The sequence below is a fragment of the Gymnodraco acuticeps genome, unplaced genomic scaffold, assembly GCF_902827175.1.
Source record: "Gymnodraco acuticeps unplaced genomic scaffold, fGymAcu1.1, whole genome shotgun sequence".
In the NCBI taxonomy this organism is placed as follows: Eukaryota; Metazoa; Chordata; class Actinopteri; order Perciformes; family Bathydraconidae; genus Gymnodraco; species Gymnodraco acuticeps.
In genome coordinates, this window is record NW_022989890.1 from 3,810,634 (window position 1) to 3,929,213 (window position 118,580).

The 118,580-nt window shown below is 41.2% G+C and overlaps 3 protein-coding genes and 1 pseudogene across 9 annotated transcripts in view; 1 reads left to right on the forward strand and 3 right to left on the reverse strand.

Annotated features, from left to right (window-relative positions):
• Positions 1-15,088, reverse strand: part of zgc:100829 (uncharacterized protein LOC445149 homolog) — a 17,591-nt gene extending 2,503 nt beyond the window's left edge. Inside the window, exons 1-7 of one of the 2 annotated variants that reach the window (XM_034200386.1) lie at positions 14,935-15,088; positions 13,739-14,232; positions 9,672-9,816; positions 9,362-9,464; positions 8,346-8,384; positions 8,213-8,254; positions 5,998-6,283 (exon numbers count right to left, since the gene is read on the reverse strand). In XM_034200386.1, the coding sequence (XP_034056277.1) occupies positions 5,998-6,283; positions 8,213-8,254; positions 8,346-8,384; positions 9,362-9,464; positions 9,672-9,816; positions 13,739-13,916 (793 nt within the window). In that variant the 5' untranslated portion in view covers positions 13,917-14,232; positions 14,935-15,088. Of the gene's footprint in view, positions 1-5,997; positions 6,284-8,212; positions 8,255-8,345; positions 8,385-9,361; positions 9,465-9,671; positions 9,817-13,738; positions 14,233-14,339; positions 14,480-14,934 lie in introns of those variants that run through there. The other variant, XM_034200395.1, reaches the window with a different exon arrangement.
• Positions 15,089-17,471: 2,383 nt separating this feature from the next.
• puraa (purine-rich element binding protein Aa) lies at positions 17,472-25,939 on the reverse strand. Of its 2 annotated transcripts, XM_034200372.1 has the most exons (3): positions 25,764-25,939; positions 23,365-23,444; positions 17,472-21,655 (listed from the first exon to the last, which is right to left on the reverse strand). In XM_034200372.1, exon 3 carries the CDS (start codon positions 21,573-21,575, stop codon positions 20,718-20,720), a length of 858 nt encoding a protein of 285 aa, XP_034056263.1. In that variant the 5' UTR covers positions 21,576-21,655; positions 23,365-23,444; positions 25,764-25,939; the 3' UTR covers positions 17,472-20,717. The 2 variants fall into 2 exon arrangements, with proteins under 2 accessions (XP_034056263.1, XP_034056255.1); XM_034200364.1 differs by lacking the exons at positions 23,365-23,444; positions 25,764-25,939 and adding an exon at positions 22,881-23,296.
• Positions 25,940-27,069: 1,130 nt separating this feature from the next.
• On the forward strand, positions 27,070-99,994 carry nrg2a (neuregulin 2a). 5 transcript variants are annotated; one of them, XM_034200268.1, is made up of 11 exons: positions 27,070-28,449; positions 61,767-61,929; positions 63,092-63,210; positions 83,312-83,432; positions 87,417-87,493; positions 90,797-90,820; positions 92,374-92,476; positions 92,726-92,849; positions 93,003-93,130; positions 93,273-93,494; positions 97,623-99,994. In XM_034200268.1, the coding sequence occupies exons 1-11, from the start codon at positions 28,041-28,043 to the stop codon at positions 98,281-98,283; spliced, it is 2,151 nt and encodes a 716-aa protein (XP_034056159.1). In that variant the 5' UTR covers positions 27,070-28,040; the 3' UTR covers positions 98,284-99,994. The 5 variants fall into 5 exon arrangements, with proteins under 5 accessions (XP_034056159.1, XP_034056182.1, XP_034056172.1 ...); XM_034200275.1 differs by lacking the exon at positions 87,417-87,493 and adding an exon at positions 87,871-87,929 and having other exon boundaries at positions 28,041-28,449; XM_034200301.1 differs by lacking the exon at positions 27,070-28,449 and adding an exon at positions 49,824-50,410.
• Positions 99,995-100,660: 666 nt separating this feature from the next.
• On the reverse strand, positions 100,661-114,147 carry LOC117535761 (annotated as a pseudogene).
• Between the last annotated feature and the right edge of the window lie 4,433 nt (positions 114,148-118,580).

Here is a 118,580-nt window from a genome sequence, read left to right on the forward strand (position 1 = left end):
ACAGCTGGGTGTAGTTGGTGTGTGTGTGCGCTTTCTGAGGTACTGTGTTTGGAAGAGGGTGTAATTGAGGGAGGAATGGAGGGAACAGGAGTAACGGAGGGAGGGAGGGAGGAATGGAGGGAACAGGAGTAACGGAGGGAGGGAGGGAGGGAGGGAGGGAGGGAGGGCCACAGGGACGGCAATGGAGAGCAGACAGACGCTGCTCAGACACCAGAAGGCTTGAGGAGCCACATATTTTTAGCGTCATCCCCGGGGGACAGAGATATGTGAGAGCGCCCGCGTGCACGGCTACACACGCACACAAGAACACACACACTCATAGTCACACACAAAGTGAAAACATGCACAAGCGTTCACACAGTTTGTAAAAGTTGACTTTTAAACACACACATTCTCATGTTACACTCAGGTCTGTGCATGCTCACACACACAGAAAGAGAGACACACATTTGCACAGTCCTCCTGCTCATTGGATTCAGTCACGCAACACACGCACACACACACACGCACGCACTCCTGGGGCCAGGAAACCTTTAAAGCTCTTGATGTCTATTAGCCATGAGAGTGCACGGAAGACCTAAAGTTGCCTTTAAGCTTGTGTTATTGTTTATTGTTGTTTACTTTCCTTTCTCTCCTCACTCTCAGTCTCTCTCTCTCTCTCTCTCTCTCCTTCCCCCTGTGGCTTTAACACCTCCCTCCACCTTCCTCTTCATCTCCCCCTGTCTTGCCATGCCTTCCTCTGCCCCATGACCCGCAGTTCCTGTGTTAATGTCCTCTCGCCGCGCTGCGTGGGCTTGCCTCTGATTGTCTCGTTGTGTTGTGTGGTCACCACGGAAACCTTGGATAGGCTCCAGCAATTGAGGCTGACACACATTAAGGCACGCACCTAGCACGCACTGAGCTCACACGCAGACACACACACACTCGTGAAGATACGCAGAGGCGCATACACACTCGTGGTCAGAGAGTTTTTTTAGCTCAGAGCCTTGGTGCAGGTCTGAGAGGAATGCTTAATGGAGGGACAGAAAGTGAAGCGGAGGGAGAGGGAGGATTGGTGTTATTGTCATTGGACTGTGGATAAATAACACATTTATATACAGAGATTTGTATATAAATGAGACTGTTTGTCTTTTTTGAAGCAAAACCTCATCCCCTCCCACAGGTAACCTGACGAACCTGTCTTATCACACCCAAAAACTGCTCAAACCCCACGCCTTTCTGCCTGAAACTCTCCCAAGCAGCTGCACTCTTAGCCCTGCCAGCAGAAACAGTCATTAAATCTACCTGCGAAAACACCTATTAAAATGAAAGAGAATCTCTGCATTAAATCACTCGTCAAGATTGATTAATCTCCCATTTGAGTCTTCAAGCGCCACTCCTCACATCTCAGTCCAGCTCGTAAATGTACAGGGAGACAAAGGAGGTGGGGGCGGGAAGCAGTGTCACTGACCAGGCTAGCACAAAAATTAAAGACCAATCTATCTCTTTAAAGACCTCCATGTCTCTGGCAGAAAGAGAGGAGGGGGGGGGGGGGGGGGCTCGGACGAGGGGGGGGGGGCGCTGAAGTGGGGCAGAGGGCAGAATTCCCGAGCAGCATGTCTGTGGACTGAAGGGCAGGGAGGAAAGGGTGTGTGTGTGTGTGTGTCCGTGTGTATTGAAGCGAGGGGGGGGGGGCCCTCCTGTGTGGGGGCTGGGGCCCCTGTCACTTATCAGCTCTGGCTGAGCGTCGCCCAGGGCTAGAGTCGGGAAGCAGCGCTGGAATGTGTGTCCTTCCCTCTGAAGGTGAAGAGAGAGGAGAGGAAAGCCGACCGACAGACGAAAGGTTTCTAAATATGAACGCACGCACACACACATATGAACACATACCGCCAGCTGCTGGAGATTGATACACTTTCGTATTCACGCATATATGCTAATATTATATAATATTATATGACACAAACACACTTAGACTGACCCCTGTTATCTGAAGTATGAACTATAATACGTGGATTCACTTTCATGCAGATGACACCTAACTTTAGACAAAGCTTGAAATGGTCGATTGGGCTCTCATTTTCAGATACCAAGGTTTTTTTGGAATGAGTAGATTGGTTAAAACACATTTTAACCCAGATTTTATGGGGGCTGGGAAACAATCTATTATGTTTCCTCCTGAGGGAGTTTGCAGTTCATTAGGTCAACATTGACAGCATAGTAAACACTTCACGACATGTAACGCTGAAAAGCCAAATAGTGAAGGAGAGATAAAGTAAATAAACACTGCGCTTAAAATATCATTGTTTAAAGTGTTTCTATGATGCAATTCTGTAATACCACATTTTACTATTTAGATCTTGACCTGACTGTCGTCAAAACACAATCCTTTTTAAAGTTATGACATCTTGAATCTTACTTTTCAGATAACAAAGTAGACTACTTCAGATCAAATTAAAACTATTCTATCTACTATCATAAAACTCTTTCCTGATATTTGACGGTGATGACAATAACCAAAACGTAACTCTTACGTGCTTTATTTTATCAATTGTTAATTCAATTAATTCAATTCAATCTCATAAAACTACATTTCCAAACGTTGTACTATGGCAACCATCACATTCATTATTAAATTCATCTTTTCCAACTGTTGTGTGGGACACCGTCTCTCCTCGCAGGATGCAGGAATCCTTGTCATTACCACATTCAAAAGAAAACAGCCGAGGCATGAGCCCTATCCTAATCGGCCTCCTCCTCGTTTTGAAGCAAGCATCCTGCCATTGTCAAGGACAGACACACTGTCAGTATTCTCTGTCCACAGTCAAGACACATTTATCCAGCAGTGTTCAGCCCACCTCAACTCCCACCACACCAGCTGTTCCTTTCCCTTTCTTTTCCTCTCCCTTCATCTCTCTGTTATTCATTGCCCTGGTTTTGCCCACTGGTGTCATATCCAGCCACCTATGTGGGTGCACACACATAAACACGCCGGTGCAACCATGATTCATTGGAATTATATATTTTTGTTTCTTCATTCTTTGCAGGTTTTAGTCATTTCTATTGTTCCTGATCCAATCGACAGATCAGCGCTGAGCTCTCTGCACGTGTGTTAGGCGCAGAATTTCACTATTTGATTCTTCAACTGTATGTTCTGCCAAAATAAGCAAACATGATTTCGTAAATACTTCCAGAATAATGCCTCTTCGGGATAATATTAGGAGCTTGGTAGCGCTCTTCTGTCTGGCTTTTGTAGAGTTTTGCCCGGCCTCCAAAATCTACAATAAAGTGCCAGAAATGTTCAAAAATGAAAACTAAAAGAAAGGAAGAAAGTTTGAGGATTGCAATGTTAGAAAACATGCTAGCTGTTGTGGTATGTTTTCTGAAGGAAGTGATCTGAAGGAACATTCACTCATTTCTTTCTCGGAAAATGATAACATGTCAATTCCTTTCTAATACAGCGTTAATTTGAAACTACCTTAAACTAGCCAATGTCCGGCAGTGGCTCAGTCAGTATGGGCTTGGACTGGGAGCTGTAGGGTCGCCGGTTCAAGACCCCGACCAGACCTAAAATATGGAGTGTGGACTGCTACTTGGAGAGATCCCAGTTCACCTCCTACCCTGCCGTGGTGCCCTTGAGCAAGGCACCGGACACCCCCCTTCCGCCCTCACAATAGCTGCCCACTGCTCCTAGTACTAGACTCCTGGTACTAGGATGGGTTAAAAGCAGAGAACACATTTCACTGTGTGTGCTGTGTGCTCTGCATGTGTGACCATTAAAGAGGGTTTCATCCCTCCCAATTCTTCGAAAGCATGATATTGAGCCAATGAGGCAATGCTAGTTTTGACTCTTAACCAGAGTGACACCTTTCCCACAGAGTCTTAATTTGTATACAAGCTGTACTTATGTTTTCCCATAGCCTCCAAGAACAGTTGCGTGTGTTTGCAGTGGGCTGTAGGATGCGCATTTTTCCAGCAGAGGGACCCTATGGATATCATGTTCTCTATCCAATTGGAGTGTTTCTATTCAGTATCACTGTTTTCCACTGGATGGTGCTAAGTTCACCCCTTACAGTCCTCATGTTTCTAAAAAACTGGGTCACTGTATGGTGAATGAGTGTTTGGTCAATTCATGAAATTGGTTGCTGTGTTCAGACAGGAAGTCTGGGAATCACAAAAATGAACTAGAAGTAATGTGCACAACATGCGGTAAGAATAATAACCATATCGAGGCCTTAAAGAAAACAATTCTGACTCTAAACTAAGAGCAACTGCATGGGAAAAAGGCGGGGATACGCAAGAAATATAGACCACATGATACACACAAAGAGAGAGGAAAAAAAGTCAGTTTTCCCACTGGTTTGTGAAAAACTGAGTGAAATGGGATCATCAGTTTAATGTAATGCATGGAGTTGGTCCGTTTTGCCACCACTGTCCCCGAAGACAAAGTTACCTGCTTCAACCGGTTTAATGATGATAATATATATACTCTGGTGTGCAATCTACTAAAATATACAGATATTATTTAACGCTCTGATGAATGTAAGCGAACATACTCTTCTTCAAAAAGTAATGCCCCATATATTTAACTTTCGTAAAACTATCTGATGATATACAATTTGATATTAAGTGAATGCAGTGTTCATTCAATTATTGTTTTGGGATACAAGGTAACACTAACATATTAACACTAACTATGACAAATAACTGAAAAGCAGAGGAGAAATAGGAGATTCATATTATAACTATATAAAAAACACATGTCTCTTTTGCTCATGCTCATTTCAGCCCACATTAAATCCTTAATCCTGTAATATTGATCTGAAGGACTATTGTCCCATCCCGTCTGTCCTGTGTATCCCTTGCCTTGATCTTGGCACCTCAACCAAGCAAGAGTGTTTATTGACAATTTCCATGCTAACTGACAATAGAGAAAGCTACCAAAGAAGCAGGTGTGTGGGGGCGATGCAGTACGATGTCACAAATCCCAGTCACAGAAGCTTTTCCCCCTCTGGGCAGGCCTCTTTTTACTCTGCCAGTACATAAAGATTCCAGCGGGCTGAGGCACTATTTGGCAAGCACTTCGGGTTTGGAGAAATAAATCCTTCCTCCGTGCTGCAGCACTAAGAAACCTATCTAGTATGGAATTGTTCCGACTGCTCAACTCTCTGCAGCCATTATTGCTCACAGAGAAGGAGCAGTCGGAAAAATGGTTTTCTTGTTAAACCCGTGGTTTGTGTCGGATGCAAACTTGAGTAAATGTGCAACTCACATCCGTGTCCAGTCTTAGTTAAGAGACTATCTTAATCCTTTCTGATTCTATATCCTATCCTCATCCCAATGTAATAGATGTTTCTATTAGCTGTGTCCATGATGACACCAGCCATTCTTAAAGGGGCCCTCCCTATCATGCTAATTTTCAGGTTCGTATTTGTATTTTGTGTCTATACTGTGACATGTCTCCATGGTCAACAAGCCCTTTCTTTTTCTCATACTGCCTGTGCTGCAGTACCTCTTTTCACCCTCTGTCTGAAACCAGAGCCCAATCTGCTCTGATTGGTTAGTTGGCCGGCTCTGTTGTGATTGGTCAACCGCTTAAAAAGGTGTCAAGGCCCTTTTTTGTTCAGCATATCACTTACAACTTGTTGGAGCGCCAGCCAATAGAAGAGCGAGTGCATGGTGATGTGACTATGCAACACTCACTCTTACAGAAATCAACTTAAGAGACAAGGGGTTTCAGGCAGGGGGGGACTGTGGGGGAGAGAAAATCCCTCTGGAGAGAACTTTAGGAATTAAGACGTTGCAGACCATTTAAATGAAACGTCTCCACACTACAGGAAAGGGAAACCCCCCCAAAAGCATAACAGGGCCTCTTTAAGGTTGTTGCTATTGGTGTAAACAAGTAAAAGATTGCATTGACTGGAAAACAATTCCAGATTAAAAAGAACACAGAGGGAGATTTTATTTCATTTGACATCAGCCCCATCATCTTCCCTTCCTCGTGACGCTTTGCTCACTCACCTTTCCCACCCTGTGACTCATTCGGTTTCTGAGGTTCCTGTGGGTGCAGCCCCCCTTTGGTGGAGCCAGAGTCTGTTTTGACAGTGCTTCTGCCGGGGGAAGGGGACGCTGCGGCGGTGGCCAGCTTCAGATTTGCGAGGCAGAGTCTCGGGCTGACAGAGCCTGGCGCAGCATTTGCAGAAGCTGGTCTCACGTTGACAGGGCTGGCTCTCATGGGAGGCCTGGAGCAGATGGAGAGCTGCGGAGCCGAATTCTCCTCAGTCGCACTGGCTGACTCCAGCTCGGGCTGCAGAGGGAAGAGTGAGGGAAGAGTGACAAAAGAGGACAGGAGAGCGCGATTAGTGTTGACAGCTTATTCACATACAGTGGAATTACTGTCACGTTTGATTAAATCATTGGATAAATGATTCACCAAATTACAGTTCTCCAATGACTGCGCTGAGACACACAGAACATGACCGCTGATTAAGATTATTTGTGGGAGAAAATTATAAGGTGACTTGGAAATCAAGCAACCTCGCTAATCTTCCGTCCTGATCTTACGATCTCCTTAATCAACAATCACTCTCTCCTCCTCTCTCTGGCTCCTTCCCTCACTAAATCAACTGGAGAAAAGCTGCAGCGGGGCTCTCAGCAACAGCCACTAATACATCTGCAGCACTGAAACACCCCCTTCCTGCTTCCAGAAACAAATCACTCTACCTACAAACAAGACGTTCTACAGGATAATGAATCTTGTAAAGGGAGGCTGTCAGACAGGTGTGGGTGCTCACTGCCACATCAGCATGAGTTGCCCAGGGATGAGTTTGGGCCTCTTCTAGTCTGGTGCAGATATAGGAAGTGAGGGAGAGACATCTCCTTCTATGGCAGAGAGGAGGGGAAAACAGAGAACAGAGGGGAGCTCACACGCCCAAACCTCGAGAGACTATCCCACAATCCCGTCCATCTGCGACTGACGCATTCGCTCTCTCTGGCGTTTTAATTCCCCGATCAAGTTCATCAACCATCTGTTCTAGGGCATTCCAGAAATCCCGCCTTGCCTCTGTGAATCAGCTGTACACACCGTGCACACACATTTGCCTGCATATAAAAACACATAAAAGAGAAAGAAAGCCAAGGAGAGATGGAGAGCATACTCCGCGGACAACCCAAGGCTGGAGCGATGATGGAGCCAGAGGGAGGAGAGTTCAGTTCAGCTGTTCCCCGGAGAGAGGGCTGTGAGGGGTGCGGCAGCCCAGGCGAGACGGGGGAAAGAGAGGCAGAAAGCTGATCTGAAGAGAGGCTGGGAGTGCGGGGACAGCTGGCCTAACCACCATTTCCTGTTACTCACAAGGGGTGGGACTGCCATGCAGAAGAAAGACACCAAAGCCACGTCTCAAAGGAGAGGATTGTTAATCAATCACACCTTGCTGTGATCTGTGAGACTGGGTTTCAATCAGACTCAGAATCCCTTTATTAGTCCGACAGAGGGGACATTTACATTGTTACAGCATTATCTTTGCTTTTTTCATTATCTTTGCTTTTTAAATGCCTTTTTAATAATGTATTTATGCTGTATTTGTTCTTAAATGTCTTTTGCTTTTAATCTGTAAAGCACTTTGAATCGCCACATGCTGAAAAGTGCTATATAAATAAAATTGCCTTGCCTTGCCTACAGCAGAAAAGAGCCAAAGACAGCTTAATGTTACCTAAGTAGCATGCATAAAAAAAGTAATAAGAGTGTCTCTGAGTGAATTTGACACCAGAACATAAGCTGATCTTTGCTTTATAAGCTATACTATAATAAGTACATTATCCAAATTCTATAACTGGATTGCAGCAACCTTTATATTCTATTTTCTTGTAATGGCGGCACTAATTAGCATAATAGCATGCCACAGACACATGTGATCACTTTAAGAATAGTTTTATTGTGTTCCTTGACCCTCAAAACATGGATCTGGACACCTTATTTGTTCAGTTATCTGCAATAATGGCTGAGATATAGTGAAAGGTGTAAAAAGAGTGAAACTCTTTAGGGTAAATAAACACTAATTTGGGAAAAATATATACGTGGGACAATTTGCCAACTTTTTAACATAGCTAATCGTTTTCTACACAATTTTTCCAATCTAGAAAAGCTGATTAGAAGTATATTTCAGGGGGGTGCATGATACCCCCTTCTACCCATTAGATTATTAAGGTTAAAAAACTCTCCACTTTAGTTTGCAAATACCTTTTCTGCTGCTGGAGGTGAAGGATGCTCACTCACTGACACCTGTGGGTTTAACAAAGACATTACACAAGTGTTACAGGCCATGATGCAAGCACAGAGCTCAAATTGTAGCAGGCGAGGAGCTCCCACTCACCGGCAGAGGGAGTAGCGGGCTCGACTCCCCACACTTCCCCTGTTGGGAGAGACAGTGCCATGTTAGATGATACTAGAGGCCACACGTCATCCTCCTTAACTTTGAGTCAGTTCAGTGCTTCAGGGAGCAGGGAAGAACAGAGTTTCCAGAGTTAAATAAGAGTTAGAAGAATGATTGCATATGTAACTGGAACATATCTGTGCTGTGGGTGGGGTAAACTGCAGGAAAAAAAATCACTGAGTGGTTGAATGAATCGTGGTCAGGCCAGATGAGACCGTCCGCCTGGCTCGCTCTGGCTGAGTGTGTGCAAGGTTGCCATGACAACACAGCACATTTCTTTTTAAATGAGCGTGAAAAAAAGGAGCCCACCCCCCCCATTACACACACACACACACACACACACACACACACACACACACACACACACACACACACACACACACACACACACACACACACACACACACACACACACACACACACACACACACACACACACACACACCACACACACACACACACACACACACACACACACACACACACACACACACACACACACACACACACACACACACACACACACACACACACACACACACACACACACACACACACACACACACACACACACACACACACACACACACACACACACACACACACACACACACGTAAAATATCACCACCTTGGAAATGATGCACAGTGAGGGCTTATTTTCACACAAGAGAAGCTTAAATAAAAATGTATGAGGAGGAATAATTGAAAAGTGATGCTCAAAAAGGCTAATTGATAGTTTTCACAAACTGTACGTCAGGTAACAGAAGATAATTAAAAAGTCTTCCATTGAGGGAGACGAAAAGGACTAGTCTTAAGAACAGTTTAGACAAATAATATTTTGTTCTTGATCAGGTTGTTTTGTTTGACTACTTGGTAAAGAGTAATTTCACATGAAGAAAAATCACTAGGAAAATAGTATAGCATAATTGTTTGCCGTGGACAAACATATACACACCTTTAAATCCAGCGAAATACCAGGTTGTGTTTTAGGGGTGGGGTTTTCTCTCTCAGTTCTAACAGGTTCTGTTGGTTTTCTGCTCTTCAAGATACTTTGATGGCTGCAAAACATAAACAGACAAAGTTGTATCTCCTTATAAACCAGAATGTGTGTTATCTTCATACTGTAGTATCATGATAATGTATCCAAAGAAACTTCCGGATATCAAATTGAAACAAAATATATGTTTTTTTGGTTACAGATCATTCATTACCTGTAATCTATCAAATCGTGGTCTGGTATGTATTTTTAAAAAAAAGTGTATTACTGTGCATTGTTCTGAAGACTTGGCGACTTCTTTTCTGCGAATCCTGAGGAGATGAATTTGGAGCTCAGCTCATCCAACTCCCCGATCACAAGGACCGCCACGTCTCCATCCCGTCCGAGCAGCCAGCTCACATTCTTACTGTTGGCTGGAGGAAACACACAACATGTGGGTTAGTTGGCCATCAAAACACTGACCAGATAAGAAAATAATTACAACTCAGGATCAAATAAACAAAATGGGAGACCACAACATGATATCTTTTACAGGAAATACCACACAAATCCAATAGACATAAATGATAGAAAGATTTATAATGTAATGTGTCCTTTTCAGTAATTGGCCAAAAGTTGCACAGTTTTATCAACATTTTTAAGAATGCCACTTTCTCTGAACTTTTCCAGTTTTAACAAGAGCCTTATTCATTTTGGGGGGGTTTCCCATTTACTGTAGTGTGTTATACAGATTTGTGTGCAAAGGCTTGAATCCCAAATGTAAGTTTCTCTCCCACACACTGGACTCCTTTGTTTGCTTCCATAACATAATGACATCACTATGTAACACTTGTGCTTCTATGGGCTAGCGCTCCAAAACATTGTACGTGATAGCCTAAGGGGTGAGACATTTCTAAGCAGTTTACCAATCATAACAGAGCCGGCCCGCTAACCAATCAGAGCAGACTGGGCTCTGGTTTCAGACAGAGGGTGAAAAGAGGTGTGCGGCACAGGCAGTATGAGAAAAATAAAGAGCTTTTTGAACATTAAAGCGTGTAATCATGTCACAGTAGAGACACTACATACAGATATGAAACCTGAGAATTAGCAATTAATCTTTTTAAAATACGAAATATTCCAGATAATCCCTTCTGGCTCTGTTCATTTTGAAGTAAACTGTCAACTTCACCACCAGTGTCTCTGATAAGTTGAGTCCGCTGTTTTGGTTAGAGACGGACAGGAGCAACAGCTGGTGGGGCAAGGCAGCAGAATGCAAACACACAAGAGAGGATCTATAGATGATTCAAGAAGAGGGGACAGGGGGAAGCAGCACTGCCCTCCTTTTTTGTATAAATCTAGTTTTAAAAGACCTTCCTTGAACGGTTTTAATTCACTAATATGAAATAATTCAGATTTTACAAATTCCTAACCCTAAAATATCCATAGCTGATATTTGGTGTTACACTTCCTTTTTTGTATGTGAGGACATTGAATCCACATAAGCTTTCAAACACAATAGGCCACACACTTTCATACCATGTGACTGCTTTGTGACTATTGTTTGGGAGCATGCAGAAGTTACTTGAAGAGAAAAGGGATCTGACGTGGGTTCAGAGGGTGACAGCTTGCTGGGTTGAACACAGGATAACATAGTGAACATAGTGAACATAGTTCATAGTGAACTGGTTTTGCCAGCCTGCCCTGTGGATCGTATTGAGGCAGGGCATACCAGGATGACTACGAAAACACAGCAGTCAGAGAATACCTGGGTAAACATTTATCAGCCCCATCCAACAGCTACAACCACAACACCATTGTCAGGCGAGATGATTCCTGTCAGCTGAGTAAAGCACATTAGGAAGATTAATGTGCTGCCATTAGCAGTGTAAGAACACATTGTCAGACTTGAGTTGATCATTATGTTCCCTGATACTGCATCTATTGTTATAACCCTTTATTGTACTGTATTATTTAATAGTTTACATGAAAACCTTTGTGATGTTGGATGTTACTGGGACTGTGTTATTTGTACTCACACGTTGCTTACAGTGTCGCAAAATATAGCAATATTTAAAATTGTTTCCCTGTGTCATGATGGATTTCATATCACCAGATTCTTATAAATACATAACTGTCACATTTCCTAAACAGTGTGAAAAAACAATAAGATATCCTTTATCAACATCTCAAGAACAACTTATCTGATCAAAGTAAGAAGCTCTACACTGAGCCATGTCTGCCTCATGTGAATGTCACCAGTTTTCATACATAACATAAACACAGGGACACAAACAGCCCGGCACATAGTCACGAGACAGAATACATAAACACAAACAACCCTAAAGCCAGCCTAACAACAGTAAAAGTCCCATGATTGAGAAAGTCTTAAAGGCTGACAATGTTAACTCCAGCCTAGAGAGACGCCGGCTTCATCATCTGCATAAAAACAAAGTTAGCATGCGAGCCCTCCCACAAGGCCCGCCAGATACACTCTCTTTGTTTTCCAACACACATACATTTCCTGCATGCTTCCTGTTTCGCTCCCTGCTAATTGTGTGAGGGATTGAGAACTGCCTCACTTCCTATTTTTACACAGAAACACCAACTATCCACCATTTCCTCTGCAGACTGTGTGGAGAGGAGTTGTGTGGTCATGTGATCTCAGCCTGCAGTCTCCATCCAGCCTAAAGACAGCTGCATTGGTCATTGAGAGATAGAAAAAGCCTCTGTTCTCTCACTCGGCACCACAGTATATAGTAAGACCTTTGTTGTTAGGCAAGATAAGGAAGATCACATTACTCTATTAATCAGAGTCAACACACCAACTTCAGTGTGTGTTAATTGGCTTCAAGTCACTTTTAAACAAGAATTTTAGCAACAGCTGTGTTGTTTTATATAGGGTGGTCGCAAAATCTGATTTCACTACATGACAAATACATTTTGTACAATGTTATTATCGTGATATCGATAGACAATTTAAAGAATTAAATAAGGATATTAGCCACATTCATCTTTAACATTGTTTATCGTGCATTTTCTTTCTTTTTATACAAATGAATTACACGCTAAAAACAAGTGTAAGAAGCTGGAAAGAATATAACCAGAACTAACCAAAAGCATACAAAAGGTGATTTGTTTGATATTTTAAGAGGGATTATTTACATCTATCATATGTAGGTTACCATTAACATAATATGAGTATTTCATTTTAAAATATCAGTTATTATCTTCAATGCCTTCAAGACATCCGGGAACTTTTTGTAGTTAGATTCGTCATCTACAATAACAATCCTTCCTTGGAATATTCAAATAGGACAATTTGATATGTGAGTGTTATTACACCACTCGTTTCTCATACTAGTACTTGCTGACACCGTGGAGAAAATGCAGACAGACAGGATTTTGCAGAAGACGTCAAACCAGTTTCAGGGCAAACTCACGGCCTCCTGAGTTTCTGGTTGTTTTGTTTGATCGCTGCATGTATACTGTTGACTGTTGCTTAAGAGTAGAAGCCACTTCCTATTAAACACATGTAACTTCCACACTGCCTGTTAATCCCCACCCACATGTGTTTTTTCTCATCATCTGTATCTAGTTTCCATTAAACACAAGTTTCGGTTATGTTTCGGTCACAAGTTCCGGTTATGAGGGACAACTCTGATCAAGTGGATATTTGTCATCTGTCGCTCTTAGGCTCCCTTTGTGTGGTGTGACTGAACAAAATGATATAAGTGAGAGCTTGAAATCAAAATGATGTGCATGCCAACGCATAAACACACTGCCTCATACTAAAACCTATTAATAAATGCCTCCTATAAAACACACACACTCTCAGAGTGAATATCATTTTACCCTGACATCTACTTTACTTCCCTTGTGTAAATGTTAACATCCTCATTGAGCGTGATGTCAACATTAACCCAGCAACACCATCAATCTGCCGTAATTGTTTAGGACTTCAGATATAAATAGAGCTTCATGTTGGTGAAGTCAAAGTGCTCTTTGGTTTCTGTCCTCATGTCACGCTGCACTACATACACATTCATGTGGAGCAGCTGGCGTTTGTTAGCCCAAGTTTGTATTTCAGGGAATTGTTAAACTTGCCAAATGGACTTCAGGTAAACAGCTGTTGGGGAACATGAGCTACAGCAGCAAAGGACGTCATTAACAACCTGTAATGCAAACATCTTGACAAAAAAGATTCATAATGTCATTCTTTAAAAAGTTCTCTGTGAAAAAGTTTTGTTCAAAAGTGTCACGGTGCACTTGAAGCTGCACCCTGTCGAGGTGGACACACAGGAAGAAAGAAGAGGAGTTCACAAAGGTGAAGTGGTGGTGGTGGAGATGAGTCGTTACCTTTTTTTGGCTTTTTTTGCTTGCACTCGGCGTCCCCCCCTTCTTTCTCCTCCCGTTCTTTCCAGCGCCGCACCTGCTCCTGCCGCATCTTCAGGAACAGAGTCTTCTTCTGGTCCTCATTTAGAGCGTTCAGCATATCAGGGTCGATGAACATGTCCTTTAAAATCTGCTGCAGCATGTTGGCGGTCGAATGGTGGTGTTAACTTCGTACCACAAAGCTTTAGGAGGTAGGGGGCTCTGTCCTTTGGCCAGCTGCTTTCTGAAGTGGACAGTGTTGGTTTTATAGTCATCAGAAGAAGTCTTGCACCACTTCTTTGTCCTACAAATCTCTCTTAATGAAAGTCTTCTTCATGAACTAAGGAGCATGTTCTTCCTCACAAACACGCTTTTGTACATGAGGCACAATCTTACACACATACACTCACTCAAACACACACAACATCCTGTTTCCGCTCTGTGTTGTGGTGACAGGTGGAGGTCATCTTTTGGATAGTCTAAAAAGAAAACAAATAGAGAGCACTTGAAACAAACATTTGGAAGATTACATTGTAGCCTATAGACTCTAAAACTTCTCAATGTCTTCTATGTTTCTTGATCTAACCTTAGGGAAACTTTTTCTCTTTCATTCCTATGGAAAGTGTGTTTAAGGCAGCTGTCTTGTCCCTCCCTTCATGAATACGGAAGAGCCCAAACCCTGTTCCTAAACTGACAGAGCCTGTAGCCCAGAATGGGAGGAGATTGCTAAGGAATGGGACTGCTTCTGTCATCAGTGCCCCCCTCTTTCTTCCCTCCTCCCCTTTCCCACCACACATCCCTTCCCAAAGCCCATGTTCCTTTCTCCCCTTAACTCCCACGAGATAGCGGCTCCATTTTAACATGGCTAGTTTCTGGTTGTTAAGAGAAAACACAACAGGGTCATAGCCCAGGAGCACATGAGCCGGCTTTCTCTAACAAGGGGATTGCAATGGACTCCTCAAATCACAGTGGGGAGTTAAACAATGGCTACCACATAGGCAGCACTTGGAGGGAAAGAAAGCTTGTCTCAGACTGAGAACTATCACACTGGAGGAATACAGATTACCAGACACAATGCAGAGAAGGAAACCCAAGGATAGGGGTGTAGGGAACGGAGAGCGTACGTGATACAGGACAAATGGGAGTTGTAAGAGAAGGGTAGAATGTGCTGAAGTACTCACAGTGGGATGTAGACAGCCGCTCCACAGCAGAGTATGCTAACTAAGCTGAGAGTCAGAGCGCCGTGGGTCCTCCTTGTCTTTGTGTGTGTGTGTGTGTGACTGGGCTGATGACATCACAGCATTCCATAATCTCCCTCCCTCTCTCTGTCTCTCTTTATTTAAAACAAGGGGGAGACTGCAATTCAGGAAGTTGACTTCACACATTAAAGAAGTTCTGAGAAAAAAGGGTTGAACATCTTCAGTTTTCACCACTGCTTTCCCTCCCACAAAACAAATTCAAATACATGTTTTACATCAGCTCTGCAAGTAAAGTCAAAAACACTTATTACATATCTTCTGCACAAAAACCTATATGACACTAGAGGAAACGGAACCCTTTAAGAAGACATAACCTAGTTATTTCGTTTTTTCTCTACGATGTGTTTACATAAGGACAAATGTATGGTCACATCATTACACATTCTACACCAACACTTTATTTTTTTTCTTCCTTCTTTAAACAATTTCTACTTGCATGACAGATTTCTCGATATGCTTTAATGTCATCGTTTACTGTGACATTCAATCATGAGATCACACGGTGTAAATGTAACATTTTGTTCAGGGACTTTTAGCATCTACCTAAAGTTAAGACAATAAAACAAACAGTGGTCTGAATAGCATGTAGGGATTTTAAACGTATGTATATATACATGCAGCTGGAAGCTTAGAAATCTGTTAATGTTACCAGTGAAGCCAAAGGCACATGTCTTCCTCTTTCTTCTCCTCTCCCTTGTTTCTGAGCCTGCTATTCATAAGTAAAGAGCATCCTCTAGTGGTCCAAACCAGAGAAGACTGCTATGAATTACGTCACCACCAAAGCCAAACTGCTCCAGCATTAGCACAAGATAACAAAGAGGAATCGACGCTAAAGCAACCGCAGCATTTTTAGACACATCCAGAGAAGACCTTCAACACCACAGCATTAAATAAACATGCATGCAGGGGGTCGTGAACACAAATAGGCAGGATGTTGTACATTGCTGCATGCCGTTCATAGTACAATACACTCAGGGAGTATTTAGTTGATGATGATCATGTTGCAGTAGCAATAAAATATGAACATGATCAAGTAGTTCTCTCTCAGTGAGCATGTTGGCAGCTGGACCCGACTAAACCTGTTCATTTAGTCTAACCTCAGCAATCCTGAGTAATCATTGCCATTGTGTTTGTAAGTAGCATGACTGATACTCACAATTAAAAAATAAAGGGAAACCGATACTCTTTCATTAGAATAAATTGTGCTTGTACAACAATTGGGTGGTTTAAATATGTTCATCAGCAGTTCTGATGCACTTGAGCTAAATGAGGTTAAAATGTTAACATAGGTTCAGGAGCATGGCCACGCCTAAAACTCCACCTCGAACCACGGCCACCCCTATTTATATCCGGCAAAACCTCCGGCCACTGCTCGTCTCCATCCTTTCAACCCACCCTCCCTCTCCATTTCTACCCATACAGTTCCACTTCCGACTCACACCGAGCGATACATCCATCCATCCCTCCCTCCCCTCAACATCCCTCATCCCTCATCCTCTGCCCGTCACCATTTATATTTAAACGGTGCATGTTTATATACTGTGTATACTAACACCTTAATTCCAGGTATCGTCTTGGAGGCCCGTAATCAGCCTACGCAGATCATGCCGGAGACGGAACCCCCACTCTGAGTCTCCCACTGCACGGACCATAGCTCGTCCTCCCAGATCATCCCTTCACCCCCCTCATATCATTCACATGTTACTTGTAACGTACAAACATCACACTGTTGTGGCGTGGTTCCTGCTAGTGAACATCGCTGTAATGACCTAAACTAATCCTATGTGGGCTTTTGGATAAAACAACAAAAGGTGAATTGGAGGATGGGCTGGAGTTCATTTAGCACATCCCCTTCAGTGTTTGTATCCTTCATCCGGTCCAGCAGGGGGGCCAAGATGCTGAGAGACCATCGACTTCACAACAAAAACCCGGCAAATAAATATCCTGCAGAAATGTCTTGGAGCATTTCCAGACCCTGAACTCTGACCCCCACGGAGAGGGAGCGTTTGTGGTGTTGGAAGCTACAACTTATCCGTATAGCATTTTGGTAAGCAGTATCTCTGTTTTAGCAACACATATGCTATTAGAGTTACAAGCAAAACTGAGGCTGTTGTAGTGAAAGAGAAAGCCTGTATGTTACAAATCATGTTCTACCTTAGTTTGCAGTAAAATGCCTTACAACAGAAATCTAACTTGCAACTACAAATCCACACAACTTTATAAATTGGTATTAGCTTAAAACAAGTATTCACATAAGAATATTTTTTGTGTTTGAAAGCACAATGGCAAACCTTAAAACTCTTCTTTTTTTTTTTTAAAGTATCATTAAAACACATGCAGGTTTGTTTAGTCTTGATAAACAAGCTCTCATTTTCTATAGCCTTATATGAAACGTAAAGCTCAAAGAACAGCATTCTTTGCAAACGGATGGTCACAAATAGCATAGTCCAGATGATTAGAGAACAAGGTAATGCTTTATTTTACAGCCTGGTATTATACATACAGTACTTATATAGAAATCTTTAAGACATGAGTAATCAGTAACTTGTCATTGCAAAGTTTGCATTTTAAAAGGCTGTAAAATTAAGCTTTAGTAATTAGTATCATTGTAAATGTAGACAACACTACATCAAAATTAGACATACTTTTCCTCAGTGAATTGTCGACATTTGGGGACGTTTTTTTTCTCCCAACAAGAAATGAAACAAAAAAACATACATTTTGAATGTAGATTTTCCCTCATTGGGTAAATTAAATTTATTTTGGAAATTTGTCAAATGTACATAAATTATATATAATGCATCAAAACCAAATACTTCTTTATCTTTAAAAACAAAAAAGGACATTCTTTGTTGAGATCATTTTAAACAAGTATTGGTCAGGCATTTCATTAACCTGGAAAAAGCAAAGTGCTACACACAACAACCACTGAAGACAGTTCACCATACACCTTAATGAGAATTGGACTGAAGCACCTTTTCTTAGCTTAAAGCTAAAATGGAGATTTCACTGTATTTTTTTTTTTAAGTTTTCCTTTTCACAAAATAAAACTCCATTGTGTGTTTATAGTCTCCCTTCAACAACCCATACAAGTTTACCTTTTTCCTAAAGAGAGGCATACTTGCAGTGACATTGTTCTATTTCAAGTTAAAGTACGTATGTGAACTGCTTAACACAACAGGCTGCTAAGACCTTGGTTTACTATTTCCTCCAGGATGGAGCTTTGAGTGCAAATAAAGGCATATAACTCCTCATGAGAAATGAACATGGAATTCAGCCACATGCTTTACAATAGTAATTATATATTTAATTGATATACATATATTGCCACCATTGGCACATACGATATTGCACACAGTGATGAAATGTTGCACAGAAAAAAAATAGATATATTTTTTTGTGGGCACAAACATTCCAAAATTACAAATAATGTGGAATAACGCTGAAAGGTAAAACTTCGTAAAATGAAAAAAACAAGACATGCTTGCTGCTCCCCATTAAGTGAGCGACTTACAACTAACACATAGCTACCCAAGCCACAGAAGGAGCATTTCAAAGGGGGCTGGCTTCCAAACAACAACTCATAGCATTTCAGCGTACTACCGAATGTTCCCAATCTGCTCTCCCTGCTAACGCGCTAGGCTAGTAAAGAGCCAACTCCTCTGCATCCCCTCATCTAGGTGACCACCCCCTTCCATGTTTACATGTAGGCCGATACCTGGATGGCTAGGGAATGGGGATGGCAAATAAGTTAGGAAAGAAGGAAGGTAGCAGAAAAAAGAATTCTGCACCAAGTTTTTTCTTAAGAGTTTTTTTTTTTTACAAACCCTTTTTAGCACCACGAGTCGTGCGCTAGCAAACAAGAGGGCCGGGACACAATAATGGAAGAGAGGAAACGATAACTAAAAGAAGCCAAACTGCGATCCAAAGCATCAGGCCAGCGTGTAAGGCACCAGGTTGTTTATATGCTGAAGAGGATGCTCCCAATCAGGTATCATTTAGGCTATACCATAAGCTCCAGAAATAGGTGGTCAAGAACTGTCTAGTCTGCTGGTTTCCAGTCCATCTAAAGCTGGGAGCAATCAATGCTGAGGAACATCTGACAGTATCTGATTGTTGCCAGTTTCTCTGGAGTTTACTGACAGAGTTTATAAAACTGCTATCACACATCTATGAGATGCGACTGAACTGGTTAAGAACCAGTCGTTTTCCGCGTGGCAGCCCAAATATTTACAAATAGACCAAGACAGAATCTGATCAGCCCCGGCAGGTAGATATATGGGCTAACAAATCTCAAGTGGTGCTACGTGTCCAGATAGCACCACTGAACTTCACACCTTGAGATCTTAAACTTGTAGGAATGTGCAAATCCACTGACTGAATTGAACCCCTTTCACCTTGGTTTATCCAGTGGTCCTACCTATAGTGGAATGGCAATGTTTTGATTTCTGTTTGCGAGGTTGCTCCTTTCGAATGCGCTCTGAAACAACTTTCCCTACAACAACATAGCCTTGAATGGAAATCACTCTGTACTCAAACTTGAGATTCATACACTGCAAGCAGATAAAGATATATATATATAGGGAAGGGTCCTTGGGCCAATATTTTAGGGAAACCAACTAAATGTATCTTAGTGCAGATTAACATGCAGCAACAGCACTCCTTGGCAACATTTGGACTTTTATGACTGAACAGATCACAAAATGCTTTAGATGTACAAACCAAAATAATGCTCTGCTGATTCTTTGCCTCTTTTTTCAGACCACTAAGTCAAATCAGTGTAGGGCGTTTGTCTTATTCAGTAATCTGCTAATTCAGGCCATTTGCAACATGTCACAGAATTTCCTCTATCGATTACACATTTAGTACCTTAAAATTAACACATTGCATTAACAACGAGACACAAAAAGGTCTACAATATATCCATCTGCATGGCAACAATTTAAACTGAAACAAAATTACAATATTAATATTTCTTTGAATGCCTCTGGCAAAACGTCATCATGTGAAGATCCATTGATCAGCTCAATATATTTGATTTGTATGCAATGCATATTGCACGAGAAATAGAGCACTTATTTCATTTGATGAAATGCCTGTGTTTATTTATACTGCATGACATCTAACCGGTTTCCGAAGCAGGCCTAGCCCTCATATGACTTATGTGTAAACACATCTCTATTCACATTTAAAAAGTAAATAGAATCGCATGTACATGTGACAACCTCTTACAAAGTTTTGGAATTTTGTTTGTTTTAAATTAAATGGTCTGATTTGTGCTGAAGTCATTAGCTCACATGAAAAGGAAACGGGTAGTCCTCTGCAATAATTCCTCTTGAACATTGCAGACGCCATTTTTTTTGTTTTACAATAGCTTTAACTGGTACAAAAGTTCTGTTAATAAGGGAAATAAACACTCAGTTCAATATTGTTTGTCAAGTAGGAAACAATGTTCAAATATAATGTTATTACTTTGTTTAGCAGCCTGTTACTGTATTAATGGTGGATAAGTGGGATAACATCCAGCAATGAGTGACAACATGTCATAACTGTCAGGTTGTGGAGGTTTCTTATATTGGGTGATGCTCCCTTGGAGTTAAACCATTACAGTTAAATCTTTAGATTTCTTTCTTTATACAGTAGAGTTTTAATTATATTTCTCTTGTTATTTTTCGTTATTCTTGCATGTTTTTTTGCTATCTATATCAATCCTCTTCTCCATCGTCTGGCTGCATCTCCTCTTGTTGCTGCATCTCGCTTGCCCTTTTCTCCCGTTGCTTCTCCTGGATCTTCTTCATCTCCTCGGCATATTTACTGAAAGTATTCCCAAATTTGGACCACACTTTGTAGGGCACGGTAATCGAGTTGCGGTAGGTTGGCTTCACCTCGCTAACCCTCATGAACACACCATACTTATTGGATCCGACGTCGAAGAAAAACCGTTTGTTGTCCACAGTCAATGATGACCCTTCGGGCAACTCTGCAGGTTCGTCCTCTACACCGTAATCGTCAATAAGTTTAGCCAAAGCGTCACGAAACTCAATAAGTCCCTGGGCCGGCAAAGCGATGGTCTGGCCTTGCGTGGATCCCAAACCGGGCCCCCGGTTAACGGTCTGTCGAATCCTCAGAAACCGACCCCTCTGGTTCTCTTTCAGATCCATGTAGTATTTGCGGTTTTCCCGGACCAAGAACTCGCTTTTGAGTGCTCGCCTGGGCTCGTCTTGCACCAGAGCCGGGTTGCTCGGACCCAGTTGCGCATAATGTTCGATGAAGTCCCCCAAGTAGTCACGGAACTCGACAGCCACCGACATGGAGAGAGTCAGGCGGCTCTTGTTTCCACCGGCCCCGACTTCTGCTATCTTTAAGAAGCGGCCTTTCGCGTTCTGCTTCACGTCCAAATAGAAGCGTTTGTTTTGGATGTCAACTCGCTTCGACGCCAGCTCTTGAGTCTCATGCTGGAGCCCGGTAGCCGAGCCCGCCCCTCCTGTCGCGGGGTGCACGGAACCGAAGACTGGGCCCGTGGCTGCTCCTCCCTGCTCACTACCACTGTCTCTGTCCGCCATGATGCTGCCTGCCTGCCTTCTCCCTCTGTCTGCTGCAAAGCCACGGCCAGTCACAGAGAACGCCGGAGCTCTCGCGAGATCTACACAGAGAGGTATAAAGAGGCGAGGGGGAAAACATTATGCAGAGCGAGAAGGACGCTGTTTTCTCCCTCACACAGGGTGTATTATCATAGGCTGTCATAACGCAAACGAAACAAGGGTTGTTTGGAAGACATGCAACTCCTCCTAGCCTGGTTAAGTTTCGATTCACCGGAAGAGCCTCTGAAAATGACGGGGGTTTTGCAACCTAGGAAAGACTGTAGCCTGCCCTCTGTTTCAAAAAGTAGGAGGACAAATGCTCATCTTTCCAAGTAACACTGGTTACATCAGCTCTGTGCATGTTGAATATGCTCAATATTCTTATAAATGACGAATTAGTCAATGATAAGGTATCATGACAATAGTTTACTGTTAGGCTACACACATGTTTGCCAAACTCATTCATTTCTCAACTCATGGGAAACTTCTGTCATGACAAACAAGTCCCTTAAGCCAAATTGTTAGACTTTCGTTCCCTAAGCTAGTCACTATCACCGGTTTTTTTATTATATTTTTTAACGACATTGAAGGCTAGGCCTAGGCATACTAAATAGCCTATGGCAGATGACATCTGCATTGCATGTAAATTAGGCTACTTTTAAACTTGATACTACACCTGTGAATTAAACAACATCACTATATTTGTTTTCAAAACACATTAAATTCGTTCTCTCATATTTAATTCAACATTTACTTTTCTAGCAAGGCAATGAGATGAAGGGAAAATCCCTCAACTCAAATGTTTGTAGTTTTAGGAATGCAAGGATTCAGAGCCACCTCACCATAGTAGGCCAGACTAGTTGGTGTCATTCGGTGTCATTATGTAAATGTGATTTTTTTTTAACACGAGTCAAAATTCAAATCGATTTTTAATCAACCTTTAGGGTTTGAAATCAGACGAGTTAAACTGGTGGGCCTACCTTCAGCAACTACTGCAGACTGAATTCATATGAGAATCCAAATATTCACGAAAATAAATTAATAAAAACAAACAACTCTTTCCGTTTGCTTATTAGGCCTTTTGTTCAGACTCACAGATTCGCCACATTGTAACTACCTGGGCCTAAACGACCAGCACGCTGTCCCTGACTGCCACAAACGCGCTCACGAGAAGCACACATGGAATAAAAGGATTACTTACAGGTGTATATTTGGCATTGGAGAGACCATCAAGGTAAATCATTTTTTTTTAAGTCATCTAATTTATGACGCCAGTCCATAGCTTACCGTCGTTAGGTTGATGTGAATGTGTCCTCGTCCAGGTGCTCAGTCTGAGTGTTTTGTGGCAGTGAGTGGCTGTGCTGCTGTTTAGGCCCACCTCTTCTTCATTGTTAAGCTGCATATTGGCTACCTGACTGCAGGCTGCAATCGCATTTAAAGACAGCTGGTGTAAATTGTGTCCGCAACCCATAATTGACTGTGCTTTAGGATACGGCATATAAAATACTGGTGGCTATGTTTAGGCCTATAGTCTACTGTAGGACCCTAAACACACGACTTGTCAAAATAGGATGATGTATGCATATTGTTATTCATTCCAAATGTGATTGCAAAAAGCTGTACATTTCTGTTATTAATTTGTTGTTATTGTGATTACAGTTGACTATTCTAGTTTTGCATGCATGTATTGTCTACTCCAAAAAACAAAAACAATCAACGGATTTTAACACATTTTATTAGGCTACAACACGACACTTTTAATGTAGCCTACCTGTTTTTGGTCAGTTGTTAAAATACTGTTCCCATGCTGACGAAACTTTCTCCACTGTAATGTTCTTCCTTCTGGTCCACCTGTAAACACATTTGATAGCGCAAACATTTCACTTAAAGCTTCTTTGCCTCTTTGGCGTTATTTCGATGGTGCCAATTTGCTGCTGCTGTGGATGAATGATATGGAAATGTATGTTAATATTTCTCTCAAATAACTTTGCCATTACTTGCTAGTGCTACGTGTTAATAATTCCAGTCAATACGGTCAAATGAAAAATATTTAATAGAAGCAGATGTTTACGCATTCATGAGCACTAAGTGGATATTTAGCCACTATGGGGAACAGCCAGTGGCGGACTGGCCATCGGGACGAATCGGCACCGAGGTGGGCCGGTCGGATAAGTCACTAGCACCCCCCCCCCCCCCCCCCCGACAAATTACTAGCGGTACCGAGGTGGGCCGGCGGTACCGAAGTGGGCCGGTCGAGAGTCCCGGGCTGATTTTTAGTCCCAGTCCGCCCCTGGGAACAGCTGACCATCCTTTACATAAAACGCTGAATAAGAACTCTTTCAGAGAATATTTGGTATGCACGCCACATTTATTCGTATGAAAGTGAAAGCATTCATAATTTTAACATTTGATTTGGCTTAAAACAAGTATATTGTTATCGCCTAATGATAGATGGTCCGTTTCTGGAATTTGATCTTTGATTAGCCTTTTTTAGGTGTTTTGATGTCTCAACAGCGTATGTTATTTTATATATAAAATAATAATACACATTTCCCACGATGACAGAATTGTTAATGATAAATAAACGTGGACTTTTTCTTTAGTGTAAGCTTCATAAAGTGCCTGCAGGCCTGAGTGGAACTAAAGGAAGTCTGACGCACAAACTAAGATACCCTTAAACTTTTTTTACATTCATTAGATTTATTTATACTATTATATATATATATCTTTTAATACAATGGAATATAAAGTCATTCACATGAATTATGATTATCATGGCAAATATGGGCTACTAATGTCCATTTTTGGCTGGGAATCATAAGGCAAAAGCAATGGAAAAAAATAAACAAAAAATAAAGTTAAACATGTATTATCATTTTAGAGAACTACATTGTTTGGATTTATTATTGATAATTGAAAAGCCATTGGGCTGAAAACTAAGAATAAGAAATAACGTTAATTTATTGAAAGTGAGTGGTTTACTCGTACTTATTTGGTTCATCCTTCATGTGAGGATGCATGCCGGCCTATAGGGGGCTACTTTACCTGAATTCCTCTTCTTTAACTCTTTGATTTCAGTTTACAAATTACATGTTGTGGACATTATTCAGATATGCCCTGCGAACGTCGCCCAGCATTTGTCACTTCTCGTTTTTCAAAAATAATGTTTGTAGAAATGTTAAATAAGTGAGTACATTATTATTCAGCTGTATAAGACACATCAACCGACATTTACGCAATCTAATACAATCATATTAAAGTAATTAAAGAGGGCTATTCATGTACCTCGTAGGATTGTAATGTCCATAGGCCTACTGAGGCTTTGTGAGCCGTTTGCTGGTTTACCATCATCTCAACATCCCTAACCCACGCTTTAAATGTTTTTGATGTATTTATATTGTTGAAGCAACGCTAGCCTTTTTGTGTGACGTGATCCTTTTTTGTTTGACGTTTTTCTCAACCAGGTGCGATAAACACGAGCCTGGATGCATGCACAAATTATTCCTATACTTAAACTCTGAGATGGTCTCTTCGTTTTGTTATAATACAGACTGTATTTGCGTATAATATTGTCTTTAGGCTCTAATTACCCATAAAAAAAAATCCACATTTAGAGTTTGACACAACTTTATAATCCAAAATTTCCTTGGATATGTCTGCCTCATTTCCTTGGGTTACCTAGGCTGCAGAGGGACCCTCGCCCTGTCTCTGTTCCGTGGTTTAGATACTGCACACAACACACAACCTGTCAAATGTAGCCTAGTTAATCTATCGTGAATGGAGCCTACATGCACCATTTTCAGAATCTTTTTCAATCGTGAATATGAATCAGTTGTTTGAATGACGTCTAAGACATATTGTACCTTTTTAAAAAAAAAAGAAAAACAAATCTGTCGTCGCAGTTTATTAAAGGGCAGCCTTTGTGGTCTGCTCTCAAAGTTTTTGCCCTGCATCCCAACACCGGAATGCAGTGACGCTGCTTCAAATGCAGCCCCCTTATTATGTCCGACGCACGACCATATGCTGTATATTCTGCTTCTGTACACTCTTTGGAGCGATTTCATATGCTTGGCTGCACGTTAGGACACTTAACTGCTGCAGGACGCGGTAACAATACAGATGACATGTACATATAGCGTCATTGCAACCTAGCAAGATCCCATAACCTACCTTACAGCGCTCAGTCTGCAGAGGGGAGCGCCTATAGCATCGAAGGCGTGCTGCGGAAGACCAAGCGAGGCGTTAGACACATGTATGTGGCTGCCAGGCCTTTGTATGACAGCTCGACCGACTGATTCTGCTTGCTTCACAAGATGGACAAGGAACGGCGAGTCGTGGCACGGAAAGCAACACACGCACAAGTTCAACGCCGCACGCTTCACCTCTGATGTCAACACGCACTGTGGGAACTCCGAGGACTAGCGCCCCCCCTTGGTTCTACTGAGGAGTTGCAGCTTTGCCTTCTGGTGGTTACAGGTAAGGCAACAGTTTCTGCAACTGTTATAAAGGGCACTGTCTCAAAAAGAAAGTAAGCTTTGCTGTTAACACCTCTTACAATTTCAGGTTGATAATATGTTACGTGTCTCACTTGGATTTGTCAGGGAGTTATTGTTGCATCCATGTTATTTAAAAAAGCACATGAGCACAGCCGTTGTTACGGGAAAAAGGGATTCAGTTCACATAGTAATACAATAATATACCTTGTTTTACATAAGCATACAGGTCTAATATATAGTCTACATTTAAAGGCTTTGTAGGATTTCAGCACCACGGAGAGCAGCCAGGTCTGTTACAGTAGGTATGCGCACAGATGAAAACAGATAATAGTTGTAGCTGTGTCTTATACATTTACAATAGACATTTGGTTGTTCTGAGTCTCATTTGCTTTGAGTTTTAGGGGTCTTTAATTGCAACATGTATTTTCCTAAACTAGGCCACGTGAATTGTATACTGAGCATATGTTTTATGAACAAATTCAAATGTGGGTGCTTTCTTTTTATTATTTAGTAGTTTTTTCTGTTTGATTTACAGCAACATTTACATCAAGTGTCAAATAGCTCATAAATACTGTGTGGACAGCAGATGTCGCTCTTTGTGAATACTGTCAGTGCAACATTATGTATCCGCATTCAATTTAGGGTAAACTAAACATTACAATCATAAATTGACGTTAACATTGCTATATCATCCACACTGTCAATATTTCTCTGATTAATTTTGTTTTCTTTAGTTAGCATGTATTTAACTGCATGTATTGTGTTAAAAAAATCAGAATATAATACCAAAAACCCAGAGAAACTCACTTTTTAAATGTTTTATTTTTAAGTGTTTTTTTTCCTTTCAACCCCAATTTTGCTGCTGTTTTAGCTGTATGGATTTAATGCAGTGCTTCAACATCAGTTTTTTCAGAGGCTGAGCAGCGAATGTGACCTGAATGCAGGGCATGACTTAATGGGATGAGACGCAAAACTCATTCAAAACAGTCTCTTGAAGAATCTGAAATGCTTTCGCAGCCTTAGTCATCGCAGCCATATGATTTTTAGGCCCACCGGACTATATATGCAGCTGCATCTTTCACCGTGAACATATTTCGTTTTTTGGAGTAATGCCTTGGCTACAGTAAGATGCGATGCTGAGGAGGGACATTCGTGGATTTAGGATTCCGTTTGTTTCATTATAACGTGAGATCACCGCTGATAAAACACCATGGAGTGATTGACATACAGTAACTGGGTTTTGGGAGAGAGGAGATCGACCCCTTGGTCCATCGGTTGCCTGTATATCAGTGATCCAATCCTGCGTTTTTGTTGACGGAGCCCCTTGGCAATCGGCATTATTTTCTCTCCGTCTGTGGTTAGTGGGGGAGGCGGAGAGAGAGCCACGGTGGAAGGCGCCGTGTTAGCGTTATAGCTTCCGACCAGAGATATTGTTTTATTTTTTGGAAAGAAACGTGGCTTATGTTTTGCGACTGGACTACCAAACTTGTGGTTCACGGCAGCATTTTGCGTCTTTTCCCTCCGCTGCAGATGATACAGAAAACCATCATAGCGGTACCCCACCACTGCAATTTTTGGGCAAAGATAAGAGTGGCGTCGTCTTACAGTTAAGGCTACTATTGCAGCATAGGGGGAATCTTCTGGAGGGGAGAATCCGCCGATTCCGCGCTTAGCCTACCTACAATGCCTTATTATTAGCAGTAAGCTGTGACTGGATTTGAAACCCAGCATCGTCCCGCGGTTCCCCCGTTTCAAAGCTGCTGTTTACCCATTGAAAATCACTTTGAAAAGCAGCGGATCCCGATGGCATGGACACTTATGCAAGGTCTGCCGCGCTGCCGTGCTACTGGAGCCTACTTGCTGTCTCTTCATTCAACCCAGCTTCATCGCCCCGCAGTCCAGAGAGCCCTGCCGCAACGCGACCAGCGACCACCGAGCCAAAGCAGGCGGCATGAGGCTTGATTCAGTACATTTATCCATGCTGGTCATCGGGGTCTCATTCGCCTGCTACTCCCCGAGTTTGAAATCCCTGCAGGACCAGGTTTACAAATCCGCCGTGGTGATCGAGGGCAAGGTGCAGTCTACGCCTGTGAACGTCTCCGCGGAGCGGTACCGTGTGAATGTCAAAGTGCTGGATGTTTGGCCCCTTAACAGCGGGGGTCTGGAGCGAGAACAGCTCGTCACCGTGGGGGAATTTGGATCTGAGGCTCCGTGCACCAAAGTGAAGAAGAACCACAAGTACATTTTTTTCATGGACCCCACTGACGAGCCATTGGTTTTCAAGGCATCGTTTGCGCCTCGGGACACGAGTGTGAAGAGCCTAAAAAAGGATGTTGGGAAGATCTTGTGTGAGGACTGCGGTAAGTTAATGTATTGTGGATTACCGGTGAAGTCCAACCCGGTGGAATGAACGGTCTGTTAACGGCTCCCTGGCTTTTAGGGCTTTTGGTAACGGGCACTCTGGCGAATTGTGGTTATTATGGCAACAGTATTGTTTCGAGTCAGTGGGTACCAGATAGGTGCCTAAGGGGCGTCTATGCAGCAATTTTCGACAACTCTCGCAGGCTCCCATAGCCCACATGATCAATCAAACTCTATTTCTCTCTTTCTCTCTCCCATTCTCTCTCCCTGAACTGCATCAGACATGCGCCTCGCACTGTTGCTTGTGAGGAATTGCAGTTGGTGTGTAGTCAAACTATCTGCATCCTGCAAACCCGCATTATACTGTACGTTTCATGCACATGCTTATGCATATTTAACCTTTAGTCTGCATATACAGATGTCTGTATTCCCCGCATTGAACCGGCTTCCTCTCTGAACATCGAGCACATGCATTTATGGACCCGGTACAATTTCAGGACCAGGGACAGCGGCCTGTATCACCGGTATCACGTGTGGAAAATCACGCTGCCCTAAGCAAATTGGTTCTCAGGCTATATTTAGGCTCACACCCTGCTTTAAGTCTTTAATACCCCACACTTTGGTGTAGCTTATCTTAGATCAAGTCCTGCAGACATGTATCTTCTATGCATGCTCAGACCTATAGCAGTGTGTGGTGTAGTCTTAAAGAAACCGATGGGGTTGCTGTTTAAAAATATCAGAATACTTTACCACCCATCACTTTAGTATTTTTTAAGATTTATGCACAAGTGGTTCAGGAATGGGCTTTGGTCAGCAGATGTCACCCTTAGGGAGAAACCTCACATCGAACCAGACACATTTTATTTTTAATAAGGCTTTTATTTAAGTGTACTTTACTTACTACTTACTTATATGCTTTAGTGAACAATGGCTTCTCACTGTCTCTCTTTCCTTCATAGCTAATTATTTCATTTAGGCACTGAAAGTAATTGACTAAGAACAATGCAGAATATTGTTGCAGTGGTGTTCATGCAGTAAGCTGCACACTTGATTATGTGTACGTGAATGCACACACATTAGTGTTTCAAAAATCATGTACTGTTCAGGAGCTCTGTCACAAGATATGCTAGAGCCACCTGTCGGCTGCTCAAATGCTACAAAGTCTCTTTCCTGATGTTCTCCAGTGGGTAAAATGAGTTTCTACTTTAATTATAAAGTGGTGTCAGTGACTGCATCCTTAAATACAGTGCTTTTCACAGAGCCACTCCTTTTGTACTACTTATGTCCCATACTAGTCAGCCTACAACACAACTTCAACATGTTTCTGCCATCACAGGGAACACACTCACTCGGGAGTTGTGGCATAGAAAATGATGTGTGCCCTGCATTGCCTTCTTAAATCCTCTTATGCCGTACTCATGAGACACAAATGCTCCCCTCTCTGGATTTTGCCTCACTCACTCTGGCTTTTAAACTCATCATCCCAATAGAGGGGAAACACAAAATGGACCTCATCACCTGTTGATACCTTGAACAGCCCAAACCTCCCCCGTGGATTCTTCTGGCATTAAGCTCGGGTTTGTCAGTGACGTGATCGCACTGGCACAATCACCACAGTCTGGTACCTGGGAGAGCTGCCACGCCCGCTCCCTGGGCCTCTGAAGATCTCATTTATTTAGTTCAAATTACCCAATTATCTGGTAGGTAATTGTAGTTTAGCGGCTTCTCACTCAGTGTAATTGATCTAATCACTCGTCTCTTATCATGCAGTCTAAACATTACCTTTCATAAAGACAGATACACAGTTGTTCCCGTGGCCTCTTGATCTTCCTCCTTCATTCAGCAGGGATGCAATATCAACAATGTTCTGTTGAATGCTTCTCTACTTCATATTAAGTCACAAATACTATATTAAAAAGCTCGTATTTTTTTTACGCTATTAAACTTGAACTGCTGCATATGCATCTTTGTTTGCAAAAACTGCTTCTATGGCCGCTTGGCACACATTTCAAATTGGCCTCGAATCCCTCTTGTGCAGATACAGAGAAAGCTCCCAAGTGTGTTTACCAGGGGACCGAGAGTCTCAAAGTGAAGCAGGTGTTGTCTTCCGGCTGCCTGGAAAACAGGCTACCTAAAGGGCTTGCCACCTGCACCCTTTCCTAAGGAGGACCCAGCTGGGAGATCTAGGTTCCAGCCAAAGAAGGAAGGAAAATACTGTTCTTCTGATATAGATTACAACAAACAGGCTCATGTTTCTCAAGCAGGCCTTGTTGTATCTGGCCATCATTCTAATGTAGAGTAAAGAGTACTGACTGTAAACCTCTCCGACAGCTACTGTATCTAAACTCATAGCTGCAAGTGTTTCCTGGCATTGCAGATGACAAAACACCATCATTGAAGTTTGTCTAACATTTAATCCAGACACATACACATTTATGTCATAGTGGACTATACACTGACCACCTGAAATGACATGTGTGATTCACAAGGCTCGCATACTCATTAGCGGTATCATCTCCTATGACAAACTCTTCTTCAATTTATGCACTTTCAAAAAGAATAGCTAGCTCAATTGATCTTTTCATTTGTAATAGTCACTATCATTATGTGATTGCCATTTCAAGTAGATCAAATCTGCCTTTTTTAAGCTGTCATTATTGAAGAGTGTTTTAGTCTAAACCAAAGTCTGTGTAATGCAACATTGGGAAGCTTTTTTGTCTATCCATAGATCTCACGGAGGAGACCGACATCATTGCATTTTGTGTATGCAACTGTGTGGGTGTTTGCAGACTGGTGGGAGCATTGTGTCAGTACAAATCGGTGCAAACACTCATGCACAGAAAAAGGTCATCCGAGTCGAGGAGTAACACATCGCCCTGAAACCGCCCTCACACTTCTCACTCATATTTATTTATCACTCATTAAGCCAGTTTATTTCTGTGAAGTAAATGAATGTAACAGTGTTGATGTGAAAGCGCTCTATCATGAGTCCGTCCCACTGGTCGCAGCTGCTGCTTTGAGGTGGTAGACAGGCAGCATTTTGCCCCCAGCTATGTATCTTTCTGTGAATTGAGAGACTGCTTTAGAAGAGTTAGACATAGAACATGAATGACAGCTGCTGATGGCTACTGGCTTCTGCTGCTAAACCACAGCTCTATCTGGCAGCAGAATGAACCAAAGGGCTGGCCGGTCATTATACCCTAATGGCGCATTCAAGGGCAGCTGTTGATTGTGACAAAGGCGCTCATTTACTGTGTATCACCAACAAGATAACTGTTGTGTACAGGATGTGTGTTTGTTAAGATAACAAGGATTGAAGTGTTTTCAATTGTCAACGCTTTGCCTCTTGCCAAGGGCACAGGCTAATGAGGTTGACCAGCAGGAAGCATGGATTTGTTTCAACTGTATGTTTGTTGAGATTGTTTTCTATGTTCACCGGGTGTTTCTCAATGTCGAGGAAGGCTGCTCCAGAGCCACTATTTCAAGGATGCTACGTCATCGAGTGCCGCCGAAGGACTGTTCCAATGTCCAGGATGCTTGGAATTCTACCGAGGCCGGCGTACTTCGTTGCGGGAAATTTCGAGGCTGCACATGTGTAGACTCCGCCGTCTTAAAAGCCCCACAATGCTTTGCGCACGGACCAATTTCCAAATCTTTGGCGGAAATCGTGCTCCATTTAAGGCGGGGCCTCGCATATGACGCACACCTGTTAGCCTGTTCCACAATTCTTCGTTTTCGGAAGACATGTCCTACCAAGGAAGCGTCTTCGACATTGTGAAACACCCACTGAGTCATTGATGTAGACTTGCTGCTTCGCTGAATCTGCGCTCGGCTACTCTACTCTGACAAGATGATGTATATTTATAAGATGTATGAAAAAAAACGGCATGGCCATTTTCAGTAATTGGTCCCTCATTTCCCTCTCCTGTTAGGCGCAATCCCTCTACATTTCTAAAGACATCGTTTTACATGCTATTATGACAGTGAGCACCTTGGGTCTCTATCTTCTGTGTATGTAAATGTGTCAATTACGCAGTTCCTGATCTGTTCCTATGGTAGAGTTGAGGTTTACTGATTCTGGGTCATGGTTGGTATCTGTTTGCATTTGTGTTTGGTAGTAGAAGTAGTATCCTTTTGTGAAAGCCAACACGTTGTCTAGTCTACTACAGTGTCAGTTGATTCACATATATTTTAGACAGACATCTGAAGAATGATGCATGCTTGCAGAGGTTAGATGACTAAAACAGAAGTGAGGAAATCTCTTCTACTCCAATTTTGGTCTTCTCAGCATTTACTTTGAAGAGCTGTTATCTCAGCAGTCTGTTCAAATGACATCAGTCGACGCTTCATTATCCAACAAGAAAAACATATTTAAAATACAAAACTTAAAGCTAACATAGTATAATTATTGGTCTGAATATATAATTCACAGACATATCATACTAAAGGATCATTTCTATAGCTTTTGTTCTTAAGTGTGATTTTTTTTTTTTACATTCTTTTTGTTTAGTCACGCAATTTTTAGTGAAGTGCAGCTGCTATATTGTGCAATTGTACTTATGTGCAACATCTGCTGTTAGCTGGAACTCGGACAGCCCTGCAATTATCAGGGTGAAAAATAGAGCTTCAAAAAAGGATTCATTTCATCATGTCAGTCTTTACTCGTCCAAACAAGTTACGAAATCTTTAAACACCTTAAATGTAGGAAAGCACAACATCTTCAGATTTGATGTTTAACACAGCATTTTATTCAATTTTTGCATGAAAACTCTCATGGATAATCAATGATCAAAATAGTTATGATAGTTATCTTTCTCTTGATCGATTAGTCCACTAATTGTTGCAGCTCTATTAAAGACATGGTGCGTATTGTAAAGAATATCCATGCTGTAAACCAATACTAAAGCTTTTTTCAAACTGTCATACCCTAACCAAAATGTCTTGCTGGCATTGCCCAACATTAATACATTTCTAGGCTTGGAGGCAAACATACTATTGATATCTCAATGAAGCCACTGCTTACATTAAACTGTTCAGTAGCTTATAACAATATGCGTGATGACAGATGAGCTTCCCCCCTGGTGGTCATTACATTACATGTTACTTGTTAGACGCTTTTATCCAAAGCGACGTACATACTCAATACTGTGGGCAATCCCCACAGGAGCAATTTGGGGTGAAGTGTCTTGCCCAGGGACACAACGACATGCTGACTGCAGTGGGGTTTGAACCTGTGACCCCCCCTGATCCGAACACCAACGAACAACCCACTGCACCACACGCCTCATTAGTGGTTAAACACAAGTACATGATATCTGTTGCCATGTAAAAGCAAGATCAAATGGACAGTTGAATATTTGAATACCATATATGATCGGCAAATATTAAAGGCAGAATGCTAAGTCCCACAACTGCAGAGTGAGTATCAGATTCGATTAGCATCACAACGTCATTTTGACTTAAGATACAGTTTGTGTTACAGTTGCCTTATAGCTAACACAGCGAGCGTTATTTGGAGTTGTGTTTTTGGCCAATTGAATGGAAATCATTATTCTCCTTGGGCGTTTCTTTTGGTCTCTTCCAAGTGCTGCAAAAATATATACTATTTGGTTTGTAGTTAGCTTGAAGGTTCTTCAGTAGCTAGTTGGTCACTTACCTTGTATGTCTCTATAATTTGGTGCTTGGCAGGGGGTGTACACTCATTGAACCTTTTCACCTTAGAACAGCTGTGCGGTGCTATTAAGCATTCAAGATGACTAGTGGTTTGAATTTTGCATGGCGCCTGCTGTCGTTCCATTTTTTTTAGCCATCAGCAGCATGCTTTTAGGGCAGAGAAGTCACCTATATGACCACTAATGTATAACATCCCATCATGTAGCCAGAACTCGGTCATGCTTAGTGCTAAGTGCTTTAGAGAATTGATGACACAAAGTTATTAAGAAAAGGAGATCCCAACTTTCCTGTCTTCTAAGTTGAGGAAAAACACTGAAATAAAATGTTATTCCCTTGTGTTAACCGATCGTAATATATTCAAAAATACTTATATTGCTCCAAAGTTTATATTGAGCTTAAGAAAGAGAAAGGACAGGATTTGTGTGAGATTTGTGGATGGTCGATATTGCTAATATGAGAAAGTGAAAACAAAGCTGTGTTTTGATAGAATACAGTAACACCTTGAATTATACTGTACACACTCCTATTACAACAGAAAATCCACATTCGATTAAAAACATCTCTCTTTGGTGAGCTACATCGCTGTTTTCCTATCAAAGCTCTGGACATGGAAACTAAGTTGTTACCACTTCCTAATTCTGCGCTTCACCACAGAACTAAAACACTTTATGAGTGGTTTAACATGAGTTTAGTTCTACACGATGGGTTTAACCACTCTACTGTGACAGATATTTTCCACCGTTTTGAATGTCTGTTAACATGCCCTTTGATTTCACACACACCACAGCAAGCTTTGGATGATTACAAATTACCATTCTGTAATACAGAATAATGTCTGGGCTCGTGGAGAATAATGGGATTATTCTAAATTCAGCTGGATAAGAACTGAGATCAAGTCTGCAGTGCAATGCAGTTGAATGCTTGTAATATAACAAATTAGTGCTCCATAAAACTGTAAACGGCTTCAGTTAGACTTGCAATTTAAAATTATTTGTAAGATGTCGAGACTGGGGAAGTAGTTTCGGGTCATTTCAGCAGAAGTAGTGTAAAGGGGGCAGAAAGTCATGATTTATTTCTTTTTGGATCAAATCTTTTTTTTGTAACGTTAATTTAATGTTTTATAATTTAAGATATATATAATTAGAGGGACAGATATTATTATGATCATAATAAATAAATACATTTTCACAAAAATATAATTTATAAAAATAAGCAATTTTAGTATCATTAAGTGTTGGATATTTTCTCTTTTCGTCTGCGCGCTGTTTGAAAGTCCGGCTATTTCTGCCAACTTTTATCAACCAAGGCTTCTTCTATTCCCATTGCGAGAAACTGGGAAAATAGTCACAATTATTTTTGTATAATAACAGAAACATTGGTGGTTTTTTATACACAACCATTGGTATCCTCTGCTGCTGCAGCTTGCTAACAGCTGGCTGAAATCCGCCTCAGACAGGGATTGGGTCGGATGCTGCCGGTGAGAACGCAGATTAGTTTTTCAGTTAATACATAATGTCACATCCAGTAATCTCTGGTAATCTCAGGCTTGTAAAACGGGATGAAAGCTGCTTTTGGAGGAGCAAAACTATTTAGAACAGAATTAGACTATTTTTAGAGAGGACACATGCATTTATGTCTTATGGGTTTGGTGACATTTGTTTTATGCTTTCAATATTAAGCCCGGAGATCATTTGGTATTTGTGTTGGATTCCTAAACCACATCAATGTCTAACTGAATGGAGAATATGCGTTGTAACAAATAAATTAATATAAGGTCTATAAAAGTAGAGCTGTTAGTGGCTCTTTTTACGTGGACTTAAACAGATGACTTTTAATGACTATACAAGAAGATTAAGAAGCGCCTTAAAGCAATCAATATGTTTCCAGGAACAATTGTTTCTGTAAACGTATTATTGTGGTGTGAAGCTTTATTGATAGAGGGACATTTATTATTTCATCTCAGATATTACACTTTGCATACTTTTCTATAAAGCTTTAGTTGTTTTTGATATTTTCTAGAATATATAGATGTGTACATATTATATCTAGACCATAACACGTTATTTACAAGAGCATTCCTTACATTTGACCATTGAATGAACTTCAGTGAGTTTTACAGGAAGTACAGCCTCTTAACTATCACAATGAATTTAAAAGGTCATTTTAGATATTTAGCTAGTTACAGAATTGAAAAACTCCTAAATTATTAGTTGTGTACTTTTTATCACTAGACTGTACTATCAGCAAGCAGCTCTTTACTCAGTGAGAACCAAACTTACTATGCATGTAATCTGATATGACAAAGTAGAATTTACAGTAAATGTCACACTAAACACATCCTCAGTCTAACAAAAAAAATTAATCTTTAAATTATTTTGGCTTTACCCTCTGTAATCACAGTTTAGTCCTTATCTCGCTGCTTATCCGACAATTAGGAGTCTGAGTTTTCCAACCCACTGAAGAATGTTGCCTTCACCACAATGAGGCAGTATATGATCAGGATCAGGAAGCAGGAGGAACACCGACAAGTTAAAAGAGATGAGTCCGTTGGGAATGTCCCAGCAGTTGTCAAAGCCGTGTCAAAAGCCCACAGTCACGGCACAGGCTGTGAAATATGTACAGGATAACAACTGTGAAAGTCACTGCCATTTGGGTATGAGTTTGTTCAGAAGAGGAAGCCATCTTTCTTGTGTTACTCCTTAGCTGTTCATACTGCAGTCGGCTGTACGCCGCTGTGTTCCTTTGACTAACTCGACTGTAATGGCATCCCTCAGGGAGAAGCCATCATGTACAGTGTTGGACCGAGGTCAAAAAGATGACCAGTAATAACTCTGAGCTGTTGTGTAAATGAAAATATACACGGCTGCCACCAGAGCTGGATATCCTCCAAATAACAATCAACCCCTTTGAATACAGGCTTGATACATTAGTCAAAGTCAAAGTCAACTTTAATGTCAATCTTACTCAGGTTGTGTTTACAGACAGAGAGATCGAAATGACGTTTCCAACAGTCCCGAATATAAAATTATACAATATACAGATATGTATACAAATATGTATATCCTATATACACAATCAACACAAGACACATTTACACATATGCACACATTAAGATAAAAAACACAACAATCGATCGACCGGAATGTCTTTTTAAAATCACAATAAACATTGAACAATGAGTCATGGGCCAACGAGAAAAAACGTTCAAATCAAATCACAAAAAGCCTAAACAAAAGACACACACTTGTTTTAAAATAAGTTTGTCCTTTTCCTCACCTGAGCACTGTTAACCCTCCTATTGTCTTCATTCCCCCCCCCCTTACTTTGGTGTTCGCGGTCAACTTTGACCGGTCCTGTTTTAACTGCATTACATTAACACAAAAACCATTAATCATCACCAAATTTCATTTAACACCCTTTCAAACTGTAAATATTGTATCAGACTACTGGTATACATGAAAAACTGCAGTAAATATACAAAGAATATACACTGAACATGTATTGCGTGTGCCAGGTGTGATCCATGTGGGGGGATGGGCACATAAGAGCAGGACATGGGTCAAATTGTTCTGTGTGTTTGTGAGTGCCAGGTGTGATTCACATGGGGTATGGGTACATAAGGGACACACACATCTAGAGTGTGTGTGTGTGTGTGTGTGTGTGTCCTAGCATTACTATACTTGTGGGGACCTAAATCTGTTTACAGTCGCGTGTGGGGAATCGCCGCCCTTATGGGGACAAATTGGAGGTCCCCATGAGGGGAATCATTAATTTTAGGGTGAAGACTTGGTTAGGGTAAGGTTAAGGGTTAGGGTTAGGCATGTGTTGGTTAAGGTTAGGATAAGTCTCCAGGAAATGCATGTAAGTCAATGTAATGTCCCCTGAAGTGATGTGTGTGTGTGTGTGTGTGTGTGTGTGTGTGTGTGTGTGTGTGTGTGTGTGGTGTGTGTGTGTGTGTGTGTGTGTGTGTGTGGTGTGTGTGTGTGTGTGGTGTGTGTGTGTGTGTGGTGTGTGTGTGTGTGTGTGTGTGTGTGTGTGTGTGTGTGTGTGTGTGTGTGTGGGTGTGGGTGTTACAAAGTTGACTAAATCATCCAAAACTCAATGAAAGTGGTGATCAGCAATTTTATATGTTCAAATGTCTACTGTGAAGGATATCATAAAGCCGTAATGCAATCGAATGTAAAACAAAAAAGTTATGATTGATGAAAGTAGCAAATCGGTCAGATTTGACCCAAAGACAACAGGAGGGGTGAATGAGCTTCTATTGGCCTGCTCTGTGTGAATTGTATGCTGCTGTTTGTGGAGGCAGTTTAAGTTTGCTCTGCCTTTTGAATCATTCAGTCATTTGCAGCTATCTTGGGCCGCAATACTCTTCCTTCACAGGCTGCAGCCAGTGCATGTAATCAAATATTTAAGAGGTTTTTTTCTTCTGTGCACAGCATAAAAGGTTGTTAACAAAATTAACCCTTGAATGTTGCGAATAGTACCAGAAATAAACAAGAAAATCAGAAGTCAAAGGTAACTGTTATTGGAAAATCTGAACATAGGATGTACGGTACAGAACATGTAGGTGTACAGAGAAGGAAGGAAAGGGCTATTGTTCTTGTGCTGTAGCTTAGCATTACGAGACAGAACAGAAAACAAGTCAATCATTCACCAGAATGAATGTTTGGCATTGAGTCAGGAATGTGTTTTACTCAGAAGTAGTTTTATGCAATAATTCTATAAAAAGGGCAACAAATTGACTAATATTAGGCTTTTTCAGAGCTATAAACCTATGCAATTGGCTATTATCAGCTCGATTATTAACCTTGTGTAGTCTCACAACACAGCACTGGATCAATGCATGTACAGTAAATGGCACAACTGAACAATCCATGTAAGCTTATGTGTCAATGATCTTAAATCTTAATAAGCTGATTTGCTCCCTCAAATATTGAACTGGTTACTGTGGCATGTGAAATATTGTTCTTCCCACTCCTTGTTATCTCTGCTAACTCTTACTGACACCGGGTTACATTCTCAGTGGATGGATAGGCATCTTTTTAGAAACAGCATAATTGCACCACCAGACTTGTTGTCAGCAGTGTCAGATCACACCAATGACTGCTGAAATCTCTGTTGTTTTGGCATGTTTGAGAACTATTGCTCAGTCCAAAGAGGGAGGGTGAAGCTGGCGGGCACACATTTTCATGTTCCCTCTCCTGAAGATCTGTGTAGCTGTGGGCGTAGCACTACAGAACACACATTCCATAATATGCCATAATCTGGTTCATAGATGTCAACAATGATCCTTAATCACAGGGTATCAAAGGTTTGTGTAAACATCTCCAGGTTGTCAATGTCAACCTCTGCTTCAGGTTATTTATGGTAAAGAATATGTCCATTGTCTTGTTGTCAGTGATGGATAGATAGTGATGGACACAAGTTAAAACCTGAGCAATGTTGCAATGGTTGCATGCTTACGTGTCTAAAATGTTTTGTGTGTGTGCATCTTTTGGTGATTTATCACTGGTTTGTGGATTAGTCAGTTTGTGAATGAAAACCTGCCCTTCAGTTATGCATTTGCTCTCTGGGAGCTTCTCCATTGCAGCGTCTCCTCACTAAGGTGTCAGGTAGATTCACAGGAAGCAGCGTGATACTGAAGGACAGTGCAGGAGATAACCTTTCACTGCAGACTCATTCTGTGGCATTCATTTACCAAAGGCCCCCAGGCCACCGCCTCACTCTCACCATGCACCGCAGTCAGTGTCTGCTCCTGGTTTTATCTGTAGATCTGAGCATGTAATGTTATGTCAACATATGAATGATAGACGACTGCCTTTTGGCCATTTTAGGTCATATTTCAATTACTATATAACTGACATTTACTGGGACTGGCATGCTACTTATATTCAGATACATAACTATGTTAACCCGCATATTCTACCATTTACAGCCGTTAAAAAAAATCTGTTTTCCTGCATCAAGATAAGATTCAGTGTGTTTCATAAGGTATGCACGCAATATAACTAGACGTCTTTGTAGATGCTTACGTCTTTGTCTGAATTGCTTTAAAGTGCATAGCTATAATTCTGTGTCGGCAAGCATATGCATGTTTTCCTGCGTCAGTTGTAAGATGGCTAGTTTTTTGTCTGCATGACGAGCCCGGTGAAGTCCTGGAAAAGTATAATACCCTTTTAAGTGAGTGTGTGTCCAAAAGTGTAATAACTGTTGGTTAAAACTGTCCAGAGAAAGCTGACAGTGTCCATGACAGGAACTTCAACAAAACGATAGGGAACAAAAGGACCATGGGAAGGGCAACTGTGTTTGTGTGCAGCATGTCGAAGTGTTGAAAAGAGGGGCTGCCGGCACTCCCGCTGGGCGCCTCCCGGTGTGTTTAAGGGACGTGTCCAGCCATGTTCACCCCACACACACAGCACATATCCTGAGAGAGGTTTGTTTCCTCAGGTATGTTGTAGGTGTGGATTGATGTGTGTCTTAACATGAAAAGACTTTAAACAGAATGGAATGGCTTGTTAGCAGGGTAAGTTGGAAGTGGACCAAGAGAAAATCATGTTTCCCTCAACAGTGAAGGGGTCTCCTGCTTTGACTAAGAGGTTTTATTTCAGAAAACATGCATTCATAGCGTAGCTGAGATGGATTGCCTAACTCTGTGGTCCGGGATTGAGCTTTGCCATCCTGAACGTAACACCGAGGAGGAGCTGATAAAATATTGTGACTGTTGACTCACAGAAGAACTTGTAAACAACTCGATACACTCATTCTTGAATACATTTACAATGAGTATGTGGATATTTAGACACATTGTAAATTACCATCATCTCACTATACGACGACCAGATACTTGACATTTACTCACACAGCGGCTTGTGCGCGTACAGTCTGTATTTCCTAAAACTGTGACGCCATCAATTTGCAAATCCTACAGTTTTTCCAGAATATTTTTGGAAAGTTAGGAAAATTCCCCTCAGGGGTTTTACCCATATTCACGTGTGATCAACTTCAAAAATAACCCCTCTTATGGTTAAATCCCCAAGTTTGTTTCTCATTTTTAAGTTGGAAGGTCTTTGCAAAATAAAGTAAATCCAACTTTAAAGAAATAGACAATTTCTTGACAATTTTGATCGTGCCATTGTCGCATGACAACCAGAACTCTCTTTGTTCTTCTCAAGCTCCAAACACAGCATTCATTTCCTAGAAAACTGCACGACTACTGTGATAAAATATTTCCTGTGTACTGATTGTCAAAATCACGGGAAAATCCATCTGCTTTTTCATGAATCCTTAGCAACATGGCTACCGCTAGCACACAGGCTAATGCTACTGTCCGAAGCAAGAAACGACAGCAAGAATCCCAAAGAACAAGAGGCCCAGACATCAGTGCTATGGTACAGAGTAAAACACCTGCTTTATTAATACGTTTTGTTACTTACTGATATAGCTCAGTAGAAAAAACCTTTTTCCATCACTCTTCATCTTTGCCGTCTTTGCCTCATCTGTCTCCGGGCTCTTTTACCAAGTAGAGATTCCATAGTTAACATTTCTCTGGTTGTTCCACCATCCGTTACCTGACGTAGCTACTTTGTTGAGTTACCTTATCGTAAAATGGTCACTGGTTAGCGGTGATGTGGTGTAAATGTCTAGGGCTTTTATTGTGAAAGGCAGTTTGAAATCTGGAGCCCTGCAGAAAGAAAAAGGCCATATTTATGTGGAACAAATCCATGCAGATGGTGTTTTTATTCTACAGCCTATACATTCTGCAATCAACATTAACTTCAAAATGATACGTTTAGGCAAAAGTGTTATTTCCTGTTAAAACTTATGAATCCCTTTTCAAAGCAATCTGTTTCCTAGAAGTAAGATATTTTATTCTTTTAACATTGGGACACAACACAGTTGATCATTTAGACCTTTAAGTTCTTATAATTATATGATAAAAGCATGTGTGTGTGGGGGTGTGGGGGTGTGTGTGTGTGTGTGTGTGTGTGTGTGTGTGTGTGTGTGTGTGTGTGTGTGTGTGTGTGTGTGTGTGTGTGTGTGTGTGTGTGTGTGTGTGTGTGTGTGTGTGTGTGTGTGTGTGTGTGTGTGTGTGTGTGTGTGTGTGTGTGTGTGTGTGTGTGTGTGTGTGTGTGTGTGTGTGTGTGTGTGTGTGTGTGTGTGTGCGGATGTGTGCGGATGTGTGTTTTGGTAGTATACTGTTACTCTATCCTTTACCCTTGCTTTCTTCTGAACTTCCACCGGTGCGTCTGCTCATTATTGTGTTTCTCTAATCTGGAGGGGACAGGACTGGGTGCAGAAGTGTATTTATCTTCCTGCACAAATAGGACCTCTTTCCGTCTGGTCCCTGCTCAGCTTGTTGTTGAAAGATAGTGAACAGCGTAGAGCAAGCTTGTGCGTGCGTGTGTGTATGTGTGTGTGTGTGTGTGTGTCAGTGTGTATGTGTGTGTGTCAGTGCGTGTGTGTCTGCGCACGGGTGAACTGAGATGTGTCCCAGCTGGCCCACAGACCAGCACACTAACACTAGCAAATGCAGGCAAAAGAGGAATATATCTCCCTTGTGATATCGATACCCCTTAACTCCAGGGGTGTTTCACCCTAAATGAGAAAGCAACATTCCTCACAGAGGTCTGTTGTACTTGTAAAAGCCAGTAAGATCAGCGTTACAGAAAGTCCCTGTTGTGTGAGTCGTGTAACCCTGTTTCCGCTTTTGCTCCATCACATCTGTTGGGATGTGTACTTTTGCTACGCATTGTCTAGGCATGTTTCTTTTCATTCCCCTGTTGTCTCCCTGACATGAGGCTCGCAGAGCAACAGTTATCATACAGCAAATGGCCATGAGCCAGGAAATCACTGCAGGCAAAAGTCAGTATTCCGAATCAAAACGGAACGTTAAAAATAATACAAAAGATGGCTTTCGTTTTGATCCTTACACAACTCTCTAAAGCCGAGAAAACTATTGGTCTGACCTCGGTTTTTGATGTCAAATAGTTGCCACTAACCTGTTTTCCTCTCTGTCTACCAACATGGATTAGTATTATATTCTTACTGCATGACCTTTTGAGCAATAATTAATACCCTGTTGGCTAAACCTCAACTTTTAGATTCTAAAGCTTTTGCAATGCTCCTCCATCGCTAAGCTGCTCGTGGTGGCTTGCCTATTTAGAAAAATATTATAGCTTTAGCTAGCTTTGACCTCCTTCTTAGTGCCGTCACTGTTTGGCAATGACTTTAACTCCTGGACTGGGTGGAGAGGCTTTTTGGACCCAGGCAGTCCTTCTGTCGCTCTGAGATGACCCGACCTCAGTCCTGGCTTCCTGTCAGCCATGCCTGCGTGCCAGAGCTCAGTGTGTGGCCACTCTCTTGCCCACTTATCAAGCTCACTCAATTTGAGACCGCCTTGATCTGGTCTTTTGCCGCCAAAGTGTGATCTAAGCTTACACATGCGTAGTGGCCTGTTTTTCAGGAAAAGCCTACATGGGTGAAAAACAAACAAAAGAGATAAGACGGAGCGTTGATAAGCCCAAACTCTGCCTTGAGAGGAAAAAGCAGAAATGCAAATGATTTTTTTTACCAAGAAGCTACTTCCACTCTGTGTGAAACTCAGTGTCCTCATTGTGACATGTTTGTGTTGCTCTAAAAGCACATTCTGGAGATAAAGGACAAGTGCAGAGCACAAAAGGAATTTGATTTGATGCGAAGAATGCAAAGCAGAGAGCGGATGCACGCATGTTATTGAAGGGGGGGCGGTTGCTGATAAGAGCACAACCTTCCCTTGTTTTCCCTTGTGTACATTTACACTTCGAGTTCAAGTTTTATAAATGAATGAAAGGTTAATTGATAGATTCATTTAAAGTGAAATTTATCACTGATATTAATATCTATTATTGTGAAGGTTTTAGGATTGGAGAAAAATGCAGGGTCATTGTGTCCAAGTATGTACAGACAATTATACTAAACATTTCAAATATTATTTTAAGACTTTAAGGTTTTTTATTTGAAGACTTTAAGGTTTTTGTTACATTTCTTTTCACACATGATATGCAATGACGACAGGCAAGATGTACAAAAAGTTTAGTCGGTTCGTTTTTCAGGGGAAAAATGTGTGCGCAATGGTAAGAAATCACAACAAGCCTGACGTTGTGCTATGATTCAAAGGTCTTAAAAGTCTGTTTTGTAAATGAACGTCAGGGGAATGGTTTGTATTGGGTACATTACGAGTGGAAAACAGGTCCATTTGAACGAATCACTGACTCTTCTTCTATTTACATGTGGATGCACCTGTGTGTTTGTATGAGTATGCTTATGTGCGTGTTTGAGGGGGTCTGTTTGTGTTTGAGTGTGACAGTGTATACTTTGTCGGCCCGAGGACATTTAGATTGAGTGTGTGTTGTCCTCTCTGGTGAGAGCACACATATGTGTTTGCATGAAGACCTGCTACTATGTGGGTGTGTGTTTGATAAACTGTGAGAGCATGTGGGAGAATGTTTGTCTATTCATCTGGGTGAGAGCAGGAGAGAAAGAGCAGAATGAGGAGGTGGAAGAGATCTGCTTCCAGCCTCTATCTTCAAGTCAATCTGCTCACAGTCACACAAAAACCTCTTTATCTCTCCCTTAGACAGCGGGGAGGGAGACAGGCAGAGAGAGAGAGACAGACAGACGGAGAGGAAGAAAAATAAATGCGTTTTAAAAAGAGGAAAAGTACAGAGGGTAAAGGGAGACAGATTCAATCAGGCAGCTTTAAGAAGATAGAGCGAATTTTTTTGTTTAAGAGGATCATCAAAGTCATGCTCAGACAGCATCTGTCATTATAAGTATTTGTGCTATTTCGGTATCAGCACAATAAGCTATTATTGTCCAATTGAAAGGCTCTTAGTAAGATCTTCAGGATGTGGCCCGTCAACTTTGATACAAAAGTTGTATCGACAAGCGAAACATTATTTTACAGTGTTCCCTACTTTGGCCGCAGTGGAAGTTGAGTGGCCATTGACATCCTCTCCAGCGTTCACCGTGTCCTCTCAACACATACAGTGCACACACACTCTTCAACACATGACTGTGAATGATGGCGTACATTTTCAGTGATGAAACTGACAAACACGCAGTCGTGTCTCCGCGTAGGTGTGACTGTCTGCCTGCAGAACACGCAGAAAGAGCAACAAATCAAATAAATCAACCTTGGCTTAATTGCAGGACTGACACAAATATATGGTTGTCATTTGCAATGCAGCTCTGGCAGCTGTCCAGATAAGGATGACTACCAGTAAGAGTTTGGAGGCACAGAGACCACATCTGGCAACAAGGCTGCTTTGTGTGTGTGTGTGTGTGTGGTGTGTGTGTGTGTGTGTGTGTGGTGTGTGTGTGTGTGTGTGTGTGTGTGTGTGTGTGTGTGTGTGTGTGTGGTGTGTGTGTGTGTGTGTGTGTGTGTGTGTGTGTGTGTGTGTGTGTGTGTGTGTGTGTGTGTGTGTGTGTGTGTGACTGCGAGGCTGCCGTGGTGCTGGCCTGTTATTGCAGTATCATGCCCCATTGGCTGATGAGTTGCTATGCTCATCTCTTGTTCCTTTCAGCCCCAATCAAACCTGTCACAATATGAGTCAGCGTGGCTATAAGTGGGACCGATGCCTCTCACCATTAGATCAATCACCGGTCACATTTTAATCCAGTGCCGAAGCCACTAGTGGTGTGATGTGCTCGTGAAAGCTGGCTAGTGACAGACAGAGGCTGGAGAACTGAACAAACTGAGAGGCTAAAGAGCTGAAATCTCATTTTCTCATGTGGCCTTGAGAGTGGAGCATGCTCAGTGCTGATGTTTGTCATCTCTCCCTCTCCGAGATGCTGCTGCAGTGCTTCCCAGCAGGCTTGGCATAGGCTTGCTCATGGACATCTCTCTTATGGAGCGATACAGTGGCCAGGCTGCAGCGGCTCGGTGGAAACCTCTGCCTGTGTTTCTTTCATTCACTCTGTGTTTCTCTGCGGCTCTCCCGTGTCACCTTTCTTCCATTTCTGCCTCTCCCACTCTTTCTCCCGTTGTGTTTCTCACACATTATCTCCTACTTTCTCGCCTGCATCCTTTTCTTGTCTCACTCTCCCCGCGTCTCAGCCTCACTCCGCCCTTCCACATCTCTCTCTCTCTCTCTCTCTCTCTCTCTCTCTCTCTCTCTCTCTCTCTCTCTCTCTCTCTCTCTCTCTCTCTCTCTCTCTCTCTCTCTCTCTCTCACACACATACTCTAGTTGCTACCCTTAAGACTGTGGTTACCATGGTGACAGCTATGTGCTGCGGAAACGTCAAAGAAGCTGCATCCACCCAGGATCACTTCCTTGTTCAACACTTAAATTCTTTCTCGCTGTTTCTCTTTGATCTCTACTTGCCAAAGAGCCATGCTTGATTTGAATGTGCTATGTTGTGAATGAGGCTGTTCATGTAGTATTGTATGAACTCAACTGTTGCTGAGCAGAGTCCTAAGTGACACTCAGTTTTGGAAACTCGTTTGACTTTGCTACAGCTGACCTTGAAAAATCCCGGAAGCCCCCTTCCTCTGGGCTTCCAGGTGTCACTAACGTTGATTTGTGTGGTGTCTGTTTTAAAGGGGCTTCACCGGCACGCCCAGTCACATAAGTCTCGTCACATCTTTAGCCTGTCATTCATACAGAGGGCCACTTGCACAGACGGACACATTTAACCGCTAATGGAAAGCTGTGAGACTGGCAGCATCAAGCAGATTATATTTATGCTTTGTACGCAATCTCCTTGGTCTGTACTGACAACATATGCTGCTGCTGGGTGAGCAGGTTTTTATTTGCCCGCCTGTGTTGTTTCCACAGCACACCTCAGTGCACGGTCATCTGAGGGAGCAGATGCCTTATTAAGAGGTGAATATCAGCAGGTGGGGCTGTTTCTGTCATCTGATGAGGAAGACATTATTTTCACTCCCTAGTTTCATTCACACGTTACACCTTTGTGTCCTCCCATTTCCTTTCCTTCCCTATTTTTCCTGTCCTGTCCATTTTCCCTTACTGTTGTTTTACTTACTTACCCCTCCTCCTTGTCCTTGCTTCACCTCTGAGAGTCAAGATGTGTGTTAAAAGCTTGCACTATGCCCTACTTTAAGCCCCCCTGACACCCATATACACTTTGTTGGACAAAAAAGCAGACAGATGTAAACAACACAACCTAATGGCGGTTTAAAGCCATTATGTCTAAAAAGATAAACTCCGGTGCCTGTGAAAGGGCAGGAGTGCTGTCGAGCGGTATATATGTGATGATGTGCAGGTATGCTGTTGTTAGGAGGGGGGGCAGCTCTGCTCCATCATACAGGAGAGCTGTCTCCCCTATTTGAGGGACAGCAAGGAGGGATTAGGAGGCAGGCAGAGATGGGGCCTGTGGAGCATTTATGAGCAGGGCATACAAAGGATCAATGTCAGAACTTTTAGGGGTTGGCTCCACTTCTTTTTTTTGGATATGCGCTTCAAGTGATGCTCCTCCCACACTGGCCCACCGTGCCCCTCCACCTCCAGACCCTGATCCAAGGACGGCCCACGGCTGTTGAAAAACAGCAGATGCTTTTGAGTAGAAAAAAATGAAGAGAGATTTAGATGCACATGACCATATTGTGTCTTGGTGTGAAAAATGGAGTTCATTTCAGATGCTTGTTGTACTCCACAGGCTCATATACAAAAGCTTAACCTTGTTCAGAGCTCTTAACGCAATCTTGTGAACACAAAAAAACATCTAACCCTATTTTCTGATAGTGTGTAGTCGGAGAGGGCTCCATTTCCATCTCCCTCTTTCCTGTATGTGCTTTGCATAACATTTGCCAAGTGGGACACAGTTGTGGCACGTAGTGATCGTAAAAAACTAATGCATCTGCACTGCTACACGAAGTATATTTTAAAATCTTTTCCTAATTCAGCAGGAGCTCGGCAGGTTTGCAAAAACTTTGAGACGAGAGCTACACATTGATGTCCACGCTAACCCCGAGGTTAACCTGCTCCTGATGCTCCTACTGCTATGTAGGACTCCCTCATAACTCATGTTACATTTCACCAATTTGCATCTTGTGTGGCTCTACTTGAAGGCATTCGTGGGACCATGAAGGAGCAGGTTTGGAAATGTTATGAGAGGCACACAGAATATCTAGATCTACATCCCATCAGCCTGAAGGTGGTGCTTCTTTTGTCCTGACGTCACTGATACTCATATTTCTGACACATACATAAACCGCACGCCCACCCAGAGACACACGGGCCTGGGAACGAGTCCCATCTTGTTGAATAGTGGAGGAGGAAGTGAGTGTTGAGGTTAGGGGGGAGATAGGGAGGCAGGGGCAGCTCTCTGACACACTGTGGCCCCTGCCAGTCCTCAGCAAAGTCCGCTGACAGATTAGATCATCGAAAAAAACAACCAGCGGGAGTAGAGGACAGACGAACAAGCATTTTGTTAGTAGGGAAAGCACAAAATTGGATCGGATTGCCGTGTCAGACCTTAGCCTCAGTGTGACCCCCACCAGTCTTGTTGCCCACAGATTAGGCTTATGCTATTGAGGGCAGTGACCCGTAACGACATGACCCCCTTTCCAATCCCTGCTGCCGCCACCTCTTCCTAAGAAATCAACGTCATGAATCTATGGAGGGCTGGACGGAGACAAACCTCCGGAGGGCCCCGCAGATGACTCATTTACGGATCTTTTTTTTTAAACAAACGAGTTTCATTGAGAGTGGACCTGCTGTTGTTTCAACGGGTTTTTATTTTCTTGCCACTTAGTAGGACAGTGGAGTTCAGACAGCATGACATTAGAAAACCTTACTTTTGCGATAGCAGCTTAAAATAATACCATGTAGCCACAGTTTGGGGTATGTCAAATGAAGATAAACAGATTAGCCGCAGCGTTGTAGTTGTCAAAGTTATGTTTGCATTAGATATTGTTTTACGAAAAAAAACTAATATCCTCTTGTACTAAATTCGGGCAGTGACTCATTTGCCACTTTCAGAAAGTTCTGTACTTTGATTTATTTATTTTCTGGAGCCAAACATGGCCTGCTGCTGGACTTCAACCCAGCCCCTCCACCCTCTCTTTTATATTAGTCTCCCCTTGCCCTATTTCCCTCTGTGCTTTCAAACTTTCTACTGAATAAATAGAAACACACAAGGTGAGCTGCCCCCTTAGCCTTTTTTAAAAAAAACTTATTTGCAGAATAACAAAATCTTCATTTGAACAAATTCTGGTATCAAAAGCAAATGTCTGCATTTTTAAAAGATGAATGCTCGTTTCAATGGATGCATATTCATACCTCTGCATGGACATTGATGACTGCGACAGTGAAACAGCGAGTTAAAACCACAGACATGCTGAGACCTGCCTGAAGTAAAGAGAGGGGGGTCTGACAGACAAGAAAGCTGAGGAAGGGGAGCAGCTATAGGAAAAACCAAACATTATCTTTCTTTTTGTGTATTTTTGGAAGAAGCAAGTCTGTCGTAGATTGTGATCTGACATTTGGCACCTCACACATCGCACACATCGCACACATCGCACAGAAACAGTGCTCGGCAAATCTGGACCAGATGTGAAGTGTTTTGGGACCCCGACATCAACCTGGCAAGGGCAGGTCCCCGCCTGAATTATCTGGGTGGGGTCAGCAGTGCAGAGGGGACAACTTAAGAGGTCTCGCTGCACTTTTGCATGGGTCATTAGAGGGGATGCTCCCGAAGGTAGGGACTAGAGTCAGAGCTGGCTAAGAGGCCGTGGAGCATGAATGGACGAGTCCAGATTTCTGGCTGGACTTAGGAGTCTCTCCGTCCTCAGTCGTGGCTGCAGGGCCTGTAAGACCCGCTGCTTATCTGATAGATCCAGAAGAGGAACATTTGATTGCCGTTAAAGCAATGGGAAATGCCTTCCCTCTTTCTTCACTCCCTCCCTCTGTATTCTCTCACTTCTCCCCTTTCGAGCTATGCCTCTACCTTTTTCTCCCTATTTTTTCCTGCTCGCTCCCTCCCTCCCTCGTCTCCCTCCCCTCCCTCCCTCTCCCTCTCTTTCCCTCTGCCCTGCTTTGAGTAGGTGGTTCTTGCTCTACTTGATTGGTGTGAGTCTATATAGGAGGAGAGACGACTCTAACAGGCTCAGAGTCTGGTGGTGCCCACTTGCCACACGTTCCCAATAGGACTACCTGGGATTTTTTTTTTTCCTGTGTCTTCTACTGAGGATTTACTTTCTTGTGACAGCATGACGGAGACCAAGAGGAAAGATAGGAAAGGGAAAAAGAAGGGGGGTAAGAAGGGCGATTCCACTGCAGGTAAAAATAAATGAAAGGTGGTTTCTGTGTAACATATTATGTATGTATGTGTATGGCTGTGTGTTAGAGAGAGACTTAGAGAGAGACAGTGTGAGTTTAAGTTTGTGTTACTATATTACGGAAGTGTGGGACAAAGTAAGTATCCTCTTGGCTTGTCAAAGCTTGCCGCTTGGTTGTCACATGGATTGGTCTTCTTACATGGACAGCGTGTAGAGGCACATCTGTTTTTTGCTGCAATTGGGAATTGTAGGGAAGACAACTAATACGACATGTGTACAAAATCAACTTAACCTTAGGTTTTTTAGCCCAACTGTTTCTGGATCTCACAGAGCCAAAGCACAGCTGTATAATGAGCCATGTGAAAACTGGCTATAACTGCTTTTGTTGATTCATCTGATAATTTAACAACTGATCTGCCACATCAAATGTTGATATCGGATTTTTTGCCCGGTCTTTATCATAAAAGTAACGTCTGTATGGCTACATTCTGAATTTCATCACGCATTTTTCGACATGGTTAACAATTCAACAGTTGCTTTCATCTTAATTTGCATATGTGGTGGTGAGTCATATAACATAAAAGTCTGACTGTTTATGTGCTGGAAGCTACTCTGACATAGGGTATAGTATGGGAGCTGCTTGTATTTCGGAATCACAGACGTAGCAATGTGCTTGCTTAGTGGAGGATCCTACAAGCTGCAGCATGTCACTGTAGTTTGACCTCAGGTCATGGGGGAAGCCCAACCCCCGTTTCAGTGACACTTTGAGGGCAATACCATGAGAAGCACTGTAGCTACTTTGACTTCTCATTCTTGGTTGGATTAGATACTGTATCTTATACAGCATCTGTTATGTAGGTAGCCATTTTGTACCTGCTGATGTCACTCATGTCAGCCTCCAACAGATAACCCTCAAAACTGGGATTAACATGAACAGAATTTCTTTATGTCGACCATTTTTTGTCTTCTTTATTGGGAAGACATGGGGCCTCTTTTCAGCTTAAATGTGCTACTGTAGTTGTTTTTGGCACCTATGGTTAATTTGATTTTATTACCCATGTAAAGTGGAAGATGTAGCCTGAATAAGGAATGGTCCTGGTTCCAGGTCTGATTGTGATCTATAAACATGTGGGATAAACGGCTCCCAGAACAGGACACAGAGTGCTTTTTGAATATTTCTCTGTGTCTTTGTTCATAAACTAGCACAGCTGCTGGACACAGAGAAGATCGTGTGATGTCTGGTTTAGTTTACTTTTACAAAAGGATGCAACTGATAATAAACGTAACTTTTGTTGAATTTGAAAAAATATGCCTTTAACAAAGTAACTGCGAATGTTCCAGTGCCACGTTAATTTTGTATGTATCTGATAATGATCTTCAATATCCACATGGAGATCACTTCATTGATGTATTACAAACTTTGGTAACTAGGTAACCTCTTTGAAACTACCTGCTTACTCGTAAAATGGAGCTTATCAAAGGAAGCCAACATGATCACACCCTCATTGGTGATGCTTGTTGTGTCTGCTCCGCATCAGTTGCCTTGGCCTAAGGCTCTAAAATAGGTAATCCTTAACATTAAAAAAAAAAAAAAGGAACCTAATGACACATAAAGATGGTTCCTCTAGCACAGGGGTCACCAACCTTTTTTAGGATGAGGGCTACTTTCACTGTAAATAGAGTTTGTCACTGTAAATAGAGTTTGTAAACTGTACCCTGCACATTATGTTGTATGTCATCCTTATTGTTGTTTTTATGTTACATGTGTAACTAATGTCCTGCAGGTCACCCTTGAAAAAGAGATCTTTTGATCTCAAGGGGCTTCACCTGGTTAAATAAAGGCTACAAACAAACAAACTTTCAAAAAATAAAACAAGTCAAGGGCTACTTTTACTCCTCTTTTTTTTGTTTTTTGCAGTGTATATATTTAGCACATTTTAACATTATTATATGCTGACCTTTAACCTTTGTGTGCTGATTGGGTCTTTGGGACCCGTTTTCAGTGTTTACTAAAAGAACATGTATTCAATTTACTTATTTTAACCTGCTTTATTTGGGGGTGGACCTCACATCCTCTAGGGGGGACCTCACATCCTCTAGGGGGGTCCTCACATCCTCTAGGGGGGACCTTACATCCTCTAGGGGGGTCCTCACCTCCTCTAGGGGGGTCCGGGGCATGCACCCCCGGGAAGATTTTTTTTTTGAAATGTTGAAGTGAAATGCATCAATCTGGTGCACTTTGAGCACAAAATGAATTCATGGATACAGCTCTCAACACTCATATGAAAGAGAGCTGTATACTTTTCAATACTCCAAACATCTTTAGAATATGATCACAACCAATAACAAATCATTTAAACTTGTTTATTCTTATCTTATGTTACCGAGTTAACATTCTTTCTTTTTATTTATGCATATTTGACTAATCACTCCCCTTTTAAACTGTTTTTTGTACTGTCCTATAGTACACATTGGAATGATTTCATAGATAAAGGTGCTAGCTCTCTCTCTCCCTCCCTCGCTCTCGCTAGCTCTCTCTCTCCCTCCCTCGCTCTCTCGCTCGCGCTCTCGCTCTCCCCCTCTGTCTTGCTCGCTCACAGAGGCTTTGTGCTCCTCCGTGGCGATGGCGGCTTGCGTTAAAAAAAAAATATATACATATTTGTAAAGTGGGGGGACACAAACAGTATTTCGAAAAGTGCGGGGGACATGTCCCCCCTGTCCCCAGTGGAGATTACGCCATGCGTGTGTATGCAAGTTGCAACCATGGAAGTAACACACACAGTAAAACTCTGCCCCTCATGTGCGGTATAGGCTGGCATGATAGGCTGTTCAATGGGGCTGATGTGTTGTGTAGATTCTGCCAGAAGGAAAACCAGCGGGGAGGGGCCACATTGCTTTTCTTCCCGACTGCAACGCTGGTCCCGCAAATCAAGCAAGAACGTGATTGGTCGATATTCATTGTGGAAGTGGCGGGAGGAGGGGTGTTAGATATAGAGTTGTAGTAAGTAGATAGAGTTCGCTATGATTGAAGTTTCGTTTATGCATAAACTAGATTATTTTAATTACATTTCCTTTTTTGTTTTGTGTATTTTATACATTTTGGATTTGCTTGGCGAGCTATTTTTAGAACATGCCCGGCGGGACTCACGTTGCCCCGGCGGGCACCGTTTTGGCTACCCCTGCTCCAGCAGAACCGCTCTGATCTGGCTCTTTAATAAATGTTGATGTCTTGTAATTATCTACGAGTAACATGGCTTCATTCAGGATGTGTTTTTTCAATTAATGAAGTTCAAAAGAGCCTTATCATTTGCAAATCTATCAACACGACTTCATAATCAATACTTACATAATACAACTGTCATATTCTCTAAATGTAATTGCTGCATTTAATAATAATTACAACTTCAAGATCTCCTTCCAATAAATGGCTGTGGTTAGTTTGTTGATAGTTGAAGTCGCGTCTGGTCGAAACAAACTGAAAACTGTTTATTCTGAACGCATCCGATACGTTGTAAAATGTAGGCTACTTTGTGTCCTTTCACGTGTATACTTGCAAATCTATCAACAAGTCTTCATAATCAAAAGTAGCTATGTATGATCTGCTAATTAAATTAGTAGACATGTATACAGCATCAGAATAGGATGCCAGCTTTCTGTAAGCTACCTTTTGATGTCAGTGCTTAGCTCAAAAGCTAATTAAAGTTCTTTGAGCTAGCTGGCTTGTTTCGCTAGTGTGCTAACTAAGCATCAGTCGCATAAAAAACAGTGCAGATTGTCGTTAATGTGCTGCATGTTAGCGGTGTGGTATGACATGGATATTGTGTACATTGCACCAAAACATGGATATATGAATATTTGTCAAACGAAAGTGCTACCTTACAGTGCTATTTAGACGTGAAGGTGTGCAGGAAAACCAAAAACACATTTTGTATGTAATTGTTTGCTGGCAACACGCTTTGTTCTCAAAGCCTTCAGACAAGAGATAGATAGTTCTTTCATGATTGTCCTGCAAGTTGTAAAAAAACGGATTCTTTTTTCTTGTTTTGGAAATACAACTGTCATATTCTCTACATGTAATTGCTGCATTTAATAATAATTACAATTCCACGATGTCCTTTCAATAAATTGCTGTGGTTAGTTTGTTGATGATTGAAGTCGGGTCTGGTCGACTCACACTGGAAACAGTTTATTCTGAACAACGCATCCGATACGTTGTACAATGTACTTTGTGTCCTTTCACGTGTATACCTGTATGGAAGTCTAGAGGTGTGTCAACAATATAATTGTATGTAATCTAGCCCATGAGCGATCTGTTCAGATTGTTAGACTGTCAGTCAACCATCAACCATATCACAGGAACTCAACCGTATTATCTCAAGTACGATGTGTTCTCAATCAGCACACATATATTTAAGAAGATGAACTCACAGCATGTACTTCTCAGTTATAATTCCCTTTTTATTGGCTATGACGTCTCCAGAATTTGGATCAGATAGTATTTCAAGTTTTTGATTTATGGAATTCTGCTGCTGCAATGTTACATGATGACTTCCTTTCAGGTCTTTTTTTGATAGGCTTGTGTTTTGTGGCTGGAAGTCGACGCTCTTTAAATAATGTTGCAGGACTTTTTGTAATGAAACAAGCCCAGCGTTAGAAAGGGAAAACTTCTGCAGAGATTTGTGCCAAAATCGTGGTTCTTTTTGGAAGGAAAAGACCCCCGAGGGATGGAAATGCTCTGCAACTTGGTTGTCTTTCTTATGAATAAGACGAGAGCAAAATTCTACAGGCATTTCATAAAATCTGTCATCAATACAATGCTACAAGAAAGCATGTCTCTTTTTTTTAAATAGCAGTTAGATATCCCTGTACAGTTTGCCTGACCTACATAAATATTATTTTGCTGATGATGTTCTATAATCTATAAACTTCAACCATCCATCTTATATTTGATCAGCACAAGACAAGTTTCCTTCTGGCTGGGTTTGTTTGTGTTGTCAGGGTATTTAGAATGAGTTATGTGTGAGATCCTTCATTTTGTGCCAGACACTTTAATAATGTAACTCCTACCACCACTTTTATAATTTAAATAAAGCTATTCTTTTTTTTGGATAATGGCCAGTGATGTAAGGAGATGATGGTGAAGCACAGTCTGAGCTTCTAATTCATGTAGGATCTTGCTTCATATAATTGCTCTTACAAAATTACTCTATCATGTTCTGTTGCAACAACGACTTGAAACTAATCAGAAACTAACATCAGAGACGATTACAACTTAAACCAACCTACAGAATAATAGTGCCAATGAAACACCTTAATATCTGTTCAAAGAGTGTCACTGTCGCTGACTAAACACGGTTAATCAAAACCAAAAATCGGTTTGGCAAACACGTGTGTGCAGAGACATATTATGACAGGCTTTTAATCTGAAAGCAATCTGCTGATGAAACTTTTGAAATCTCTGGTTTACCAAAGAATCTGTGGAATGCTGTGAGTGTAATGCACTTCAGTTTGCTATGCTGATCAAATGTTAACCACTTCTGTCAAATACTCAACAATTGCCCTTTACTATACCAACATAAACTTAAATCACAATAGTATTTTGCAAGATATGACACCAAATGCAACAGCTGTGGTTTGCCCATTTTCTTTGCCTGTCCTTATGTTGCTTTTGTAAAGAAATTGGCAGAACTAAGCACAATTCACAAACCTGATATTAAAGTTGGCCATGTAAGCAAGATGTGGTTTTAATCTAAATTAGCATGTCTGAAATGATGTTACTCATCCATCAGAAACATTTGCATCCCATTGGAGACCTTTCGCTCTATAACTGTCAGCAGTAGTACAGTATCTGGTCCAGTCTGATCTACTAACTCATGCGAAACACACATCCAGTGTGTGTGAGTTTGTGTGTTGGGAGAGCAACTGAGATGCAAATGTCACTGACTTCTCATACCTAATTTGCCTGCAGTTTTTATTGCACTTTTGAGTAATTCAACAACAATGACTAGTGTGTACCAAAGCAGTATGAAAATTAACAGGAAAGTAATTTGCTAACCAAAAAGGACCAGCACACAGCAGTCAAAGGGACATATCAAATCAGAAAGCAAGGCAGTATGTGTTATCGTAGGTGTTGGACTGATATAATATTGCCGATAAATAAAAAAATGTTGTGAAGGTAGTTGAAGCAGACATCTCATATCTCTTTTCTTTTCTTGGTGATTCTATCGCAACAAGGTGCATTGGTCATTCAGTGGTGTGACTGCATGTGTTTACGCTGATCTTTGTGAACTGGATGGTTTGAAATTGGATTCATTTGCACAGAAAGGGGCTAATTTTGCCCCAAATATTTGCATATTTCGCCATTTGCATCGTAATGCAGTTAGCGTTACATTTCACTCCTTGTGGGTAAGAATACCACCGTTTCTTTGGCGCGTTCAGCTTCTGCAAAGTTTGTAAATGTTCCCCTCAGTGTAAAGGAACACTTTTATTTCCTAGCAGGGGCCGGCTGATTGGTCAACTTGTTGGTTCTTATTTGTGCATGGCACAAAGCTGTGACAGAGACCAGTTCTTCTGCTTTTAACTTAATATGATGATTTAGCCTCTTTGGGTTGTGTTTTAAAAGCTAAAGTAGTAATGGACATTTGTCCCTTCGCATCTGGATGAAATGAGGAGTCCACTGAGGAGTCCACTGAGGAGTCCACTGAGGAGTCCACGCATTGTGTTGACATTGTTAACTTTTGTATGTGCTATAAAGACAGGTTGTATGAAAGAAAAAGGACATAGTAGTTACAAAGTTGAGCAATGATCAAATGGGGATTTTGACATGCCAAGATGGACTTAATCATAGTAGGTTTTACTGCCGCAAAGAAAAACAAAACACAAACATTTTAATAAATGAAAAAACACTATCGGATGCATATTTGTGGTGTTTGGCGAGAGATAAGTAGAGTGTCTTGAGTCACATAAACAATGTAACAGATAATTGGTTGTGGTGGGAGGCTGTTGAAATGATATCTTTGAACAGGCACTAGTGTGCAATGTCTGAAGAGCATTCCCACATGCAAAACCCATTTCTTTAGCTAGGTCACCATGTAATGTGTCTTTTGACAGTGTGCAGTAAAGTGACATAACACCAGAGTAATCAGCGATACTTTGTCTAGAAGGGGGAAACACAAAGGCATGCCTCGGATTCCTTTCCTAAGCTCCTGGAAGTAAAACTGAAATGTTAACTCAATAATACGAGCAAGGCATTGTTAATTCATCAACTGACTTTGTGTTTGAACCTCTCTCTGGGCCGAGGTCTCCAACTGTTACCCAAGGCATGAGCTGTTGACACGCCGGTTAGGCTTCTATTCTCAAATTTGGTTTTTATAGTCCATGTCTGCAGCTGCCCCTCCGCTTCAGAAAGAGAGAATCAGGCTGTTGTTGAGGCGAGGGGTTTATCGTAGCTGCCCGACACTTTTTCCACTGGTGTAATGGAACATGAGATAACCATTTGCCTCCAAGAAATTATTCTATTTCCAATGATAATCACTCTTTATCTTCTTGTTGGAAAACATTGCAGTTTGTAGATTTAATATGCTTTATGTCAAGTACAGTTGACTTAAAAGTCGTTACATCAAAGTATCTCCTTTAAGATGCTCTGTTTTACAACCATTATTCCAATAAACTATGTCACTGACCAATGTCAACATGTTCTTTGATAATCTTTAGAGGCAAATGTATTTTGTGCAGCACAGATTAAGGAGCTGGAAAGACACATTATTTAACGTGGACATAAAGACTATCCATGCACTATAATGGTGAACTGTATCTCAGAGCTGGAGTGGCTGATGGACTCCTGTGTCTTCATTAAAAGTGTATCCTGTGGATGGAGCAGACCTTCTTGCACATCTGGCTCTCTTGGTTGATGAGAAGTGCAGTCCTGTAACTTTTCCAGGCAAGGACATGGCTTGTTTAATTTGCTTGTCAAGGACAAAACTGTGTCCAGGCAAAGTCCTAAATATTCTTGCTTTATGGTGCAACCTCATTCCTGCTGTTCTCTGACTATGACTGACAAGGCTTTCCTGGGGCAGTGTGCTGGTTTTAGTCTAGCAGAGCACAGTGTGTTTGGAGATCATGTACATTATGCACCCTTGAGTGCATGGCGTTTTATAAGTCATTATATACAGCAGTGTATGATAAGTTTATTTTACAGTAAATTATATTCAAACAAAATAGTTTTTCTTAGAAAGTTGATTTTGGAACTTGAGAACGACCCATGAAAATATCTGATGCGGCTGCTAACAGTGCACATATAGGCTCTGTCATCACGTGCAGTATAACTCATTCATTGCTGGTATGTTTCCATTAGCCAGCCTAATGTGAAAATTAGGGGGATCAGTAGACCATAGAACATTTTTCATTCTGATCTTTATTTAACATCAAGTCCCATATACTATATTACATTTGTTAAATAACAGAAATGTTTAATGAAGAACATCTGGCAGCATCAGGAGTCTCATGTTCAGTATATGGTCTTGCTGGAGACTATTGATAAACGCACGCCACATGCAGAGTCGATCTGAAATGGCGATAACGTGTATGTGTAGCCTATTTAATATGATGTTATGATTTTCAGCATATAATATTAACAATATTTATTGTCCCAAACCCTATTGGGGCAGTCAAATCTTACGCCGCACATACATCCATCCTGCATTTTAGCTCATTAAGTCCTTCGGTGCCACGGCACAAAGGAGCGTCTGCCTTGTGTTAGATTCTTTGTCTTTCTTTTCCAAACGCCATGAATATCATCACTCACATTTTCCTACAGGAAGCTGTTCACAGATAAAAGACCTCTGTCTTTCCAGCTACAGAATAATTATAGTAACAAAAAGATGCTTTTGAGCTAAGAATAGTTGTTTTTCCGTTGATCTGAGCTGTTTGTGAGCTATTTTAAATTTGACATTTCCCTATCTTTGACTCCAGTGGAAAAGAAAAGCTCTTGTAGTATACTGTGGAATAATCATGACTGCTTTTGATGTGAAGTAAAAATAGTATTTAAATTCATTGGATCTCCTTAAATAGGATGCGATTTGGTAAAAACATTCAAGAAACAAGAAATAAATATATAATTTAAAGAAACCCTATAATGACTTTAGGAGTTTTCCCTTTCCTGTAGTGTGTTATATAGCTTTGTGTGCATGTAAATGGTCTGCAAAGGCTGAAATCCCAAAGTTTCTCATCCACCAGTCACCCCCCCTGCATGAAACGCCTCCATTGGACTGTTTTATTTACTTCTGTGACATGACATCACTATGTAACACTCGCGCTTCTATTGGATAGTAATCCACAAATTGTAAGTGATAGGCTAAGGGGCGGTACATCTCTGAGCGGTTGACCAATCACGACAGAGCCGGCCAGCTAACCAATCAGAGCAGACTGGGCTCTGGTTTCAGACAGAGCGTGAACAAAGGTGCTACAGCATTAACATTAAGGTATCCAAACACGTCACACAAAATACAAATATGGACCTGAAAATGTGCACAACGTCTTCTTAAAGTGGGACAAAATGTTGGCGAATCATGTCAGTAAACACCCAAGATCCAAATTAAGTGAATTCTATTTATAGAATATGTTTCTTAAATGATTTAGGAAAACATCATACATCAAATATGGGCCTTTACGTGAGACATGAAGTGGGTGTGCGAGGATGGATGGTGGTAGATTTTGTAAAGCATCAGTATTTCAATGTCAGATAGCAAAGAGATCCACTACAGGAAGTGAGAGCTGTCGCCTCTGACTCGCATCAGGAGAATTAGTGCCAAGTGACCAGAGATGGCAGGACACACACACACACACACACACACACACACACACACACACACACACACACACACACACACACACACACACACACACACACACACACACACACACACACACACACACACACACACACACACACACACACACACACACACACACACACACACACACACACACACTCGCAAGGTACCGAACACTACTGGGTTGCCATTGACAGACCTCTTTATTTCCTCTGCCTATCTGCCAGGCTTACAAAGCTGTGTGCATGAGAAAAAGTACATGTGGCTAATGTGGTGAGCTGAATTAGGATATTAATAATAGCGGTGACTTCAGAACACTGCAGAACATCACGATAGAGACTTTTTCGTAACGGCTTAAGTGTGTGCTTTACCATTGTAAATGTCACACTGTCAATCCAAACCCAACTGTACCCCATGATCCATCTCAGCTGTCGTCTTAAACTAACAAAGAAAAAAAGAACAATGCAGCATCATTAAGGTTTTTCTTTTTTTTCAGACATGTCGCCTTTACTAGGTCAGGGAAGTAGGACAGTCTCCTCAAAAGAGGAAGACGGGGGCCGACTTTGGTGCACTACATTTTAAATGTTTAATTGAAGTCATTACCTATGTATACTATTCTGTGCTTGTCAGGCTTTGTTAGTCTTCATTCTGTAGCTGTAGTGGAGATGCACAGCTGTAGTTTGTAGGACCACTCAGTTAAGCATATGCATGAAATTGTAAATGTTACACATGGAGGGAGTGGGTTTGTGTGTAAAAGAGGGGGAGTGGGGGGGCATCTTGGACAGCCCCTGGTTGACCCTTGTTCACCCCTTCTCCCTCGCTCCTCCCTGCATGAGTCTTCTCCTAAACATGTGCGCAGCTGTCAGCTGGTGTGTGTGTGTGTGTGTGTGTGTGTGTGTGTGTGTGTGTGTGTGTGTGTGTGTGTGTGTGTGTGTGTGTGTGTGTGTGTGTGTGTGTGTGTGTGTGTGTGTGTGTGTGTGTGTGTGTGTGTGTGTGTGTGTGTGTGTGTGTGTGTGTGATCATTGTCATATTTCAATTAGAGGAAAAATAAGTTGCATGAAGTGACTTGTGAACATATTTGTGTCTCACACATCAGATATAATATACACTGTTATAAAATATGAACATAGTAAGTAACTTGAAAGCAGATGAAAGTGCTACTATTTTATTACTGACTACATCTTCTTTTTGATGCTGTACTCACAACAAACAGGTTATTACATTTATACAACAGTTGCAAATGTTCTTCATCAGCTTGGGCATGTTTGCTAAATATTGCTTCAGGTGTCTTTAGAGCAACAAATCCAGAGTGAAATCCAGCATGTTTATTAGTCCGAGGCAAGGTTGATGATGTCTCCAGTGACAACATCTGGCGGTCGCATGAGAGAGTTATCTGCTCAGTCCGTAGAGACCATGATTGTCCTGCTTTGTCCCGCTGTTTCTCCTAAAATCAATGCACACAATCATCAAGAAAATGTGTGTGGATAGTGGTTAATAACAATGCCTTTTTCTTTGTCCCCTTTTTAGCTGCGGCTCCAAAGTTAAAACCGATGAAGAATCCAATAACAGTGGACGAGGGAGGCAAGCTCATAGTTAAGTGTGCGGCCAAAGGGAGCTCTCTCTCCTTCAGATGGTTCAAAGATGGCAACGAGCTGCAGAAAAGCAAAACACTCAAAATAAGGGACACCTCGTGAGTATAAGTCATCCATGTCATGTAAACCTTACATACAGTGTAAGATGGAAATAGACCGAGGTACTCCTAAGGATGCTGTTATCAGGAGAATGTGCTTATTCCGTTTTTCATGAAACTGCAGTTTGAAACAAGTTTAAAAGCCTATATCAATAAATAAGTGGAATAAAAGCATGTACTCAATGCTTTGGACTACAAACGTTTATTCAATCAATTAAATGTAGTATGATGATTTATGCAAATCAATTTCTTATTTATTTATTTGAAACTTTGTTCAACAAGAAGAGTCTCAGTGAGATAAAAAAAAAAATCCACTTTGAGTCAATTAAACACAACCACCGTTAAAGATATACATTCACATGTTACTGGTCACGTTCTGACACCGGCTAATGTTTGCTTGACCGAGACATTGCCCTTTGTATCACTAACCTCAGAGAGATATTTTAACACTGCATTTTAGCATCTGACGGTTAAACATTTCACTTATTTAATTTAAGACGAGTGAAACCTGGCAAAACCCACAATACCATGTTTTTGTTCCATGGATGTTTTATCTCTCTTACCAGTTTTCCTATATGTTTCGGCTAGTTACTCCGAGGCCAGTGAACATACATTGGAATTACCCCATAGAGATATATCAGTTTCTTTTTAAAAAAAAAGTAACAATTCATTCATGAAAGTCTATGGGAAAAATGCTTTTTGGGTTCTTTCATGGGATATTTTTAGTTGTAGCCAATTTGGCAACAGGGTTTACAAGCCCTGCCATATTCATCTCTCTTAATACATCCATGGTTCTCTCTCAGTCAGGTTGGCTAATAATGACTTAAATAAAGGCAGCTGGCTTTGACAAAGTATTGTAGTAAAACCTCCTATTGATGTATATTCACCTGAACTGTTAAACCAATAACCCCTTTTATTAGAGAGTATGCCAGTAACACTCGGCCCTATGCTTTTTTAAAACTGTAATCAGTGTTTTCCCCCCTCAAATTTGGCCCCAGAGTAAGTGATTATGTGTCCCTATCAAAGCAAAGAGCTGTTGCCATGCTGATGCTTGCCCTGTTGTCTAACTCTGTCCCTCATGTTTCCACTTGTTGCGTTTCCATGCTATTTCCTCCCTGCCCTGATTCCCCTGACTCAGCTTTGCAAGTGTTGTCTCCCACAGGAGGAACTCCAAACTCCAGATCAACAGAGCAAAACTGGAGGATTCTGGGAATTACACGTGTGTGGTGGAGAACACGCTGGGAAAGGACAACTCCACCGGCACTGTTAACGTCCAAAGCAGTGAGTACTACCTAAGCAACACGTGAAGTGGCACAATATGTACATTGTTGGTATGACTGCTCTCTTGGCAAACGATAGATGAAAGGGAGCCATTGCAAACAGTAACATGCATGAAGAACAACTGTCCACACATGTGTCTGTGACCCATTCATCGGTGGAACAGTAAATTGTACTTGGTGGTGAATGGAATTTAAATGTATGGGGTGATCTCTCCGTGTTACATTGCTGTGAAATCCCACAAAACGACATTGCACACAACAATGCAGTATACCGTAGAACATAGCTTGACATAATATGAAAGTAGTAAACAAGAATCGTCTTTGCAGTGTGTGATAAAACCGAACTGGCTCGTTCAGTAGTCGTGTGTGTACGTTTGTGAGTTTTGCAAAGTACTGTAGCAGATGAAAGAGTTTTGATAACAGCTGCTTCCTTTTGGTGGGGTGGTGAGTTTGTGTTTGTTCCAAGCAGTGCGGGTGGGGAGTGTGTGGCTGCTGTGGGTAGCCAGTATAACAACATACGTAAATACATATACAGTAAAGACATTTGCAGCTCAGATATAATTTGTTGTTTTGCTTCTGGACGGAGAACTATGCGGCAGCTTGTCATTCACACACCTGGATTTTCTATCGGAAGGACGCTAAATAATATCTCTAGACTTTGATGCAGTGCAGACAAAGAGTTGTGATGTTGAACAGAGTCAGGGCAGATAATGTCGTTTTTTTAGCAAACTTAACATGGGTGATGACATATTTATGCTATTGCAAGTAAACCATGTCTTGACGAAATGTATATATTCACTATTCATCATTGCTTTTGGAGAGTCGGAAAATAAGAAGTTAGTCAAAGTACTCAGTTCTTCCTTAAAAATATTTGCTGCTGGTTAATGTGAAGCTTATTTTTTTATACTATATATACTGCTGTGTAGCTTGTACATTTGACCAAGGTATCAATAAAGTTTATATTAACCTTTAATACTACATGAAACATTATTTGAAGAGCAACCGGGTCGGAAATGAAAATAATAAAGTACATAATGACAGTACTTGAGTAAATGTACCAAGTAACTTTCCACCATTGAAGATAAAGTGGTGCTTCTGGAGGTTTCTCATACACACTATTCTCATCGCTGACCTTGACAACGGGATGATTTCGTAGAATCCCACACTGGCAGGAGAGGTGTAGCTGGAAAAAGAAAAAGAGAAGCGGGACTGGAGTTGAGCCATCACTCAGCGTCCTTGTATTCACATTCAGGCTAAATAATGACTCTCCCTCCTTTCTCTATATTTGTCAAGGCCACCTTTTGTTTACAGTTAACAGACTTAAGCTGAGATGCATCATTAGACTAGCAACTATTCTTTTACAAGAAAGGGCCCATTGTGTCCAATATGCACGTTTGATTTCCAGCAAACAATTGAGCACAAGTCATCCATCTTGTATTTAAATGGGGCTTCACATCGCCTCATTTTTTTAAATGCATCCAAAAAGTTTCTGTTGAGTTTTACAGCCGGATCGTGTGACTTACTGTACGCTTATTATGACACTTGGCTTTATTCCAGAGCACTGATAGATTTCTTTTTATCCATATCATTTATTAAAAGGTCATTGACGCAAGACTCAAAGCCCCACTGCCAACATTTATATACAAATGAAATGGTAATCACCATCTCACATTTAATTAAATATATATCAGGTTAAACTGTACATCCTGCAGAGGTCGGGGGAATCCCTGGTGGTAGCACCTGTTTGCACGAGTGTTTAATGAAGGCTCATGGACATGTGACCACTGGCCTGTGAAACTCTATATGATGATCCTAGCAGGCAAAAAAGCTTGTAATGCCAACATATCAAAGAAAATATAATATTACAAAGGAGTGAACATGTGGGCTGAGACATACAGTAGCCACAATGGATAAAACCGGACTGAGCAATGTTATAGCACACCAGACAGCGTTTTCACTCTCATCACACACTGTTTTAACAGAGGAGATCACTACGTCTGCTGCAAAAGGTGGTTAAACAAAGATTTGTTTAACAGTGTACATTTGTGCACCACATTTGTGCACATTTTTGTGTGTGTTCTTTGAGTGTATGTCTGTCAACAGTGACGTTTCTTTACATCACTCCTGGATATCCACACAATGGCATCACTGTGTGTCCTATCAAGCGCCGTGATCATCACATGTCTGTCTCGGAGGTGTTTTCTTGTGTTTTTGTGTATGTGCGAATGTTCACTGTTATTTAAAAAAGTCCCATTGTGTTCGAACAGCACGCCTAGTTCCGTCATGCTTCAGGGGAGAAGGCAAGACAGGGCGAATCAGGGGTGGTATGTCCATAGGTGGGGGGAGGGCTTCGCTGAAACTACATATGCCAATAAAAGAGAAGTGGCAGCAAACAGTGCCTGTTGCTGTGATTGTCATAGGTTGATGAAATGCTTAAAATGTGCTGATTTTGAGGGGGAAAAAACACATTTCGTTGGTAGGGTGACAATAAAGGGCTCTGTCTGCCATGACACAGGTTGTTTTTGAAAAGGTTTGAGCCAAATGTGTCTTTTTGCTTGATATTGATGCATAAGACACATATTTTCTTTTAAGACCAAGGGCTGCTCGTCATCCTAAGGTCATAAGAGAAATGGCTATTGTGTTAAAGGGCTGCAGTGGAGTACGCTTGCCTGCTGCAGTATGTTGCCGAAGCAGCATGTAGCCGCAGTATTATCTGTGTATGTGTGCCTCCTAGGGAGGGAGAGCAAGGGGAGGGGTGCAGATGTAGATGGTCAGAGGGAGGAAAAAAGAAGAGGAGAGCGTGAATAAAGCAGGGGGGTTGGATACAAAATTAGGGAATGCATGACAGGAAGCAGACAAAGACATTAGGGTAGTGAACGAGAGGGGGATACAGCGAGAGACAAAGAGACAGACACTGAGAAAGGGAGAGAAAAGTATGAAGAAGAGGAAGAGAAGAGCCCGCCGTGTTGCAGAGGAGACTTTCACACCCATTTTAAAATGCTGTTAGTGCTTGCTATCGTTGTCCGAGACATCTACTGTATCTGATGTCTACAGTCATGTGTAGAGCCAAGCATGCTAACACCGCTTGGACCGGCTTCATCAAAGTCTCTGAGGAAAATGCAATCATTAGAGATTCTGGCTTTTGCATACCGCCTTGCGCAGACAGAAAAGTGATCGTAGTGATCGTAGATGATAAAGTCGAAAAAGGAGCATCATTCCTTCCCTCGCAGTGCCTGCTGTCTGTTTCTGGTGGAGGCAGATTTGGGAGACCATCACTCAGCTCCACCACATGGTGAATACAGGCCACCACAAGCTCAGCAGACTCCTCACTGCGATTGGACACACTGTCTTTGTGTTGAGGTGAAGGCAAGGCAGGCAAGGCGAGTGAAGGCGAGGTGAAGGCAAGGCAGAGGTGAAGGCAAGGCAAGGCAAGGCAGGCAAGGCAGCAAGGCAAGGCAAGGAAGGCAAGGCAAGGCAAGGCAAGGGCAAGGCAAGGCAAGGCAAGGCTAAGGCAAGGCAGGGCAAGGCAAGGAAGGCAAGGCAAGGCAAGGCAGGCAAGGCAATGGCAAGGCAAGGCAAGGCAGGCAAGGCCAGGCAAGGCAAGGCAAGGCAAGGCAAGGCAAGGCAAGGCAAAGGCAGGCAGGCAAGGCAAGGCAGCAAGGCAAGGCAAGCAAGGCAAGGCAAGGCAAGGCAAGGCAAGCAAGGCAGCAAGGCGAAGGCAGGCAAGGCAATTTATATAGCACTTTTCAACACAAGGCAATTCAAAGTGCTTTACAAAAAATGAAAGACATTAAGAAAATGGCATTTTTAAAATCAGTCATTAAAAAGAAAAGCTAATAAAATAAACATTAAAAGAAAAAATACTATGGATAAAAAGTTACAGTGCAGTTTAAGATATGAATAGTTCAATTAAAAGCAGCGACAAAAAGAAAAGTCTTCAGCCTGGATTTAAAAGTAGTAAGAGTTGCAGCGGACCTGCAGGTTTCTGGGAGTTTGTTCCAGATATTTGGAGCATAGTAACTGAACGCTGCTTTACCATGTTTAGTTCTGACTCTGGGGACAGAAAGCTGACCAGTCCCTGAAGACCTGAGAGATCTGGATGGTTCATAATTTAGCAGGAGGTCAGTAATGTATTTTGGGCCTAAACCATTCAGTGCTTTATAAACCAGCAGCAATATTTTGAAATCTATTCTTTGACACACAGGAAGCCAGTGTAAAGACTTCAGAACAGGAGTGATGTGATCCACTTTCTTAGTGTTAGTGAGGACTCGAGCAGCGGCGTTCTGAATCAGCTGCAGCTTCCTAATAGATTTTTTAGCGAGACCTGTGAAGACACCATTGCAGTAGTCGAGTCTACTGAAGATAAAAGCATGGACAAGTTTTTCCAAATCCTGCTGTGACATTAGTCTTTTAATCCTAGATATGTTCTTTAGGTGATAGTAGGCTGATTTAGTAACTGTTTTAATGTGACTGTTGAAACTCAGGTCAGAGTCCATGACTACACCTAGATTTCTGGCTTTATCGGTTGTTTTGAACATTGCAGACTGAAGCTCAGCGCTAACTTTTAAACGTTCTGCCTTGGCTCCAAAAACCATTACCTCAGTTTTATCTTTGTTTAATTGGAGAAAGTTCTGACACATCCAGTCATTGATTTGTTCAATGTACTTACTCAGTGTTTGAATTGGAGCATAGTCTCCTGGTGAAATTGTTACGTACATTTGTGTGTCATCTGCATAGCTATGGTAACTTATTTTGTTGTTTTTCATTATCTGAGCCAGTGGTAGCATGTAGACGTTAAAGAGAAGAGGCCCCAAGATGGAGCCTTGAGGAACCCCACATGTCATATTTGTCAACTCAGATGTGTATTTACCTATAGAAACAAAGTTGTTTCTGTCCTTTAAGTAGGATTCAAACCAATTTAGAACTGTTCCTGAAAGTCCCACCCAGTTTTCCAGTCGGTCTAGTAATATGTTGTGGTCAACAGTGTCAAACGCAGCACTGAGATCTAATAATACTAACACTGAAGTTCTGCCACTGTCTGTGTTTAAGTGGATGTCATTAAATACCTTTACAAGAGCAGTCTCAGTGCTGTGGTTTGGACGAAAGCCTGACTGGAACACATCGAAACAGTTATTTAAATGCAAGAAGTTACTCAACTGTTGAAAAACAACTTTTTCAATGATTTTACCTAGAAATGGGAGGTTTGATATGGGCCTGTAATTGTTCATTACTGAAGCATCTAGATTATTCTTTTTTAAGAGCGGTTTAATGACTGCAGTTTTCAGGGCCTGTGGAAAAATACCTGAGTGAAGAGATTTGTTTACTATATGAAGTAGATCTGAGGCCATGCAAGGCAAAACATCTTTGAAAAATCCTGTTGGAATAATATCAAGGCCGCAGGAGGAGGATTTCAGAAGTTGAATAATGTCCTCTAGGTTTTTATCATTAATCTGATGGAATTGTGTCATGATGTCTGAATTGATGTTAGGTGGACATAGGGACAACACATTTGCTGTTCCTGATGCAGAGGCACTGAAGGGTGAAAGTAGCTCTTAATTGTTTTAATTATTTGATTATTTTCTCCCCCCTTAATTAGGGAGCCTTTCCCTTTTTTTTTAAGTCAGGACATTTCCGCTATTCCAAATACAGTTTCACATTTAACCAACAAGTTTGAACACAGTAGTTTAGAAGTTGATGTGCAAAGCTGCAATTAGAAATTACAGTGCCAAAAAAAACTGATGCATCGCCCTGAGTTAACCGTAAACAAAAAGTGATGGATCTACTGTACTTAAAGCTAAAGGAGTATGTAGAGGGGAAGCCTGCCACTTATCATAAACAGCAACAACATATAAGCCCTCATTATTGATACTACAACTGGTCATTACTCAGTCCAAGCCAACCCATATCAATATCGGGCAAATGCGACACCTTTGTTTTTCTGAGCCGAGACGTTGAGCATGGTGTGGAAATTGCCTAGAGAAAAAATAACCACCGTGTTCAAGGCTGAACCTAAACTGAACCCCTTGTGCATTTTAAAGCACACAGTACATTTTGGCTTCGCGCCAGCCATGCAGTTCGCCAATAACGTTGAATGATTGGGCCTGTTTGGGGATTTTACCCATGTCTTTCTGTTTGTCCGGCAGAACAGAAATGCACACTGTCAGCCGATCGAGAGCCAGTTACTGAGCAATTATTCAGCACAGATGGTTGGATGTTCTGCTGAGCTGGATCGCCTAAGTTGCTTGTTTTCAATGTTTCCAGATTCATGTTCATACTCTTACTTTCTCTGAGGCTGCACTTTTGAAACCTGATATCAATCAGTGGATCAATTTTTACATTCTTCTCTGAATCCCCAGGACTTTTCTCCCCATTGTATTGTTTGTTTTTTGCCAACTCCGGCATTGTGACACAATTCACAAGAGCATGTGTGTAAGTTGGTGTCATGGTGGTCTGGAATATCACATACCCTCTTAGCCAGTTCTGTAACAATTGCTACCTTTTCCTGAGTGGTGTTTCCAGCCCTATACCCAACCCCCAGTGTAGAGGACTAGGGACCATTTGTTGTCCATTTGTCTGACCTCTACCCCGTAATCAGTCTGGCATGGTAAGACCTACTGGCCTTCTGCAGAACGGTGTAGTATATCATCAACTGTTTTCTATAAGGCCAGTGTGAAGGAGCAACACTAGTCAAAGTTTGCTTGGCTCCACGTGGCTTCAGATTAAGGCCTCACATTATCCTGCAGGCTGCTGTGTTGTGATAAGCGCTTGCGAGGCAGCCATGTGTCTGCAGGCTGCAGGTCACATCCTTGGGGGGTGCTGTGCACAGCTCCACTGAGAGAGTGTGTGAGCGTCCAGGAATGTGTTGATGGAAATCACAGCTGAACATATGATTGCTCCAACCTCAGCAGTCATGCTGGGGCCCACCAGCAACAATTTTGCGCACGCATGCACGCAAGGCCCACACACACATGTACATACATACAGATGTGCACATATACCTTTACATGTTTTACCCCCTATCCTGAAGCCAAAACACCCCCTCCTCTGTCACAAACTAGTGCTTAACTAACTTAAAATGACACTTTTCACAGCAGTGGACAAAACGACAGCATCTCAGCAACGACCTGGTGTGCTGAAAACGTGAGACTTTACAAGGTGTTGCATCTCACTCTCACACACCATGGTTGGATTTTTGCTTCACATTCCATATGTTGAGTCTGAAACCAGGCCACTGCTGGAAGATGGATGCCCGGTGTCAGGAGCAATATATTGCATCTCATTCAGCTACAGAAAATCCCATTTCTTAATTAAAAGTAATTTGTGATGCATACCTGTTTTTTTTTTAAGTCTGAGCTTATTTGTTATAGACACTTTGTAGCTTCATTCTCTGAAGGCATGTACACAATGTGAAGCAGACTTTTAAGACATTTTTTAACTGCTCATTAAAAGTGCAAAATGTTCTGATGCTTATCACTTTCAGATGGTTTTCTGTTGTTGGTCTGGTTATAAACTTGCAACACTGTATTGCCAAATCGCCACAAATCAGAACTTTCCCTTTATTCTTTGTATTTAACTCCAGGCATAGAGAAATATGGATTTTACTCTTAATAATTGAAACCAGTCCGCTTCTACTCTGATTCTTTCTTAGTATAGTTAAAGTGAAAAACAAGGCTTGTAGATGCCTTATTGTCACTTTATCTAAGACTAGAGAAGAATATAATCTAGGGTCTTATTGTTGGCCTCGTAAACACAAAGGAAGAGTATTATCTGACGTCGTGGATACATTTTGACTCATGTTCTTTCGAACTGGAAAGCTATTTTTGTCTCCTAATCATTATTTAATGTTACAGAGAAAATAATCCCCCATAAATAAACAAGACACAAAAAACTCCCTCATCTTTTTCTGTTTTCTTCCAGTAATTTGTCATATCTGCCCTACGTAAGGGAAGCATTACAGTAAGTACTACTTTGAACTACATAAACAAAAACTTCCCTCGCTCCTTCTATGTCTCCAATTTGGTCTGTTGTAAAAACAAAACTCACTCACTCCTACTACGCAAGAGACAAGATAAACTCATCTCTAATGACGCTAAAGGATGTTAGTTGTGGTTGCGGCGTAAAGTGGAGTGTGTGTACGCTAGTCAATGCTATTGATTGGTGTGTGTAAGCCGCAGCAGCAGCAGCAGCCATGTCTGAGAGGAACAGGCCTTCACATCTGCCAAGCGTTCTGTATTTACAGGCCACTGGAGAACAGCTTGTCAGGTCCTGTGGATCAAGCCGCTGGGCTATTAGTCATGCCCACTTTTTCAAAATTATCCTCTGTCCAGGGGTCTGGACAGGCATTCCTTCAAGGTGGCCATTTGATTGCTCCAGAAACACAGGACTTGAAGGTTGGCAGGTTTGACCACAAAATCAGGGCCCACTGGAGAAATAGGATGTTTGAATCTGTAAGAAACACATAGACTGAACCACATTGGTGCACATTGACAGCATGAACACACAGTGGTCTTAAAATGTGGCTAGATGTGTGCCATTTAGGATGAACTGATGCAATGAATTTATCCTGATCTTGCATTTGGAAGCAAAACAACAAGTATCTTACGTTGCAGTCATTTTTATTTCAAAAAAGTCCTCGCTTTTGAATAGTTTTTATAACAGCCTTTAGGCAAATTTGCAAATATTTGATTACAGACAGATGTATAACAAAATCATATTAAAATGCATATTGCTCGTACTTGCTTCGTAAAAAGCTGCTTTTGTATACACAAGCTTTCCAATGCACGAACAAGAAAAGGAAAACAAAATATATATAAACATATAATTTGAAGGTAAATGCAAAGCCATGACCAAACATAACCAACAGTTTAAAATTGAATCAACTGATTATTTTCGCAGTCCAAGCTTAAACGCCATCAACTGAGAGGGGCCTGTTTGTTATCTTCTCCAACATCACAACTTACCTCAGGACAGCTGCAGCATGTCAGAGTTCAGGACTTGTTTTGATCTTCACCTACAATAATGTTTAGTTTTCGAGGCGGTCACAAAAACGTCACTTCGCCCACGCTCGCTTTCTGTTTTTGTTTACTCTTCGAGCCTTTCAGTATTAGTGGGCAGCATCCGGGACAGTGGAAAGATCCAGAGTGGATGGAAGAGTGGATGTCATGAGCGGATGAACACCCACAGCATCGTACACTCATCGGAGGCATGACGTGTGTGGGGTTCATGATGAATACAAACCAACGTGACAGGACACTACAACAAGTTGCTGCTGCTCTGCAAACATCCCCATGTATTCGCTGCTCTCTAAGCATCATTTGTTCATACTTACTTATCTTACACCTGGTGCAGTGTTTAGATTAAGCATTTTATAATAATGTTAACATTTTATATGTATACCATATTCCATAAACCTTGTTTTTCTTCATATCTCAACATATTTATCAGCTTTTAGATAATTTTAGGTATTTTTTTACCTAGCAACAGGAGTTTATTGAACCCTCCATCTCAACCTTAATATGTTATGAGCTCAGAAATGTAAAGGAGTTGGCACATACAACATAAATCAGATCATTAATATATCAGTGCTTCATAGCATTTTTGACAAGTGCTATGCATGGTACGGGTCATCGGCTTTGTACGTATGTGCTAATGCGTTAGAGAAGAAGCAGCTGCTAAATCTTATCATTATCAAGAATCTAGGAATAGTTGGGTAAAATATATTAAAGGGGACCTATCATGAAAAATGCACTTTGTGATGTCTTTTATACATAAATATGTGCCCCCCGGTGCATCGTGGAACTCACGCAGCATCAGAAAATAAAACCCTCTCTCTTTTACTCCGTACCCAAATCTTTAAAAAAAAACGGGTGTACAACGAGCGGATACAGATTTCCATCCGAACTGACATGTCCATCCGAGGTGACGTCGGCGGACCCACAGAAAGTGTTTTGGACGTCTTTGTTTACATTAGCAAGCCTCGCTAACACTCAGAGCTAACCTGTACTGAAGAGCACGTGTTTAAAAAGCAGGAAATAAAAGGAACCCACCTTGTGATAAACCTGCAAGAGAAAAGGCATTTGAGCTCCATACTATTTCAGAAATAATCCTTCACGTGGTTTAAACAGGATGGCATTTTATCACAACCGAATGTAACTTTATCTCCGGTAGAATTCTGATCAGGCATTAGCTCCGCCTCCTCTTCTTTCTTTTTTTCAAGCTAAGGACCCAAAATCTGCGTTTCTCTAACAGGGCTGCAAAAGAGGGGTATGAGCAGTATGAGGCATGTCTACAATGGGTGATCTGTTTGGTATTTTGAAAAAAAAACTTCACAGACATGTTTTATATAGGTATGGCCCTACAATATATTTTTCAAATACAGCATGATAGGTCCATTTTAATTAAAATTAACCAGAAAAGTTTCCAGGAACATCACTGCTAATGCTTGCACTCTTAATTCACTTTAACCCCGCCGATCCTTCCAGATAAGTGGGCGCCCTCAATCAAATCTTTGCCAAAACAACTAAGTTATTGAAAATCCAACCACATCTCACTTTGTTGGATACGCAGTAATCTTGCTGTGTTCTGTGGGACAGTTAAGCCCTCAGTGTGGATGAGTGAGGATATTGCTATGTGTGTGGAGGAAGCAGCTGTTACACTTGAAAAGCTGAGTGATGTGAGCAGGAGGTGACATGAGGTTCTGCTGTGTGCTGGGCTTTGTTAACTCTTCCAGGGCCCCGGACAAAACTCATCTGAGAGGCTTCATTTAATAGCATTATAAAAGATTCCCTTTCACCCCGCCTCCCCTGAACCCTCAGCTGTCCTGGTGGTCTTTTCCTCGATGGTAACCCCAACTGCGGGTGCAAGAATCTGTTTTAACTTGCCATACAACAAACAAGCCCGGCGGCATTTGTTAATGCTTTCAAAGAGGGTAGAATGATTACCTAGAAATTAAGCATTGCGTCACGAAGACTTGCTTGTTCTGAGTAAGTCATAATTAGCAGTTTCTTGTGAGAATGGGGCTGTGAGTAAACTATTGTTCCCATACATCAAACAGAATCCCCGCACCTCCTATTACTTTGCTTTTTTAAGAAATGTTCATGAGCGATCCTGTGTGTCTTCGTACTTCTTCAAGTTTTCTTTGAGCACGAGGGGAACATATACTTACACCATTCCATTGCTTCGAGCTCAGGAGTGCAGTACTATAGTTTGGTGGCCACAGCTGTCTCTCATCCTCAACCTCCCATTACTCCATCACGCTTCTTTCTTTTGTTGGGCAACTGTGTTCATCACATCGCGTCTGTTGGGGTGAGTAAGCCCTTTCCTGTGTGTCAGGACTCAGCAGCCATTTCCTTTGGAGTGTGTATGTGTGAACTGTGGATGGACTGGGCCTTACTTTAATCACACTCGCAGTGAACTCATACTTTAGTATACAGGAGGCTGGAAGCCTGACAAAACAGCAGTGATAGTGCCCTTGGTCGGGACGTACAGCGAGTGTGGGACGTGTGTGTACATTAGCGGCACACACACACATACTGTAAGCAGACTTTGTGCTTTCTGGCTTTTGGGGAATAGCGGAGGGGAAACCTTCAGACCTAGCAGCTGGCCACTACTGTAGCTGTAAGCATAAGACCCAAATATGGAGTTGTGGTATATGTCTTCAGTATCTGGTACAAGGTTGCAAAAGTCTGTCTTTCCTCAGAAATGAGCGCCAGCTGTTAAAGATGAAGGGCAACAGGGAAATGTGGACGCTCCAAGTTATGTCCTTTTTAAGTGATGGTTATGAAGAAAAAGTTTCTGATACTTCAATATTTTTTACATTCTTCTTTAAGGATCCTTATTTTTGTATCCAGTACGCAAATCGGAGTGGTAGGAGGGGTAAGACTTTACTGCAGATGCATTTAATTATAAACCTGCATAAAACGCTGAAATGTACGTGGAGGATTTCATTTTTAAGTGGGTTTCCACAGAAAGTAGTACATTTCATTTACATATGGTTTTAATGTAAAATTAAAAAAAATTGAGAAAATGTAGACCGGTTAAATCAGGCTAGCTCTTCGTCTAATCATAAATCAGTCAGACGTGTGTATGAAGTGTGTACATCCCAAAGATAAACTTCAAATATTAGAATGTAGATCTGGAAGACATCTTGTTTTTTTTTTGCAATAGCTGAGCAGAAGAGTGTGTTTCACAGATTATTCCTGCTGGCCCTCAGGTTCAAACATGGCTCCTTCACAAATCTGCTCTTCTGACCTTTACCATCAGTGTTACTGTCCATCAGGTGGATTTGGACAAGAGGCACAGGTTTTTCTTTTCGATGGATAACTGGAAACATGCTACAATTCTCCTTTTTTCCTTGGGTGAATCTCTGAGGTTTTTTTAGGGTACGTCCCTGCTTTAAGATGTCATTAAAGGTTTTCTGTAGGGGTCATTTGCCTCATCTCACCTTGTGCTGCTCAGGTGTGACTGCAGTGTCCACACACAGATGCAGGCACAAGCATTCAGTAAACAATAGTTAGAGTGTGGAAAATGAAAGCAACAGGCATCCTCAGACTCAAGAGCGTCAGGAACGCCACGCTTTTCCCGAAAGGACCGAGAGAGGAACAGCCCCGCCTGGAACGTGCCGCAGAAAACACCATGTGTCACTTTGTTGCCAACTGCCCACATCGTGGTGCCTGCCATACCAGCGCCCGCACCATACCATACCCTGCCCTTCCTAAGTGCACTCTGCTTCTTTGCAGTGCACGAGCAGCTGTTGTGCAATCACACACTGGGCTGCTGTTTGATTTCCCTTCAGTGCAGAGACGATCGAGGCAGGCAAGACCAGGCATATCAGCTATGTGACTGAAAAATGGTAATAGGAGACAAGAATATGAAAGAAGACACACTGGTTGTGGCAGTGGCAGTCTTGCTGAAGAGTGGGTGGTAGATTAATGTTTCTGGCAGGCTCCATTTTGTTCATTTCTAAACATTCCTGTTTCCTACTGAATGTGTTTGAATTGTGGATGATTTTCTATTGAAGAAAAGCTTTTAAGTGCACTCTCAATCATAATGGGTTCTTTCGTGCGTCCTACCTACAGTAAATAGTAATGTAATTCCTCTATGGGTATTTGACATGAAATCTCTTTTGTTTTGAACTCTATGCTTGAAAACACAGATGTTGGATATTGGCATTGATTGGGTGTGCCTACAGTGTACTGTAAGCGTGGAAGTAGGTGCGTGCTTGTTTTTGTTGGCTTTGGCACGCTGAACTATTTTCCAGCTTAAGATCCCGGCATTACTCCTGTATCCATCCCTTTTTCCCCCCTTTCTTCTCATTTGTTTTTTGTTTTTCTTTCAATGGGGCTACATTTGTCTGGACTTGCGCGCCTTTCCAAATATGTTGCCTTTCTAAATCTGAATATAAAAACTGCGTATTGTTAGCAATTGCTCATTCAATTAAACAAATTAAGATCAAATCAATCTTTCTTAAATCCAAAAGCTAATCTTTACATGCAGCAGATCCTACTTGCAGATGCTAGTCTTCAAACAAGATCCGGACATTTATCTTGCTTTGTTATTGGTATTATTTGTCTCTGGCTCCACTTTCTATAGAGCTAGAAAACCACCTACATTACTAATAGCTCAAAAATGGCGGTCTCTGTCGTGCATGCATCTTCTTAACTCCCTCTGCACATCCTCTTTCACCACATCAGACCAGCTGTCAAAGGCTTCGATTGAACCCAACCACACTCACCAATATGGGCTTTTGTACTTGTTCCTTCTGTTTATCTTATTTATTAATTTCCAGCTAGGATAGGCAGTCTTTTCAGATTCCGGAAAGGATCATAATGCAGTCCACCAAGTGTAGCAAGAATGCATGCAATATGAATTAGCCTCAAGTATAGAGATAAAAGATCTTGGTCCGAGCTGTAACAGGAGACATGTCAGACATTCCCTGCCAAAAGTCGGGAGGTGAGGCGAGAAGGGGAGGAGAGGGGAGGAAAGGGGGGACTCCCAGCTTTTTTCTGGTACATAAAACTGACTTGTGGAAAAGCATGACTGGGTGGCAGAGCTATTACAGATACCATGACTCCTGAAGGGTCAGTCCTTAAGACATGTATCACTTTCCCATCCAACCGGTTTATTTGGCCTTTGGGATAGGAGTTTGATTTGTCTCCTTGTTTGCATTGTAATGATTTACCTTGTCCGATAAAAGAAAGAGTTAAAAGCGCATTTAAGTGTGGCATTTAAGTTTCAGGCCACCTGTTGAAGGATTTCTGCCCAGTTAGCACTTTATTTAGTTCAGATTCTAAAGTACTAAAGTATGGCAGAGAACTCTCTGCTCCATAGTTTCTCTTGGAATAAAACCACATTGTACATTTTACATTTATATAATCTGTTCTATATTTAATATTCCATCCGTCATATATTTATGTATATATGAAATACCTTGTTAATTCAACATGTATATTTTCTACTTTCTTGTTTATTTCTAGTCTTTTCATTTTTATTTAATATGCCATGTCTTTTTATGCTGCTACAACGCAAACATTTCCCAAATTGGGATCAATAAAGTACTATCTTATCTTATCGTCAAGTATTGGTGTAACTAAAATTATTTGGCATGTATTTGATTCCTTAGAAAGCAGGTTTGCATGTGTAATATAATTAACTTTTATATGACTGACAGGTTCAAGATCTTCCTGTTGGCTTCATTGGTTTGTTCCTGAACCTTTGTGTCCATTCATCTTCCTCAATACGCTGCAGATGTGTAAAACTGGCAAAGACTCACCAGGTCTGCACACTGTTCCCACTCACTTACAAACTCCCAAATACTTTAAACTTTTTATCCTGATAACATTGCTTTTAAGAGTGAAAACACAAAGACATAACACAGTCCAGATGGAACCGATCCACTGCTGGTAGAATAACTACCTTGGCTTTGTTCCTGCGCAGAATCAGGCTCTGTCTCGTGCTTCAGAGATGGGCTTTCTGGTCAATTCCGGTGCAGAAGTGAAAAAGATTAAACCAAGCTGCGGTAAATTATCAACATTTGTCATAAATTAAGGGGACCTGTGTATAGCTCTGCACCATAGACAGGCCAATTGAAAATGTATTTCATTACACATGTTGGGGCTGGGTTGTGAGGTGCAGTGCAGGATTGAGTGTGGCCCTTTGCTGTTTGCTGCATATACACAGGGTGCCTCAAGAGGACAAAAAAACTGCAATAGGGACCTCTTTTTTCATTTTTACGATTTTCCTAGAATCCTTTGGAGAGCGTGGAAAGACAGGCATGTTTATGAAGGTTTCCAGATGGTGCACCCCCAGCTGCACCCCCAGCTTTTCTTTTCAGTTCTTGGGCCATGAAGGATTAATCAAAGTCAGTGGCGAGGGCTGATGGCTAAACACTGTGGCTCTCGCGAACCTAGAGGAAACCCCTCTTCAACTCCAACTCAGATTCAGCCCCTGGGCTACATCGCAGAGGAAAGTTGAAACCCGAGGTTAAAAAACCAAGCAAACTTAACTAAGCCCTGGCCACATAAGTGCGGATAAACGTAGTGTGTTTATCACAGCGGTTGATCTCCTGCGGGTTAGAGGAATTTGTCTCCTACATCCAGCCAGGAAAGCGGGGCTAACCCTGACGGATACACCTGAACTCTGATCCCCTTTGTGAGCTGGGGAATTGTGCTGCTTGGTATTTATGGATTCTCTGTTACATGTAAAGATTTTAATGAAGTTTGATGTCATTCTGGCCATGACTCGAATCCGCTCGCCGTGATTGAATGCATTCGCACTATAATGCAAGACGAGTACAACACATCCAGATTGCTATGATCAGGCAAAGGTCTCTCTTTTATCAACCATTTTTAGCCTCACCATTACCGCCTGGCCTCTTGGGGATGGATGCAGATAAAAGGGCTGTCTCTTGAAAGAGGATGACAATAAAAAACACAAAAGGAGAGTTAGAACGAAACTGTTAATTTTTAAATAAGCTATTTCTGTTTATAGCGCTGCACATCGTTGCCTTAATCATCACCTTGAACATCCTTCGTTTGACAGGACCTGAGCAGGTGGAGCAGAGGATTGTCAAGTGACAGAATGTGTAGCTTGATTGGTTGGTAAAACAAATAGATTGAATAACAATAGCTTTAACAGGTTTTGAACCAATATTACTGATGCATGACACTGCAATGTACTTTCTTTATTAGACACATGCCACTCTGAACAGCTGCTCCACATGAAAATGATGAACACGCGCAGCATTCACTACATGTTAGTATACCAACTGTCAGTAGATATCTCTGTGGTGTGTTCGCAGCAGACTCACTATGTGATTACAAATGAGTCCGTCTTCAATTGGACATTCAACATTGTTCACATTAAAACACTTGAGATAAAATAACACAGAAGACACAGCACAAACATTGAAAGATTGAGAAGAGATGAACTGTATGACTCTTGCAGAGCTCTGTGGTTAGGTCTGTGTGACCCAGGCTCCCACTGAAACAACAAAACTGTCCTAGATATGGTCGTGTAAACACAGAAATATGTTGAAAACAACTATTGCAAGGCAAGCTATTTTCCTTGATAAGAGTTGTTTAAACTATAATTTTGCTGATGCGTTGTATTCAGTTGGAGACGGTTTAATTTATAGAGGAAATGTATTCCCACAAAGTCTTGCCAAAAGTTTAGTTTTACAACCACACCAGTGCAATAATTTAAATATACATCTAAATCCACCGCATATGCAGCTACACGGGATGCTGCTCTCTTGTTTGTATTTTTTATCCCTGATTATGTCAATAAATTGTAGGACTTGTCATTAGTTTTAACCTCGAGTAAACATGTAGTGCAGCCTGAGTAAACACTGTATTGGCTGAACCAGATCACCTCAGAAAACACTGTTTTGTCCCTGAGAGCAGGACCTCTCCTTGTAAGGGTTCGACAATAAGTGAGATAACTACTACCAGCAATATCTGTGGTGGTTCTGTCCATGTTTTGATCATGTGGTTTGTTCTGGAACACATCAATTACATCATATGCACTTGGCCCTTGGATAATACATAATTGAATAAGCAAATATAAGTGTGGCAGGCCCTCGTGTGGTTTTGTGTAAGGCAACACAGTTTTCAGTGATGCAAGTGCCCAGAATTAACCACGGACTCTCGTACAGAAAGTCCATGGCTTCTCAACATTTTACTACTTCTCAGCAGGTTCTCACCTACGGTAATATTGTCAAACCTGAAGAGGGTGCACATATGATTTATAGCTGTTCGGGCATCAGTCACCCCGCTCAAAGTATCCGAACTTCAAACTTGACATAATAGTCTGAATTTCCTGAAGTTCCTGGTGCTTTTAAGTTTTCAGTGGAAACTCAATGAAGTTTGACTTACGTTGGCTGTTCACAGAGGCAATATTACAGATGACATTGTGTTGCATCCAGGCCCTGTATGCTGCCGAGCAGGTTTTTATAAATGCTTTTTAATTGAGCATTTCCAAGCTTTGTTTTTTTGTATGACATCAGAACGTTTCCTTACTTCTCTGTGATAAACCAGTGTATCTGCAGAGGGAGTATTTGTAAGTAAAGAAAGGAGTATGGTAGAGAAAATTGGGACGTTGACTTGACAGTGTCATAGATTGGATATCAGTTAAAGGCTGCAGGCAAAAAAATATTCTATATCTATCGTTTTTTTAATTTAATTAGGTTACGTGCCACTGAAAAGCTAGTTGTTGCAGTTGAATGTATCTTAGTTGTGTGGATAGAAAATTCAAACATTTTACATGAAGGTTATCAAGCTGAGTTGTGATGGATTATGGTCATTTATCTGCGGTCTTGAGAGCATTACAGGTTGAGGTTTTCCTGCAACACTATTCAGGGTCTGATCCTGGGAGCTCTTGTCAGTCGGATTCTCATTGTTGTCTTCTGATAATTCAGTTGAGACATTTTACGAACAAATAGGTACAGGTACTTGGAATATATCCTGTCTTTGAAAGAAAGTGGATCTCTTAAAGAACTCATCATACAAATTAGGTTGAGAAATATAACCAATAATGCTTTAAAATGTCTTTCGTGTGGACATTGCATTTTCAGAAACGCTGGTGGTGGGGCAGGAAAACAAAGCCGGTAAAATACATTAATACCTCTGAATGAAAGTATTGTAGTCCTATGTGGTTTTGCATTCTTTGAATCCCAAATGTCATGCAAATCGGTTGAATATTTAATGGTTTAAAGAAATGTACAGATCAATGCCCATACAGACATCTTGTAAATAGAAACTGTGACCATTAAACAGACAAAAGTCATCTGTGGTTCATTAAAATATATTTAGAGTCAAAGTGCCATGAGACTCTGAGTACAGTGAAGCAGATTTGGTATGACCCGGTAGCCAAATAAACTTGCCAGGGTTTAAATATCAGCCTTGATCCTTTCTGTGTGAAGTTTACATGTTCTCCAGCTCCCTGTGTGGGTTTTCACTGGGTCGTCTGTTTTCCACCCGCAGTCCACCCACATGTAAACCAGGTGGACTGGAGATTATGTGTTCGCAGCATGTTGCGTGTGTGTCCGCCCGCCCCTGCAGAGCGCTAATGATCTGTCCAGGACCTTCCCCTCCCTTCCAGCACTGTGCATTCTGGGATGGGCCGCTGCCCCAGATAGAGATCCACGCAGCTAGTTTCGCCACCTTTTGTGTTGGGTGTTTTACAGTTGAAGACAAGGCTTCTATATTGAGCGTAGGAGGTTTTTTACAATGTTTTGAGGATCCCTTCTCCCGACTGCTTTGTTTGATCTTTTTTTACGAGGCGTTTTACACCCAGCACTCCGAGTGAGAGGTCAGGTGTGACGATGAGGTAGTTCTGATTAACTGGTAGACCTGGAAAGGTTTTTGGAAACTATTCGAGGTGTCAGGGGATGCGTGCTGTGTTATGTTGGAAACATTAAATCAGGAAATGTGTAAGAGCAACAACATGACAGCTTTTGACTAAAGTGCAAAAATTACATCCTTTTTAACAGCAATAATACAAGTTCACCTTGAAATCAAATGTCATATCAGCATGTCTCATCAGATTAATGATAGGGTTTGTTATTGGGAAGGGTGTTTGTAAGAGGAAACCTGTATGTCTGCCAGAACCTGAAAACCTGAATACATGCCAACATTATCACAGAGAGGAAGTAGATATCCTATTTTTGTTATATAAAATATGAAAATACATATTTGGAATTTTATATATAATGCTGTGTTTTGGAATACACAAAATGCTGACTTGTTTGTGATATTCAGACTCATACTGATTTAATTTATGTGGCTTTGTTATGCTAACTATCAAGGGATCCCTGTTGTTTTAGCTAATTCAGAAGTGTGCTTTGGAAAAGGATGCACTTTTTGCACCAGAGGATTGAGTCAAACGGACTTCCTCAACTCTGACACAGGATTGTGAAATCTTGTTCTGGTGGCAAACAGCCTATTTTATGTCAGAGCAAGTGGCCCAGCTGAGTAAATGCAATTTCTTGTCACAACATTCTGCATGACACGAGCATTCAGGCTGCTCGAGCTGATGCGGTTGTAAAGGTCTTTCCCAATCGGAAAAAGGCTGTGTTTCTACCAACAAACTGTCACATTCTGCAGAGGTGCTACGAGCGCCAGACAGCAGGTAACACAGATACAATCATGTGTCAGCATCTGACACTCCTCCTTCCTCAAGCCCCATCCTGTCGCTGTGCACCTCTCTCAGCACTCCCCTTCCTTCAAACGTCCCGGCTTTCGTCCCGATAAGCATGCTTCATCCCAAACATATTATATCTATTCAATCAGGGGGATTAAGTGTAGATACATGACTTGTTGGACCATTCCAAGGACCTGAGTCAACGCATAAACAACTCCTACGCTATGTCAGGGAAATATTTATCTTTGCTCATAGAACTTCTTGAGATAGTGTCAACACTGCTTAGAGGCATAATTACATTTGTGGATGGGAAACTAAGAGTTCTCGTGGAAATACAAGTGTATAATATGAGTTAAACTTAGAATACTAAATAATAATGTGTGATGTTTCATTATGCCATTTTATTTCCAAATCATCATCAGCAAGAGTAATATCAACCAAATAAATGTTTCTTTTTTTCTCAGTAACCACAACGCCACCTCCAGCCTCAGGCCACGCCAGAAAATGCAACGACACAGAGAAAGCCTACTGTGTGAATGGCGGCGACTGTTACTTCATACACGGTATAGATAAGCTCGCCTGCAAGTGAGTTATATTCTTGTTTTTTTCTATTCACCTTGAAAATATACATTTTTTGACATCGTAAAATACATGTATTGTATAACATTCAAATCACTTTTCATGATGTTTCCAGTAATATTCCTAACTCTTCATATTTGTTATCCTGCTGTTTATTTTCCTGATAGCACTTGATCTTTCCTTTCAGCAGCAGCAGCAACACATCACAGGAAAATGCTGCCAGTCTTCCTAACTACCCACCTGTTGTGTATTTTAACACTAATAATGGAGTGAGGTGGCGGTGTGCTCATCCTTTTATATCATGTTTAGTGTACAGGAGGGCTTCACATTAAAAGCCTTTTCAAAATGTCATGAGTCACTGGTTTAGTAGTGAGCAAATATTTATGCTTGTTAGAGGCCCCCAGTGAGGTAAATAGAATCATTGCTTACATGTGAGGTCCTTGGCAGAAGGGATCAAGACCCATGTGTAAAGTGCGCCGAGGAACTGTGTCTCTCAAGGAACCTTATTCGACACGATGTTCAAGAGTTATTTAAAAAAAAAAAAGGTTTTTTCCCTTTTCAGGACACTGACAAGGTTTTATGAGTAGAGATTCAATGACATCAATTATTTTGATAATCGCCCAAGATTAAGAATCACTGCTTTCTAATTCTCAAATTTTAATTATGGCTGCTTTCATTTTTGGACATTTGAAGATTTCTTTCTGACATTTCACAATTTATTCAAGGAAATAACCGTCAGATGAAAATCATTGTAAGTCTAACCTAATAATTATAGCACAAACTATGCACATATGTCTTGCCATGGTTGTCAAACATTATGTTGCATATGTGCCATATGTCATATAGCATTAGTCCTCTGTCTGGTTTTCAAATAGAGCTGAAACATTGGCAACGCTTCGGTGCCCAGTTGGCCCGAGGAAGAATGCTCGACAAGCAATGAGGACATGGCTGCAACAGCCGTTCAATACGCTGTGTACAAATTGGAGGCAGCACTAACTCAATTGCTGCAGCTAATTCACTCACAGCCGGGGCATAAGTCCAGAAAAGTTGGATAATGCAGTGAAGGCCTGCAGGGATTTGTTGCCCCCCAGCCATCTCATTCAATATAGGCCAGGCTTCAGTTGATATTACTCACTGGCTAAACAAGTCCTGCAGACAGCTAGTCCTACTTTAATGCCCTGCTCCTTCACTCTGAAGGATACACTTTGTTTTGGGCAGACGTTAAAGTTAACAAATGACCCACAGTAAGCAACTCACTAAATGTAAACATACTTGTTCTGATGATTTTCTTCACATAAATTAGCTATAACAAACAAATATAGACTTGTTTAACATATTGCCCATAAATAAAGCGTTTATCATTTTTATGGACTTTTTCCAGGATATTTTCAGAAGGTTTAATTCACATTTAGTTGGATAAAGATAATGTAGATAATATTTTCTTGATCAATTAAGTAGGCGTTTTAAAAAACTTTTTTGCTTATTCCATGGGGGATGTTTTAAAACTTTAGACCAACAAAACTGGAAGATATTCAGTTCATTTAAAACGGAGAAAAACAATCAATTTCACACCAGAGAAGCTATCAAATAAGATGCAGATGAAGATTCTGTGAAATGACTAATCAATTGAGAAACTAATGGTTTCAGCCCTATTCAAATGTATACAAGTATATTAGCGTTCTTCTTTCTAAGGGAATGTAATTAACTTTTAACAAGTCACCTCTATGTGGGACTTGACAGAGGATTATGTAATTGTATTGTACATAAGTGCAGTATATACAGTATGTAGAAGTAGAAGTACAATTCCACACGCTTCATGGAAAAGCTTTTCCTTTCTACATTTTTATTTTTCATCAAAGAATAATAAATAACGACAGTGATTTATTATACACCAAAGTTAAAACGAGTGGTAATAGAGTTTGCATCTGCACCGGCACGGACATTTGCACGCTCATCTGATTTTTAAATTACGCAGTTTATTTCTTTCATGTTCCAGCCAAGTTTCCTAGGTCTAGGTGGTGCTATCCCCCCGTTAAACACCATCACTCAGGATGAGTAATTTAATGCTGAATGTTATGGCGCTCCTGGGAGGCATTGTGTGAAACCAGTAAATCAGGAGCAATGACCTTTGTTGGACTGGTGGTGGTCTAGTTGAGTTTGTGAGAGGAATGCCGTGCCCCTCAAAGACCAGCCGCTCTTCCTAATGGGCTTGTAATGAGGAAATATGGTTTGTCTTCACTCACTTGATGCTGATGATACAGTAGTTTGTCTGCAGTTGCAAAAATATGACGTTAAATGTCAGAGAACTTGATTAATGCTTCAAACAATGAAGAGAGTTTTCCAGGTGGTTTCATTTCCATATTATTTTTAGGACTGGAAATACAAGAAATTCTTTCTCCTCATTTGATTACTTTTCCTCCCTGTCACATTTGGAGGTAATAAACACATACCAGCTCACGACAGGCACCAGGAGAAGAAGCCACATTAACCCACTTTTTGCTTCATGATTGATTTATTGATCACATGGGCCCAGTAGTTCAAAACTTTTCATCCCTATCTGATCAGATCAGATTGTGGGTAGTTCAAAACCAAAAAACAGGATTAGGATCACTTTGATATCCGATCAGATCAGGAAATCCAATCCAAGCTTTAATCTGGATCGAATCTTCAAAACGGGTAGTTCAAACCGACAACACAGGATTGGGATCAGTTTGATCCTGAAAAACTGGATTATCCTGATCCCACCAGGGTGGATTTCCAGAGCAAAATGTACTGTACAATTTATTTAAAAATATGTTTCAATATAAATAAGATGGCAAAGTTTGTTAACTGAAATAATACACCATTTTTAGCCTTCATGGCAAATCAATTTTATTTTTCATTTTCTGGTCACGTTTGTGGTGGCCTATTTAGTTTTCAACCAAATGTTGATGACATAAATGTTTATGCTCATAAAATTATCACAACAAAGATTGTCAATCACAAATGTAATTTAGATTAAAGAAAAAATATCTTCAACAAAAAAAAAGTCCATCATCACCTTTCAAAAGTAATTGCGGACAATAGATGTCTCTGCAATGTGGTCTCTTGTCTTCCTTGTATTATTTTTCATATCCACTAGATGGCGATCGGTAGGATTAAAGCACTGATATTCAGGATCTAGTAATCTTGAAAAGTCTGAATCTGGATCAGAGTGATCCTATCCTGAATTGCTTTGAAATACTGGGACAAAATCTGTCCACGTTGTCTGATCCTGGATCACAAAGAATGGGATTTCAAAATCTGATCGGATCTGATTGAGATTAAAAGTGTTGAACTCCTGGGCCCAGGAAAGCAGCACATGGTTTATCCACAGATACACTTTTCTTTTTCCCTATACAGACTGAGGTCAACAAGAGCCTCTGAAGCCCAAATATGACCTTTTTATATCAGTATGTCAAACTTGTTTTTGCTAACAAGCAGGGTATTTACCTTTTTAATGTTTAAGTTTTTTAAGTTTTAGTATACGTTTGCTCACTTGTAGTAGCATTTATTTGTTTACTATTTGTTCTTTTAATTTTAGAAATAGATGGTAAAGCAGTTTATTTCTTTACTGTGTAACATTTATCAAAGAGGCCCTATTATGCTTAATTTCAGGTTTATATGTGTTGTGCCTCTACTGTGACCTGTTTGCATGCGTGGGAGAGAAACTTGATCTGGAGGGAACTTTTGCACACCATTTACATGCACAAAAACCTATACAACACACTGGAACGGGTAAACCCCAAAAAGCATAATAGGGCCTCTTTACATACAAAATATTAACATCATGGGAATACCAATCATCTTTGGAAGTGTTGCTTCTTGTGTTTTCACTTTGTGTGCTTTCTCCATGTGGCTTCACAGTGAAATTCAACAATACGCCTGAAAGGATTTCGACCCCCCGGTATTTACAGTGCACCTCACTTCCTGTGTTTTTCCTTCTCATAACACTTGTCTGCTCCTTCCCAGATGTCCGGACGGATACTTCGGCCCACGGTGCTTACAGACTGAGCCGCTGCGGCTGATTATGCCCAAGCCTACAGAAAGTATGTCCACTTGATATGAGCAGCTGAGAACAGAGACACAGTTGTCACTGGATTACCTCTGGACTGACTCCTGCTGCCCAAAAGTTCTCTTCCTCTTTCTCCTCCTCTTTCTCTTCCTCAGGTCAATGAGCTGCGCGTTACACCATGCACACGGTGGTGTCGTCCATGGGAACACTCTGCTTCTGCTGTCTGTAGTTGTGCTGTTGTTCTAATTCTCTCTTTCTCTCCCTCTCCCTCCCTCCCTATCCCCCCTTCACTCTTTTCTTACGTATACTTTTCACTCTCCCTCTTTCTGTTGTCTCTCTCTTTCTCACTCACCTACTGTACCACCCTCCTCCTCCTCCCTCTCTCTTTGTGGCTTTGTTTCTTTCCATCAGGTGTCCAAATGACTTTACTGGTGATCGCTGTCAAACCTACGTTATGGCCAGTTTCTACCGTATGTCAATTTCCTCTTCTGTCACTCTGTCAGACTGTCCTTGTGTCATGCGTGCATGCTGGGTGTAGAGAGATTGCATTCATTTCCTGTTATTATTACCTAATAGATGTGTCTGTGCCTCCTGCGATGACTCAGAGTTTAGTCGAGTCTGTTATTGTGTTTGGTCTGCATGTGAGTGCAGTGTGTTGCATGCACGTTCTTCAGAATACGAGCCGATAGTACGTGTGATAGCAGCAAGTAGGCGGCAGTACTCAGATGCTATGTGGATTTTCACAAAGTCAGCTGCATGTAACAACACAGTCTAATGGCAAAACAATTACTAAAACCCTATCTTAATCTTGCTCACTAATGATGCTTGTTTGTGCAATCAGCGGCAAACACAAGCATGTATGATCGAATTAAAGCTGATGGATGGAGAAACAATTAGCATTCACTAAGGCATGACAAATGATGAACCTGTTAAGACGTGCGCTGGCTTAACCCATAAGGAAGTGTTTGTTGAGGGCCAACAAGACATCTCATGTAGGATGTGAAATTGTGACACTTTAATATGTGCATCCATAGGTCTGTACATTGTACACGAGCCAACATGAAAACATTCCACTTGTGTTTTTCTTGACTAATTAGATTTTTATCTCAAACATAATAGGGATTTACCAAAGGTAAAATCATTCGCAGCAAATATTTTAATGTTAGTGTTCTCGCTTCATGGGTTACAAGTAGCACATACAGGCGTTTCTTTCACTTCAAATCAGCCGCATAACTCGCTCAAGACTCAGACTCTAGTAAATCGTAACATCCACACTACAATCCGCCAGTTGTGTTTGTTGCTTCAGAAGAACAGCAACAAAATGGTGCTCTCACAGCAGATGTCCTCAGCTAAGAGTTCACACGCTGCACTACAGTGCCGTGTCAAACTACTTTGCCTGGGGTAAGAGAAGCAAACCTCATCACCACTCAACATCAGAAAATAAATCCATCAAAAGCTAAATGAAACGAAGATTTCCAGATAACTATGGTTTTGTTAGATCTTGCCTTTGAGGTATTTTGATTTAAAAAAACATCATCTATTACCTGATTACTTGAAAGTGTGAGCCAGAATAAAGATAGTGTACGGTAATACCATATAATTAAAATACAACGCCCATTTTGGATAATAGCAAAGAATCTTCTGGTATCTTTCTGCATATTCGTCAGCGTCATGTCTTTGCAAGCCCATGTGGTTGCAATTCAGTGTAACATAAGAGTGAAATAACTAACTGCATCTGCTTTTGCCTGATGTTGCCTTCAGAGTCTCATCCCCGCAGTCTGACTTGCAGAGCTTACACTCAGTGTTTGTTGTATGTTGGCTCAGAGTACAATGGCAATAAACCCTCTTAACTACAAGTAATTTCATCTCGCATTAAGTCGAAATGCACTGTGCTGAAATGACTTGTTCTTTTGGCAGAGCAGACAGTGATGTGTGGGAGCTCTTTTTCCCTACACTGTGTTCTGCATTCTGTCTAACTTCGACGCAGCTGTGCAAATGCATCAAGGACAGCATTTATTTCCAGCTCTCATCCAGCTACATGAACACAAAACAGGCTTTGATTACTTGCTTTACATTTGAATTTGTTCAAATCAATGACCTGACTATCCGTACGCTTAACAGATTAAAGTTTAAAAGTAAGTTCAACAATCAGATGTTCTCTGATGAAACGTTCATCCATCAATAATTGAATGCTGTTATTTAAAATATAAAAGATTAAGCCTCCTCTCAGTCACATCATATGATTTAATATCATTGTTTATCCAAGGATATTAACCTCATGGGTTGAAAAAACGTAAGATCAACAGTTCATGAAAGCCCCTTTCAGACATGATGGATGTAGCTGTTAAGGGACTTTTGGTTTTTTGGAAAACTAGCAATCGTTAATGGCCTCGCACATATTTCATGTTTCCTACTCTCAATTAAGGCGAATAAATCACAGTTTTAAAGCAGTCACATGTACACACACACGCACACACTCCATATTTAAAGACCCATCTCCTGGAGGGCGCCTCCCATCCCCAGGAGATACCAAAGAGAAGGAGGATGGCTTCTGCTCCTCAGCCATAAGGGCTTGGCTTTACAAGAGCATGTTGTCATAAGAACAGCTGGGACTAGCTTCAACCCAAGTAAAGCAAGAAAGCTGCCAGAGATATGGACTCAGCTGGTTGGTGCAGCCTCCCTAGGGCCTCTCTGTGCCATATGATATAAAGTCCAGCTATAATTCTTCCTATTCCGAGAGATTACTCAGATACTGTACAGATACACTCCTTTTTACTTGCCTGTTCATGCGATGGGTGTGTTCGGGGGAAATTACAGTGTAGCGTTTTTTAGAAAGCAGAAAACTGAAAGCCCAGGTAATCTCAACAGATGACGCATATTTTCCCCCGAGAGCAATAATGAGAGTGACTGTGCGTCTAATTTTTCCAAATCCCATTAGGAGATTTTGTTCCGTTATGTTATCAAATATAACTCTGCAGGCCTGGAAACACACAACAAAGTGAGAATCAGACTGTGTTGAGACATACAGCAAATAGAAAACTGCACACAAAAGAGAAATTGTGTATTTCGATTAGACTATTTTAGACATAACAATCAAATCAGTTAAGACTGAAATGGTAGTTTTTGTGGTTTCACGTGTGTGTTGCATGCTGTGTGTTCCCGTCGTTGACATTACTGACCATGTCATGCCGACAATTACTGACAAAGTGTTTGTTGTCCCAGTTGCCGTAATGCATATTTTTGTTTGCTCCACTGTGTGTTAGAAGGTGTCACTTTCTAAACCTGGTCTTTTGTTTATTTTTGTTTCTCTTCAACTGTCCACCCTCTGCAATGGCAGAGCATCTTGGGATTGAATTTATGGGTATGGAAAAATCCATTTTGACTCTCTGCCCAAGCATAACTATTAAATAGGTGTCCTTCGTTTTGACTTGCTCCCATTCCTGTCTGTTAATCATATCGTCCCTTGATTAACCAATCAAATCTCTCTATCGTACCATTACTCATTATAATGACAAACCCGACGCATCCGATCCTCCATCAATCATCATTAACATGGATGTCCTCACTCGCAACCCTCATACATGTGCAATGGAAACGTAGAACCATTAACAGAGTTTGCAGCTCAATAGCATTTTTCCCCCTTTTTTGGACTGATTTTTGTTTTCTCATTCCATCTGTCATAAGCATGGTGTATCATGTTGGTAGCTACCAGATGTCTCTCCTCAATCTTCACCTTCATCTTTCCAAACCTTTTAGCCTCATACCTCTAGTGTCTGTCTGTTTCCTTTGATATGCCACCCCTTTACTTTTGATGTATGTGTTCTGTCCATGTTTCCTGCATCACCCCGTCGTTAGAATAGCTTAAATGTAACTTCTGAAGTATGTCATATAATATCTGTGTAACTGGTTTGAATTATCCTATGAGGATACTGTGATGTGAGCATGCATTGCTATATTTAGAACCTACATTCATGATTTTCTTCTATCTCCAGCTATTTTCATCCTCCTTTGTTGTTAGCTCTTGTTTTCTGCTAACTTTTCCAGACAAGTGCTTCACTGGTTGAGGGTTGTAGAATGAACGCTAAAGGCGTTTCTTTCCAGATCACAAAATAACACATATAGAAACTGGACCTGCACCAAGATGCAGTTGTACACATTCATTTATTTGTGGTACATTATTTATCAGACACCACACTACCTCTTAGCTCCATCATGTCCTCCAAGGGCACAGGTCTACCTCAACCTCACACAAGCTCTTCTCTGGAAAAGCACAATTTAAGTCTAAATTCTTCCAGTTATATATTTAATGATATTTCATTTCAAAATGAATTTGTTTAATGAATAAGCGTAAAATAAGATCTCATAATTGTACTTACTGAATACATGAGCAGATGAAGACTTCTGTAAGTGAATGCAGCTGTTGTTTAAGATCATGTCAAAACATTTCCAAATCACTTCAGTGACACATCGGTGTTATACTGCACAGTTTGCAGGTTCCGCTGGTCATCCATTAAGGGCCCGAACCATTAAAGTATCATATATTGTATAATTTGAAATTACTTGGATTGTTAGAGGATACAGCTGCTTATTCGATCAGTCCAACTCCCTGCCCCCACCTACGCCGCCTTACTGCAGCGCAGGCGGCAACAGCATCTGTTGTATTTGTGATTACTGTATGTGCGAGGAAAGGTTTCCCTGTGAAGTGAGTTGCCAGGGAAAGGAAGGTGAAGCTTCATACTGCTCAGGATTTAGTCTATAAAAAAGTTAAGAAATGTGGATCAGTGAAAAAGTGGTGAACCTGCATTTTTGTGACACTAATTTCTTTCTCCTGTTATTTTTCTCCCTGTGCGTGTGCGTGTGTGTGTCTGTGCGTGTGTGTGTGTGTGTGTCTGTGCGTGTGTGTGATGTTGACAGAGGCAGAGGAACTCTACCAGAAAAGAGTCCTGACAATCACGGGTATTTGTGTGGCGCTGTTGGTGGTGGGCATCGTGTGTGTGGTTGCCTACTGTAAAACCAAGTAAGTCCTGCTGATTAATGAATTTTAACATTTTTAACTCCACCTGCCTTTCTTAAAATATGTATGTATACTCAAACTGTTTTCATTGCATGTAATATGCAGAAGAGAAATAGAAGAATACTGTTTATTAGTTAAAAATTAAGACATTTTGATATTTTTCTGGTTAACATGTCGTTTTTTGTTACTACTAGAGTGTCGTAACTTAAAAACAAAGAGCAAGAGGGAAATTGACCAACATTTGCTCAACAGGAAACAAAGAAAGAAGATGCACACTCATCTGCGACAAAATATGTGTCCAGAACATCCCAATCGTAACCTTGCTAACGGACCCAATCACCCCGGACCAGGCCCAGAGGAAATCCCTATGGTAGATGTGAGTTTCTGAAAGGATTCCTAACGTTATTAAAGTAAACGCACACAGATGTATTGTACACCAAATGGTTTAATGCTTAGTTATATAATCAAAGCTTGTCTTTTTTTCCCCCCCACATTTTTCCATCTGCCAAATCCATTTTTCCCGACACAGTACATATCAAAGAATGTCCCTGCAACTGAACGAGTCATACGGCCTGCAACAGAGGGATCGTTCCCTGCCAGCCATAACTCTTCCAGATCTCACAACTCTTCCACACGAGCCCATTCATCAACACACAGGTGAGCATTCATAACACCAAACCATTTCTTTAAGCGGTCAAACGCCTCTGGAAACAGGTGAATTGGTCAAAAATACCAAAAGAAAAGGATAGAAAAAAAGGATCACGCTGGGGTGTGTGTTAACACCTTTTTTATTTGTCAGACATGAGGAACGGACATGGAGCCTGGCACATTCTGACAGCATCCTCTCCGACTCGCCGGGAATGATGTCATCATCCGTGGGGACCAGTAAATGCAGCAGTCCTGCGTGCATGGACGCACGGGCACGACGCGCTGGTCACTGTGGTTACTCTGACCCCCATCGGACGGGCCTGCAGTACAGAGACTCTTTCGACTCGCTGGGAGACTCTCCGCACAGCGACAGGTGGGAAACAGGCCTATGTGGCTGTAGGTTTGGCGTTAACATTCTCGAAAAGTTTGATCTCTGTGCTGGTTCTCTCTCAGCCTCAGTCCCAGTCAGGGTACTCTGAGATTCAGAGGAAACTGACACACAGCAGGCATGACGATGAAATACGCTAAGGTAGGCAGGTGTGGAAAATGGGGACAATGTGCATACAGCTATGTAACATTAGTCCCTAGCCAGTATGTCATTCCGATTGGCTTGAGCTTTCCCTTTTTATTTCCCTTAAGGATCCATGGGACCTTTTTGGACATACACTTCTTGGCCAGAAACGATTTCATCCGTGCGTCACAAGGAAAGGTAGAGGATACATTTAGCTGGAAGCTGGAAGAAGAAGTTAGTCTGTCAGAAGTCAGAAAATATTCCTTTCAACAACCCCAAAGCAGTCTATATTTAGCATTCCTGCGTCTATTTCTGTTCTTAAGGCACAGAGATGTCAATCTTCTCATGTGACTCAACATGTCAAACAAGATTATTTCATCAAATGTCTGAGTGCTCCCAGAACATGTCAGCTCAAACACAATTAGTTCACTGTAAATATTGTGCTTTCAGTTCTGCCACATGCTCTTTATTTCATTTGCAATGTCACACATGGTCCAAATTTGAAGGGATATTGTTATAGGGGCCTAACAATGACCCTCCCCACCCACTCCCAAAATGCCCTCACTGTTAACGTTTACATTTCCAATTTGTTTTAGCATCCATCACTCAACAAGCTCAATAAGCACTGAGCTAGGAGAACACACAGGGGTATGGGAGCACTATTGAGCCATATATTAAAAGTATGAAGTGTACGTTTTAAGCACAAAAACAGTGGGTTACTTATCTTTTCCAAAAGTAAACAACTTTTTTGAGGGATTGGAATGATGGCCCAGCTATGTCGAGGAAGTCGGTCTCTGTTGTAATTGAAGACCCTGTGTTTAAGGTTTGAAAAAACATGCTAAAGGTTGCTTTACATGAAGTCATCCAGCCCTTTTCTACCGATAGCTTACACACAGCCTTATTAACATTTGCTTCAAGTCTTTAGAATCAATATTTACCCTAATGTCTTCTGTATTGGACCTTTAATTATTCTCAGCATCAGCCAATTTAAATGGGTCACTACATAAGATCATTTGGACAGGAATGAAGTGAAAATACAAGAACAACGAGTTCAAATGCATTAAAACTAACAAAAAGTTGAACAGACGATAACAGAATGCATAGTGACCCACTGACCTCACAGGATAAGGCTTGCTTATGGCTTTAGAGTTTTAAGTATCATTCGGGCCAACCAGAGCCACACTTTGGACCAGATGTAGACCTTACACACTTAACACATTAACTTATGCCTGCTAATGCTGCAAAATGCTTACTTGAGGTGTTGAATATGCAAATCGGTGCATGTCCAACTTCAGTCCCTGGGCCAAAATGAAAGTAATGGACCAAGAATATTCCTAATGTCTTTATAGCTGCATGCATCCATTTAAGTATTAAAACATTTCCAGAAATGACGACATGACTTAAGCCCCTTTCCCACTGGACAAATATCCCACTAACTCCCACTAACATCTGGCTTTTTCTCTTTCGTGGGAAAGGTTACAATCAGCATTCATTCCCGGGACAAATCACTTGTGAAGTCACAGGTATTTGTCGGCTCCAGCTTTGATCAGCAGTGATACAAATATGACCCAGGGGTGGACCGCATTTTTTTTTGCCCTTTTATAGTACAATGTCCATGACACATGTTGAAGTGGAGATATAATAAATAAAATCAACAGAGTTTTGGAGAATTATTAGAATGTATAGAGTACAAAACATGTAATTGATTTGGAAAACTACCAGATTCCATCCATCAGTAATTTCATCACACTGATTCATGTAAAAACTCACAAAAAGATACAAATAACTCCTTAAAACCTTGTTTTACTCTTTCACTGTTCCAACAATGACTTACACTGGTTTGTGAGTTTCAAAAAGAGACAGAATAAGTAACAATGTAAAAATAGAGTAACCATCTTAAATACTTGTTACTGTTTATTAACCCTGTTTTCCGGCACGTCAAGTATGTTTCCCCATGTCCTAATTTTGGTAACATAAGGGTATGACTTACTGCAGCAAAAATGTAAATAAGATACTGTATAAATGACGAGACTATGCAGTCCTGGCCTATTATCTGAAGCAAATAAACAGTGCCTTTTATAGACTGTCAAAAACAAACTGGACAAGATGTGTCTTGCCTCCTATGTGCATCAGCTTCATCGTCCCAACAATGCCAGCACACAACAAGCATTTCAGCACGAAATGTGCCTTGGCCAATGAGTTGCTATGCAGAGTCAGATTGCATAACCAACATCCCCTCAGAGTCATTCCAGGTAACAGGCGCCTGTTTCCATTATGGCGACGGCTTCGGATTCAGCTGAATCAGCAGTGTTGTGGGAATATCTCAAGCTTGTGTCTCACACAGCGTGTTGTAGTTTCCTAAGGGCAAAGAACATTTGACACAAAAAGTCTGATCTCCAGTCAGTGATATGAGGACTTGAAACTGCAAATTGTATTGACAATCATGTTTAGTTGGTGTATGAATATAGTTTTGTAACTGTCAATCAACATGTTGGCAACTAGGGTTAGTTGGAGAAGGGATGGAAAAGTGGGAACCATGACTCCAAGACTCAGTCAGTCGAGAAAACGCACTCTAAATGTACCTGTCTTTAAAGCTTGATATTGACTTTCTACTTCAAGAGCCAAGCCGTACGTTTTTATCTAGTGTTTAACAATAATTGGGGGGTTGTGTATCTTCAAGAACTTCTACATTTACTCAAGCATTCAGTCATGGTGCCAACATGGCCGTGACACATAATTAAACAAGATAGCATAAACTGAAAACCACAGTAAGTTGGGGATGAAGGTATAGAAAGGTGCAGCATGCCATTATTCAAAGGATTAAGAGAAATATTGTCTTGTGATCATTGTATACACTAAAATGCTAAAGGGAAACCTTGCCGTGCAGGTTGGTCCAGAGTCTGGTATAGAGAAACATTTAGTCACCGTCATTCTTTAGAATAGACTATACAGCAACCAAAAAGCAGCTGCTCCTGGGTGTGCTGCAGTGGGTTGTGGGTTGGTGTTTGGATCAGGGGAGCACAGGTTCAAACCCCACTGCAGTCGGCATGTCGTTGTGTCCCTGGGCAAGACACTTCACCCCAAATTGCTCCTGTGGGGATTGCCCACAGTATTGAGTATGTAAGTCGCTTTGGATAAAAGCGTCTAACTGGGATTTGATTTTAACTGCTTGAGACGCTCAAATAGACAGGTGATCGTAAAACAAACTGCTGGAAATGTTATTGATACAATCCAAAACAGTCATTCAGATTCACTGTCATGCAGTAGAAAGAATGTTTATGAATGTCTGTTAAGACAATCACTTTTTCAAATCCTCAGCATCAACCAATTTTATATTTGTATTTTATAAGACCCAAGGATATTAAAAAAAGACATGGCTCCACATCAGATCCTTGGGGGACACCACCAGACTCCAAGTCTGTAAACATGGAATATGATATACAGTACTGTAGTATTGCTGTTGTTTAAAGCGGCTCTTCTTTAGTTCAATTCATCAAGACTTTTCCCTGATTTTATATTTGTCTTTCACTGTAGATGCATGCAAAATAAATAAAGAATTTAAGGTAACACAAGGTGATAACTTTCTTTGAGTGACTTTTTTCAACCTTGGTCAAATCTGCCGATAAAAAAACTTCAGATCAAAATAGAAATATCTCAAATATATCATCTTTTTTTAAATTGAGACGATGTCAATGGTCAGGGAAGATATTATTTAAAGTTACAATACCCAGTGTGAAAAAATACCTTACAGCAGTTCAGCTCAAGAGGACATCTAGGTTAAATGAATGTATGATACAACACTTGTTTTCCATTTAATATTTCAGTGCCTGCTTACAGCTTGCTTGTAACTTGGCAATTTGGTAGTTCATTCAATTAATCGAATGTTGGGGGAAAATTCAGACAGATTTCTTTGAACTCTTCCACTTGCTCACTTCTGCTTGTTGCTCTTCTCTCTACTTAACTATGCCCTCATCTCTGCTTTTACTACAGATACGTGTCAGCCCTGACGACACCAGCCCGACTCTCCCCAGTGGATTTCCATTACTCATTGCCCTCGCAGGTGCCTACCTTCCAGATAACATCCCCCAATGCCAGCCATGCCATGTCTCTCCCTCCTGCTGTCCGCAACCCCTACCCTCTGGAGGATGACCAGCCCCTGTTGCGCCGCTACCAGGTGCCACTACACGATGCCCAGTGCCAGGAGCCCTACCGGCAGCAGCGCCGCACCTATCTAAACGACAGCAGGGGCAGCCTGCCCTCCAGCCCCTACCGGCTGGCTAAAGAAGAAGACTATGAGACCACCCAGGAGTATCTCTCCTCTCGGGAGCAACCAAAGAGAAGTGGGTCCAGTGGAACTGGTAGCCGGCGCTGGCGGAGATCCAGACTTAATGGCCACGTGGCCCCGCGTGGATACGAGGCCTCTCGGGACTATGGGTCTCGAAGCTGCCTAACAGATAGTGAGTCAGAGGAGGACGGGGAGAACACACCCTTCCTCAGTATGCAGAACATGAATGCCGAGCCCTCCACCATCTACAGGCCGGTGGACAGTCGGACTTATCACTCATCGGGGCGGCACAGTGGGCATGGGAACATGCATACGAGACTTACACACTCACGCTCCAAACCGGACAATACACCCATTAAAGAGTGAAAATGAACCAACAAAAATCAATATAGTATAGACCTGCATCTATAAGAAATATTTTTATTTTATATAACTGAGATATTCTAAACAAATGAAATATTTATTTTCATTTTAGCAAAAGTTGTCTACTAGTTAACAGCGAAGACTTTTTTATAGGGAAAACTCTATTTATATGTACATTTTTGATTTACAGCATAAAAAGATGTGCCAGTTTTTTCACAACGTAAAAGAATAATAGTAATATTGTGGTGCCTTTTGCTGTATGCCGATGCCAGAGGGCCAGTGGAGGTTTTTGTAGCCTTTCTTATATGGACGCCTCATTTTTTATACACATTTATGTTGTTTTTTCCTCTCTGGTTTCCTGTTTTACTTTCTTTCCAATTTGCATTCTTTGAGGAGTCTAGCCCCACTGGAACATAACCCCTTCCATGTCATGCAATATAAACCACTTCAACATAAAGTGTATGTTTACATTAATATGATTCGCCTGTAGGGTATATGATTTGGGATCTAATAGAGCGCCTGATAAATACAATGTAGATCCTTTTTGCCCTCTGACTGATGTCTACAGAAAGATTGTGTGTGTGCGTGTGTGTGGTGGGGGGGGGTGATTGTTAGATGAATTTCATTGTTTGTTGTGATGACATCAAACTTGTGGATCTACCGGTGTCTCAGCAGAGGTGACAGAAGAGTGTATCAGAGGTTCACAGAATAGTGCTTTATCAGAACAGTGACCCCCAGTGTATGTGGACAGGTAAGGCTGTTTTAGGGTTGTATGTTATGCAGGTCATTGCTTGATGTGTTTACAGCTATTCCTTCACTTTCCCAGCCTGCCCCAGTTTAGTCCTCTTTGATTCCCCAGCAGGTTTTCCCTTATGTTAGTTTCTTAAGAGGTCAACACACGCTGAGCCGCTTGGCACAGGGTGACCCCTGCCATCAGGAGTGATGGCAAAACAAAAAGATGACATCTGTTTTCACTCAACTCAGCCCCTAATGCCATTCCTCATCATCCTTCTGTGTCCATTCTGTTTTTGTGGATCGTGTTAAAGGCCACACAGTGTCTCAGGATTTCCACTTGCCCACCCCCCCTTTTCCCTTCCACCTTAAACTCTGTTCACCCTCTTCCTCAACTTAAGGTCTACCTAAGACTAAGGCTCTCAGATCATGAAGGCCTAAATGTAAAACATACAGCCTACCAGTTCCCTGAACACATGCACATAGAGAGAAGGAAAGTGGAAGCAGCTGAGTGGAGTACAGTATAGAACATACTAGACAATATAATGGAAATAGCTGTGAAACTTTGGAGGATCATACAATGCAAAAATATGCAAACTTTCTATTTTGTTGTTTGATTACATCATTTTCTAACAGGTGACTGTAGTGTGTTTTGTGTGGAAAAAAACGATGTGATGCCTGTAGTGTAGAATGAACATGATATAAATGCATATTTACATGAGTTAGTTTTTAAAGCCATTATGCAGCCATCTATAAAGTTGTCAGCCTTTCTTGTTCACATGTCCATTGAATGACTGTGTCCATGAATTGTTGTATCACTTACTTTTAGACTGCTCCACTTAAAATGCACACTTCCAAGTAATGGCAAATAGCATCCAGATAGTGTCTCCTCCGATGGTACTGTGTACTGCTTTTTATCTTGTCGACGGTTAGTCATTTCAAATGAACTCCATAAATGAGGATGATTTCAAAATTTAAAACATTTGAGCCCCCTGTCCTCCATTGAAGGATATAAACATTTCCAAGGTAATTCAAGAATCATGACTCAGTGAGAGAGAACAGTTTTGTCACTGTTGGTATGGTATTTACTCCTTAAAAAAAACAAAATTCTGAATTATCAGACTATAACTCTTGAAAAGATTAATCTGCAATATTTACGTCTATGGTAAACGCACAGTGGTATTGCTATATAGAAAGGTCTTTGGTCACACCTCACATGCAGATACTTCATTGAGTTTCTCACCTCTGGGTTTACTTTTGTATGTCTGAAAAATACAGAAGAAGATACTGTAGTGCTCCTCTAGTTTAAATGTGATACTCCCTTCACTCTTCTAGTCCTCTCACACAATGGAGATGCTACCAGGCACGTCCTGCCACTCTCTTCTGTTTAATTTTATGACCCCCCCCACCCTCGCTTGAAATGTTTGAACACCTCTCCTCTGCATGTCCTTGTGGTCACGGTTAGATGGGTGCATGGTAAAAAAGCAGCAGACAATTATTTTCCAGTCAGTGAAAGTGTATTTCATTTTAACATTCAGCAATAAAAGAGAACCTTCCCCCATGTCATTCCTGAAATATGCTAGAAAAAAAGAAAAAAAATGCGAGATTGTCATAGATTGTAAAATAAAATGAAAAATGAATCCACCTGTTCATATGAGAAAATAAATCTTTATTCATATCATTTTACGATGTAGTTATTTCTTTAGAAAGCATTGCTTTTGCATTTAATTCACCTTTTAGTGTGACTTCAGGTTTGACTCTTCTGGCATAGTGCATACGATACACAACGTGTCTCAGGAGTACACACATAAAATCTGATTCTGATATATGGTTGATATGTTGATTGAGGGGTTATATATTGAACAAAACAGTTTCACATGGTAGAAGTCATAGCTCAGTCAGAGCCAGTCACACAAGCACATTCAAAAACATGTGTGGGAAATAAGCGTAGTCAAGTTATAAAACGTATTGTCAGAAAAGTACAAAAGATAAAAACCGATGGACCTATTCTGAAACAAAAAAAATAAAGATTTATTTATTTTCCTTATCGATTTAAATCTTGATGTTTCACCAGCATTCTTGAAGAAAAATCCCATATTGCTTATTGTAAGAAATGTAATGACAAGCAGATCTTTAAGAACACGATTTTCTAGCATTAAAGTAGTACAGAGAAGATTTCTTGCTTTATTTTAGCTTCTAAATGTCCGCCCTTCTTCCAAATAAAGATCTACACAGTGTTGGGGATCTGACTGGTTTAGCTTTTGCATTACCGAGAACTCACCACTAGATGGAGCCACAACAGCAAGATTCACAAGACAAACTAGGAAAGAGCAACGTTTGCAAGGGTGAGTTTTATTCTGTATTGTATGTTATTTCCTTATTGAATATAAAATAGAAACACACTTTATACGTATTACAGCTGTGTTCATTTGGAGTGAGTTGACAGTAAACTGAACTGCAGCCTGATAAAAAAAACATCACTTTAGTTCTGAGTGCCGTTTGTGATCCAAGCAGACATCGTTGTAAATATTAGAGGTCGATTAATAGTGGAACAAGCCTCCACTTTAAATCTCAGTTCAATATATTTTTGTCACAAATATGAGATATTAAAGTACAGAACGTATTGTTACTTTACGGTGTCTTTTTAGAAGTGGAAAAAACCGCCTATTGAATTTGCCGGCATCATGCACTCATTGACAGTCAAAATGGATACCATGATTCAGTTTGTCCATTCAAAGACATGTTCGATTATCTGTGAGACTCAAAAGATTAATATTTAAAGACTGGGTAACATTTTTACCTAAAATATGGAACACCAGAGGTCATTGTTGTGATCATGAAGAGAACAGACAAATGTAAACAGGAGTAGGTTCTGTGTGTGATTGAAAAACATAATTATCTACCTGATTTCACATTTGTTACTTATTGATTGATGTCTTAGGATAAGGCCCAGGCAATGAATGACGGACGTAAAGCAGTTAAATGTAAATCCTCTTGTCGCAAACTTCTTATGTCTGACTTGTTTCAGTAATTGTATCAGACAGTGCCCATTTAAAAGGATCCTGAATAACAAATTGTGCAAAGTATTTCAGTTCAACAGAGCAAAGGGAATGAGAAGACTTAAATGTGTAGGTGTTGATTTGAATGAAAATATATTTTTGTTTTCAAATACAAGATTGCAAGTAATAAGAAGTTATACAAATACCAGTAAAAGCAAAGCACCTGTAGAAGGCACATTTTCTAAAATATAAAAACATGATTTATGCAAATCCAGACTAAAATCCTCCTATAATACAAACACACACAGATCTAATTGTTCACAGCTATTCATTTCACTGTATTGACCTGTCTTATTGCAACTCCACCTGTCTAGCAGACATACAATATAATAAGCTTTCTATTGAAATCAAACTAATAAACAGGCCGGAGAAAAAGCAGTAACCAAGATATGTTCATTGACATGTCAGGGAAACCTCAGGAGCAGAATCCATATGCCCTCAGGCCGTCTGTTTTAGGAGATCCGCCTGGGTTTCTTGCAGGATTATCGCTTCCTTTCGTGACACTTTGGAGCTTCTCCCAGTTCCCCTGTGGACAAAATAGAAAATGAAAATATTGATGAATCTGTCTCTGTCTCTCTCTCTTAATGTCTAAAATGCCTCCAGTATACTTTACTAAAAATGTATGTTTTGATTTGCAGAGATGTAAAGAAGGAACAGATCCTGTCCCCCCTGATCTTACCTGTCCTCCACATCTTGTATTGTGTCGGGGAGGGGTGAGCCAAGTGTTTCTGGAAGAAATATTGCAGCAATTCCACTGAGGATCGGAGCGCCGCCATAGATCAAACCCGAGCCATCATGGATACCCAGCCCATGCCATTCTGACTGAGGCAAGGCAAGGCAAGGCACGTTTATTTATAGCACCTTTCAACACAAGGCAATTCAAAGTTCTAAACAAAATGAAAGACTTTCAGACAAAGGCATTTAAAAACAGTCATTAAAAAGAAAAGATAATAAAAGAAACATTAAAAGAAAAAATACATGAATAAGTATATGAATAAAAAGTATATGAAACGATTCAGAACGATTTTAAAAGCAATGTATTTCTATTGGTAGTATGTTTCGTGCCTGCACCACGTATTTTTCTCCAGTCGGGTCTTAGAAGACCAGAAGCTGTGTGGTTCATAAAAACATTTTGTTACTCAATATCAAGCCACGATTACTGTTTTTATTCTAAATGTTATAATGTCTGACTCTTTTTGCCGTCCGCGAGGAAAATAAATGGGGCTCAGAGCCTCAGAATAGTGAAATCTGTATTTTTTAAATCTTTTTTTCCTTCTAATTTGTTATTATTTGGTGCAGGCACGAAACATACCAATAGAAATACATTGCTTCTAAATCGTTCTGTGTCAGAATACTGAAATCTGTATTTTTTTAAATATTTTTTTCCTTCTAATTTGTTATTATTTATATTGCTTTTAAAATCGTTCTGTGTGGCACGAAAAAAATGGGGAAATCATGTTGGTGAACACAAATCAATAGATTCATTTCGTGACTATAACACGAAATGCCGTGAGACTGGGTTGTATATTCTTAAGTTGATAGTAGGCTGATTTAGTAACTATTTTGAACTGACTGATGTTGAAACTCAGGTCAGAGTCCATGACTACACCTAGATTTCTGGCTTTATCTGTTGTTTTGAACATTGCAGACTGAAGCTCAGCGCTAACTTTTATACGTTCTGCCTTGGCTCCAAAAACCATTACCTCAGTTTTATCTTTGTTTAATTGAAGAAAGTTCTGACACATCCAGTCATTGATTTGTTCAATGCACTTACTCAGTGTCTGAATTGGAGCTTAGTCTTCTGGTGAAATGGTTACGTACATTTGTGTGTCATCCGTAACTTATTTTGTTGTTTTTCATTATCTGAGCCAGTGGTAGCATTTAGATGTTAAAGAGAAGAGCCCCCAAGATGGAGCCTTGAGGAACCCCACATGTCCTATTAGTCAACTCAGATGTGTATGTACCTATTGAAACAACGTTTTTTTCTGTCCATTAAAGTATGATTCAAACCAATTTAGAACTGTTGCCGAAAGTCCCACCCAGTTTTCTAGTAATATGTTGTAGTCCACAGTGTCAAATGCAGCACTGAGAGGGAGAGAGAACAACCATAACTCTAACATTAAAGCGATGCTTTTCCTGTAAATCAGTGATTGTGGGGCGAGTGATAAAGAATAATGTATACAAGTACTGTTATTGATTTTTTAAGAAAGACATTCAAATTGAGATTAGAGGCTCTTATTTCAGGACACAGCTGAAGGTGTACAAGAGGTACATCATTGTTAAAATGAATGCCTATCCTATAAAAGCCTATGAAAGTTCAAAGCAATGATAGGGACAGGGTTTTTAGTAACTATTTAACTGATTAGAAAAAATATGCATTTACTATGTTTGTTTTGTTGGTGACACAGTATGCAGATGATAAGCAAAGACACATATTCAGCATGACTTCTGCCAGGAAATCTTCTTCCAACAAAAAAAACAACAGCAAATAATGCCCAGGAATCAGGAAATAGAAAGACCATTATGAAAATAAACCAAAAGCCCTAAGAGAATAAATGAAAAACGGGTATGAAATACTATAGGACAGTAACACAAGAATACAGTTTAAAGGGGGAGTGATTAGTAAAATATCCATAAAGAAAAAGTAAATCTGTTTCATATGGGTGCTGCTGAGAGATAGGCTATCCATAGATCTCTTAATTTAGCTCTCAAAGTGCACCAGATTGATGCATTTAACTTCAATATTTTAAAAATAATCTTCCCGGGGGAGCATGCCCCCAGACCCTCCTAGAGGAGGTTAGGTCCACCCCCACCTAAAACATGTTCACATGGATAGGATACTAAATACATTTGCACACTTTTTATATGTTTTTTTTTTTTCCTAAGTTTCTAAAACAAAAATAAATAAATGTTTAAGATGTTTTTAAGATGTTTGTGGGTTTTAAAGGGCTTTCACTCTTTAGTCAAAGGTGACCTGGTTTGACACCATTAATCTTTATCTGCTTTATCTTCTCTCTGTACAATAAACTGCAGACTCACTTTTGTTTTATCTTAGTTGTTTCTGCCTCAACAGTTAGTGGTGGCATGACTTCAATGACCCACCACTAAGATAAAAGCGGACTTATGTACAGTGTAAAGAGCTAAGAAGTAGTAGTAGATAGATTCAGTGGATTCAGTGGCGACTGGTCATTAGGGAACAGCCCCACCTAGTGTCAGCAGAAAGTATTAAAATAATGATTACAACAAAATGCAAAAAATAAATTTAAATATATATAAAATATATTTTAAGATCATGTTTAATCATCTGATTTGTCTGTACATTGCTGTTTTAGTATGTGTTCTTCTAATTAGTGTTTACAGTGTGTGCCTATTGAGCTGTTTAGAGCCATGTGGGACAAAACCCGATCCTGCCCCTCCCTCTCACTGTCTAAGTGAACGGTGACTGTAAAAACTACACTGCGCATGCTCAGAGTATTTTCCTATTTAATGTGTGTGGCAAAAAATAATGACCATAGGGGCATAGTGCTGCCATCCCCACCATACGTCAACTCACATAATTCAGAGCTGATTGGCTGTAAGTATGTGTGCCGCGAAAAGTGTGGTGTGTGAAGAGCAGGTGAAGAGGAGGAGAGAGACGCGTCCTAAAACCAGGAAGTAAGCTGCGCATGGCTTCCCTCCACAAAAAAGCAATGACATTTCTCCATAGGATTTTAGAAAATAGCTCAAAATAAGATCTGTGGGAAACGTACCTGTTCGATACATGCACGTTTTGTTCAGCCGGATAATATCCACATGTCTACCCTACTTTTATAATTTTCGAATCATAAATCTATCATTTAGATTTATTATAGACTTTTGAAACTACAAGAAGATAAGGAGGACTTTTACAAAAAAGTAATAGAGATTTTTGTCCAGAAGGATAGGCAAATGGACTTCATCTTCAAGTCAAGGTAAGACCACAATTTTATTGAAAATGGGATCTTACTAAGAGAGAACAATTCAATATTTAAATAATACAATTACATTTTTTGGGTATCCTTCTGTTGAACTGTCTGTTTAAAATGAATTGAAGCATCAGAATAAAGAGGCTTTTGAAAATAATATTATATTTTGATTTAGGTCAAAATATAATATTTGTAAACCTGAAGAGTAAGTGCCAGTGACCAGCCATGAACCTCACTGCAGAAGCTTATATATATATACATCTAAGTTTTTTGTGCCTCACCACTTTTGTACATATAGAAACGCCACTGCAGCTGACCCCCAATTGTTAGCAACCACCTTTGTTAAGACATGTCAAAAGCTCCAAAAGTGAGAGAACTAGAACTAATCATGAAAATCTCATAAAGAGAGACCTTTGTTCAGGCCATTAACCAGAAGCCTGTGCAAAAAAGAATTGACTTCAAGAAGAGGGAAATGGAAGTGGGAAAATGTTAACTTGTTTTCAAGCCTAAAGACGTCTGAAGCATTGTCCACAGCAAGTAGAAAAACTCTCATATGCCCTTTGAAAAAGTCAGGATGTATCCTCCGATAAATAAAACGAGCTGAACTTAAAGAGCTGAACTTAAAGAGGTTTATGCTTTTGGGGGTTTTTTGCATATGTGGGTGATATACTGTAGGTTTGTGTGCATGTAAATGGTCTACAAAAGGCTAAAATCCCAAAGTTCCCATAGTGATATCACCAAGTAACACTTGCGCTTCTATTGGCTAGCGCTACAACACATTGTACATGATAGGTTAAGGGGCGGGACATCCCTAGGCAGTTGAATTATCGCAACAGAGCCGGCCAGCTTACTAATCAGAGCAGACTGGGCTCTGGTTTCAGACAGAGGGTGAAAAGAGGTTCTGCAGCACAGGCAGTATGAGAAAAATAATGAGCTCTCTGAACATTAAAGTAAGTAACACCTGAAAACTAGCATAAAAGGGCCCCTTTAAACCCTAAATAAAAAAATAAAACATTTTCTAAATCTTCTTGCTAAATGGACACCTGTAAATAAGACTTACCGGATGATTGTTGGGAACAGTTCTCCAGAGTAAAGATAGCAGCAGTTGAATGAGGCAGCGAGGCAACCTTTACCCAGTACAGCCATACACGTGCGTGCAGTCTGTTTATCTGCACATGGAGTGAGACATTCATCAGAGGACTGTGTTGTTTCTGCAGTATAATATTCAACTTGTATACATGTTTTCAACTATACCATAAGGTATCAGCAGGTTGATCAAAACAGTGATTCCAGCGATGATGAGAGCCCCACTTTGTGATGTGCGCCGTCCAATATAAGTCATAGATACGACCATGACGACTTTAGCAGGGATGTCGACAGCTCCGAAGATCACTTGGATCAAGTAGATGTCTAAACCAAACTTCTGCAGATCCATCGCAATACCGTAGTAAGCAAAGCTTGTGGATAACCTAGGTTTGTTTTAAAAAATAAACCATGAATAGTGTCAAAGCAATTACATATTTGTTAATGAAAAACTGAGATTTTTACAAGAAGGAACATGTACCAGACAGCACTGAGGCAGATCGTCATTCTCCTCATTGTAGGTGTGCGGAACAGATCCAGGACAGAGTGGGTGCCTTGTGAGCAGGACATCTCTTTCTTCATGGTTTCCTGCAGCCTCTATGCATACCGACAAAGATTAATGTATGTTATACACATTAATAACCACAGACAGATGGTGCAATAACACCAACACAGCACATTCTCTTACCTTCATGTCGATTTTCTCTCCCTCTTCCTTCCGTCCATTAAATTTCGCCACACTTTTAAGGTTCTTGATGGCTTGTTCAGGGTTATTACTCATAACTAACCATCTTGAAGATTCATGAAACCACCTGTGTGAAATATGTGTTCTGTTAATCGTGCAAATAAACATGCATCTGTGATTCTGGTTTGCTTTGATTTGCATGTCAATACTTGGCATCTTACCATGCAATGAGGAAGAAGACAAAGAAAGGCAAAGACACAGCCAGGGTTAACCACCTCCAGTCCCGGATGAAGTACGCGATGAGCGCCAGTATCAACTGTCCAACTGTGTAGCAGTAACCTGTCGTTGTCCCGACCATTGTTCGTACACTAGTGGGGATCCACTCCACAACTTGATATTAAAGAAAATAGAGATAGAGGTATTTTTTTAGAATTTAGTACAACTATTATTCTTGAATCATAATGCAAGTTGACTGCTTCCATTTTAAGTTGTTTCATGCTGATTGTACCCTATCCAGTTTAGATGTCTTACTGTCACGGTTGGGGTAAATAGGACCCAAAAGCAGTACGAACAGGAAAGGCAGGTATGGGGTTTAAACAAAAGTGAGCTTTATTCAAAAGCTGATACAGGGGCCAAAAGAGTGGGTGAAGGGGGGCCTGGTGGATGGGTTTAGGCTGATAGCCCGGAGGCACGGCAGAGGACCAGGAGGGGGTCTTGGGCAGATGGCCCGTGGGCCAGGCAGAGGCAGAGCAGGGGCGAAAGCCGCAGAGGGGAAACTCAGGAGGCCGGGCAAAAGGACAGGCAAGAAGGTGGCAGCGAGTCAGCGGGATCGCCGGAGCAGGTGAACTGGGATCGGGATTCGGGAGCACTGGGAGCAGGAGATGACGAGACCCCGGACGGGACAGGAACCGCTGTCTGCGTGACCCCCGGCGGGACAGGAACCGGTGTCGGCGGGACAGGTGTTCCCGATGGTACAAGGGCTGGTGTCGGCGGGACCCCCAACAGGACAGGACATGGTGTTGGCAGGATCCCCGGCATAGAAGGGACTTGAGTCGGCAGAACCGCCAACAGGACACAGGGGGCAAGGAGTGGGAGCCGGAACCATGGCTGCTGGGGCTTGGGCCGGTAGCCTGGCCTTGCGTCTCTTATGGCGCGTTTCCACTGCACCGAGTAGCTCGAATTAAGCGTGCCGAGCCGTGCGGGGCCGTGTTTGGTTGCGTTTCCACTTGGCCTAGTTTTGGCCGGGGCTACTTTTTCACCTTTTTTCTGGCCCGACTAAATCGTGGTTCTAGGGCCAGGAACAATCAGGCTGAGTCGGGCTGAGTATGCTAAACTAGAGAGAGAATCGCTGGCAAGGGGGCTACAACTACAACAAGATTAACATATTTGACCGGGATTTCATTGTAATACACGTTTCAAAATGATGCCGAAGTAACAACATACTGATACCGGTTAGTAAAAACCATGAATTAATGCTTTGACAAATCTGCAGATAGACGGCAGGCGAAAACCCTTTTAAAATGCGTGTTTTTCTAAATGTAGCTTGGCTAAGCTAACGTTATATATGCTCCGACCGTCCACACTCACAACAACGGCCTATACAGACATAAATAAACCAGCGACTGTATTCGCCATGACACAGGCAGTCTGTGGTTTGTACTTGTTTAACTTTTGTCAAGTTTCTGAACAGATATGAGGAAATGTGAGCTCTGAGTGCTAAGAGCTAACGGCTGTGTTTTTTTTCTGGGGCTCTCATTGAAGATGATGTCACGGCTCCGCCTACACTGAGTTACTATAGTAACTACCCCAGTTCCTAAACTGTAATGGAAGCGCAGCATTAAAGTGAGCCGGGCCTAATAAGGCCTAACCAAACCGAGCGAGGCCTGCAGTGGAAACGCGCCATTAGAAGCCTTTTGGAGGCTCCGTGGACCTCCCAAGGCCAGGCGGGATCCCACAAAAGGGTCCTCGAAATGAGCAATGTTGGGATCTGTGGCAGGACGGGGGCTAGCATGTCTAGGGCTAGCAGGCCGGGAATCAGATTTGACCTCACAATTACAATAAAGTCCTTCACCAACTCGATAATAAGTCCCTTAACCAGGGCCTCGAAGTTACTTCTTTGCGTGCCAAAAACATGATAGACTGCCTCTCCTCTCTACTGGAGGTGTATCGACAGTCATTCCTTAGGTATATTAAATTATAAGTTACCTCATAAAGGTCCCCTGCTGGGTCCAGCTTTGGTCCGGTTGTACTGTCATGGTTATGGTAAATAGGACCCAAAAGCAGTACAAACAGGGAAGGCAGGTATGGGGGTTTTAACAAAAGTGAGCTTTATTCGAAAGCTGATACAAAAATACAAGAACTGAAGGAACAGGCGAGGTAACACAACAAATAACTAACAAACCCCATCCAGGGGACACAAGGAATGGGAAGTAGACAGACGGACGGGCACAGGCACAGAACATGGACAAGATCAGGTTGGAAATGACGACAACCGAAAATGGAGCAAAGGGGAAGACAAGACTAAATACACAGAAGGGTAATCACAGGGCAAGATACAGCTGGGCAGGGGAGGCAGAAACACAAGGGCAACAGGTGAGACACAATGAGACAATCAGACACAGGCAGGGGCGCCGCCAGGGATTTTGGGCCCCATGAAAAGATATCACATTGGGCCCCACCACCAGGCCCAGGCCACGCCAACCAAGCACAATGCTGTCACCACACCTCCAGAACCCAACCGACTCATTTATGCTTTAAATAACTCTACCTGTACAGGCTTGCATCTATCTTGTAGTCCAATACTAACTGCACAATATTTACTGACACTGAGCGGTGAATAACACTGTGCAGACGTGCAACATTCTGCTGCAGTAGAATTCACTATTTGATAGAACACTAACATTCCTGACAATAGACCTCAATAGTAATCTTTTATGGTGTACATGCCTTTTTAATAGCATTTTTTAATGGAACATTCAAAAATCTAAATAAATATAACTGAAATATACATGACCTCTTAAATTAAAATAAAGTGAACATTAACACCAATCTTATCATTTATAAAATGCTATAACAAAAAAAATAACATAAGTTAATTAATTTACATATACATACCAACTACAAAATAAGCGGGTAGTATTAAAGTGTAAACGGACCAACAAACGGAAATGAAAGTGAAAAGGCCTGATGGTGGTGCTAAATCAGAGCCCTATTACCTGTTCTCAGTCTTTTTCTCAATATGCATCTTGTGTGTAGTGATCCAATATCGTTACCATAGCCTTGCCCTTTAACAGTTATTACGAGGCCTTGCTCAGCCTTACTCACCAAGAGCCCAGCGCCTAGCCTTCTTACAGGCAAAGTCACTGATCAAGTCCTTGAAGTCCAGCTTCTAGACAACTGGCTTTCAATGGACAGCATGGCAAGACTGCAAAGCATTATGGGGGGTCAGGGCTGCGGAGCCTAAAGATGGATCTGTTGGTCCTGGCACCAGGGGACGGACAACTGATTTAGTATGAATAGCTGCTAAAAATGTACCTGCATTTATTAAATGTCAGCTAAAAGAGGAGTGAAATGAAAAACCTCTGAATTTTCTGTGAAGATATTAACAGTACTTAAAGGTGGGGTAGGTAATTTTGGAGAAAACAGCTCGAGTGCGCTAGAAGTTGAAAATACACAACCGGAAAAAATCTGCCACTTCCTCACAGAGCCCCTCCTCCAACACACACGAACGCGCACATGACCAATGAGGGCACGAGATAAGTTTGTGCACAGATGGAAGGCTGACAGGCAGGTAGGCCATCCAGTTATTTTAGCCGGGCCGGCTCAGATGATTGGTTGTGCTTTTTACAGTGCTACGGCTTCCACAGATGACATTTTTTTATGGATTTATTGTCAAAGCACTTCAGATATTCATTGCTATCGGGATGTTAAGAGCATTCCATGGAATATAACAAAAAGTGTATCTCGAGCTGGTTTCTCAAACTTACCTACCCCACCTTTAATGTCAGCAAAACATTACAATTATTATTTACAATGGATTACGCTTAGCTAACAGACTAATTTCCACCACTCATAGACCACACCAGAGGTCGCGTTAACCGAATATTTTCCGTCTATGACGGATTTTTGAAAGCAGTCCGTCATTTTGACAGATTAGAACAAACTCGGAACAGCGCCAAAGTTTCCCCGCAGCGAGGCTCCGGTGTTATGCCGTGTTATGCATGCCCTCCAAAAAGGAAATCATACTGTTTCCAAACCTAACTGTGCCGTACAAATCATTGAAATGTCTGTTTTGGCTTTACGCTGTGCACGCTCCCGCGAGGTGCAGCAGCCATGCATAACACGGCGCATGTGAACTGTCCCCCCCGTCAGAGTTGTGTAAAGGCCGACGGGTAATTCTGGATTTTGACAGAAGTTTTACGATCCTGTCCGTCAAAATGACGGGTAGCGAAAAAGTCTAGCGCAACCTCTGGACCACACCCACCTTTTCTTTTGAAAAACTGGGTGACATACTGTCGCCCTTTAGTCCCTCTCTCTTGTCTTTCTCTCCTTTATTTTCTTTCTTGAAAGCCTGACTTTGTTAGTCGTTGAGACATCGTACACACGTAAGTACTAGCATCCCTCCTCACATGTCTCTCTGCTAGAAAGGGCCGGTGCCGCACAGCGTTTGGAGGCAGGACCAAACCATTACATGTAAATAGAGGGGGGTGTTCGATGCTTTGGATAATGAACTTTTGGAAGAAAATAAGTTAAATGAATCGTAAGTTTAGTGAGTACATCATCAATATGGCGTTATATTAATGTTAATTATTGATGATTGATGAAAGGTTACTTAAACATTTTTTCTTAATGTTCTAAAACATTTTGGGGCCCCTGTCAGTCATGGGCCCTTAGAATCATCCTAACTTTTCACCCCCTTACGGCGCCCCTGGACACAGGAGGGCAAACACAGGAAGGAAGACCAGACAAAGGAATTTTAAAATAAAACTGGGAAATGGCAACATAAGTCCAAAACCATGATACTTACTGAGTGAGAAGGTGTTGAGCCCCACGCCGGACAGAGCCATGCCACAGCCAAAGCGGAACAGGCAGAAGAGCGGGAAGGCAGTGGAGAAAGCAGCACATGTTCCTGACACAGCCATCAGCAGGTGAGAAATAAGCAAGAGGATGCGTCGACCATATCTAGAGCCAGGTGGGTTAAAGAGTTAATTCAGACTGTATCACATCATATGATTTTAACAAGGCTGCATGAAGACGTGTTGTGTGGGACAATTTTTAAAGGGGAAATATGATGCAAATGTTCTGGTTAATTTGTGTATTTTGGGTCTAGTACACTTTCTTTTCTTAAAGAGACAGGCACTAAAATGGTGTGTTTCTGACAAAGGTGGATGCAGGATTATCTATAAAAGACAGTATACAAAAAAGTGCCTATCTCTTTAAGAAAAGAAAGTGTGTTTTTTACATACATGATTGATGTTGCCGAATATCTGACATTAGTAGCACAACTGTAAATCATTAGTGATGAGATCAATGTTACCTGTCTGAAAGACCTCCAAAGACAACCGAACCCAGAAGCACACCTCCCATGTAGACCATCTGTCCCATTTGCTTCAAAGACTGCTGATCACACACCAAATTCCACTAAAAAATATGGAACAACATTTAAGGCACAGGACAAGATAACATTTACACATGTGCAAAGAAAAAAAAATGTAGTCCTACGTCAGATATTATTGTGGATTTCATGTGAGTCATGTTATAGGTCCATCCATCGGAACATCGCTGCAGGTCAACATCCAAACCAGCGTTAGTGTCTCCCTCCTTCCCTGAACTGGAGCTCCTGTTTTTTGTCAGGAGGTGCCACTGTGGAGCCGCGTAACGCAAGCACCTCTCTGGCTTCCCTGTCTGGTCCAGCGGCACCGTGACCAGCAGCGCTTCCTCTGCACTCATCTGGGACTGAGACAGGTTTTTGTGTGCGTTGCAGAAGTGAGGGGGAACCAAAGCCACAAAGTTCTGCAGCAGGTTGTGACTGGCCATCAACATCACAGGTAGGAGGAGAAGGGTCGTATGCAGGACCTGGAAGCGTCCTGTGCTCCCTACCTGCTCCAAGAGTTCCCCAAACCCCATAGTGGTGTACTACAAAAACTCCACAAGTTAACTTTGTGTTAATGACAGCAGATCCTGTTGTTGGTAGGTTATTTTGGAAAACATAAAAGTAAATAGTAAGTTGTTCTAGCATCTGTGAAAAATACCAAACATAAAGTGCAAGTATAAAGTATAATTTTTAAATGTTTGGATAATTTGAAATTCAAAAAGACTTACCTCCTGAATAATCTTTTCTCAAAACATAAATATTAACAATAAGAATGCTGGCCTACAAAACATTTCACTCATTAAAACCACTACTACATGATGCAGTCAATTTAAATTAGAATTCTTAGAAAGTGTTCCTAAAAGGAAGTCTTTAAAAACGAGGCCCAACGAATCAAAAATATGTAATAAATGGTCGCTGTTCGTGCAGTCTGTTAAATCCGCTCTTAAATTCCAACAGCTTTTCAGAACTTTGGATTATAAGTGCAATGTAACCTCTTGAGGTATTAGCCACTCGTTCAGGAAACACTGAGGCAGAATGTGGAGTCCTTGCTGTGCAGGGACACTGTCCGGATGAAGAGTTCCAGTGCAAGTGAGCTCCAACCAAAGGTGGGCTCACAACTATGCTCAGCTGTTTTCACCTTTCACACTGAGACCTTTCCCCTGCCCTTTATTGGTTACCTAACATGAATGACAAGGTGATAGAGTGTGTGTCTGTGAATGTGAGGTCAAACAAACTGATTTGGTTTCATTAGTAACTTCTTTGTCAGTTTCTTTAACTTTTTCTATAATTGTTTGCATGTTGTCTTGTTTATAAATCTACATTATTTGTTCACTGGTTAAAAGGAAATACCACAGTCAGAAATTTGCAATTAGGTAAAGAGAATACTAAAAGTAAATGTTTGATAAAAATTACAGCTGTGTTTATTTGGAGTCGGTTGACAGTTCAACTGAACTGCAGCCTGATAAAAATTAAAGGTCAATCAATAGTTGAAAAATACTTCACTTTAAAACTCGGTTCAATATTTTTGTGTCATAAATAGGAGATATTAAAGTACAGAACTTATTGTCATTTTAAATATATATCATTGCATTTTAAATTGTCGAATCATTTACTTAACTATTCCATCTTGACAAGCAGCAGTTTATTGACTGCTGTATTTTTAGATCTCTTTTTACAATTTTAAATCGGTTTTAGCCTAAATGGATATTTCTCTTTGGCAGAGACAATGGAAATATATACTCACTTCTGGACTGAGTCTGTCCTCAGAGAGAGCCGTGTTAAATCCAGAGCACAAAACGTTAAAGTAAAAGTCCAAATTGTTGTTTGTGATTCTTTTTTTGTTGCAAAGTCTGACACAGTGCAGGCTTTCTCATAGCACTTATAGTTATTCAGCATAAAACACAAATGATTTCCATACTTTACGTTGTCTTTTTAGAAGTGGAAAAAACTGCCCATTGAATTTGCCGTCATGCACTCATTGACAGTCAAAATGGATTCAGTTTGTCCATTCAAAGACATGTTCAAACCGTCTGTGAGACTCAAAATATTAATATTAAAGACTAGGTGACATTTTTACCTAAAATATGGAACACCAGAGGATTCTTGTGATCATGAAGTGAAACAGTCAAATGAAAACGGGAGTAGGTTCTGTGTGTGACTGAAAGACAAAATTCTCTACATGATTGAATTTTGTTAACTTATTGATTGATGGACTCCAGGATACTCTGCAACTTCTACAGGTGCACCATAGAGAGTATCCTTACGGCCCCTACACACGGCGGCGTGCGTTGCCGCTTCAACGCTTCTGCCCATTCACTTTGAATGGGGTGACGTCACGATTCGCCGAACTGCATTGTGGGAGCAAAGCGTAGCTTCTCTCGCGGTGCTCGCTGCATAAGTAGAGCAATGTTCTACTTTTGCCGCCTCGACGGAGACTGGCTGCATCACGGCCTGGTACGGCAGCTGCACCGCCCTCAACCGTAAGGCTTTACAGAGGGTGTTGAAAACTGCACAGAACATCACCAGGACAGAGCTGAGTACCTTTACTCCCAGCGACTCAGGAAGAAATCCCTCAGGATTATAAAAGACCCCAATCACCCCAGCCACAAACTGTTCTGTCTGCTGCCGTCTGGCAGGCGGCACCGCAGCATCCGGACTAAAACCACCAGACTCAGAGACAGTTTCATCCCACATGCAATAAGACTGCTAAACAACTAACTTGCAAATAGACTCTTATTGCACTATTTCACTTTTTTAAACTATTTTTATTTTTGTATTTACCATTTACTATTTACTTGCACTATATTTTTCAGTTTATCTGTGTTATTGTGTTGCACTGTAGAAGCCTGTGACAAAAGATTTTAATCGACATAACTACACTGTAGCTACCCAGCTAGCGGGGAACGTTCTCACAACTTTGGCTAACGTTACCTATTGGTTCTAATAAGGTTTTAAAGAAACGTTTTAATCTGATGTTCAAAGAACCTTTTTAGGATGTTTATTTTTTCAAATAATGTTCCTATAAGGTTTAAGGTTAACTAAGACATAACGTTTTAACTGCAACATTCAGAGGATGTTTTGAGGATGTTATTGAGGCCTGAGATGACAGAAAGTTTATTTATAAAACGTTCCTTTAATGTGATATGTTAACAAAGGTGGAATGTTTTCCTTGCAACATTCTAAGGATGTGTTTTGGACGTTGTTGGGTAACACATTAAAGATGTTCTTTATAAAACATTCCCTCAATGTTACATGATAACCAAAGAAGAACATTTTGAAAGCAACATTTGGATAATGTTTTCAGGAGGTTATTATTTTTTTATAAAATGTACCTGTGTTGCGAAATATTAACAGGGTCATGGTCAACATCAGATGTATTTGTAGTGCACTTTAACCCTTGTGTGGTGTTCGGGTCAAATTGACCCGATTTCCATTTTCAATGAATACAAAAAAAATATAAGGATATTTTCGTTCAACCTGAAACTCAATGGCCGGGGCTTATTTATTGTGAAGGACATGTGGAATTGTTTTTATTTGTTTCCACTTATGAAAAAATGCCCACCTGCATTTATGTCCTTCATAAGAGGTTCGGGTCAATCTGACCCGGATACAATACCAGGACAGACAGACAGAGAAACACACACACACACACACACACACACACACACACACACACACACACACACACACACACACACACACACACACACACACACACACACACACACACACACACACACACACACACACACACACACACACACACACACACACACCACACACACACACACACACACACACACACACACACACACACACACACCACACACACACACACACACACACACACACACACACACACACACCACACACACACACACACACACACCTTGATCTTTACCCTTTGTAGTGTGTACACAAAACTATCCTAGAACATTATAAACATTTTAGATCTTCCAGAAATGTATAAACATTTTCTTGCACTGTCCCCCCTCGCACCTGCACGCCGGAGGAGGGACTAAACGGAGACATAACCTCAGTGTAGTAACAGTGTAGTACAAAACTACAATTATCTACCAGCAAAATGGCCAAAAGATATTCTGCTCAGAGCCTTGGAGCTAATAATGGATGAGAGTGAGTGGAATGCATTAGAAGAACAGGGTGAAGTGGAACAGGAAGACATTTCTGAAGATGTGGAGGTAAACTCAGAATTTGACAGCAAATTGGAAGATGAACTTGACTCATAGCCAGCTGCTGGAAGACCCCCACAGCCAGCCGCAAGAAGACCCCCACAGCCAGCTGTGAGGTCTGTGGACCCTCAAAGGACTCCAAGACACAGACTACATGCAGCAACTGCAACAAGTACATCTGTGCTATACACACGAAGAAGTTCTGCACATCATGTGTTTCCTAAACGGACTTGCCCATTGACTCACATGATGTTCTGCAGCGTCACTTCATCAATATATTTTTCGGATATACTGTATTTTATGAATAGTGACTGTTAATTGTTTTTATTTGCTTTGTGTTTATATCTGTTCTATGTCATTTATATGGATGTTTCATTCTCTCTATTTCACAGCCAAATACTTTTGGCTGTGGTTCTTGTGTTCCAATTGCTGCTAAATTGCTTTATTTCCTTCAGGGCTTTGATTATTATATGACAGATTAAAAATAATAAACATTAATGAAAAAATCTTTCCTTTACATTAGTCCTAGAAAAGCATGAGCAAAATGTAAACTTAGTTTTTATTACAGTGTATTTTTTTTAACATAAATTACATTTTTATCACAAAAAACGATGGACACTTCCATTGTTACATTTGATCTAGCAAAGAGTATTTTCAAAAACTAATCATATATTTCATTTATATTGTTGGGGAATGAGTTAAAGACAATATATATAAGGAATTGTACATGTTGAATTTAGTTCTGTATTTTTTTTAAACCCTGAAATATGTCCCGGGTCAATTTGACCCGAACATTACTAAAGGGTGCGAAATGTGAACATAACACAAGGGTTAAAAAACAAACTTGCTGCATTTGTTTGAAAAGGATGTTTAAAAGAAATGTGATGTCACCAACCAAGGAACTGCTACCCCCGCGACCCGACCACGGATAAGCGGGAGAAGATGGATGGATGATGTCACCACATTTTCCTTTAAAAAAAGAAAACAAGCACGTAATTCATGATATTGCACGTT

What these genes read in the sequence shown, in the direction of transcription:
- puraa (XM_034200364.1), bottom strand. Translation starts at nt 23,091, where the DNA reads ATGCCGTATCCTAAAGCACAGTCAATTATGGGTTGCGGACACAATTTA. An exon ending in TTCACATCAACCTAACGACG is followed by an intron (nt 21,656 to 22,880) that starts GTAAGCTATGGA and finishes CTCTCTGTGTAG; the next exon opens with ATCTCGCGAGAGCTCCGGCG.
- nrg2a (XM_034200268.1), top strand. Translation starts at nt 28,041, where the DNA reads ATGAGGCTTGATTCAGTACATTTATCCATGCTGGTCATCGGGGTCTCA. An exon ending in AGGAAATCCCTATGGTAGAT is followed by an intron (nt 92,850 to 93,002) that starts GTGAGTTTCTGA and finishes TTCCCGACACAG; the next exon opens with TACATATCAAAGAATGTCCC. An exon ending in GCCCATTCATCAACACACAG is followed by an intron (nt 93,131 to 93,272) that starts GTGAGCATTCAT and finishes TTTATTTGTCAG; the next exon opens with ACATGAGGAACGGACATGGA.